The sequence below is a fragment of the Homo sapiens genome, chromosome 11 (assembly GCF_000001405.40).
Source record: "Homo sapiens chromosome 11, GRCh38.p14 Primary Assembly".
In the NCBI taxonomy this organism is placed as follows: Eukaryota; Metazoa; Chordata; class Mammalia; order Primates; family Hominidae; genus Homo; species Homo sapiens.
The window spans coordinates 124,329,717-124,473,895 of NC_000011.10; the positions used below are offsets into that span (position 1 = coordinate 124,329,717).

Here is a 144,179-nt window from a genome sequence, read left to right on the forward strand (position 1 = left end):
ATTTTTGCTAGATCTTAAAATTCTCCACATATTTTGGAATATAATCCATGGCAAAACAGAGGGAGCACTGGATCTTCAGGAGAAAGCCCTACAAATGTAAATTGCCATAAAAATAAGAATTTTCTTCTGTACCATAATGAATACAGTGTGAAAAATTAAGCTAATGCTCCCTATGAATTAAGGCGTGTAGCCATGTGGCTGAAGTGGTCCATATTACAGCATGGACATTTTCTCATGTGGAAATTAATGTTTCAGTAGTAACACAGGTAAATAGCACCCTCTGATGGGAACTATTGACTTAGATAAGATTTGTACTAATTAAAAGAAAAAAGATGTTCTAAGGAATAATCCAAATGAAGACTCTTAAGTAGGATAAAGCATTGAATTTTGCCTCAAAACTCAATTAAGATTCTTGGAATATATGTCTAATTTTAACAACTGAAGAAAATATTACAAAATGCAATCTGGTAGAAGAAAAGTTTGATAAGTATTTTGTACTCTCCTTTCACTTCCCCTTCTGTCACTATGAAAAGCATTTGAGCTCATGCGTTTTACAAGCTAAGGCAGTTCTTTCAGAGTGTTTCAAGAAAAGAAAGCACTGAAGAACTCTTCCTCTTTCCTCCCCACCTTCACTCTTCCTGTTCTGGATGATAACAAATGATGAATATAGTCATCTGCAAGCATTTTACCACCACCTGTACCTTTATTTTTATCTGTTAACCAATGGGAATAGTAGCCCTTAAAGAACAGATACCAAATTAGCTGAGTATGGTGGTAAGTGCCTGTAATCTCAGCTACTCAGGAGGCTGAGGCAGGAGAATTGTATGAACCCAGGAGGCAGAGGTTGCAGTGAGCCGAGATCATGCCATTGCACACCAGCCTGGACGACAGGGCAAGACTCCATCTCAAAAAAAAAAAAAAAAAAAAAAGATGCCAGTATAGTAAGAAGCTCATATAAATAACAATTGAAGAAACAAAAGAATTAGCGAATAGACACAAATTCACTGTACTTACTAGATTATACATGCATGCACGCATGCACACACACACATAATTTATGGTCAGTTTATTTTTGAGAGGGATGCCTAGACAATTAAATGGAGACAGAACAGTCTTTTCAACAAATGGTGCTGGAATAACTGGATGTTCATATTCAAAATAATAAATTGGACACCTACACTATAAAAATTAAAAGTATAATCATGCCTCTAAATGTAAGAAGTAATATTATAAAGCTCTCAGAAGAAAACATCAGAAAAGACATTATCAAGAGAGTTAAGAGACAATCCACAGAAGAGAAATGTTTTCAAATCATATATCTGATAGGATCTAGTATTCTGAATACACTGAGTATTGTAACAGCATAAAAATATTAAAAGACAACCCAATTTTAAAATAAGGACAGGATTTGATAAAACATTTCTTCAAAAAGATATTTAAAAAAGCAAATAAACACAGAAAAAGATGCTCCATATCACTGGTAATGAGGGAAATGTGAATCAAAAACACAATGAAATATTACCACACACAAACACTAGGATAACTATAATTATAAAAAATAAAAGATAATACCAAGCACTGGTGAGATGAGGTTGTAAAAGTTGTCACTGGTGGGAATATCAAATAATGCAGTCACTTTGAAAACCAGTCTAGCAGTACCACAAAACATTAAAAATAGAATTACCATATAACCCAGTGTTTTCTCTCCCAAGAGAAATGAAAACCTATGTCCACATAAAAGCTTGTATATGAATGTTCATTAGCACCATTACTCATAATAGCCAAGAACTAGAAAAATCAAAATATCCATTAACTGATGAATGGGTAAACAAAATGTGGCATATTCATACAATGGAATATTATATGATAAAAGAATGAAGCACATTTATAAGTTACAACATGGATAAGCCATGAAAACGATATGCCAAGCGAGGAAAGCCAGTCACAAAGAACATATGCTATATTACTCCATGGATATAAAATGTCCATAGCTGCAAATCCACAGACAAAACATCCCTAGAAAGTAGATGGGTCATTGTCCAGGGTCGGGGTGGAAGATAGGAGGACAATGGCTAAATGGTTTGGGGTTTCCTCTGGAGGTGACATGAAGGCTCTAAAACTGATTATGGTTATGGTTGCACAGTTCTGTGAGTAAAGCCAAAACCATTGCATTGCACACTTTAAATGTGTGAATTACGTGGTGTGTTAGTTTTTATCTAAAAAAAGCTGTTTCCAGAAAAAAAGAGTAAACTTTACATAAACGAAAACATGAAATAAAACAGAAATCAGAAAATATTTTTAAGTGAATGAAGACGTAAATACAACATATGAAAATACATGAAACATAGTTAAATATAGTGCTTACATGGCAATTTATGGCATCCAAGTGCCTATATTGGAAAAGAAGAGAGATTTCAAGTTAGACATAAACTTCTATCTCATAAAATATCCAGAAAAAAATTTTTAATTCAAAATAAGCAGAAAATAAGAGTAAAGATAATGGTTGAAAAAGTAGGAAATAGAAGAATATATAAATAAGTTCATTTGAAAGCTGTGCTTTTTACATCAATAAAAGTGATATTCCTCTAACTAGACAGTTTGGGCAGAAAAGGAAAAGACAAAAATTAGCAATATCAGATACATCAGAGAATGTGGCTACAGAGCCTACACACATTAAAGGAAAATAAGGGAATATTATGAACAAATTTACAGTTATTTAATTTGCAAACCAATGAAATGGACCAATTATTGAAAGATATAAATTGCCATAATTGGGCAAATGAACTTACATAAGATGAAAAAATATATATGCCCTCATTTTGATACCCTTAAGCTAAGCACAATGTTATATAATATATGACAAATGTATATAATGGGATTATATATTGACTTTTATCCTCCTATAAACACCGGAGAAAATCCCTCAACTCATACTTAGTAAATGAGAATACTCTCTGCCCTGGTCTGCACTGGATTCTTCTGTATGTCTTATACTACTGCTGCTCCTCTTCCGTATAAGCCATTCTGTATTAACAAGCTGTTCCCGTAATTCGAGGCTTTATTCTCCGTCTCTGTTTATAGATTAGTTAATTGTTCCCTTTAAGTAGAGCTCGGGCTTTGTAAACTTATTGTATTATGAAATATAGCATACATATATATAGATGATATAGATGTAAAAGTATATAAAATATGTACTTCAACCAATTTTTATAAAATGAGCAGCTTTTAACCACCACACAGATCTATAAGTAAAAAATCACCAGCACCCCCAGGGCCCGCCATGTGCTGCGTCTTGATTGTAGCTCCATCTATTTTTACATTCCCCATCCTGATTGTGTGGCTTTGCTTTATAACTTTATAACTAACGAGAGCATCTTTGTCATCTGTATCCTGCTCAGAGAAGGACAAAGAGAAGGTGGAAATGGCACACATTTGCCTTGAAACAGTGTGCATCACGTCTGGAACTCAGTCACATGCAAGAGCACACTGCAAGAAAGACTGGGAAATGTATGTTTTGGAGGAAGATTGAACAGCAGTAATCTCTGCCACACTGGTATATAATGATAGTTATATCATTATATACCAGTGTGGCAGAGATTACTGCTATGATATAACTATCATTATATCAGTGTCTGCCAATTATCATCAATGTGAGATTAAATAAGACATTAAATGTAAAAATGTACTGCTCACCCTGGAACTTAGTAAGAACCAATAAAAATCAGGATTTATCTAGGCCATTCTTGTTTTTTTATTTATTGTATTGGCCAGAAGAAAATAAGAACATACTCACGTATTCTAAATTGAACAACAGAACTATGAAATATGAAATATGAAGAATACTCGTAAGACATTTTTTCTTGAGTATTTTGCTTTTATTTGTATTTCAAGACATTTTTATTTACTAAAAATAATATTCATAATTAACTGATTTTTAAAGTAGAAAAATTTTGTATAATTAAAAAGAAAATAAAATCCTGATCAATTTAGAATCCAACACCCGAGTCCTGATCCCAGCTCTACCACCTGTATGTTGTAATCTACAACAAGCCACCAACATCTCTGAGCACCACACCTACCATCCGTGGGACTGAATCTGGGATTCCCTTGCTCATTTACCTCCCACTTCTTCCTGAGGAGCACAGGGACTGACAGATGGGACAGTGTAGAGGAAACTGTGCACAACTCTCCTCCAAAGACAAACTACAACACCTGGACACGTCTCTATATTGATGTTTGTAGTGGGTTAATTCAACTCTATGGCAGAAAGACTTTAAACAGTGCAAGTGATTCCACCAGCCTCCTCCTCACTGAGGACGATTAAGTCTCTGCCCTCAAAGGGAACGCTTCTATCAATGAGTGATAACTTAATGTTTAAAGGTATTTCTTGGCAGGGTGCGGGAGCTCATGCTTGTAACCCCAGCACTTTGGCTGGTGGATCATGAGGTCAGGAGTTTGAGACCAGCCTGGACAACATGGTGAAACCCTGTCTCTACTAAAAATACAAAAATTAGCCAGGCGTGATGGCACATGCCTGTAATCCCAGCTACTTGGGAGGCTGAGGCAGGAGAATCGCTTGAACCTGGGCGGCAGAGGTTGCAGTGAGCCGAGATCACTACTGCACTCCAGTCTGGGTGACAGAGCAAGACTCCGTCTCAGAAAAAAAAAAAAATAAAGAAAGTATTTCTTTTGCACAACAAAGCCTGCAGATAAACTACATGCTTGATCTGGTGCAAAGCTTAATTAACAGTGAGTGACATGTCCTGACGCTAGAGAGAAAAACCGACTGTGCCAGACTTATGGGATTTCTCAGTTTTAGATTAGAACATATTTTTAAGTTTATCTTTTCTGAAAATAAAACTGATTTCATCTGCATTTTGAGGGTCTTCACATGAAAGATCAGTGACCCAGTTTAATCCACCTCTTTGGCCATTTCAAACAGTGATAAAATACATAAAGTATGGACACACCTCTGAAATGTCCACCGAGTACCAACTAGCACAGATATTATTTACTTATTTAAATACATTTTTTAACTAAGGAAAATAATTTTATCAAAAGGGACAGCAAATAAAAGAAATGGTAAAAATAAACCTCCAACCAACTTCAGCTATTTTGTAAGAATAGAATTTGTTAAGGGTTAAATCAGGCATGTTGATACCAGGATCAGCAATCAGGAATGAGCAGCCATTTCAAACCATAAGTCAAAAATTTAGTAATGCTGAACATCAAAAACAATAAGCCAACAAAGAAGTTAGGATGAATTTTTTAATACCAAAATATTGAGTAGAGATTATAAAATGGAAAAATAGTAAATATCGTTATAGTTATGTTAGAAAATAGTTGTCCATTTCTATATAAGATTGATGATTTTTGAGTAGTCATATTTTTGTCTGATTTCCCAAAGGAAAAATAATCTACCCTCCTATTCCAGAAAAGACTGATACGATTTGTTAAATTTGGTAAATCAATTTTTTTTCAAATTATCATATCTCTCTCAGCTACAGTTTGAGGTTTTCATAGCTTAAAATCCATATGCAAGGAACACATGAAAACCAAGAAAAGCAAGTGTGATTTGGCTGTTCCTAGGACTCCCAGCCCTCTGGAATTAATATCAAGCAATGTCATCTTTTACACCACTAAGATAAATCCTATGATCTCCACAATTTCCTAGAGCCTCCAAGGAGAGGAGAATTCTAAGTAAGGGATTTCATTTTCCATCATTTTACTTTCTAAATTGTGTCTTCCTAAGTAGAATTTCAAACACCACTCATTATTTTTTTTATCAAGAAGTTGTTGCTATTCCTTCTCTACCTAATTCCTCACAAATGTGGCCACAGCTTTTCCATTTACATTCCCCAAATAATAACACCATGTGCATGTTATAATTGTTATCGAAGCTTAATGGAGAGTACAAGATACGGTGCTCCACAGAATAGAATACAAATTCAGATTACTCGCCAAAATTAAAAATAATTTAAAAAATTTAAAAATAACAGGAAATGAAAGTGGTTTCTACAGTCTTACTGACCATTCTCTACAGAGGGATCTCATTTATCAGCCGTGTGTCTCTTTGAGTCCTTTCACTCCCATGCTTAGATCTATCAAATAAATGATCCTGATAACATTTCAAAGTCATTTTTTTATTTTCCGAAAAACTCACCTCCTGTTTGACTTTTTTAAATTATCTTTAGCATATATTCTTTAAGAAAGAGTATTCGTTTAACATTTAAATGTATTTTGAACCAACCCAAATGTCCAACAATGATAGACTGGATTAAGAAAATGTGGCACATATACACCATGGAATACTATGCAGCCATAAAAAATGATGAGTTCATTCATGTCCTTTGTAGGGACATGGATGAAATTGGAAACCATCATTCTCAGTAAACTATCGCAAGAACAAAAAACCAAACACCGCATATTCTCACTCATAGGTGGGAATTGAACAATGAGATCACATGGACACAGGAAGGGGAATATCACACTCTGGGGACTGTGGTGGGGTGGGGGGAGGGGGGAGGGATAGCATTGGGAGATATACCTAATGCTAGATGACGAGTTAGTGGGTGCAGCGCACCAGCATGGCACATGTATACATATGTAACTAACCTGCACAATGTGCACATGTACCCTAAAACTTAAAGTATAATAAAAAAAAATGTATTTTGAGGCTAACAGTAAAAAAAATTAATTAATCAGTAATTAATTTAGTTTCATAGATGAAGAAGCCACAAATACCAAGAAACATATTTGCAGATAAAGAATTCATCCAATTTGAGATATGCCATACATTGGATAATTCTTATATTGATTATTAAAAGTGTGCCATATTTTACTTTATGGACTCAATTTAAGATTTCTTTTTTTTATTATACTTTAAGTTTTAGGGTATATGTGCCCAATATGCAGGTTTGTTACATATGTATACATGTGCCATGTTGGTGTGCTGCACCCATTAACTTCATACTAGCTTAAAAGATGTCCTCTTTCCCAACAATAAGAACCGTCAAACTGTTTTCCTAAACAAGCATAAAAGAAGCGATACACATTCTGTTAGACATTTATGTATCATTCTGGAACAAAGCACAGTCAATTTCCAAATTAGAAATGTTTTCTTATATTCCATATTAACTGAAATAAAAATAGTAAAACAGAAACAAAATGTACTAAGAAGAGCAGTGGACTTGAAATCAGAAGGCAAAATGTTTAGTCTAGACTTTTTCATTAAGAAGTTGTGTGACTAAGTAAATCATTACCATGAAGAGCTTCACTTTCCCATCCATGTAATAAATAAATGTCCTTCTTTTATGTGCTGGTTTGTGTGTAAAAATAAATAAGAAAACTATTTGACCAAAAAAAAGCTTAATCTATGCTGTTTAAAGCTGCAAAGTAGGTTATACTTACTAGTCCTTAAGAAACTTTTCATCTCTGGCTTTTTTTTTTTTTTTTTTATTGTTACACTTTAAGTTTTAGGGTACATGTGCACAATGTGCAGGTTTGTTACATATGTAGACATGTGCCATGTTGGTGTGCTGCACCCATTAACTCGTCATTTAGCATTAGGTATATCTCCCAATGCTATCCCTACCCCCTCCCCCGACCCCACAACAGTCCCCAGAGTGTGATGTTCCCCTGCCTGTGTCCATGTGTTCTCATTGTTCAATTCCCACCTATGAGTGAGAACATGCGGTGTTTGATTTTTTGTCCTTGCGATAGTTTGCTGAGAATGATGGTTTCCAGTTTCATCCATGTCCCTACAAAGGACATGAACTCATCATTTTTTATGGCTGCATAGTATTCCATGGTGTATATGTGCCACATTTTCTTAATCCAGTCTATCGTTATTGGACATTTGGGTTGGTTCCAAGTCTTTGCTATTCTGAATAGTGCCGCAATAAACATACGTGTGCATGTGTCTTTATAGCAGCATGATTTATAGTCCTTCGGGTATATACCCAGTAATGGGATGGCTGGGTCAAATGGTATTTCTAGTTCTAGATCCCTGAGGAATGGCCACACTGACTTCCACAAGGGTTGAACTAGTTTACAGTCCCACCAACAGTGTAAAAGTGTTCCTATTTCTCCACATCCTCTCCAGCACCTGTTGTTTCCTGACTTTTTAATGATTGCCATTCTAACTGGTGTTAGATGGTATCTCATTGTGGTTTTGATTTGCATTTCTCTGATGGCCAGTGATGATGAGCATTTTTTCATGTGTTTTTTGGCTGCATAAATGTCTTCTTTTGAGAAGTGTCTGTTCATATCCTTTGCCCACTTTTTGATAGGGTTGTTTGTTTTTTTCTTGTAGATTTGTTTGAGTTCATTGTAGATTCTGGATATTAGCCCTTTGTCAGATGAGTAGGTTGCGAAAATTTTCTCCCATTCTGTAGGTTGCCTGTTCACTCTGATGGTAGTTTCTTTTGCTGTGCAGAAGCTCTTTAGTTTAATTAGATCCCATTTGTCAATTTTGGCTTTTGTTGCCATTGCTTTTGGTGTTTTAGACATGAAGTCCTTGCCCATGCCTATGTCCTGAATGGTATTTCCTAGGTTTTCTTCTAGGGTTTTCATTTCTGGCTTTTAAAGGAGACATATGTTTGCCCAGAAGATGATGGAGAGATGGTAGCAGAAACAGACTGTCTGATTCCCACCTCCAGTGGCAAATGTTGAATAATAATTTCCACCCCTCTGACAACACAGTGATGCAGAAAGTGTTAATTTGCTTGATCATTTGCAGACCATTTATCTTTTCCTAGAGGAAAAAGTAATGTTAAAAATGACATTATAAAAATATAAATTTCTTCCCTAATGCTACTACTATACAAGAAAAAATGTGAGGAGAAAAGAATTATACAAATGATGAGGAAAGGAGGAAAACATGATCTTTGAAAAGGGAAAATAAATTATTGAGAGAAGACTCAAATTTTCTTCACTATAATAAGAAAGAATTAGAATAGGAAGAGTACTACCAAAATATCATAAATAACAACAGAAGCTCCCTGTCCTAAAAATACATGCACAGAAAGATACTATTTCTAGTCAAAATTTTTTCCTACTAGGGTTTTTTTCTCAGAGAAAGTTGAACATTTTATTCATCAAACTGTAGATTAAGGGGTTCATCAAGGGAGCTGTATTGGTGTAAAAGACAGAAGAAATCTTTCCCTCATCCATGGACCCAGCAGAAGATGGTTTGAGACACATAAATGCACACGATCCAAACTAAGAGAAACAGCAATTAGGTTGGAACTGCAGGTGTTCAAGGCTTTGGACCTGCCCTCCTTGGAGTTGATGTGGAGGATGATGTAGGAGCTGCAACCACAAGAGATAAATATGGTGACAGTGGAAAATAATGACTGCTGCAATGGAAACCACCAGCTCATTGATGTAGGTGCCGGTGCAAGAGAGCTGGAGCAGAGGGAGGATGTCACACAAATAGGGATGGATGGTGTTTGCATCACAGAAGGTCAGTCTCAGCATGCATCCAGTGTGGGCCATGGCACTAGAAAAGGCTAGCAAGTATAAACCAAGCATAAGGTGAGAGTACACTTTGGGGGACATGGCAATATTATACAAAAGTGGGTTACAGATGGCTACATGGTGATCATGGTGACATGCTGATCATAGGCCATTGAGGTGAGCACATAGCATTCAGAAATACCAAAAAAAAATAAAGAAAAAAGAAAAGCTGGGACATGCACCCCATGTGGGAGATAATATCCTTCTGTGTTATGAAGTTCATCAGCATTTGGGGTGTAAACACAGAAGAATAACAGAGATCTATGAAGGACAAGTTAAAGAGGAAAAAGTACATGGGGGTATGAAGGTGTGAATTGAGCACAACGAGAGTTACCAAGCCAAATTTCCCAACGCAGTGACCATACACTAGAAACAGGAAGAACAGAGGGAGTTGGAGATCTGGCTGATCTGTTAACTCCAGCAAAATGATTTTAGTCATGAAAAAGCCATTTCCAGGAGCCATTCTTCTCTGAGGGTATCTGTGGACACAGGAAAAAAAGCTTCCATTCAAGAGCAACACAGCTCTTCCCACAATTTCTCCTCCCGTAAGAGTAGAGTATATGCTGGGATTATCTGAGACTAGCCTAATATGGACCCACATAATCTGCCTTTACTGCTATCATGATACTGAGTGACACTGACTTCCCCTTTTTCAAGTTGTAGGAAGTCAAATACAGCAGAGACCAGCACCACTTTAGCCTAATAGCATGAAGGCCAGCGCTACCACATGCAAGCATGACTGCTGGAAAGACAAAGGGATACGGGAGAAGGGTGGACCAGGACAGAATGGTTTATCCCTCATTTCTTCATTTCTTCATTCACTTGAGTCCTCTCATCACCAATAAGGTTAAAGGCAGAGGCCGTGGCAACCTGGTGCTGGCCTCTAATGTAGGTTTGACTCAGGTGGTGCATAGAAACAAAGAACATTGTTCCTAATCCAAAAATAAGGAACCAAAGTCTAGGCAAGGTTATGTTACTGCCCCGTATCACAGAATCAAAGTCCTACATCTAGAACAAAGAGAGTTCTGTCCATGGAGAGGGAACTTACTGATTAGACACTGCAACCACTGGGTTCACTGGTGTCTCTGAACATTATCTGCTCCTTTTGAACAGATTTTTCCACTGGTTTCAACTGATTATCAGGACAGCGTTGAATGGGAATGTAAATGCCATATCTTTGAGCCCTGAACTTCCATCTCAAAACAAAGAGGACATGAATGTACATGGAATTCAGAAACACTCTCCTTAGGCCAGAAAACCTTAGTGTTTCCTTATTCTTATTTGCCACTGTGGTCCTGGAAGGGCAATTTCAAGCTCTGAGGCTTTAGTTTCTTTAATTCTAAGATACAGATCAGACTTAAATTTCATTGTGTCCTATTATTTTTATTATTATTATTTTTAATATAAGTATGATTCCTCTCTAGCAGCAGACAAAAAAAAAGTCTTTATTATTATTCTTTCCGTCACTTGGTAGGACATAATAGATTTAATATCAATGTAATGATATAATGTACCTTGATATATTATATAATTTAGTGTTGAAGCTTCCTCAGCCACTTCCCTAGGGAATATGGTTCAGGTTTAAGCAAGATGAGGGCTTTGTATTTATCCCCTGGACTATGATTTCTCTTTTGTTCCTTAGAGACTCAATATTTTACCCAAGTTTTCCTTCTCCCGAGGGACTGTACATCCCCTAAGGCAGAGTGGAAATAAACTCCCATCTCCCCGTAATCTTCACATCTGATAGGAATTCTGTTTCATTAGTTCTTTCTTTTTTTCTTCATCCTGAATGGGAATTTTTCACAGGATCTGCCTGCAGGCTTCTTTATTTCTTTCTCTTTTTTTTTCTTTTCTTTTTTTTTTTTTTTTTGAGACAGGGGTGTCACTGTATCACCAAGACTGGAGTGCAGTGACACCATCACAGCTCACTGCACCATCAACCTCCCAGGCACCAGTGATTACCTCCCACCTTAGCCTCTCAAGTAGTTGAGACTCCAGGGACATGCCACTATGCCCGGCTAATTTTGTTTATTTTTTGTAGAGATGGAGGAGATCTCCCTATGTTGTTCAGGCTGGTCTTGAACTCCTGGCCTCAAGCAATACTCCCACCAGGGCCTCCCAAAGTGCTGGGATTATAGGCCTGAGTCGCCACACTCAGCCTTCCTTATTTCTGTATCAGAAATTTTTCTAGGTGGCTTAGTCTGATCAGGCCACTGTGACAAAATATCATAGACTTGTTGGCTTGGGAAAAACAGAAATGTATTTCTCACAATTCTGGAGGCTGAAGGTCAAGATCAAGGCCATCTCTGGTGAGGCCCTGCTTCCAGGTAGACAGCTGCCTTCCTACTCTAAACACACATGGCAGAAAGGGCAAAGGCTGACTCTGGAGCTCTTTTATAAGGATGCTAATTTTATTCAAGAGGGTTCTGTCTCCATGATCATTTACAAAAGATCTCCCCTCCTAATTCTGTTGCCTTGGGGGTGAGATATTTAATATATGAATTTAGGGGAGACCTACATTCAAACTACAGCACAAAGATGGCAGTAACTCACTTCAGTTGGCTCTCATGGTATATCTTTGAAAAAAAATTAATGTCTTAATTCCCTTTTAAAGTTTTTACATCTAAACACCTTGTAGAAATTTCTACATGAGTGTCCCACTGAGTCCTAAATGGAACATTTCGTTAATGAGGTCATCAATATATTCTCACCATAGTAGTTCAGAGTTTGGGCTATGCAGTTATAGGAAATGTGTGGGAATCCCATTCCCAGGCTTACTAACTCAAGCAACTTACTTAGTCTCCCTGTGCCTTTGGTTCACATTTGTAAAATAAGAATGTTAAAAAATAGCATTATTCATGGGTTTTTATGATGATTAAATGAAAAAAATGTAAGTAAAATGGTTAGAACAGTGGTAAATAAGCAATAAATATCAGCTGTTGCTATTTCTGTTCTCATAGCTTCTGGTACATCCTTTATCATAAAACTCATCAGACCTTTGTGTGTGTGTGTGTGTGTGTGTATGTGTGTGTGTGTGTGTGTGTGTGTCAACGCATTGCTCTCCTCCCAGGCTAGAGTGCAGTGACAGGAGCACAGCTCACTACAGCCTCAACTTCCTGGGCTCAAGCAATCCACGTGAGCCTCCCGAGTAGCTGGAGCTACAAGTGCACGCCACCACACCTGGATAATTTTTGTTTTTTTTTTTTTGTTTGTTTGTGTTTTTTTGTAGAGACAGGGTTTCACCATGTTGACTAGGCTGGCCTCAAACTCCTGGGCTCCAAGGATCCGCCCACCTAGACCTCCCAAAGTGCTGGGATTACAGATGGAGACATTTTTGCTCCTTCTGATTTCTGTGTTCCACCTATATACTATAAGTTCTGTAAGGATAAATATCATTTCTGTCTTCTTTAATATTTAATACTTCGTTCCAGGTGCTAAGTATGGTTCATAGTACATAGTGTGTACTAAGTAAGTATTTGTTGGAATTACATTGTTCTCTGACCAAAACTGTTCAGAATATTTTCTACATCTTTCACATGCTAAACAACAGACTTTACAACCCCAACAACCTCCAGTCTTTTCCCTCAGCTACTACACAATTTCAGGCACATTTTAGTTTCTAACTGAACTGTGCTACTGAATTCCAGTGGCTCCTAACAAAATATCATAGACTAGAGAATAATTCTAATCTCTTCTCATGTACTTACTCTATTCAGCCATCAACATTGCTCCTGGAGTAAACTCTGAAGGCACAGATCTCTCTCTCTCTCTAGCTGAAAAATTTCCAGTGGCTCCCCGTTACCCACTGGGCAATCGAAACTATGTAATAAAAATATGTTTTAAAATGATGGTTCAACCTTGTTTAAAATTGGAGCAGAAATTGAGTAAGGGTTAGAGTTCATGAGAAGCCATGAAAGAACTGTTATGATTGGTCAAAGTATTTTGAACACATTAAGTATTGTGCAAACTAAGTCTTCCTAGCAAATATAAGAAATAAAATGTCAGAAATATTTACATTTTAGAGACCATAGCAATTTTTAAAAAAAGGAAAAAAAAGATAAATAACTAAAAGGTATAGTGAACAAAGAATACCAGGCAGGTGACCAAAGATTATACTTAAAATTTAAGTTTAAACCTATGCAAACTTTCCTTCTCATCATAATAAATTACTGTTTCTCTCTTTAATGTTTACTGAAAAAGAAGCAGGAATCACCCCAAGATGTTCATCTGCTAAAACTACATATATATATATTACATATATGCACACACACATGCACACACATACATACATATTATCTGTACTATATATGAAATATAATTACTTATGTATACACACATATACATATATTCAGTCATGTATCATATAATGACAGGATATGCTCTGAGAAATGCATCGTTAGGCAATCTTGTCATGCAAACATCATAGAGTGTACTTACACAAACCTAGATGAAATAGCCTACTACAACCTAGGCTATATGGCATCACCTATTGCTCCTAGGGTACAAATCTGCACATCTTGTTACTATACTGAATACTGCAGGCAACTGTAACACAATGGCAAGTATTTATGTATCTAAACATAGAAGAAGTAAAGTAAAAATAAATGATATAAAAAATTAAAAATGGTATACCTGTATAGGGCATCTACCATGAATAAAGTTTGCAGAAATGTAAATTGTCTAAGTGAGTCAGTGAGTGAGGGGCGAGTGAATGTGAAGACCTAGGACACTACTGTACACTACTGTAGACTTTATCAACACTGTTCACTTGGTCCACATTAAATTTATAGAAACTTTTTCTTTCTTCAATAATAAATTAACCATAGTTTACTATAACTTTTTTATTTTATAAGCTTATTAAATTTTTTAACTTTTTAATTGTCTTAAAATAACACTTAGCTTATAACACAAAGACAGTGTGCAACTGAACAAAAATATTTTTTCTTTCATATCCTTATTCTATCAGCTTTTTTACTTTAAAATTTTTTATTATCTTTACATTTTTCAAACTTTTTTGTTAAAATCTAAGACAGAAGCACACCTACATTAGCCTAGGCTTACACAGAGTCAGGGTCACCAATATCACTGCCTTCCACCTCATCATCTTGTCCCCACTAGAAGGTCTTTAGAGGCAATAACACACATGGAGCTGTCATCTCCTATGATAACAGTGCCTTATTCTAGAATACCTCCTTAAAAAATCCTACTGGTGGCTATTTTACAGTTAACGTCATCTTTTATAATTAGAAGGAGTGCCCTCTACAATAACGATAAACAGAACAGTATAGTAAGTACGTAAAACAGTAACATAATCGCTTAAAATTTTATGCATTATACTGGCAGCACAGTAAGCTTGTTTACATCTGCATCATTACAAACTTGTGAGTAATGCATTGAGCTACGACTTTCAATGGATACAATGTCACTAGGTGATAGAAATTTTCCAGTTCCATTGTAATATTATGTATATGTGGTCCTCTCTTTGACCAAATTGTCCTTATACCATAAATGACTCTATACACAAGTATATCTCATTGTATTGTGCTTCACTTTATTTTGCTTTCCAGCTACTGCGTTTTTTACAAATTGAAGGTTTATGGCAACCCTCCATCCAGCAAGTCTATCAGCATCATTTTTTCAACAGCACGTGCTCAGTTTATGTCTCTGTATCACATTTTGGTAATTTTTGCAATATTTCAAATTTTGCATTATTACTATATTTATTATGGTGATCTGTGATCAGTAATCTTTGATGTTACTATTGTAATTGTTTCAGGGCACCACAAACCACACCCATATAAGATGGAAAACTTAACTGATAAGTGTTGTGTGTGTTCTGACTGCTCCACTGGCCAGCAGTGCCCCATTTTTCTCCCTCTCCTCAGGCCTCCCTGTTGTCTGAGACACAGCAACATTGAAATTAGGCCAATTAATAAGCCTGACCATGAGCTCTAAGTTTTTAAGTGAAAGGAAGAGTCATATCTTTCACTTTAAATCAAAAGCCACAAACAATTAAGCTTAGTAAAGAAGGCATATCAAAAGCTGAGATAGGCTGGAAGGTAGTCCTCTTGCACCTGTTAGCCAAGTTGAATGCAAAAGAAAGATATTGTAGGAAATTAAAACTGCTACTCCAGTGAACACATGAATGACAAGAAAATTAAACAGACTTATTGCTGATATGGAGAAAATTTCTGTCATTTAGATAGAATATAAAACCAGCCACAACACTCCCCTAAGCAAAAACTTAATCCAGAGCAAGGCCCTAACTGTCTTCAATTTTATAAAGGCTGAGAGAGATGAGGAAGCTGCCGAAGAAAAGTTAAAAACTTGCAGAGGTTGCTTCATGAACTTTAAGGAAAGAAACCTCCTTCATAACCTAAAATGCAAGGTGAAGCAGCAGGTATGGACATAGAAGCTGCAGCAAGTTATCCAGAAGATCTAGCTAAGATCACTGATGAAGGTAGCTACGCTAAACAACAGATTTCAATGTAGATAAAACGGCTTTATATTAGAAGAGGCCAGGGTTGGTGGTTCATGCTTATAATCCCAGTACTTTTGGAGGCCGAGGTTAGCAGATCACCTGGGGTCGGGAGTTTGAGACCAGCCTGGTCAACATGGTGAATCCCCGTCTCTACTAAAAATACAAAAATTAGCTAAGTGTGGTGGTGCATGCCTGTAGTCCCAGCTACTAGGGTGGCTGAGGCACGAGAGTCGCTGGAACCTAGGAGGCAGAGGTTGCAGTGAGCTGAGATTGCATCATTGCATCCCAGCCTGGGTGACAGAGTAAGACTCTGTCTCAAAAAAAAGTAAAAAAATAAAAAAAGAAGAAGATAGATGTTATCTAGGACTTTCACAGCTAGAGAGGAGAAGTTAATGCCTGGCTTCAAAGCTTCAACAGACAGACTGACTTTATTGTTAGGGGCTAATGCAGCTGGTGACTTTATGTTGAAACCAACACTTGTTTATCATTCTGAAAATCCTAGGGGCCTTAAGAGTTATGCTATACCTATTCTGCCTATGCTCTACAAATGGAACAACAAAGCCTGACTGACAGAAGATTTGTTTACAGAATGATTTAGTGAATATTTTAAGTCAATTGTTGAGACCTACGGCTCAGAAAAAATATATCTTTGTTTCAAAATATGACTGCTTATTGACAATGAACCTAGTCACCCAATAACTCTGATGGAGATGTACAAAAAGATTAATGTTGTTTGCATGCCTGCTAACAAAACATCCATTCTGAAGCCAATGGGTGGGGCAGTAATTTAGATTTTCAAGTCTTATTATTTAAGTACATTTTATAAGGCTATACCTGCCAAAGATAGTAATTTCTCTGATGGATCTAGGCAAAGGAAAACATTCCAGAAATAACTTACCATTCTAGATACCATTAAGAACATTTGTGATTCATGGAAGGAGGTTGAAAAATCAGCATTAGCAGGAGTTTGGGAGAAGTTGATTCCAACCTCCATGGATGATTTCAGTGGAGGAAGTAACTACAGATGTGTTAAAAACAGCAAGAGAACTAAAATTACGTAAGTGGAGCCTGAAGAGGTGACTAATTGCTAGGATCTAATAATAAAACTTTAACAGATGAGGAGTTGCTTCTTATGGATAAGCAAAGAAATTTAAAAATGCTTTTTTAGAATGAATCTACTTCTGATGAAGATGCCGTGAATATTGTTGAAATGACAAGAAAGGATTTAGAGTATTACATAAACTTAGTTAATAAAGAAGTGGCTGAATTGGAGGACCAACTCCAATTATGACAGAAGTTCTACTAAGTATAAAATGTTATCAAATAGCATTGAATGCTACAGAGAACTATTTCATGAAAGGAAGAGTCCATTCATGAGGCAAACTTTATTGTTGTCTTATTTAAAAACTTGCCACAGTAACTACATGTTGCCTACAAGAAACTCACTTCACCTGCAAAGTCAAACATAGAAGGAAAGAGAAGACATAGAAAAAATATTTCACACAAATGGAAAATATAAGCATGCAGGAGTAGCTATACTTATATCAACAAAATACACTTTAAGTCAAAAAACATAAAAAGAGACAAAGAAGGCATGATAAAGCAGTAAATTCAGCCAGAGGATATAACAATTATAAATACACACGCACTCAACACAGAGCACCCAGATATATAAAGCAAATTTCAACCTAAAGAGATAGACCCCACTAAAATACTAGATGGGGACTTCACTACCCCACTTTCAGCATTGGACAGATCATCTAGAGAGAATCAACAGAGAAATATTAGACTTAAACTGAGCTATAGATCAAATAGACCTAACAGATATTTATAGAACATTTTATCCAACAGCTGAAGAATATACATTCTTCTCACCAACACAAAAAAATTTCTCCAGAATAGACCATGTGTTGGGCCACACACACAAAAAAATCTCAACAAATATTTAAAAATCTAAACCATATTAATTATATTTTCGGACAACAATGGAATAAAACTTGAAATCAGTAGCAAAAGGAACTCTGGAAACTATACACGGCATGAGAATTAAATACCATGCTCCCAGACACCCACTGGACAATGAAAAAATTTGATTTCTTAAAACAAATAAAAATTGAGTCAAGTTATACCAAAACCTATGAGATACCATGAAAACAGTACTACATCAAAAAGTAGAATAATTTTTTAATGACCTAAGTATGCACCTCAAGGAACTAGAAAACCAAGGGAGAAAAACTAAAATTATTAGAAGAAAAGAAATAATATAGATCAGAGCGAAACTAAACAAAATGGAGATTGAAAAATAATACAAAAGATTAAATAGATGAAAAGTTAAATTTTAAAAGGAGAAACAATATTGACACACCATTAGCTAGCATAAGGAAAAAAACAGAGAAGACCCAAATAAATAAAATCAGAAATGACAAAAAATATATTACAACTGATACCACATAAATTCAAAGGATGATTAGAGCCTATTATAAACAACTATATGCAAAAAAAAACTAGAAAGCCTAAAAGAAATGGATAGATTTTTGAACCCATATAAGCTATAGAGATTGAACCAAGAAGAAATAGAAAACATGAACAGACCAATAATGAGTAATGAGATTGAATAGGTAATAAAAAGTCTGTCAATGAGGAAAAGCCCGGAACCAGATAACTTTACTGCTGAATGTTACCAAACACATAAATAAGAGCTAACACCAGTTCTCAAATTTTTCCAAAAAATTCAACAGGAAGAAATTTTTCCTGACTCTTTCTATGAATCCAGCATTACCTTGACACCAAAATTAGACAAGGACACATACACACACACACACACACAGGCCAACATTGGTGATGAACACAGATGCAAAAGTCCTCAACAAAATACTAGAAAACTGAATCCAACAACCCATCAGAAAGATAACACATTATGATCAAGTGGAGTTTATCCCAGGAATGCACATTTTCTTCAACATATGCAAATCATAAATGTGATTCATCAACAGAATGAAGGACAAAAATCCTAATTTTTTCAAGATGCAGAAAAAGCATTTGATAAAAATCAAGTTATTCATGAAAAAAACTCTCAACAAATTAGATATAAAAGGAACACACCTCAACATAATAAAGGACATATATTAAAAAACCACAGTTAACATCATACTAAATGGGAAGTAGCTGAAAGTGTTTCATCTAAGAAATAGAACAAGACAAGAATGCTCACCTTCAGCGCTGCTATTCAATATAATACAGGAAGAGCTAGCCAGAGCAATTAGCCAAGAGGAAAAAAAAAAGGCATCCAAATTGGAAAAGAGAAAGTCTAATTGTCCCTCTTTGCAGATTACATAATCTTACATATAGAAAAACCTAGACCCCACCAAAAAACTCTTAGAATTGATAAATGAATTCAGTAAAGTTTCAGGATACAAAATCAACATGCAAAACTCAGTGGTGTTTCTATACACCAATAATGAACTAGATGAAAATAAATCAAGAAAGCTATCCCATTTATAATAGCTACAAAAAAAATAAAATACTTAGAAATTAACCAAACAGGTAAAAATTCTTTATAATGCGAGCTATAAAACGCTGATGGAAGACACTGAAGAAACCACCAAACAATGGAAAGATATCCCATGCTCCTGGATTACAAGAATTAATATTGTTAAAAATAACCATATTACTCAAAGCAATAAACATAGTAAATGCAAGCCCTGTCAAAATATCAATGACTTTCCTCACAGAAATAGAAAAAAATAATTCTAAAATTCACATGGAATCACAGAAGACCCTAAACAGCCAAAGGAATACTGAGCTAAAACAACCTAGCTGGAAGTATCACACAATCTGACTTTAAAATACACTAAAAAGCTGTAGGAACCAAAACAGCATGGTAGTGACATAAAAACAGACACATAGTTCAATGGAACAGAATAGAGATCCTAGAAATAAATCCATGTATTTGCAGCCAACTGGCTTTTGCCAAAGATGCCAAGAATGTACCCATTGTGGAAAGGATACTGTCTTCAATTAATAGTTCTGGGAAAACTGAATATCCATAGGCAAAAGAATGAATCTAGATCCTTATCTCTCATATACAAAACTCAACTCAAAATGGATTAAAGTCTTATATGTAAAACCCCAAATTATAACACTACTGGAAGAAAACATATAGGAAACCCTGCAAGACATTGGTCTAGGCAAAAATTTTGTAGGTAAGACTTCAAAAGCACGGGTAATAAAACAAAAACAAAACTGTGGAACACTAAAAACCTTCAGCACAACAAAGAAAACAGTCAACAGACTGAAGAGACAACCTATAGAATGGTAGAAAATATTTGCAAACTATTCATCCAACAAAGAACTCAAACAACTTGACAGCCAAAAATATACATATTTTAAAATGAGCAAAAGATCTGAATAAACATTTCTCAAAAGAAGACATAAAAATGGCCAAGCATATAAAAAAAGTCTCAAAATCACTAATACTCAGAGAAATGCAAATAAAAACCAAAATGAGATGTCATCTCACCCCAGTTAAATTGGCTATCGTCGAAAAACAACAAATGCCACCAAGGATGTGGAGTAAAAGGAACTCTTACATACTGTTGGTAGGAATGTACATTTGTAGAGCCATTATGAAAAACAATATTGAAGTTTCTCAAAAAACTAAAAGTAGAACTACCATGCAATCCAGCAATCCCACCACTGGGTATTTATCCAAAGAAATGGAAATCACTATATAAAGAGACACCTGCATCCCATGTTTATTGCAGCTCTATTCATAGTAGCCAGCATGTAGGATCAACTTAGATGTTCATTGGTGAATGAATGAATGAGAAAAGTTTGGTGTATATACATAGTGGAAGACTGTTCAGATATAAAAAAGGAAGGAAATCCTGTCGTTCATGGCACTATGGGTGATCCTGGAGGAAATTATGTGAAGTGAAAAAAGCCAGGTACAGAAAGATAAATATTGTATTTCTTACTCACATGTAGGAGATAAAAACATGTTGAGCTCATGGAAGTAAAGAGAAGTCAAATTCTGGTTATTAGAGGCTGGGAAGAGTAAACAGAAGTGGAGGATAGGGAGAGATTGGTTAACAGAGACAAACTTAAAGCCAGATGGGAGGAACAATTTCCAGTGTTATGTAGTATCTTAGGGTGAATATGGTTATCAAAATTTCATGTATATGGTCAAAAAGCTAGAAGAGAGGAGTTTGAATGTTCACAGTATAAATAAATGATAAATGTTCAAGGTTATGGATATGCTAATTACCTTGATTTGACCATTACACCCTGTATACATGTGTGAAGATATCATTCTGTATCCCATAAGTATTTGTAATTATTATATGTCAATTAAAACATAAAGAAAATATATATAATGCAAGCCAAATATAAGTTCATATTTTTAAGAACTTAAGCAAATTTACAAGAAAAAAACAAACAACCCCATCAAAAAGTGGACGAAGGATGTGAACAGACACTTCTCAAAAGAAGACATTTATGCAGCCAACAAACATGAAAAAAAGCTTATCATCACTGGTCACTAGAGAAATGCAAATCAAAACCATAATGAGATACCATCTCACACCAGTTAGAATGGCGATCATTAAAAAGTCAGGAAACAACAGATGCTGGAGAGGACATGGAGAAATAGGAATGCTTTTACACTGTTGCTGGGAGAGTAAATTAGTTCAACCATTGTGGAAGACAGTGTGGCAATTCCTCAAGGATCTAGAACTAGAAATACATTTGACCCAGTGATCCCATTACCGGGTATATACCCAAAGGATTATAAATCATTCTACTATAAAGACACATGCACACGTATGTTTATTGCAGCACTATTCACAATAGCAAAGACTTGGAACCAACCCAAATGTCCATCAGTGATAGACTGGATAAAGAAAATGTGGCACATATACACCATAGAATACTATTCAGCCATAAAAAAGGATGAGTTCATGTCCTTTGCAGGGACATAGATGACACTGGAAACCATCATTCTCAACAGACTAACACAAGAACAGAAAACCAAACACCGTATGTTCTCACTCATAAGTGGGAGTTTAACAATGAGAACACATGGACACAGGGAGGGGAACATCACACACCAGGGCCTGTTGGGGAGTGGGGGCTGGGGGAAGGATAGCATTAGGAGAAATACCTAATGTAGATGATGGGTTGATAGGTGCAGCAAACCACCATGGCACCTGTATGCCTATGGAACAAACCTGCATGTTCTGCACATGTACCCCAGAACTTAAAGTGTAATAAAAAAAGATATAGGTAAAATTAATTTTACCAATATATTTTATTTAATCCAATAGGTCAAAAATATTATCCTTTCAACATGCAGTCAATATAAAAATTGTTAATAAAATATTTTACTGCATAAAAAATGAGAAGTCAGTACAAAAATAGATGGAATTATTTTACCAAGTGCAAGCATGCTCTTAATATCATTCTTAATAAAATAACTCATTTAAATTTTGCCTGATAAAAGCTAAATAGAAATGAAATTTGAAGAAACTGCTAAAATTTAGGTAACAACTTCTTTACCAGAAATAATTATCATTCGTTATTCCTTTACAGTTAAGGGAAGAGTTAAGGGAATCTTTTTAGTCTACAGTCTTTCTCGTTTAGCAGTTTGTTTCCAATCAAGTTTCAGCTTTCACTTTATTGAATGAACTTCTATAGCGTGAAGAAACAACGTGTTCACATTACTCTTGTCTGTCATTCCAAACCCCGGTGGCTTTAACTATGTAAACTATGTGTGTATATATTCAAGGCTGTGGCATTCAGCTATGCTCTATAACCATAACTCTCAGTTATTTAGTCTTAATTTTGTATTTAAATAATTCAGTGCTTACACCCAGGCTTCTACTTTCTTGAGTTCTTTTGATTCATTTGTCAAGCATTTTCTTCAAGACTAGCTTAGAAGGACTATATTCTCTGAGGTCTTGCCTGCTTCAGGTTTTTTGTATGACTTTTCGTGGCAGTATATTATTGAAATGTAATTTTAGTACATAGTACGCACAAATCCTAAGTATACAAATTTGGGGGAGGGAGCTTTTCTCATACTTCTTTTTTGAGGCAAAATTGCTATACAATAAGCTATACATATTTAAAATGTACAATATGGCAAATGTTAACATGTGTTTACACTGTGAAATCATCACTGCATCAGGAAAATGCACATACCCATCACCTTCAAAGCCTTCCTGGAATCACAGTACTAAAACTGTATAATCATCTTAAAAAATGAAAAAAAAATTCACAATTGTCGTGTTTATATAATATTTTTAAAAATTAAACCTAAAAATAAAAAGGAATTCTTAACATGATGAAGGGAATCTGCAAACAAACAAACAAAGCTACACCTAACTTCACACTTAAAAGAGTGAATTCTTTACCTATAAGTCTGGTGAAAAGAAAAAAAAATTCCACTCTCACTGCTACTACATGATCATGTAGTGGATTCATGGACAGTGCAATAAGGCAAGAAAAAATAATAAATGACAGATACATTGCACAGGAAAAAATAAGATTATTTCTATTTGTAAATGACATGGTGTTCTATGCAATGAACAATTGGAAATTGAAGTTTTTAAAAGGCAATATTACAACAGCACCAAAAATCATGAAACCTTCAAAATAAATCTAATAAACTACATAAAAGATATGTACACCATAAACTAAAACTAATTAAAGAAATAGAAAACTTATGTAAATAGAAAGATATACCATATTTATATTCCTTTTTGTTGCTGTGTATTATTCCATTGTAAAGATGAAGATACCATAATTTATCAATTAAACTGTTGATAGACATCTAGGTTGTTTACAGTTTTTGGCTGTTAAAAATAAACCTACTACTAACATTTGTGTGTATATGTGCATATATATGCGTACAATTTTTGAAATTTTAGCAAATTCAATTCTAAAGTACATAAAATAGATAATACATCATGACAACTAAAGTTCAATCTTGAATGAAATAAGCCAAACATTGGAAGACTGAATATTTCTAACATGTCCATCTTTTTAAAGCTGATGTATACAATCCATGAAATTACATTAATTCCAAGTAAGTTTGATTGTGAGAAATTGATGACAAAATTTATATGGATAGACAAAGACACAAAAATAGCCAAAAAAAAAAAAATAGCCAGAACAATTTTTCAAAGAAACAGAGTAGGAGGTCTCACACTACTTGATTTCAAGACTCCCTATAGTTCTGCAATAATTAAAACAGTGTGATATTGTCAGAAGGTTACACAGATGGATCAATGGAACAGAATGTAGAGTCCAGAAATAGGCCCACATATATTAGGCTAATTGATTTTGACAAATGTGCAACGGCAATCTATTGAAGAAATTATGGGCTTTTCAAGCAATCACACTGGAATAATTCCATATTCATAACAAAAAGAAAAAAATCTCAAAACCTACCGCTATGGTTTGAATGTGTTCCCCAAATTTTATGTGTTGGAAACTTAATCCCAAGCTCATATGCTGATTGAAGGTGAGGCCTTCTGAGGTTAACAAAGATTAGATAATGTCATTAAGGTGGACCCCCATGATGAGACTGTTGGCTTTGTAAGAAGAGAAAGGGAGACCTAAGCTGACACACAAGCTCATGCCCTCTGCCTGTGATGCCCTCTGCCATGTTATGTCTCAGCAAAAAGGCTCTCCAGATGCTGCCACCTTAATGTTGGACTTCTCAGCCTCCAGAAAGTGTAAGAAATAAATTTCTTTTCTTTATAAATTACTCAGTCTTGGCAGTCTGTTATAGAAATGCAGAAGAGACTAAGACACCTAACTCACATCATTAATATAATTATCACAGAATTACTCAGACATAAAGATAAAACATTAACCTTTAAGATTTTTAGAAGGGAGCAAAGGGAAAACTTTTTGACATAGAGTAAGGCAAAGATTCCTGATAAGCTACCAAAAACAGAGTCCATCAGAGAAAAAAAGATAGTTAATTAGACATTATCAAAGTTAAAATCCTTTCCTCTAAGAAAGATAATACTCAAAGAATGAAACAAGCCAAACACTGGAAGGTTATATTTTCAAATCATACTTCTATTAAGTAATATACATCCAGAATCTGTAAAGAACCAGTAAACCTCAAAAATAAGTAAAGCAACAACTGATTAAATAAATGAACAAAGGTTGTACCTAGACACTTTGCCCAAAAGCGGCATATGGATGGGAAATAAACTCATGAAAGGATCCTCAACATCTTTAGTTATTAGGGAAAGTCAAATTAAAATCACAATGACATACCACTAAAAACCTATTAGAAAAGTGAAAATAAATAAACAAAGTGACTAAATCTAATGCTAATGAGTACACAGAGCAGCTGAAATGTTCATTCATCAGTGGTGGGAATGCAACATGGTGCATCTGTTAGAAAACCATTCGTAGTTTCTCTTAAGGTCGTCACAATTTAAGGTATTTGCCTACAAAAATAAAAGCTTCTGCTCACACACAAAAACTGTACACTTATGGTCATAGTGGCCTAAGGATTATTCTAACGCTCCTCCTCTTCTTTTTCTGTAGAGATGCTAAGGGCACTTATAAGTCTCAGTCTTTGATGTCAGTCAAATAAAAGTCATGATTTTTAATTACGATTTTGCCCAGAAGTAATCATGTAACCAAAAACAAGGCATCTAAACAGCAATCTCTGTTTTTGAGATATTATAATAATTACAGGTAGCATCATGTAAGCTATTTTATTCTGATATAGTGGCTTCTCCAGGAGCCTATCTATAATTCAAGTGCTTTAATAAAGACATAATTATGAAGTCGTTTATACACAGACCAAGGTGCTTTTGCCTTGCTGTCTTTGGAGGCTTAATATTCTATTCAAAATTTTACATCACAAATAACACATTCCACCAGGCCTAAAAGATCGGGAACTTTCTTCTCCCCTCCTTTTCTAACAGTGCCTGTTTGACTTTTAGGTACAATCATTATCACACAGTTAGTGACTCCAGAAATGCCTGTCAAAAAATATATTACACACACACACATAGTCTGCGTAGTTACGTAATTTTAACATTATGATATACATGGCCATATAATGCATAATGCTCTGTAATCTTTCAGATGAAATCACTTTTTTTTTTTTTACTCAGCACTACTTTCCTCTTAGCTCACTCCAATTCATTGCCCTTATTTGTTTCATGTTTATAACCTACAACACACCCTCCCGTATGTTGTTACGTGCTTATATTATCTGACAACTGCAATATGAGTTTCTAATACCTTAAAATGAAAATACCTAATGAAAGCCACAAAACCATGAGTGATTTAGTTGTCTGCAGGTCCTCCAGCCCTCAGGTTTAACCTTTCTTTAATATCAGATAACTTATGCCTTCGTCCTACTCAGAAAAATTCTATGATCACCATAGTATTTGTAAGGCCTTCCAATTTAGAGAAAAAGGAGTCATAGGTAGAAGCTTTAATTTTCCATTGTTCTACTTTCTAAGTTCCTCTTTCCTAACTTGAAATCCAATTGCCACTCATTATTTTTCTGGTTGAAGTTTCCTTTCTTTCCCTTCCTGGTTCTCCACAAATATGACCATAGATTTCTCACATTCACTCCTCGAAACATTATTTAATGTATAGTCGTTTTGGATTACAAATTTTATCAAAGCTTTATGCTAATAAAATATAGTTACAGTAATTTACAGAACAGATACAAATTCAGACTGAGAATTTAAATTGAGAATTTCAGATGGTTTCTAAATCCTAATTGATAATCCCCACAGAGGGACCTCTTGTATATTGGCTATGTGTCTCTTTGGATTCTTGCCTAAATGACAAATTGGTAGGCTCTTTTCTCTCCTATGCCTCTATTCTCTGAGTTATAAACACCAGAAAATATTTCAATATACTTTTTGATTTTGTAAAATACATCAACTCCCTACTTGAGCCAATCAATTCGCAACTACCCCAGCTTAATAGATCTCCACTTTCACAATTTCACCCAAAAACACAATTTCCCAGAACAAAAAACTAAAGCAACAACCATCCTGAGATTATTTATCATCTAGAAACAAAGTGCACTCAACTGTCCAAAAGAAATGTTTTCTCATATAGTATCTCGTGTTTAATAAGTGAAATAATAAAGCATACCAGAAAAAGTAGTAGACTTGAAATCAGGAGTCTATTAACTTATTTTTTTAGGCTTTTTTATAAAGAAATTGTGTGACTTTAAGGGAATCATTAGCATCTCTTAGTTTCAGCACCTCATAGATGCAATCAGTGTATACTGGTGATCTATATAAGCTATTTGGGGTATACCAAGGTAAACGTAAAATTAATGCCAAAAGAAGCTTCATGTGTAGTATTTAAAACTGCAAAGTGGGCTGTATTTGTTAAGTCTTGTTGAACCTTGTCTGTCTGGAAAACGCTGACGTTTAAAGGATGCATGATGCTGCCCAGTGGAGGATGGAAAGACGAGTAGAGACAGGTTGTCAGGCTCTTACATGCAGCGGAACATTGTTATCCTAATTTTACTTTACTTGATCATTTGAAAAACCAATCATCTTTTCTAGAAGAAAAAAGGAAGTCCATAATGACAATGGAAAAAGAGAAAAACTTTCTTTATTATTACACAGGAAAAATGATGAAAAGGGGAAAGATGTGCAAAGGGTGAGGGGAAAAATCTACTATAAAAAATTGGAGACAAATTGACAGGATGATACTCAACTAACCATCATCATGATAACAAATAGGAAAAATTATTTCCTCCTCAATTATTATAATAAAATACAGAGAATCCCCATCCTGTAACTACATACACAGAGAAATGTTGTTTATGGCAAAAACATTCTCCTACTCAGAGATTTTCCCATGGCAAATTTAACATCTTTCCTCCTTAAGCTGTAGATTAAGGAGCTCATCATGGGAAGCCCATTCATATAAAAAACAGAAGAGAATTTTCCCTCATCCATAGACCCAGCAGAAGATGGTTTGAGATACATAAATGCACTTAATCCAAAGAACAGAGAAACAGCAATTATGTGGGAACTGCAAGTGCTGAAGGCTTTGGACCTTCCCTCATTGGAACTGATGTGGAGGATCCTGGAGAGGATGTCACCATAAGAGATAAAGACGGTGACAGTGGGCACAATGGTATTGATGCCTGCCACAATGAAAACCACCAGTTCATTGATGTAGGTGCTGGTGCAGGAGAGCTGGAACACAGGGAGGATGTCACGGAAGTAATGATTGATGGTGTTTGCATCACAGGTCAGCCTCAGCATGCATCCAGTGTGGGCCATGGCCCCAGAAAAGGATAGGAAGTAGGAACCAAGCATAAGGCTGAAACACACTTTAGGGGACATGGCAATGTGATAAAGAAGTGGGTAACAGATGGCCACACAGCAATCATAGGCCATTGACGTCAGCATATAACATTCAGAAATAAATTAAAAAAAAAAAAAAACAGAAAAAGAAAAAGAAAAGCTAGATCATGCAAACCATGTAGGAGATAACATTCTCCTCTGAAATACACTTCCTCGGAAGTTGGAGTATAAACACAGAAGAATAACAGAGGTCTGTGAAGAACAATTTAGAAAGGAAAAAGTACTTGGGAGTGTGAAGACGTGAATTTCGCATAGTTAGAATTACCAAGACAAAGTTTCTTATCACAGTGACAACATACATTACAAGAAACATGAAGAACAGAGGGAGTTAAAGATCTGGCTAGTCTGTTAACCCCACCAGAATGAATTCATTCATCAAAGAGCCATTTCCAGGAGCCATTCTACTCTAAGGGAATCTATGGACACAGGAGAAAAGGGTTGCATAAGAGGACAACCCAGAACTTCCCATGGTGTTTTCTCCCACACCTTGGAATATTGTTGAGATTGTCTGAAACTAGACTGATGTGGACCCACAGAATCTGCCTTTACCACTACTATGTTACTGAGTGACATTGACTTACCCATGGTAGAATCTTACTAAACCAGATATAGCACCAACTTAGCCTATGGAGTGAAGGCTGGTTCTCCCATATGCAAACGTAACTCTTAAGAAGTGATAGAATAAGGGAGAAAAAGGATGAATGGGGACAGAATCATCCTTCCCTCATCTCATTATTTCTTCATTCACTTGAGTCCTCCCTCACCGTTAAAATTGGAAGCAGAGACCTTTGCGACCTGGTGCCCATCTCCAATGCAGATTAGACTGTGGTGTGGGAGGGAGAAAGAATCTTGTTTCTAATACACAGGTAGGGGAACCAAGTCTAGAAAAGGTTATATTACTACTCCAAGTCACAGAAAAAGCCATAAATCTAGAAGAGGTAGATTTTCATTCATGGAGAGGGAATTACTGACCAAAATACCGCATCCACCGCTTTCTCTGTTTTCTCTGAACATTCCCAGCTCCCACTTTAAATAGATTCTTACATCAGTTGCACTTGAATCTCAAGACTGACAAGGTGTAAAATAAAAGGCAATATGTTATATCCCTGTAATTCCGTTTCAAAGCAAGACAGTAATATAAATAGAATTCAGAAATACACCCTCTCATGCCAGACAACCTTGGTGCGTACTGTTGATTACTTACCCAGTGGTCCTGGAAGGGCAATTTCAGGGTCTGAGGCTTTGGGTTTTTTGCTTCTAAGAAGGTGCAGCCCAAACTCTATTTCCAGTATGTTCTGAAATTTTTTCTGAACTACAGATCATCTAATTTATTATTATTGCTTTGAATCCTCTCAAGCATCAGAAAAAATAAAGTCTTTATTGTTATCATATATGCCATTTAATGAGACACCAGAAGACTTACTATGAGTTTAATGATAATAATACAAGTTGTTCTAAAGAGGATAGAAGCTTGCTCAGTCTCTTCCCCAGGAAACAGATTTTAAGAGTAACAGGAAAACGGGGGAATTGTATTTCCACCCTGGACCATAATCTGCCTTTAGTTCCTTAGAGACTCAATATTTTACTCAAGTTTTCTTTTCACTCTGGGGATTGTACATCAGCCATGCAGAGCCAGAAATAAGCTTCAGTTTCTCAGTCAGCAAGATGGTGCAACAGGAAGCCCTAGATCCTCCTTTCCCCATGAACAAAGTAATTCTACAACAATTCATGGACAGATTCTATTTGTGACACTTCTCAACCTAGTTATAATGTTCCTACACCCCAGTCTAGCATAAAACCAGCCACATGGAATCTGGTAGGAACATTTGCATTATCCTTGTACCGTAATCTCTATTTCTGGCAGAGCATCATGCAATTGGAATAAAAGCTTCTCCTTGGGAAGGGCATTGGGGTACACCATGCATCCAGTGCCCCATATTTTCCACAGGTTATGCAGAGGACTGACTTCTATCTAGCCTGTCTCATAGCACTGACAGGACATAAGACATAGCATGCTCTGATCATTAAGGGCCAGTGAGAACAGAGTAGGCAATGTAGACAAAATAGCTCAGTACAGAGACAGAAAAGAAAGAAAGGGAGAGAGAGAGAAAGAAAGAAGGGGAAGAGGGAGGGAGGGAGAGAAATAGGGAGGGAAAAGGGAAGGAAGGAAGGAAGGGAGGGAGGGAGGGAGGGAGGGAGGGAGGGAGGGAGACCCTCCTAACTTCTCCCTGGAGAGGGAAAAAGATACACTGCACTCTTCCAATGCAGCCTGTCTCCAAGGTTCATCACAGATGCCAGCAGTTAAGGCAAACTCTAGCTCTCAGCATTTCCCTAAGGAGGGAAAGAGGTGTATCAGAAGTCAGGCTACCTGAGCAAATAGCTTCTGCCTCACTTGTTTCAGGGTGCTGACTGGATCTTGCACTCTCTGGACAACTGGTAGTTACTAAGAACAAAGGTGTCTGGTGTATTCTACCAAACATTTAAAGAATTAATGCCAATTCTTCTCAAACTCTTTCAATAAATTGAAGACAAGGGAACACTTTCAAATTTAATTTATGAGATCAGCATTATCTTGATACCAAAGCCAGAAGAAAAATCACAGGAAAAGTCTTATCTCTTTTTTTCTTGGTTAATGTAACTAAGGATTTCTCAATTTTGTTTTTTTCATAAAACAAACTCTTATTTTTGTTGATTTTTTATTGTGTTTCTATTCTCTATTTGATTTATTTCTAGTCAAATCTTTGTTACTTCCTTCCTTCTTCTAATTTGGGGTTTAACACACCAACATATTGTGTTTTTTTCCTAGTTCCTTAAGGTTTAAGGTTATTTGAGATAGTTTCAATTTTTTAACATAGATGTTTATAGCTTTATACTTCCTTCTTAGCACTGCTTTTGCTGCAACTTGTAAGTTTTGTTATGTTGTATTTTTGTTTTTGTGTGTCTAGATATATTTTTTAAAATTTCTTTTTGATTTCCTCTCTGACTCAATGTTTGCTCAATGTGGAAATGTTTAGTTTCCACGTATTCCTGAATTTTCCCATGTACCTGCTATTATTGATCTCTAGTTTCATTCCTTTGTGGTCATAAAAGATATTTGAAATGATTTTAATCTTCTTAAATTTGTCCAGATTTATTTATGACCTGAAATGTGATCTATCCTGGAGAATTTTTTACTTGCCCTTGAGAAGAATGTGTATTCTGTTGCTGAGTGAAAAGTTCTGAATATGTATGTATATATATTTGTTAACTCCATTTGGTCTATAACATTGTTAAGTTCTGCTGTGTTCTTATTAACTTTCGGCCTGGATGACCTACTCATTATAGAGAGTGAGGAATTGAAGTTTTCTGCTATTATCATATTCCTGTCTATTTCTCCGTTCATATCTGTCATTGTGTGCTTTCTATACTTAAGTGCTTTGATGTTGGGTGCATACATCTTTATAGCTGTTACATCTTCTTGTTGAATAAAGTCTTTTATCATTATATAATGACCTTATTGACTCTTTTGACACATTTTACTGAAGGCTATTTTGTCTGATATGTTCTTTTTTGGTCATCACTGAATAAACTATTTTCCTCCACTGCTTTATTTTCAGGCTTCATGTGTTCTTAAATCTAAAGTGAGTCTCTTGTAGATGGCATATAATATGATCTTTTTTTAAATCCACATAGCCACTACATATCTTTTGATTTAGAAGTTTAGTCCATTTACATACATATAAAGTAATAACTCATAGGTAAGGACTTATTCTTGCCATTTTTAAATGGATTCTAACCAGTCTTAGCTGGTCTGGTTACAAAGGAAACTTTTTCTCACAAGCATCCTGTTTCTTAAAGATAGGCATGTAATTGCTTTTTTAAATCCATCTAGCCACTCTGTTTGATTTGGGAATTTAGTTCATTTACATTAATTATTGATAGATTAGGACATACTCTTTCTTGCTTTTGTTTATTGTTTTCTGTCCATTCTGTGTTTCTCTTGTTTCTCTCTTCTTCTGTGTTTCTTTGAGATTTGATATTTTGTAGTGATGTGCTTTGATTATTTTAATTTTTTATGAATCTACTGTATATTTTACAGGGCTCTCATCAAACATTTTATAGTTACTGCAGTCTGTTTTAAGCTAATAGCAACTTGAATTGCATGCATACTCTATACTTTGCCATCCCCCACACACAAACACTATGTTATTGCCATCAGATTTTATTTCTTTCTATGTTGTGTTTGCATGAAGAACTGTATGTTGTTATAGCTATTCTTACTACTTGTGTCTTCTATTTTATATAGTGTTAAAAGTGATTTACATGCCACCATTAAAGTTTTACAATACTTTTTCTTTCTTTATATTTGTATTTAGCAGTTAGATTTTTACTTTGTTTATCATCATTTTCTTTCAACTTGAAGAATATTTAGCACTCTTTGGCAGGTGTAGTGGTGACAGACTCCCTCAGTTTTTGTTTGTTAGAAGGTATCTCCAATTCATCATTAAAGGACAACTTCCCTGAGTAAGTCATTCTTTGTTAATATTTTCTTTGACTATATCATCCAGCTCTCTCTTAACCTGCAAAGTTTCTATTAAGAAAATTGCCAGTAGTCTTGTGGAGCCCTCCTTGAAAGTGACAAATGACTTTCTCTTGCTTTTTTCAAAATTCTTTGCCTTTGATTTTTTAAATTTTCTTTTATCTTAAGTTCAGGGATACATGTGCAATATTGTCAAGTTTGTTACATAGGTAAACATGTGCCATGGTGATTTGCTGCACCTATCAGGAAACAACAGATGCTGGAGAGGACGTGGAGAAATAGGAAGGCTTTTACACTGCTGGTGGGAGTGTAAATTAGTTCAACCATTGTGGAAGACAGTGTGATGATTCCTCAAGGATCTAGAACCAGAAATAACATTTGACCCAGCAATCCCATTACAGGGTATATACTCAAAGGATTATAAATCATTCTACTATAAAGACACATGCACACATATGTTTATTGCGGCACTATGCACAATAGCAAAGACTTGGAACCAACACAAATGCCCATCAATAATAGACTAGATAAAGAAAATGTGGTACATATACACCATGGAATACTATGCAGCCATAAAAAAGCATGAGCTCATGTCCTTTGCAGGGACATGGATGAAGGTGGAAACCATCATTCTCAGCAAACTAACAGAAGAACAGAAAACCAAAACCCACATGTTCTCACTCATAAGTGGGAGTTGAACAATGAGAACACATGGACACAGGGAGGGGAACATCACACACTGGGGCCTGTCACGGGGTGTGGGGCTAGGAGAGGGATAGCATTAGGTGAAATACCTAATGTAGATGATGGGTTGATAGGTGCAGCAAACCACCATGGCACCTGTATGCCTATGGAACAAACCTGCATGTTCTGCACATGAACCCCAGAACTTAACGTATAATAAAAAAATCAAGTATATTGATACTGGGGTCAGGGGATGAGATATGAATGCTGTTTTAAAATCAAGAGTCAGGGATTTAGCAATGCCTAACATCTAAAAAAAAAAAAAAAGTCAGCAAACCACGTGATAAGTTTCACAATTACTAAATATTGAGTGGAGACTTTAAAAATAGTAAAATAATAAATGCTATTATAATTATTCTTCAAATGTTTAAATTTTTACTTGATAAATCAGATTAAGAATTTTGAGAGTGGTCATCTTTAGGCCTATTTTCTCAAAGGAAAAATAATCCAACATCCTATTATTTCAAAAACATTGTCAGCTAATGTTTCCTTCAAATTGTTATTAATCTCCCAGCAGTAATTTGAGGGTTTTGTATCTTAAAATTCATAAGGTAGTAGTATATGAAAGCCAATAAAAATGGGTATGACCATTTTGTTCCTGGGCCATCAAGACCTGTGGTTTTAATCTTTCTTTAATATCAAATAACTTAAGCTTTCATCCCATCCAGAGAAATTTTTTATCTCCATAATTTTTCTAGAGCCTTCCAGAAAAGGGAGGAGAGTCATAGGAAGGGGATTTCATTCATTCATCATTTTTCTTTCTAGATTCCTTCTTTCTAACTTGAGTTTCAATTACCCCTCACTATACTAGCTCCTAAAGTTATGGTCCTCTCTCTATATGGCTTACCACAAATGTACCATAACTCTTCTAACATTTGCCTGAACACTTTTAATGTATTGTCATTGCAGATGGTAAATTTTATCAAAGATTTAATGAACAGTGTACAACAATTACAGTGCTCTACAGGAAAGATACAAATTCAGATTGCAGTGTGGTATCTGAAGCATCTTTGATAGTTCCTTACAAAGGGAAATCTTGTTTAATTGCCATTTGCCTCTTTGGGTCTTGGCCTAAATGTCATGTTGCTGGGCTCCTTTCTCTCCCTGATCCTGTTCTCTGAATTACAAGACCTTGAAATCATCTCAATTTTTTTTTAATGTTGTAGAAAAATGCAGCTCCCTAGTTGAAGCAATCATCTTCCAACTATCCTAGCCTCAAAGGCCAGATCTGTCCCAACAACAAGAATCATCCAGTTGTTTTTCTAAACAAAAGATAAAGCAGCAACAACTTGGAGAAAGATTTATGTATCATCCAAAGAGAAAGCACATTCAAATTTTAAAATAGAAATATTTTTCATACTCATATTTGTGGAAATAAAAATAATAAAATGAAGTAGACCAAAAGCATACTTGAGAGAGTAGTAGACTTGAAATTAGGAATAAATAGTATATTCTAGACTTTTTTATTATGAAACTCTGTAAATTTGTAAATTTAAGTAAGTTATTAACTTCTCTGAGCATCGGTATCGTCTCCGTACAATAAATACATATTAGCAATTGAGTTTGTGCTGTTTGGGTATACAAAGGTAAATAAGAAATATCTACCAAAAGAAGGTAAATGCATGGTATGCAGCTGCAAAACAGGTTATATTGGATGATCATTATGGAGCCTTTTATATCTGTGACACTGGCTTTTGAAGGGAACACATTCCTGCCATTGGATGATGTACAAGCAGAAGTAAAACAAAATTATCTGATTCAAGCTTCCAGTGGGATATTATGAGTAGAAAATAAGAAACCCCACACCAATGAATTAAATTCTCATATGTACCCTGAAAATACATACATCTATTATGTACCAATACAATAATAACATTTTTAAAAAGAAAACCCACACCCAGTGAGTGGCACAGTGTCACCCTAGTTCTACTTTACCTGATTCTTTGCATAACAATTCGTCTTTCGCCAGAAGAGAAAGGAAGTCCATAATGGAAAAGAAAAAACATAGAAATAAATTTCTTCCTTAATGTTATTCCTAAACTGAAAACATGGTGAAAAGATTTTTTTTAATAGTGAAAATTATAGAGAAAAGAAGAAATCTATTCCAGAAAAATTATAATCAATTTAAAGAAGACTCAGTTTTTTTTACCATGGTAAAAAGAAATAGGATAAGAAGGCTGCTACTATAATATTATAATTAAACAAACAGAATATCCCTGTCTTGTGACTATACACACAGACACATACTATTACTTATCAAAGTTTCCTACTACTCAGGGCTTTTCTTAGGGCAAATTTAACATCTTTGTTCCTCAGGCTGTAGATTAAGGGGTTCAACATGGGAACCACATTTGTATAAAAGACAGAAGATAATTTTCTCTTATCCATGGACCCAGCAGAAGATGGGTTGAGATACATAAATGCACCTGATCCAAAGAACAGAGAAACAGCAATTATATGGGAACTGCAAGTGCTGAAAGCTTTGGACCTGCCCTCCTTGGAACTGATATGGAGGATGCTGGAGAGGATGAAACCATAAGAGATAAAGATGGTAACAGTGGGCACAATGATGTTGATGCCAACCACAGTGAAAACCACCAGCTCATTGATGTAGGTGCTGGTGCAGGAGAGCTGGAGCAGAGGGAGGATGTCACAGAAGTAGTGATCGATGGTGTTCGCATCACAGAAAGTCAGTCTCAGCATGCATCCAGTGTGGGCCATGGCACCAGAAAAGGCCATCAAATAGGAACCAAACATAAGGCTGGAGCACACTGTAGGAGACATGGCAATGTGATACAGAAGTGGGTTACAGATGGCCACAGCGATCATACGCCATTGACGTCAGCACATAACATTCAGAAATGACCAAAAAAAACAGAAAAAGAAAAGTTGGGTCATGCACCCCTTGAAGGAGATAATATTCTTCTCTGAAATAAAGTTCATTAGCATTTTGGGTGTAAACACAGAAGAATAACAGAGATCTATGAAGGACAAGTTAAAGAGGAAGAAGTACATGGGGGTATGAAGGTGTGAGTTCAGCCCAATTAGAGTTACCAAGCCCAAGTTTCCCAACAGAGTGACCACATAGATTACTAGAAACAGGAAGAACAGAGGGGACTGGAGATCTGGCTGATGTGTTAATCCCGCCAGAATGAATTCAGTCACGAAAGAGCCATTTCCAGGTGCCATTCTTCTTTAAGGGAATCTCTGGAAACAGGGGAAAAAAACAAACGGTTGCATTAGAGGACAACCCAGCTCTTTCCACAATGGGTCTGCCTGAGATTAGCCTAACCTGTACCCACAGAATCTGCCTTTACAGAACACCGCCAATTAACCCTAGAGAGTGAAGGCCAGTGCTGCCATATACAAGCATGACTGCTGGAAATAAGGGATAAGGGAGATGGATGGACCAGGACAGAATCGTTTTTTTCCCGTCTCATCATTTCTTCATTCATTTGAGCCCTCCCCTCACAAGTAAAATTGGAGGCAGAGGCCTAAGCGACCGACATTGGCCTCTAATGAAATTAGTCGGATGCAGTGAAAACCAAAACATTGTTTCCAATCCACTAGTAGGGGACCAGAGTCTAGGAGAGGTTACATTACTGTCCCAAGTCACAGTGAAAAAGTTATAAATCTAGGACAGAGAGGGCTCTGTCCATGGAAAGGGAACTTACTCAGTAAATACTGCAACCATTGAGCTTACTAGTGTCCCTGAACATTCTCTGCTCCCCCTTCAAACACATTCTCCAATTTCATTTGAGTTTCAGGATTGCTCAAAATGAGGGGAAATGGTGGATTTTAGATCCCTGGACTTCCGTCTCAATAAAAGAAAACACTAATGTAAATAGAATTCAGAAACTCACCATTCTTAGTCCAGAATACCTTGATGCTTCTTTCACTTTCTTATTTCCCTGTGATTCTGGAAAAGTAATTTCGGGTGTCCAGGTATTTGTTCCTTTGATTCTAAGAACATACAGTCCAGACTTAATTTCTTGTATGTCTTTATGTGTGATTATGACTTTGATTCCCCTCAAGCAGTAGAGAAAAAATGAAGTCTTGATTACTACGCGTTTAGTCGCTTGCTAAGACATAGTAGATTTAATATTAGTTTAATGATATAATGTGCTTGGTTATAAAAAGGGTAGAAGCTTACTCAGCCCCCCTCCCCAGGGAACAGATTCTGGCTGTAATAGAAAATAACGGAACTGTATTTACACCCTGCATCATGATCTGTCTTTACTTCCTTAGGGATTCAATATTTTTACTCAAGTTTTCCCTTCCCTCTAGGGCTCCTACATAATGCAAAGCAGAGCCAGAAATAAACTCCCACATCCCCACCACCTTGATCTCTGAAGGGAAATCATTGTTTTGGTTTTTTTCTGTCTTTCTTCCTTCATGCTGAGCGGAAATTTCCCATAAGGTCTACTTTGAGACTTCGTGTTTTTATGTAAAAACTTTGAAGGACCATAGTAACTCACTTCAGGTATTGTCTCTCCTAGGACATCACCAAAATAACTTTGAATGGCTTACATCACTTCTAAAGAAGGTTTTTACTTTCTCAGGTTTATAGTTTCTGAAATAGGGATACTAATAATAATATCTCATTCACTGGGTGGTGGCAATTAAATGAAATAAGTGCAATGGTAAAAACAGCCCCTGGCACATGACAAATAATCAGTAAATGTCAACTATTATTATTTGTGTTCTCATAACTTCTGGCAGATTCTCCATCAGGATTTTTCCCCTTGAATTTTTGTTTTCCTCTAAAAACTATAAGTTCTGTAAAGACAAAGATCACTTCAGACTTGTTTACTACTTTGCTTCTAATGCTAAGTACGGAGAAGAGTACATAGCAGCCCCTCTTTAAAATTATGAAAAGTATGTTATCTGGCTGAAAGTCTTCAGAATCGAATTTCCATGGTTCTCAGATGCTTAGAGGCTACAAACACAATGACCTCCATGCCTTTCTCTCAGCCACCTCACAAGTTCAGACACTCTGTAGGTTTTAACGGAACTGTGCTATTGAATTGTAGTAGCTTCTAACTGTTATTCTAGCATTTTTCCACATAGTTCCTCTTGTTTAGCCACCTATTCTGTTGCTAAAATAAGCTCTGGAAGTGCAGCTCTGCCTTCCCTAGTTTTAGAACTTCCAGTGGCTCTCCATTACCCACTGAACAATTGAAGCTATATAATAAAAGTGTAAGTTTCAAACTAATTTTCAGTCTCAGTTAAAATTAGCAAGGAAATTGAGTCAGACAGATTATAGCTGATGAGAAGCCATGAAAGAACTATTCTGATTAATTGAAGTATTTTGAGCACATATGATATTGTGTAATTTCTTATTTTTCTCAACAAATATGGGAAAAAGGATATTGGACAATGTTTATGTTTCAGAGTCTGTAAGAGTGTACAAAAAAACAAAAAACACTAGCCAGGGGAGATTACATTTAAAATTTAAGTTTAAATCTTCACAAGCTCTCCTTCTCATCATAATAAATTATAGTGTTTTCTCTTCAATATTTACCTAAAACAATTAAGAATGTACTCCACGATGTTCATCTGTAAAAATTATATGTTTTATTTACTTTCTAAGAAATGTAACTTTCAACCCACATTATCAGTTAGAAAAAAATTTGCTTCAAATTACAGAATCTCTTTAAAATAGGAGCTCATTTCTTTTTTTTTTTCTTGGTCCTCTTGTTTTATTGTTTTATTTTATTTATTTATTTTTTTTTATTATACTTTAAGTTTTAGGGTACATGTGCACATTGTGCAAGTTAGTTACATATGTATACATGTGCCATGCTGGTGCGCTGCACCCACTAACTCGTCATCTAGCATTAGGTATATCTCCCAATGCTATCCCTCCCCCCTCCCCCCACCCCACCACAGTCCCCAGAGTGTGATATTCCCCTTCCTGTGTCCATGTAATCTCATTGTTCAATTCCCACCTATGAGCCACATTTTCTTAATCCAGTCTATCATTGTTGGACATTTGGGTTGGTTCCAAGTCTTTGCTATTGAAAATAGGAGCTCATTTCATTCACATAACAATAAATCTAGAGGCAGAGTGTCCCAGTGTTGATTCAGCAACTAAACCCTCTCATCAAAGACCCATCCTCATCCATTCCACTGTCCTCAGTCTGCTGACCTTATTCCTCGGGGTTTTCACTTTATGTTCACAAAACATCTGTTATAGCTCCAACAATCACCTGTATCCAAAGAAGAAAGCAAGAAAACAATGCAGAATAACTCTCCTCACATATCCCTCTCTTTTTATTCGGAGGTAAGTCTTCTCCAGAAGCCTAAAAATGACTTCCCTCTATGTCTTATCAGTCAGAAATAAAACACACAGCCAACCTCATTGCAGGGAGAACTGTCAAATGATTATCTCTTATTTTCAGCCACTATCACGAGAGAAATTTTGTGGCGTTAGAAGGGAAGGAACAATGTCTTCTATAGGGCAGGACACCAACATCTTCTACCTCAGTGAAGCTTGTGAAAGATGTTCATAATAGGAAATTGTGTTTGTTCAATTTAACTATAGAGTATACTTGTTATTTGTTAAGTGAGTTACTCTCTGAAGCTTTAAATCAAATCAGCTGCCCTAGCATATTCAAACAATTATAAAAACATATATGTGAAATATATGTATACATTGAGTTCATATTTACCCACACAGTCCTTATGTAATTAAAAGAAAAAGGAAATCATTGTATATTTATAGAGGGTTTTTTATTAGCCAAAAAGCCGCAGACTCTCTGAATGTTTTCAAACTCCTCAAAATAAGGGTCATTCCCAAAAGACATTATCAAGAAAGTGAAAAATCCCACAGAATGGGAGAAATATTTGCAAATTATATAATCTTAAAAGACCTAGTATGCAGAATGCCTAAATAACACTTAAAACTCAATAATAAAAAGATAAAACACTCAATTTTGAAATGGGCAAATGATCTGAATAGACGTTTCAAAGAATATACACAAATGGCCAATAAGTACATCAAAAGATGTTCAATATCATTAGTAATTAGGGAAATTCAAATCAAAACCACAGTAAAATATGACCTCACACACACAAAGATGGCTATAATTTTTTAAAAATAATAAAACCACGTGTTGGTAAGGATGTGAAGAACTGAAACCTTTGTACACTCCTGGTGGCAATGCCAACTGACTGCAACCACTTTGGAAAATGGTCATGCAGTTTCTCAAAAGGTTAAACAGAATTACTGCTTCACTCAGAAATTTCTCTCTTAGTTATATACATCAGAGAAATAAAAAACATACATTCGCATAAAACCTTATATATGAATATTTATAGCACCATTGTTTTATAATTGTCAAAATGTAGGAAAAAACACCAAATATCTACCAACTAGTAATTTGGTAAATAAAACGTGGTATATTCACACAATGTAATATTATTCTGCAAAGAAAAAGAGTGGGTAGTGGTGAATGAATGAAGTATCCTTACAAGTTAAAGCATGATACAGCTTGAAAATATATTAAATGAGAAAAAGTAGTCACAAAGACCACATATTTTATTATTTATTTTATAAGAAAGATCCAGACCAAAAAAAAAAAGGCTATTAACATATTTTGACACATTAACATATTTTGAATGGACAAGTGTAACGGTTCAGGTATAAGAATTAAAAGGAGGTGAATCAAAGGGGCACAGGAAAATTCTGAGGGAAATACCTGTGACAATATATGTAGCTATCTAATCTCCTCTAGGTATTTTCTGTCCTGTGTACATTATTTACATGATTCTGTATAATGTTAAAGTCTACCAAATATGTAATGGAAAGAGACTTACAAAAACTCACAAAACTGAAATATATAGCACCTCACTTTCTTAATGCTAAATATACAAATATTTCTTCGGCTGTCATCAAAAGTTGAACTATATAGTGAGTGCACCCAGTCCACTGGCCCTAAATTGGACTAAGCTATTTAACAACTTAACTATCTCATATTGTTGGATTAGGTGTTTGAGACCTAAACAATCACTTGGGGAAAAATGCAGTGAAAAATACTTAATAAAAATGTCTGGCAATGCTTTATGAACTTGGTAGTGATTACATTGACTGCTTTCATTATTCATTTAATTATAAATGAATATTTTGTGAACTTTTCAATGCATATGATAAATTTGTTGATAAAATAAGGAAACAGAGTCTTTTCAATATGTACCACATTAATGTAAATTATTTAAAACCCAAAATACACTTAAAATCAGAATTGTGATGTTTTATTTTTATTAGATAACATTTTCAAATAAAATATCTTCATAATAATCAACAAAAATTGGTGCTTGCTCCTGGAAAGTAATTTTTTCTATCAGGTTTTGTGAATAAAACAACTACTTGTAATTACTGCATGAGAATTCTTAGTAATTATAACTAACAAATATTTACAATCACCACCAACAACAAATTTGAATGTAAAAGTAACAGAATTTAAAATTGTTTTGAAAAAATCAGCCAAATATTTAAAATTGAAATCCCATTCAAATAATGCAAATGGTCTTTTCTTTCATTGACAAATTTTATTTTAAAGCAGTTTGGAACCAAGTTCACTTTTTTACTTAATATTTCCAAATAACAAAGATACCCTAATTTGCAGTAAACTTGTGCATTTTTAGACCAGTCATGCTAACAGATGATACTAACAGAATATATCAGCTGGAAATGGGCAGAAGTATCTGATCTGGGAACAGAGAGTCCAGACCACAGAGAGCAGCACTTAAAGCTGGGCACTGTACTTCTTGGGCACCTGAAAACCCCGTCAGCAAACCCATGGGCCTCTTGTTCACAATAAGCTGTGTCCCCCTCTGCATGTGACAGCTGTAGCTGGTATCCAGGGGTGAAGCATCTCTTTGGTTGGAATTTTAAAGTGGAGCAATGAGTGCTATCTTGTCTCACTGCTCTTGCTCCTGCCAAAGACATGCTGTGCTGTCACATCATACTTCTTTACTCTTGACCACCCAGGAGCCCTTCCCAAGCTAAATCTGCCAAAGCAACCAAACTGAAATTCCCAACCTGGCTATCCTAGGCTCAGTACCTTAACCTCAAACCCCTTTTGCCATTCTATCTGCTGTGCAGTAGTTAGAAAGCTCTGTCCCAATCTATTTTCATAAAGGAGAAAGAATGAGACGTTTGGAAAGAAGTACCTCAAAACCTTTTCATTAATAAGTCAGCCTTGCTGCTATGTCAAATCCAGGACCTGGTAACATTTCAATTCCTTCGGGTGATGAAGTGAACTTGGTTGGTCAATAGGCACCATTTCATGAACCTCAAAATATAATTTCTAACTTAACGTTTTTCCTGAAAGTTAAACCTTGGGATATTGCCATTTTAAGTTAATGCAATATAATCTGTGTTTAAAATATATGTAATTAATATAATTAAGCTTTTATGTAAAAAAGAAAGATTTTATGTGTCTTTAACATATGTTAGTATGTTTTTCCAGTTTGAATTGTGTGCATGGAGAAACTGTGATACAACAAATAAGAAACAAGTATTTGACAATAGCTATATCTTTACCAAATTACACATACAAAGCTTGTAAACATTCAGTAATTGTAAAATAAGCTTATACATTCGAAAGTTATTTTATGTCTAATTTTCTCATTACATTAATTTTTTTTTTTGAGATGGAGTTTCGCTCTTGTTGCCCAGGCTGGAGTGCAACAGAGCCGTCTCGACTCACCACAACCGCTGCCTCCCAGGTTCAAGTGATTCTCCTGCCTCAGCCTCCTGAGTAGCTGGGATTACAGGCATGCACCACCACCCTCGGCTAATTTTGTATTTTTAGTAGAGATGGGGTTTCTCCATGTCAGTCAGGCTGGTCTTGAACGCCTGACCTCAGGTGATCCTCCCACTTCGGCCTCCCAAAGTGCTGGGATTACAGGCATGAGCCACCGCGCCTGGCCTCATTACATTAATTTTAAAAGATAATAGGCTTTAATTTAAACATTAGTTATAAATATTATTAGAAATGGTTTTAATTAAAAAAATCAGTTACACTTGCCAGGTCAACACAAGAAATTCAACCTGTAAAATAAGCCTGTTGACTTCACAGAACTAAGTCAAGCTAGTTGCTGATTCATTTTCCATGAAGGAGTGCTGGTGACTACAATACAGTACTCAGATCACAATGTATATTCTATGCCTGCAATTCACATTTTACTTTTTTGTTAAGTACTGGGTGGTTATAGACATGAATTTTATACACCTTTTTCTATGTCATTAAAACGTGAACTTCTAAAATATGTGCTTTAGAGCAAAATCCAAACCAAACAGTTTTAAGGTTTCTCTTTAACCAGGCACTATAATGAATGTAGGCACAAGAAAGGTAGAAGCAAATACAGACATTCAGACTCTGCTTCAGGAATAAAAGTTTTAAACAAAATTAAGTAAGATAAATATCATAATGAATATAAAAACTTGACTCTTCACTCTAACACCAATAATTTTAATCACATAGAAGTAAAGTACTTAGCCAGAAATATCATCTTCTAAGGCTATTCTCACAAAATGTTTTAGAACTTTTCAAAAATTATGGTATCTGCATAAACATAAAAATTACAATGATAATTAATCATGTCCCCTACCTATGATATATCCTTTGAGGGGCATCTTGCCCTAAGTTCATTCACAGTAGTAATGATGCAGGATTTTTCTCAGCCACTTTGCCAACTGGGGACTTCCATGGCCTGTGACACCCCCTACCCCCTGCCAGGGCCTTGCTCAGCCCGTGTCCTGCTGCTAGAGGCACCCCACCCACTCAGCCTGCCTGTCTTATAGATTGTACCCACATTCAGCAGTTCCTGAGCTCTTGTCCTGTGTCCAAGAAGAACGAGGTTACACTGACAATTCAAAGGGTGAGGATGGGCAGAGAAGAATTTTACTGAGTGAGAGAACAGCTCTCAGCCGAGAGGGGATGTGGGGAGGTGGCCCCCCACCACTGCATTCTGGTGGTTTCTCTCCCAGTGTGGCTGGATCCAGGGATTCTTACGTACTCAGAATGGGGAGTGCATGCTGATTGGTTTGTAAGTACACAAAAAAGATTAAAGCAAAGACACCATTCAAAGGTGGGCAGAAGACGGTGTAGAAAATCAATTGGGAAAGGGTAGGTAAATGTAAAATAGGTGAAGTGTGGGGATCAGAGGAAAGTGCACCAGACAGAAAGACAGGTTCTCAATCCAGTCCATGGGTTTCACTTGTAGCTTGGCTTTCAAGCTTTAAACTGTCTTTGGCTTGAAGGTAGAGTTTCACCGGGGACCTGCCCCTATCTGCCTAGACATTTCTGTCTCCTGCCACTATCAATAGTAGGCAATAGACAGTTTAACTTCTGTGTAGAGCCTGATTTTCTATTCTTTTTGTCATGAGTAACTATTTTTGTTTCTAAATGAAGGCATAATATCTAATAGGGCCTGTACAGTACATACACTACTATGGAAATAGTGACATGCCTTATCAGGAAGGCTTGACCCAAACTCCTCAGCCTCACCATTTAGGAAATTATCACTATTATTAAAAGATCTGGATGAAACATGTCTTTGGAGCTCACCCTGTTTACCCTACCTTAAAATCAAACCTTTGCAGGGGCAAGTTCATTTTTCTAGTTGTGGATCAAAGCCTTGAAGAGCATATCTGTGCTACAGGCATTTTGGCTGAGGGCACCATCATTCCCATACAACCCCCATCTTCCAGCTCATTCTGAAATAACTCCCCAGAAGCCCTCTTTCTTCCCAGACTTCTTTTTTTTTTTTCAATTTATTCGTGGGACGAACAATGGTTTCGAAAATCAGGCTCTGTGTCATTAGCTGTGTGACCCTGAGCAAGTCACATATCATTTCTTCATCTGGAGCACAGGATAAGAAGATCTAAATGTAAAGTGATTTGTTAAAAATGCAGCACACAGCATGGGCCTCGGATTCCATTTTTGATTCTCAGAGGAAAAAAAAGTCAAATTTACATATTAAAAGAATAAATCTCAATCAGGCAAATTTGTGCCATATAATTTTGTTTGCTTTTTAAAAGAAGTATTGGATCTCTTTTTCCAGATAAGAACCCCTGTTACACGGCTAGGTAGACAGAAAATCTTGACACTCATTATACATGGCACTTTATTCTTTTGCCAAGAATATCATTGTAAAACTTTTAATCACAATCACAATCCACAGACATTGTGGACATAAACAAGGTGGTAACAATGTCAGTTCTATTACAACAAAATATAAGTTGACCAATGTATTGTCATTATTGGTAGGATTTGAGAAAGGTGGATAGAGTTGTGAACCTAGTCCGTCTGTAAACATCTGTAAGAACAGAACCTTGGTCCAATAAGGTGTGCAGTTCCATTACAGATGCGAGGCCAGAAATCCAGAATAAGAACCACTCTTAAAAGAACCTTGAAAAATTCTGGAGATTTTTACAACTTTACCTGGTCCACAATTGTTGTCATCCCTTCTCTCTTTTAATGTGGTTATAAATAATAAAACTAATGAAACAAGAAAGGGTTCTATGTAATTGTTTCAGAGAAGGCAAGAAAGAAATGAATTTGTCAGACAGCATCCAACTCTCTGGCGTACCTTTGATGAGGGAGACACGTAAGAAAAAATAGTAGGTAGTGTTATCCTTAGATAGGAAATTATATCAACTCAGCATCTCCACCTGGTATTGTTACTGGCTAATGTTGTGAAGTCCCAAGTTCTTGGTGCCATAAACAAAGAATTGGACATGACACACACGCAAATAGCAAAGCAGCAAGTGGTTTATTAAGCACGGTATGATCCGCAATGGATCAGGCTGACCCGCAAGTGGTATCAGCCCTGGTTTGTTACATTTCATGGCCTTTTACTTGTTTTTTTCCTCACTTGCTTAACCTCACCTTCTCTCCCGTAAATGAATTGCACATCCTTGCCTTTCCCTCACTGTGCCTTAACCTCACCTTATTTCTCATAAGCTAATTGCTCATCCTTGCTTAACCTTACTTTATCTATTCTGACCAAATTGCTCATCTTTACTTTTACTTCTCATGACCAAATTGCTACTACAAGTCCCTCCTACTTACTTCCCTTACATTGCGTGTTCCAACTCACTGCTTACTCCCTTATCTACTTGCTGCTTACGCCCTTATTTCAAATGTTCTATTGCTGCTGTCTTGCAGGTTTTGCTTTTGCTATTGCTTAAGCTAACCTACATCCAACAGGTCCCCTTCACCCCCGACTTCCTCTGCTATTCTCCTGCCTCAGTATGGGGAACAAAGCTCAGGCTTGGGCCACCTTGGGACTAAGGACAACTCTTCTGTCCAAGGATAGACCCACACAGTTACATTGCATAGTGAGAGAAGAAAGGCAGAAACCTTGCCAACACGACTTTAGAAAGAAAGATGGAGAGAAGGCAGAAAAGATTAGGAGGAAGCGGATGAGGAGGAGCAGGAAGAGGAGAGGAAGACTCAGCAATTGGAGAGGGGCTAAGGCAGCACCATTGGCTCTACTCAGTTTGTAATTTTATTTAGGGTTTCCTTTAGAGCAAGTTTGACATCCTTGTTCCTGAGGCTATAAATGAGGGGGTTCAGCATGGGTACCACATTCGTGTAAAACACTGAGAGAAACTTCCCCTGACCCATATACCAATCAGATGATAACTTAACATGAGTGATCAGCCCAAATTCATAGAATAGGCCAACAGTTATTATGTGGGAGCCACAGGTACCGATGGCTTTGAACCAACCCTCGGCTGAGGACATGTGAAGGATATTGAAAAGAATCAAAGCATAAGAGATTAAGATAATGAGGCTTGATACTATAACAACTGTGCCTACAATAACAGACATCACCAGCTCATTGGCCTAGGTGCTGCTGCAGGAGAGCTGGAGCAGTGGGAAGATGTCACACATGTAATGGTTGATGACGTTGGAGTCACAAAAGATGAGCTTCATCATACACTCTGTGTGGACCATGGCCCCAGCAAACCCCATCACATATGAACCAAGCATCAGTAGAGAACAGATCTGAGGGGACGTGGTGACCATGTACAGAAGGGGTTTGCAGATGGCCACATAGCGATCATAGGCCATGGCTGTCAGCACATAGCACTCAGAGTGGACAAAAAAGCAGAAGAAAAAGAGCTGAGTTATGCATCCTGGAAAGGAGATGATGTTCCTCTCTGAAATAAAGCTCATCAGCATTTTGGGGGTAAAGACAAATGAATAACAGAGATCAATGAAGGACAGATTGAAAAGGAAAAAATACATGGGAGTGTGAAGGTGTGAATTCAGGCAAATTAGATTAATTAAACTCAAGTTGCCCACCATGGTGGTCATATAGTTCACCAAGAACAGGAAAAACAGGGGCAATTAGATCTCAGGCTGGTCTGTTAATCCCAAAAGAATAAACTCTTGTCACTGAAGAGTCATTTTCCACAGCCATTAACTTGCTGGGTGTGATCTGTAGGAACAGGTGTAGAAAACATTAATAATGGATCCTCACTCTTTATCTCCAGAGGGAGAGCTGAATCTCCTGGTTTACAAACCCAGGGATGTCTGAAGACACATAGCAAGGCATCCAAGGCTTAATATTTTCTATGATGATACCTGAGAATTTCCTTTTCCTGCTCTTCTCCCCCATCATGTTTTGTGTCTGTCAGTGAGAATGCTGGTAGACCTCCCAATGTGTCTGCACATTATTCCCTCTCTTCTCCTCAAACTTCTCTAAGGATTAAAGCTGGAAAAAGCAATGAATTGATGGTATTCCCCCAGAATCTTTGATTTATATAGTTTTGAGTTTGAACGGAAATTATCAAGACAAAAGTGATTCAATGCTTACCTTTCTATCCTTGGAGGACTAACTGCTGCAGGACCTTCAGGGTCCTTCCTCCCCACTGTCCTGAGAGGGTCAAAGTTGCTGATGATGAAGGAGGTAATTGCCAACAGCACAGACCTCCATCTTCGACATGCTAGAAGAGGTATTCTAGGGAATATGCCATAATATCTGTCTGAGAATTTTCCCAGACGGTTCTCTCCTCCTGCATGCAGGAAAACAACCACCTTATAGGAGCCTCCTAAAGTCAGATGAATCAAATAAAAATCTATTTCATGTCGCATAGTTCTGGGAAAGTTGACTAGAAGCACAAAAAATTATTATCTGTTTTATGATTTCCTCCCAAGTTTAATGAGCCCCTCAAGGGTAGATATTACCAAACCTGTGTTTACAACTTGTGTCACAGATCCAGCATTGGCTCCTTTGGGACTCAGTGTTCCACTCAGTTCATAATTTGGCATCAAGAAGTCCTAATCCCCACTGCAGAAGGACGAGCTCCTCCCTTTGTAATCATTCCCTGGAGTCTATGCACAATTCTACAGGGGAAATGTCCAGGGCACAGTCACTTGCCATTTCTGCTACCTTCCTACAAGACCCCTGGATTGTGTTAATAAAATATTAGATCATACCCTTAACACTATACATGCTTGTGGATTCCACCTCAATAGAGATGTAGCAAAATGGTTGAGGGAATGGGAGCAGGCCCTCAAGTCAGGCTGAGTTTACATCCAGGCCTCTTAACTTTCTCTGAGACCTCAGACAAGTGATAGAACTTCTCTGCCCCTTATGTATGTATATTTGTATCTATATAACCTATGCATATCTACAAACTAAGGCTAATTTTAAAAAGCTATCTCATAGCGTTTTGTGGGAATTACATGAGTTAATTCACATAAAGTGTTAGAAATGTGCCTGACACATAATAAGAACCTGATAGGTGTTGGCACCCCTGCCCCTGTTACTCATCCATATATATAAAAATCAGGATTTATTGATCTTGGTACTTTTTACATTTTGGATAAGTTTTGGTTGTGGGGCTGTCCTGTGTAGCACAGGACTCACAGCACAGCATCCCTGACCTCACCCATTAGATGCCAGTGATATTCCCCCTACCATACAGACACACCAATCACTAAATCAAAATATTCTCCATTGTCAGACATCACCTGGGGAGCAACATTGCCCATATTTGAGAATCGCTGCTCTGTCTGTATAGCCTGGACTTCTGCCATAACTGTTTTTCAGAAAGTTCTACTTTATGTCTATTTATGTGTCTCAAGTTCAAAGTGCTCCAAATTGAATTCAGTGTTTTCTTAGGCTTCCCAGGGCTGCTCCTTCTCAGGTCATCATTTTATAAATTATTTTTACCACCGTCTGGGCATATAATCCACAAAGTAAACTTAAGCACCTCCTTCTCCCTTACTATCTCTTCCAGTCTCCAAGTCCCAGAGAATCCACCTCTTTGAATGATCTGGACTTTCTCTCAATTCTACAGCTTTCACAGTCCCTCTTCATCTCAAATTTGGATTACTCTAATGGTTTTCTAACTTAGACTCCTTAAAGGTGAGAATTTGGACCTTTCAGGTCTATCACCACCACTGAAAACACACACACACCTCCTCTTCCTGGCCCCCAGTACCAATTCCTACCAATAGGATTATAATTATAAATTCGGTTGTAACAATATTCCTCTGTTACATTATTAAGCCTATTTTTAAACACTATTCACAAAAAATTCATCAAGTACTGTAATTGTTTGTCTTTTTTTCCTATAATTCCATATATTTTTTCTTATTTCTTTATATATTCTTACCCTTTTTTTTTTTTTGTAAATCTCTTCTCAGTACATGCCGTCATGTAGATTCAACTTCATATTTTTTTATTTACTTTTTTTTTAGACACAGTCTCACTCTGTCACCCAGGCTGGAGTGCAGTGTTGTGATCTCACCTCCCTGCCACCTCCACCTCCCAGGTTCAAGTGATCCTCCTGCCTCAGCCTCCCACGTATCTGGTATTACAGGTGTGTGCCACCACACGCATCTAATTTTTGTATTTTTAGTGGAGACGGGGTTTCACCATGTTGGCCAGGCTAGTCTTGAACTCCTGACCTGAGGTTATCCACCCACCTTGGCCTTCCAAAGTGCTGGGATTACAGGCGTGAGTCTCTATTCTATCCCATGGACTTGTTCACCTGACTTTATAACAAAACCAATCTGCCTTGATTGTCACGGCCTTATACTAATTTTTAAAATCAGCTAATGTAAGTCTTCTTTGCCATTTAGGGTCCCTTAAGTAGGAGATGTCAAGAAATGATAAGACTTGCAACACATATTTTGTTATAAATGCCTATTAAGGATAAAACTGGAGGGAGCAAGAGTCAGCGATGAAGGCCTCAGACCAGGATGAAAGTCACCTACGAAAGGAGAAAAAAATGGAAAGATCGGTTAGGAAAATCTCAGACCATAGAGCAGTTCTAAAAAGTCTTGGTCAGGAGGATAGGAAGTCTCTAAACAAAGATTTCCTATCAGAAAAGACATATGTTAGATGGAAATTGCCAGCTCTCTTTAAGTCCCACCCACCCTGCTGAGTCATTGGTGGAGGGCATCTCAGAGTAAGAATGGACTCTGCCTAAACACCATGGTGGATCCAAAGAAGTGCAGCTATAGACTTTCAGTCAGCTATGCACCCCACTGCTGGGTCTCTTCATGGGGAGCTGAGCTGTTCTTCTCTGAGACTACCACACTCCACCTCCAAAAATATAAATTAAACCCCAAAGCTGTTCAGATTTATAATTGTCATTATTTTTGTATGTTATTAATTATTAATTAAAATAATACATTTATTATTGGTGTAAGAAGCAAGGTACTCCAATTCAGCCAGGCACAGTGGCTCACACCTGTAATCCCAGCACTTTGGGAGGATGAAGCAGGAAGATTGTTTGAGGCCAGGAGTTAAATTTTTTTCTCCAAATATTTAAAAATTAGGGAGGCATGATGGTGTGTGCATGTACTCCCAGCTACACAGGATGCTGAAGAAGTCCTCTACCTCATGCTGTACACAAAAGTTAATCTAAAAATGGACCAAAACCATACACACACAAAAAACTTAAACTATAGGCTGAAGTGGAAGAATTACTTGAGCCCGGGAGTTGGAGGCTGCAGTAAGCTATGATCGAATCACTGCACTCCTATCTGGGTGACAACCTTTATATAAAATGTGTTTCATGTCTTATTGGTGAGATAAAGTTTAAGTAGGCTCACAAAATATTTGTAGAAATATAGTTTATTAATATTAATATACATTCCTTATGATAAACCACACTGGATAAGGAAAATGTTGTATAAAATATTTCTACTAACAATGTGCAGTATTTACCTATAATGAGTAAAAAATAACATTTACAGTAGGAACTACATGCTTTTTTTCAAAATTTTCAGTGCTGTTTTAGACAGTAATAAATGAAGTTTTATAATGTAAACTATATTCCCCCTTATTGGAATCCTGAGGTGCACATGTATTATTTCTCTAATCATCCTCTGTTAATGCTGCCTTTGGCAATAAAAGGTGGAGATACACATATTCTCTGCTGTATCAAATGGACTGGAATGATAGAGGTTCTCAAAAGCAAACGGCATGTGGTACAAATTTTGCCATTCTCAAAGGGAACAAGAAAAGTCAGAATAATAAAAGGCAAAATGGTGACAACATAGAACAAAAGGACAAGATCAAGGGGAACTGATTCTGCTTTAAATTACCTACCATTTGTAGTGGATATATTTCATCAAATCCAGCTGCCTATATCTGTAACAATGTTGATAAAAATAAGAATGCTTCTATCATATTTGGCACTTCTGTGTTTAGGTGAGAAAGCTGTGACTTTGACATTTTTATAATTCATGAAATTTACCACATTTTTCCAATTAAGAATAGCCCAGGAGAGAGGAAAGGTAGAAAATGATGAAGAAAAATATCAGTGCATATGTTCCCTTTACAAATATGCCATGACCTCTTTAGTAATATTGCGAGAAGTGCCAGAGATGCAAAAACAAAAAAGAAGACACAAGATGATCTCATAAGAGAAATGATAAGACAAGTTTATTAAATCACACATAACACCATCTGTAGAAACAACAAAATCTCTTCATGAAAAACACTAATAAAAATTTGAAGTCCTTCAATTGTTTTACATCATTACTGCTTCTAATTAGAATATATTTCTCCTCTGAATTTTAATCAGAGCTTTCCTCAGTGCAACTTTGACATCCTTGTTCCTCAAACTGTAGATGAGGGGATTGAGCATGGGCACCACATTAGTGTAGAAAACAGAAGAAACTTTTCCCTGCTCCATAGATCCAGAAGAATATTTAATATACATGAATGCCGCTGACCCAAAAAACAGAGACAGAGCAATGACATGAGAGCTACAAGTACTGAAGGCTTTTGATCTTCCTTGAGTGGATTTGATATGAAGAATGCTAGTGACAATGAAAACATAAGAAATGAGGATGGTACAACTGGGTACCGTGATATTAGTACCCACAACAATGAGAACAACCACCTCGTTGACATAGGTGCTGGTGCAGGAAAGCTGGAGGAGGGGGAGTATGTCACACAAGTAATGGTTGATGATATTAGCACTGCAGAAGGTGAGTCTAAGCATGCACCCGGTGTGGGCCGTGGCTCCAGCCAATCCCATTATGTAAGCAGCAAAAGTGAGCATAGAACAGACCTGATGGGACATGGTGACCTTATACAGCAATGGATTACAGATGGCCACATAGCGATCATATGCCATTGAAGTCAACATGTAACATTCAGAGATGACGAAAAAGAGAAAGAAAAACAGCCGAGTCATGCACCCAACATTGGAGATAATATTCTTTTTTGACACAAAGTTCATTAGCATTTTGGGAGTGAAAACAGAGGAGTAACAGAGATCAATGAAGGAGAGATTGAAGAGGAAATAGTACATTGGTGTGTGGAGGTGAGAATTTAGACCGAAAAGAGTGATCAAGCCAAGGTTGCCTACCATGGTGACAATGTAGATCACTAGAAACAGGAAAAAGAGGGGTTGCCGGAACTCTGGATGATCTGTTAATCCAGCAAGAATAAATTCAGTCACTAAGGAGTTGTTTCTAGCCAGCATTTTTTGTCTTCAAAAATCTGGGAAGACAAAAGAAAATTCTATTAGGAACACAGATTTCTTTTTACAAAATCTCATTAATGAGGAGGGGACTCAGGCTGTAGGAATTTGGGTGAGTTCTTTGTTTCATGGGATCTGAATGTACTGAATGTACTGCCACTCCCACTCCTCAACATTTCAGTCAGTGTCTTTTGTCTGTACAGACTGAATGTGACAAACAATTGCTCCTGTCCTTACTAGAAGACACAGAGGTGGAGTAGCTGAGGCACAGGCCTACCTGCTGTTGAGCTTGGGTTATATGGATGTGTCTCATCTCCCTCACTTCCATCTGTCCCTTCACTTCCTAGTTTCTACTTATGTTTCCATTATTCTACTAGACACTTCAATTTCCCTGTGATGACCACCAGGTAAGGGAGGATTCCTTTAGGGCGGAGACCATACTGATATTCTGTTTCCTAGACAGGGGTCTCCTATAGGGTTTCTAGATACCTTACTATAAGAATCCATGAAGTCACCGGGTGATAAAAGAAGACCCTTAGTAGTCGAGGCCTTATGATTCACCACATACAAATCACATAAGTGTTTCTACACATTCTCCTCTATTCCATCCTAGCTAGACAGAGGATGAAGAAAGGAAGCTGAATGTGCTTTCACAGGTCTTTGTAGGAAGGCATAAGGGAAACATAATTAATTTGGGTACAGTTATATTAGTTGTTAAGTTTGTAAAATTTTACCAAACTGGTATTTTTATGACCCTTAAACTCTTCTATATGTATAGCACATGTCAATATATTTTTAATAAAGAGACAAATCTCCTTTCCTGGCATTCCTCTGTTCTGGATGTGTCACTTGGAACTGCTATTGCTATCCTGATACCAGGCTGAGAATGAAGCCAACAGAGAGAACAGTGTGAGAAAAATGCAAGCCCGAGAGTCAGAGCTCCATACCACTAAGTTTCTTGCTATTGAATAAATACTTTTCCCCATTTTTCAGCAACATCCAGGAGAGAGAAATAGAAACTTGATTAACTCACCTTCCTTCCACTCAGAGAACTCAGTGCTGACCATTGATATGTGTTTCACCTCCACTGCCCTGGAGGTAGAACTGGTGGTGAAGGTATCTACGTTGACCACATGTAGTCAAAGAATCTTCTTCTCCCTTACCTGGCAAAAGCATTGAGCATAGATCTCAGAATCTGAATGTTCTGGGAATCATTCTGAGGTGTAGATCAAACTATTTATAAATTTGCCAAGAGGGTTTGTTAGAAAATCAGACTTCACACCAGACCCACCATGTCCACCGTCATAGAGACATGGCATTTGCTCAAGGCTCATAATTCTTAGACCTGATTACATACCAACAGTAAGTCTCTCTCAGGACCTCCCCTACCATGACACACTCTGCAGGGAAGAAATTATATGCCTGTGTTTACAGCCTAACTTGTTGTTGTAGATGTAAACTTTTCATCAGGGATTATACAATCCACAGGGCATAGGAGAAAGAGCCTCTGCTGTCATGTATAAAGATGTAAACATAAAGATTGTCAGAATTTTTGCTAATTATAATTATCGGCAGTGTTAGCTTTAACAAGTATGTATGTATAATTTAGTAAAGTTTATTGCTATGCTCATTTTTAATATTGTGAGTCCTTTTAAATAATCCATTTTTAGTTTTGCATACTTTATAGGCAAAAAGAAAAGAAAAAGAATAAAGAAAAGGATACTTTTAATTGATTTCAGATTTTTTAAATAAAATTTTGTGTAACATAGAATGATCCTTTATTTCATCAAAATTTAATTATCTTGGGTTGCTCTAACTCAACATGTCTTTGCCTTTAACAGGTTAAAATCAAATCTGTAAGAAAAATCACTAATCATGTGCCCTCATTTTAAGACAGTATGACTTCAGAATTTCCCGGTAGGTAGGAATTTGTGCTTGTGAGAAGGCATCTATATTTTTTACCTTTTTATTTTAAAATTATTAGAATCACAAGAAGTGGCAAAAGTATATGTAGATTCCCTTGGACACTTCACCCAGCTTCCTCACACAGAGACATCTTCCACAACTGTAGGACAATAGCAAAATCAGGAAACTGACATAGGTTCAATAATGTTAAAGAAACTACAGACCTTATTCAGCAATTTAACATGCGTGTGTGTGTGTGTGTGTGTGTGTGTGTGTGTCTGTGTGTGTGTGTAGATCTATGCAGTTGAATCCTATGTACCTATTTATGTAACAAAAACCTAAGTCAGGATACAGAATTCTTTCTTTTTTTTCTTTTTCTCTCTCTCTCTTTTTTTTTTTTTTAAAGACAGGGTCCTACTCTGTCACCCAGGCATGAGTGCAGTGGTGCAATCACAGCTCACTGCAGCCTCAACCTCCAGGACTCAATAGATCGTCCCACCTCAGCCTCCCAAGTAGCTGGCACTACAGGCACATGCCACCACACCTGGCTAATTTTTTAATTTTTTGTAGGGATAGGGGGTCTCACTATGTTACCCAGGCTGGTCTTGAACTCCTGGTCTCAAGAAACCCTCCTGCCTCAGCCTCCCAAAAGTGTTGGGATTACAGGCATGAACCACCATGCCTGGCCTCTAATTAATTCTTAAACAGACTTTTAAGCATTCCATTTGTTCTGCCCCATCCTCACTTCTTCCAGAAATATCTGCTGTCGTGAAATTGTGAGAATGTTGGAGACTGTGTGTAAATCAGGTGTGTTCTTGGTTTTCCCAGTTCTATCATAGGGTCAGATGTTGTAAGAATGCCAGTGCAGATACTGCTTGTTTATCTACTGTCTAATTTCCAAAATCTGGGAGTTGTTCTAATTCTACCTTTTTTTTTTGTCCCTGGGAGCGAACACCATTTTTATTTTTATATATTTATTTATTTTTTTCCCTTCTGATTTGCTTCATTTTTTTATTTTATTATTATTATACTTTAAGTTTCAGGGTACGTGTGCACAATGTGCAGGTTAGTTACATATGTATACATGTGCCATGTTGGTGTGCTGCACCCATTAACTCCTCATTTAGCATTAGGTATATCTCCTAAAGCTATCCCTCCCCCCTCCCCCCACCCCACAACAGTCCCCAGAGCGTGATGTTCCCCTTCCTGTGTCCATGTGTTCTCATTGTTCAATTCCCACCTATGAGTGAGAATACGTGGTGTTTGGTTTTTTGTTCTTGCGATAGTTTACTGAGAATGATGATTTCCAATTTCATCCATGTCCCTACAAAGGACATGAACTCATCATTTTTTATGGCTGCGTAGTATTCCATGGTGTACACGTGCCACATTTTCTTAATCCAGTCTATCATTGTTGGACATTTGGGTTGGTTCCAAGTCTTTGCTATTGTGAATAGTGCCGCAGTAAACATACGTGTGCATGTGTCTTTATAGCAGCATGATTTATAGTCCTTTGGGTATATACCCAGTAATGGGATGGCTAGGTCAGATGGTATTTCTAGTTCTAGATCCCTGAGGAATGGCCACACTGACTTCCACAAGGGTTGAACTAGTTTACAGTCCCACCAACAGTGTGAAAGTGTTCCTATTTCTCCACATCCTCTCCAGCACCTGTTGTTTCCTGACTTTTTAATGATTGCCGTTTTAACTGGTGTGAGATGGTATCTCATTGTGGTTTTGATTTGCATTTCTCTGATGGCCAGTGATGGTGAGTATTTTTTCATGTGTTTTTTGGCTGCATAAATGTCTTCTTTTGAGAAGTGTCTGTTCATATCCTTTGCCCACTTTTTGATGGGGTTGTTTGTTTTTTTCTTGTAAATTTGTTTGAGTTCATTGTAGATTCTGGATATTAGCCCTTTGTCACATGAGTAGGTTGCGAAAATTTTCTCCCATGTTGTAGGTTGCCTGTTCACTCTGATGGTAGTTTCTTTTCTTGTGCAGAAGCTCTTTAGTTTAATTAGATCTCATTTGTCAATTTTGGCTTTTCTTGCCATTGCTTTTGGTGTTTTAGACATGAAGTCCTTGCCCATGCCTATGTCCTGAATGGTAATGCCTAGGTTTTCTTCTAGGGTTTTTATGGTTTTAGGTCTCACATTTAAGTCTTTAATCCATCTTGAATTAATTTTTGTATAAGGTGTAAGGAAGGGATCCAGTTTCAGCTTTCTACATATGGCTAGCCAGTTTTCCCAGCACCATTTATTAAATAGGGAATCCTTTCCCCATTGCTTGTTTTTCTCAGGTTTGTCAAAGATCAGATAGTTGTAGATATGTGGCGTTATTTCTGAGGGCTCTGTTCTGTTCCATTGATCTATATCTCTGTTTTGGTACCCGTACCATGCTGTTTTGGTGACTGTAGCCTTGTAGTATAGTTTGAAGTCAGGTAGCGTGATGCCTCCAGCTTTGTTCTTTTGGCTTAGGGTTGACTTGGTGATGCGGGCTCTTTTTTGGTTCCATGTGAACTTTAAAGTAGTTTTTTCCAATTCTGTGAAGAAAGTCGTTGGTAGCTTGATGGGGATGGCATTGAATCTATAAATCACCTTGGGCAGTATGGCCATTTTCACGATATTGATTCTTCCTACCCATGAGCATGGAATGTTCTTCCATTTGTTTGTATCCTCTTTTATTTCATTGAGCAGTGGTTTGTAGTTCTCCTTGAAGAGGTCCTTCACATCCCTTGTAAGGTGGATTCCTAGGTATTTTATTCTCTTTGAAGCAATTGTGAATGGGAGTTCACTCATGATTTGGCTCTCTGTTTGTCTGTTATTGGTGTATAAGAATGCTTGTGATTTTTGTACATTGATTTTGTATCCTGAGACTTTGCTGAAGTTGTTTATCAGCTTAAGGAGATTTTGGGCTGAGACAATGGGGTTTTCTAGATATACAATCATGTCATCTGCAAACAGGGACAATTTGACTTCCTCTTTTCCTAATTGAATACCCTTTATTTCCTTCTCCTGCCTGATTGCCCTGGCCAGAACTTCCAACACTGTGTTGAATAGGAGTGGTGAGAGATGGCATCCCTGTCTTGTGCCAGTTTTCAAAGGGAATGCTTCCAGTTTTTGTCCATTCAGTATGATATTGGCCGTGGGTTTGTTTTAAATCCCTTTTCTATCACATTAGTGACTTTGGGCAAAGAATACAGACAATGCATTGACATTAAGACTGCCATCTTTAACCAGAGTCCTCCAGTTGCATTTCTAGAACAATGCCTAGGAGCACACCAAGCTTACAGGAGCCCGGAGATTGGCATTTCAAGCTCCCAGGACTTGACCAGATGTATTCTGCTCAGAGTTGATGATGCATGAGGCCTAAAATCCCATAAATTATCTTTATTTTAGAGATTCTACTGATTTATTTCATCAAATGACCTTCTTTTTTGCATTTAGGTTATAATTACTGTGAACACAGAAAGTAGGCCCTGCCCATAGGATTCCTCAGTCTAATCAGAAATATAACCCAGGAAATTAAAATTGAAACTTGTACCTCCTTTAGTTATTGTTTGCCAATCAGAGTGTGAAATTCTTTTTTTTTTTTTTTTTTGAGATGGAGTCTCGCTCTGTCTCCAGGCTGGAGTGCAGTGGAGTGATCTCGGCTCACTGCAACTCCACCTCCTGGGTTCAAGTGATTCTTCTCCCTCAGCCTCCCAAGTAGCTGGGATTACAGGTGCGTGCCGCCACGCCTGGCTAATTTTAGTATTTTTAGTAGAGACGGGGTTTCACCGTGTTGGACAGGATGGTCTCAATCTCTTGACCTCATGATCCGCCTGCCTCGGCCTCCCAAGGTGCTGGGATTATAGGTATAAGCCACTACGCCCAGCCTAAATTCTTTATCTACCTTCTCTCATATCACCCTTATGATCACCCTCTGAACCAGACACCCCTATCTCACATATAAGAAATCCAAAACTAAGAGGGATAATCAATTGTTTCAAAGTCAAAATGCATACTGGTGGAGCAAGTTTTATACTTGGTATCTATGAATGGAAAATTGCTTTATTTAATGACTACACTATGCAGAATTGTGTTATACAATGTAGAATGTGCTACTATGCAATCTTTACAAAGTACATTGGGGTTCTTTCCATTTAAGTGATAGGAATAAGACAGCTTACACCAAAAATGTGTGTAAAACTGGTAAGTCAAGGATGTGGATGACTTCTTGTATGCTGGACAAAGTAGAATCAAGTCATATCATGAGTGAGTGTGTCTCTTTTCACTTTTCTCCTGCTTAATTCTACCAGGGTTTTAATCTTAGATGGGCTCTCACATGTAGTTTTTGAAAAGGAGCCCCCCAGAACTCCTAGGTTTAATTATAACTTCAGGGATAAAAATTGATTGTTAAAAATCATTTTGGCAGAGAAAAACTATAGTTACGTTAATATTCCAGACTAATCAGGAAGTTGGACAGCTCTGACACGAGGGTTTGACATGTGCTAACTGGACAAGTTTATAGTCTATGACATGGACAAGAGAGTCCATAAAAATCACATACAGTGTGTTCCATGTATCAGAAAAGATCCTGCCAAAAAAGCCAGTAGTATGCTATGCATTTCCTAAAGAGGATATTTAAACAGAGAATTAGTTATACAGATATTGGAAGGGGGAAAGAGCAAAACATTGGCACAGAGAAAATATGAAGACTAATAAAGTGTGGAAAATAGCTACCACTCCCAGAACTCGTGGAAAAATAGAAAGGGGATGCATAACCAGATTCTCAAATGTCAGAGAAGCCCTGTAGGATTGGCGCTTGAATTAATTGAGGTATGGAAATACCCCACAGCTTGTGCTTGGCCCTCTCAAGTAGAGGCTCCACTCAGAGACTGCTGGGACTAACAAGGAAGGAGACCAACCAGAAGGCCTGATAAATGCTTGACTGGGACAAAGTCTAGGTAATGTAGTGAAAGAGGATAGGCACAAATTCCAGGCAATGCAATGAGGGGGGATGGAACAGCTGGTAAGGGAGTGCTATCCAGCTATTCACTATACTTCTAAGAGATTACAACAAATTAAGCACATTGGCAGGTGTTTATTGATTTGCATGTCTTCCTTTAGGACAGGGGTGTCCAATCTTTTGGCTTCCCTAGGCCACATTGGAAGAAGAAGAATTATCTTAGGCCACACATAAAATACACTAGCACCAATGATAGCGGATCAGCCTTTAAAAAGTCACCAAAAAATAGCAAAATGTTTTAAGAAAGTTTACGAATTTGTGTTGGGCCATATTCAAAGCCATCCTTGGCTTGAGACCCGAAAGCTTGCTTTCGGATATGTCATTTGAATCATTTGTCTGTTTATTAAATGGTATTTTTTGATATATATTTTAAGTAATGAGTTGAGATATATATGTGGACACAATACTTTATTGAATATATAGTTACAAATATTTTTCTAGCCTGTGTTTGCCTATGAGAACTTTTCTGATAAATAGATAATCTCATTTTAATTAAGTTTATTTGTTTTTTTTTTTCCTTTGGGGCTTAGTGCTTTATAGAATAATGCTAAGAAATCTATGCCTGCACCAACACAATTTCATATGTTTTCTTCTAGAAGATCCATAGTTTAAGCTTTTTTGTGAATGGTTTTGGTCCATCTTTAGATTAAGTTTTGTGTATAGTGTGAGGTAGAGGTCAAGGTTTGGTGTTTTCCTTATGGATAGGCAGTACATCCAGCAACAATTGCTTCAAAGCCTTTTCTTTCTCAATGGAATTACTCTGTTCCTTGGTCAACAATCAATTGACCGCGTGAGTGAGGCTCTGTTTCTGAATCTGCTATTCTATCTCATAGACTTGTTCACCTGTCTTTATAACTAAACTAATCTGTCTTGATTATCACAGCCTTATGCTAATTTTTAAAATCAGCTAATAAGATCCAAAATTGACACCCTAACATCACAATTAAAAGAACTAGAAAAGCAAGAGCAAACACATTCAAAAGCTAGCAGAAGGCAAGAAATAAATCAGAGCAGAACTGAAGGAAATACAGACAAAAAAAAAACCCTTCTAAAAATTAATGAATCCAGGAGCTGGTTTTTTGAAAGGATCAATAAAATTGATAGACCACTAGCAAGACTAATAAAGAAAAAAAGAGAGAAGAATCAAATAGATGCAATAAAAAATGATAAAGGGGATATCACCACCAATCCCACAGAAATACAAACTACCATCAGAGAATACTACAAACACCTCTACGCAAATAAACTAGAAAATCTAGAAGAAATGGATAAATTCCTCGACGCATACACTCTCCCAAGACTAAACCAGGAAGAAGTTGAATCTCTGAATAGACCAATAACAGGATCTGAAATTGAGGTAATCAGTAGCTTACCAACCAAAAAGAGTCCAGGACCAGATGGATTCACAGCCGAATTCTACCAGAGGTACAAGGAGGAACTGGTACCATTCCTTCTGAAATTATTCCAATCAATAGAAAAAGAGGGAATCCTCCCTAACTCATTTTATGAGGCTAGCATCATCCTGATACCAAAGCCTGGCAGAGACACAACCAAAAAAGAGAATTTTAGACCAATATCCTTGATGAACATTGATGGAAAAATCCTCAATAAAATACTGGCAAACCAAATCCAGCAGCACATCAAAAAGCTTATCCACCATGATCAAGTGGGCTTCATCCCTGGGATGCAAGGCTGGTTCAATATATGCAAATCAATAAATGTAATCCAGCATATAAACAGAACCAAAGACAAAAACCACATGATTATCTCAATAGATGCAGAAAAGGCCTTTGACAAAATTCAACAACCCTTCATGCTAAAAAGTCTCAATAAATTAGGTATTGATGGGACGTATCTCAAAATAATAAGAGCTATCTATGACAAACCCACAGCCAATATCATACTGAATGGGCAAAAACTGGAAGCATTCCCTTTGAAAACTGGCACAAGACAGGGATGCCCTCTCTCACCACTCCTATTCAACATAGTGTTGGAAGTTCTGGCCAGGGCAATCAGGCAGGAGAAGGAAATAAAGGGTATGCAATTAGGAAAAGAGGAAGTCAAATTGTCCCTGTTTGCAGATGACATGATTGTATATCTAGAAAACCCCATTGTCTCAGCCCAAAATCTCCTTAAGCTGATAAACAACTTCAGCAAAGTCTCAGGATACAAAATCAATGTACAAAAATCACAAACATTCTTATACACCAATAACAGACAAACAGAGAGCCAAATCATGAGTGAACTCCCATTCACAATTGCTTCAAAGAGAATAAAATACCTAGGAATCCACCTTGCAAGGGATGTGAAGGACCTCTTCAAGGAGAACTACAAACCACTGCTCAATGAAATAAAAGAGGATACAAACAAATGGAAGAACATTCCATGCTCATGGGTAGGAAGAATCAATATCGTGAAAATGGCCATACTGCCCAAGGTGATTTATAGATTCAATGCCATCCCCATCAAGCTACCAATGACTTTCTTCACAGAATTGGAAAAAACTACTTTAAAGTTCACATGGAACCAAAAAAGAGCCCGCATCACCAAGTCAATCCTAAGCCAGAAGAACAAAGCTGGAGGCATCACGCTACCTGACTTCAAACTATACTACAAGGCTACAGTCACCAAAACAGCATGGTACGGGTACCAAAACAGAGATATAGATCAATGGAACAGAACAGAGCCCTCAGAAATAACGCCACATATCTACAACTATCTGATCTTTGACAAACCTGAGAAAAACAAGCAATGGGGAAAGGATTCCCTATTTAATAAATGGTGCTGGGAAAACTGGCTAGCCATATGTAGAAAGCTGAAACTGGATCCCTTCCTTATACCTTATACAAAAATTAATTCAAGATGGATTAAAGACTTAAACATTAGACCTAAAACCCCAAAAACCCTAGAAGAAAACCTAGGCATTACCATTCAGGACATAGGCATGGGCAAGGACTTCATGTCTAAAACACCAAAAGCAATGGCAAGAAAAGCCAAAATTGACAAATGGGATCTAATTAAATGAAAGAGCTTCTGCACAACAAAAGAAACTACCATCAGAATGAACAGGCAACCTACAAAATGGGAGAAAATTTTCACAACCCTCATGTGACAAAGGGCTAATATCCAGAATCTACAATGAACTCAAACAAATTTACAAGAAAAAAACAAACAACCCCATCAAAAAGTGGGCAAAGGATATGAACAGACACTTCTCAAAAGAAGACATTTATGCAGCCAAAAAACACATGAAAAAACGTTCATCATCACTGGCCATCAGAGAAATGCAAATCAAAACCACAATGAGATACCATCTCACACCAGTTAAAACGGCAATCATTAAAAAGTCAGGAAACAACAGGTGCTGGAGAGGATGTGGAGAAATAGTTACACTGTTGGTGGGACTGTAAACTAGTTCAACCCTTGTGGAAGTCAGTGTGGCCATTCTTCAGGGATCTAGAACTAGAAATACCATTTGACCCAGCCATCCCAATACTGGGTATATACCCAAAGGACTATAAATCATGCTGCTATAAAGACACATGCACACGTATGTTTATTGTGGCACTATTCACAATAGCAAAGACTTGGAACCAACCCAAATGTCCAACAATGATAGACTGGATTAAAAAAATGTGGCACATGTACACCATGGAATACTATGCAGCCATAAAAAATGATGAGTTCATGTCCTTTGTAGGGACATGGATGAAATTGGAAATCATCATTCTCAGTAAACTATCGCAAGAACAAAAAACCAAACACCGCGTATTCTCACTGATAGATGGCAATTGAACAATGAGAACACATGGACACAAGAAGGAGAACATCACACTCTGGGGACTGTTGTGGGGTGGGGGGAGGGGGGAGGGTTAGCACGAGATATACTTAATGCTAAATGAGGAGTTAATGGGTGCAGCACACCAGCATGTCACATGTATACATATGTAACTAACCTACACATTGTGCACATGTACCCTGAAACTTAAAGTATAATAATAATAAAAATAAATAAATAAATAAATAAATAAATAAATAAAATCAGCTAATATAAGTCTGCTTTGTCATTTAGGGTCCCCTTAGAAGGAGATGTCAAGAAATAGACTTGCAACACATTTTTTGTTATAAATGCCTATTAAGGATAAAACTGAAAGGAGCAAGAGTCAGTGATGAAGGCCTCAGACCAGGATGAAGGCCTCAGCCGGGATGAAAAGAGAAAGAAATGGAAAGTTCGGGTAGGAAAATCTCAGACCATAGAGCAGTTCTAAAAAGTCTTGGTCAGGAGGATAGGAAGTCTCTAAGCAAAGATTTCCTATCAGAAAAGATACATGTTAGATGGAAATTGGCCAGCTCTCTTTAAGTCCCACCCACCCTGCTGAGTCATTGGCTCAGGACATCTCAGAGTAAGAATGTACTCTGCCTAAACACCATGGTGGATCCAAGGAAGTGCAACTATAGACTTTCAGTCAGCCATGCACCCCACCGATGGGTCTCTTCATGGGGAGCTGAGCTGTTCTTCTCTGGGGCTACCACAGTCCACCTCCAAAAATATAAATTAAACCCCAAATTTGTTCAGATATATAATTGTCGTTATTTTTATATGTTATTAATTATTACTTAAAGTAATACATTTATTGTTGGTGTTAAGCAAGATACTCCAGTTCAGCCAGGCACAGTGGCTCACACCTGTAATCCCAGCACTTTGGGAGGATGAAGCAGGAAGATTGTTTGAGGCCAGGAGTTAAATTTTTTTCTCCAAATATTTAAAAAGTAGGGAGGCATGATGGTGTGTGCCTGTACTCCCAGCTACACAGGATGCTGAAGAAGTCCTCTACCTCATGCTATACACAAAAGTTAATCTAAAAATGAACCAAAACCATACAAAAAAAAAAAGCTTAAACTATAGGCTGATGTAGAAGAACCACTTGAGCCCAGGAGGTGGAAGCTGCAATGAGCTATGATTGAACCACTGCATTCCTGCCTAGGTGACAGAGTGAGATCCTGTCTCAAAAAAAAGACAAAAACAAAACAAAACAAAACAAAAAAACTTCAATTCAACAACTATTTCTTGATTTTACAATATATCTGACATTTTAAATACATGAACAGGAAAAGAATTCGACAAAATAAAGGAATTATGAGAAATAACCTTTATATAAAATGTGTTTCACGTCTTGTTGGTGAGATGATAAAGTTTAAGTAGGCTCACAAAATATTTGTAGAAATATAGTTTATTAAAATTAATATACATTTTTTCATGACAAACCACATTGGATAAGTAACCATTGTGTAAAATATTTCTGCTAACTTAATGTGCAGTATTTACCTATAACGAGTAAAAAAATAACATTTACAGTAGGAACTACACGCTTTTTTCAAAATTTTCAATGCTGTTTTAGATAGCAATGAATGAAAGTTTTATAATGTAAACAATGGACCCACTTATTGGAATCCTGAGGTCCACATGTATTATTTCTCTAATCATCCTCTGTAAATGCTGCCTTTGGCAATAAAAGGTGGAGACACACATATTCTCTGCTGTATCAAATGCACTGGACTGATAGAGGTTCTCAGAAGCAAACGGCATGTGGTACAAATTTTGCCATTCTCAAAGGGAACAAGAAAAGTCAGAATAATAAAAGGCAAAATGGTGACAATATAGAACAAAAGGACAAGATCAAGGGGTGCTCATTCTGCTTTAAGCTACCTACCATTTGTAATGGAGACATTTCATCAAATCCAGCTGCCTATATCTGTAACAATGTTGATAAAAATAAGAATGCTTCTATCATATTTGGCACTTCTGAGTTTAGGTGAGAAAGCCGTGACTTTGACATCTTTATAATTCATGAAATTTACCATATATGTCCAATTAAGAACAGCCCAGGAGAGAGGAAGGATATAAAATGATAATGAAAAATATCAGTGCATATGTTCCTTTTACAAAGATGCCATGACCTATTTAGTAAAATTGTGAGAAGTGCCAGAGATGCAAAACCAAAAAAAGAGACAAGATGATTTCATAAGAGAAATGATAAGACAAGTTTATTAAATCACACATAACACCATCTGTAGAAACAACAAAATCTCTTCATGGAACACACTAATAAAAATTTAAAGTTCTTCAATCGTTTTACATTATTACTGCTTCTAATTAGAATATATTTCTTCTCTGAATTTTAATCAGAGCTTTCCTCAGTGCAACTTTGACATCCTTGTTCCTCAAACTGTAGATGAGAGGATTGAGCATGGGCACCACATTAGTGTAGAAAACAGAAGAAACTTTTCCCTGCTCCATAGATCCAGAAGAATATTTAATATACATGAATGCCGCTGACCCAAAAAACAGAGACAGAGCAATGACATGAGAGCTACAAGTACTGAAGGCTTTTGATCTTCCTTGAGTGGATTTGATATGAAGAATGCTAGTGACAATGAAAACATAAGAAATGAGGATGGTACAACTGGGTACCATGATATTAATACCCACAACAATGAGAACAACCACCTCGTTGACATAGGTGCTGGTGCAGGAAAGCTGGAGGAGGGGGAGTATGTCACACAAGTAATGGTTGATGATATTAGCACTGCAGAAGGTGAGTCTAAGCATGCACCCGGTGTGGGCCGTGGCTCCAGCCAATCCCATTATGTAAGCAGCAAAAGTGAGCATAGAACAGACCTGATGGGACATGGTGACCTTATACAGCAATGGATTACAGATGGCCACATAGCGATCATATGCCATTGAGGTCAACATGTAACATTCAGAGATGACAAAAAAGAGAAAGAAAAACAGCTGAGTCATGCACCCAACATAGGAGATAATATTCTTTTTTGATACAAAGTTCATTAGCATTTTGGGAGTGAAAACAGAGGAGTAACAGAGATCAATGAAGGAGAGATTGAAGAGGAAATAGTACATTGGTGTGTGGAGGTGAGAATTTAGACCGAAAAGAATGATCAAGCCAAGGTTGCCTACCATGGTGACAATGTAGACCACTAGAAACAGGAAAAAGAGGGGTTGCTGGAACTCTGGATGATCTGTTAATCCAGCAAGAATAAATTCAGTCACTAAGGAGTTGTTTCTAGCCAGCATTTTTTGTCTTCAAAAATCTGGGAAGACAAAAGAAAATTCTATTAGGAACACAGATTTCTTTTTACAAAATCTCATTAATGAGGAGGGGACTCAGGCTGTAGGAATTTGGGTGACTTCTTTGTTTCATGGGATCTGAATGTTCTGAATGTACTGCCACTCCCACTCCTCAACATTTCAGTCAGTGTCTTTTGTCTGTACAGACTGAATGTGACAAACAATTGCTCCTGTCCTTACTAGAAGACAGAGAGGTGGAGTAGCTGAGGCACAGGCCTACCTGCTGTTGAGCTTGGGTTATGTGGATGTGTCTCATCTCCCTCGCTTCCATCTGGCCCTTCACTTCCTAGTTTCTTTTTTTTTTTTTTAAGATGGAGTTTCACGCTTGTTGCCCTGGCTGGAGTGCAATGGTGGGATCTCGGCTCACTGCAACCTCTGCCTCCCGGGTTCAAGAGATTCTCCTGTCCAGCCTCCCAGGTAGCTAGGATTACAGGCACATGCCACGATCCCAGCTAATTTTTGTATTTTTAGTAGAGACAGTGTTTCATGATATTGGTCTGGCTGGTCTCAAACTCCTGACCTCAGATGATCCACCTGCCTCAGCCTCCCAAAGTGCTGGAATTACAGGTGTGAACCACCGAGCCTGGCCACTTCCTAGTTTCTACTTATGTTTCCATTATTCTACTAGACACTTCAGTTTCCTTGTGATGACCACCAGGTAAGGGAGGATTCCTTTAGGGCAGAGACCATACCGATATTCTGTTTCCTAGACAGGGGTCTCCTATAGGGTTTCTAGATACCTTACTATAAGAATCCATGAAGTCACCAGGTGATAACAGAAGACCCTTAGTAGTCAAAGCCTTATGATTCACCACATACAAATCACATAAGTGTTTCTACACATTCTCCTCTATTCCATCCTAGCTAGACAGGATGAAGAAAGGAAGCTGAATGTGCTTTCACAGGTCTTTGTAGGAAGGCATAAGAGAAACATAATTAATTTGGGTACAGTTATATTAGTTGTTAAGTTTGTAAAATTTTACCAAACTGGTATTTTTATGACCCTTAAACTCTTCTATATGTATAGCACATGTCAATATATTTTTTAATAAAGAGACAAATATCCTTTCCTGGCATTCCTCTGTTCTGGATGTGTCACTTGGAACTGCTATTGCTATCTTGATACCAGGCTAAGAATGAAGCCAACAGAGAGAACAGTGTGAGAAAAATGCAAGCCCAAGAGTCAGAGCTCCATACCACTAAGTTTCTTGCTATTGAATAGAATACTTTTCCCCATTTTTCAGCAACATCCAGGAGAGAGAAATAGAAACTTGATTAACTCACCTTCCTTCCACTCAGAGAACTCAGTGCTGACCATTGATATGTGTTTCACCTCCACTGCCCTGGAGGAAGAAATGGCTGTGAAGGTATCTATGTTGATCAGATGTAGTCACAGAATCTTCTTCTCCCTTGACTGGCAAAAGCATTGAGCAGAGATCTCAGAATCTGAATGTTCTGGGAATCATTTTGTGGTGTAGATCAAACTATTATTTATAAATTTGCCAAGAGGGTTTGTTGGAAAACTGCACTTCAAACCAGAGCTACCATGTCATAGAGCACATGGCATTTGCTCAAGGCTTACAATTCTTTTGGACCTGATTACATATCCCCCAGTAAGTCTCTCTCAGGACCTCCCCTACCATGACAAACTCTGCAGGGAAGAAATTGTATGCCCTTGTTTACAGCCTAATTTGTTGTAGTAGAGGTAAATTTCTCATCAGGGATTATACAATCCACAGGGCATAGGAGAAAGAGCATCTGCTCTCATGTATAAAGATGTAAATGTAATGATTGTCAGAATTTTTGCTAATTATAATCCTAGGTAGTATATTAGCTTTAACAGGAATGTAAGTATAATTTAGTGAAGTTTATATGCTCATTTTTAATATTGTGAGTCCTTTTAAATAATCTTTCAAATAATCCATTTTTACTTTTGCATACTTCATAGGCATAAAGAAAAGGGATACTTTTAATTGATTTCAGATTTTTTAATAAAAATTTTGTGTAACATAGAATTATCCTTTATTTCATAAAAATGTATTTACCTTGGGTTGCTCTAACTCAACATGTCTTTGTCTTTCATGTTAAAATCAAATCCGTAAGAAAAATCACTATTCATGGGCCGTTATTTCAAGACAGTGTGACTTTAGAATTTCTCTGTAGGTAGGAATTTGTGCTTGTGAGAAGGCATCTATTTTTTTACCTTTTTATTTTAAAATTACTAGAATCACAAGAAGTGGCAAAAGTCATACGTAGATTCCCTTGAACTCTTCACCCAGTTTCCTCACATGGCGATGTCTTCCACGACTATAGGACAATAGCAAAACCAGGAAATTGACATAGGTTCAATAATGTTAACGAAACTACAGACCTTATTCACTAGTTTAACATGCTCGTATGTATGTGTGTGCAAATCTATGCAATTCTATCCCATGTACATATTTATGTAACCACCACCTAAGTCAGGATACAGAATTCTCTTTTTTTTTTTTTTTGAGACTGTGTCCTGCTTTGCTGCAATCACAGCTTACTGCAGCCTCAACCTCCCAGGTTCAATAGATCTTCCCACCTCAGCCTCCCAAGTAGCTGGGACTACAGGCACATGCCACCACCATTGGATAATTTTTGTATTTTTTATAGAGACAGGATTTCATCATATTGCCCAGGCTGGTCTTGAACTCCTGGGATCAAGTAATCCACCTGCCTTGGCCTCCCAAAGTGGTGGGACTACAGGAGTGAGTCACCATACCCAGCCAAAAATATCCATCTTAAAAGAGATGTATAAACTTTTGTTTTCTTATTTTTTATTAGTAATTATTATATGTATTTATGGGATACAATGTGGTGTTTTGATAAATGTATACATCATGAAATTATTAAATTAAGATCATTAACACACCTATCAACTCACATACTGATTTTCTGTAGTGTAAACACTTAAAATCTACTCTCTTAGCAATTTTGAAATATATATTGCATTATTATTAACTATACTCTCCAGTCAGTGCAATAGATTCCAAAAACATATACCTCCTTTCTAATTAAAACTTTGCACCCTTTGACCAACATCTCATTCCCCTCACCCCCAGCCTCTGGTAACAACCATTTTGTTTTTTTTCTTTTTATTATACTTATTTATTTAAAAATATTTGAGACCAGGTCTCACTCTGTCACCCTGGCTGGAGTACAGTGGCACGATCTTGGCTCACGGAAGCCTTGGCCTCCTGGACTCGAGCAATCCTCTCACCTCTGCCTCCTGAGTAGCTGAGAGTACAGGCGCCTGCTATCACACCCAGCTAATCTTTTTTTATTTTTGTAGAGACAGGGTCTCACTGTTTTACAGGCTGGTCTCGAACTCCTGGGCTCAAACAATCCTCCCACCTTGGCCTCCCAAGGTGTAATCTCCCAAGGTGTAATCTCTCACACCTGGGATTACAGATGTGAGCCATCACACCCAGCGTAATTTTAAAATTTCTATAATTTTATAAGATAATATTCCAAAAATATATATATTCATAGTTATTAATGAAAATTTGTACTTTCTTTTGGAACATAAATTCTTTACATCAGGCTTTGTGCTAGAAATAGCTATTTGCAATGCTTTTTCCAGAATTTTTAATGAGTGTATCTCTAGTTTCTTTTACAGTCACTGTTTTAGTTCACATTGACCTGCTATAAGAGAATACCTAAGACTGGGTAATTTATACAGAATTTTCTTGGCTAATGATTCTAGAGGTTGGGAAATCCAAGATTGAGGTGTCAGCATCTTGCAAGAGCCTTCTTGCTGTATTATCACATAGGGGAAATGCAAAGAGACAGAGAGAGAGAGAGAGAGAGAGAGAGACTGGAGCTGAACTCATCCTTTTGTAAGAAACCCACTCTTGCTATAAAGGCATTAATTCACGAGGGGAGAACCCTCATGGCCTAATCACAATCACCTCTTACAGGTCTCGTCTCTTAATACTGCTACAATGGCAATTAAATTTCAAGATGCATTTGGGAGGGGACAAACAATCAAAACACAGCAATCATCATCAATGAGAAATTATATATGAAAAGTGGTAAGAGTTTTCAATAATTTGTACCACCATTTAAAACTTTGCTATTGAAATCAGATTTTAAAAATATAAGAGTTTTTTTCCTTTCATTGGCGTATTTAATGTTGAATCAGTTTGGAATCAATTTCACTTTTTATTTCAAATATTACAAAATAACAAAGAAGCTCTAATTTGCAGAAAGTGTATGCATTGTTAGAGTAACCACACTGCAACCAGCTTAGATGCCACCAAAAGGCTCCATCAGCTGCTGTAAGAGAATATATGGAGAGAAGTATCTGATCTGGGATACTTGGACAGAAGTATCTGATCTAGGGCTTCTGCTTGGAGCAGTGGCCCTAGGATTTCTGGCCTGGTCTCCCACCACCACAGAAGGCAGCACCTAAGGCTGAGCACTGTGCTTCTTGGGCACCCAAAACATAAGCTCCACCAGCAGCTCCATAGGCCTCTTGTCCACAATGGTCTCTGTCCTTCTCTCCATGTGACAGCTGTAGCTGGTGTCCAGGTGGTGAAGTGCCTCTTTGGTCAGGCTGTGAAATAGAACAGTGAGTACCTGACTTGGCCAACTGTTCTTGCATCTAGGCAAAGCATACCATCAGATACTCTCCACTCTTGCCCTCCTGACAGCATCTTTTTAGGCTCTGTAGCCTCTGTGCCTTTTGCATGTATTCTTATAGGGCTTCTACATGAATAAAACTTTCTTCCAATTAAAATTGTATTTATACAGCTGGTATAACAGAAGGATAACAAAGATGTACAACAGTACCCATATCTTCAAGAAAGTCACCAATTTGCAGATACAATACTTCCAAATATCCACAAGTTGGTTTTAAAAATGCTTCACATTCTGAAACAGTTCTTCAAATCTCGAATTATGTTAGTTTTTAAACCTACGTTTGAATGTTTAATCAATTCAGTTTTATGTAAATTATAGCTTTAATTTTAAAAATTGAAAATTTTTGCCAGGATGATGAAAAGAGTGGGCCTGTAAAATAAGTCTGTTGATTCACAGCAGAGCCAGGCATTTTGCTGACTTATCCTCCACCAGGGGGTGCTGGTGACACGGATATCATATTCAGACTGCACGGTGCATGCCAAACCTGCGACTCATATTTTACTTTTGTTTGTAGTCATGGATGCTGCAAATCTTTGTTTGTCTTTCGTAAAATGTGAAGTTTTTTAAAGATGTGCTCTTGAGCAAAACTTAGATCAAACCATTTTAAGCTATTTAATCAGGCATCTTAATGGATGTAGGCGAGAAAATGATAGAGGCAGACATGAGGCCTTCAGATTTCTGCATGGTAGAGTAAGAGCTTTAAACAAATCCATTACAATAAGGTAAGTTTACCTAATAAATGTATATAAATGATGCTTCTTTTTTTTTTTTTATTGATCATTCTTGGGTGTTTCTCGCAGATGGGGATTTGGCAGGGTCATAGGACAATAGTGGAGGGAAGGTCAGCAGATAAACAAGTGAACAAAGGTCCCTGGTTTTCCTAGGCAGAGGACCCTGCGGCCTTCCGCAGTGTTTGTGTCCCTGGGTACTTGAGATTAGGGAGTGGTGATGACTCTTAATGAGCATGCTGCCTTCAAGCGTCTGTTTAACAAAGCACATCTTGCACCGCCCTTAATCCATTTAACCCTGAGTGGACACAGCACATGTTTCAGAGAGCACAGGGTTTGGGGTAAGGTCATAGATCAACAGCATCCCAAGGCAGAAGAATTTTGCTTAGTACAGAACAAAATGGAGTCTCCCATGTCTACTTCTTTCTGCACAGACACAGCAACAATCTGATTTCTCTATCTTTTCCCCACATTTCCCCCTTTTCTATTGGACAAAACCGCCATCGTCATCATGGCCCATTCTCAATGAGCTGTTGGGTACACCTCCCAGACGGGGCGGCTGCCGGGCGGAGGGGCTCCTCACTTCTCGGACGGGGCGGCTGCCGGGCGGAGGGGCTCCTCACTTCTCAGACGGGGCGGCCGGGCAGAGACGCTCCTCACCTCCCAGATGGGGTCGCGGCCGGGCAGAGGCGCTCCTCACATCCCAGACGGGGCGGCGGGGCAGAGGCGCTCCCCACATCTCAGACGATGGGCGGCCGGGCAGAGACGATCCTCACTTCCCAGACGTGATGGCGGCCGGGAAGAGGCGCTCCTCACTTCCCAGACTGGGCAGCTGGGCAGAGGGGCTCCTCACATCCCAGACGATGGGCGGCCAGGCAGAGACGCTCTTCACTTCCCAGACGGGGTGGCGGCCGGGCAAAGGCTGCAATCTCGGCACTTTGGGAGGCCAAGGCAGGCGGCTGGGAGGTGGAGGTTGTAGCGAGCCGAGATCACGCCACTGCACTCCAGCCTGGGCAACATTGAGCACTGAGTGAGCGAGACTCCGTCTGCAATCCCGGCACCTCGGGAGGCCGAGGCTGGCAGATCACTCGTGGTTAGGAGCTGGAGACCAGCCCGGCCAACACAGCGAAACCCCGTCTCCACCAAAAAAATACAAAAACCAGTCAGGCGTGGCGGCGCGCGCCTGCAATCCCAGGCACTCGGCAGGCTGAGGCAGGAGAATCAGGCAGGGAGGTTGCAGTGAGCAGAGATGGCGGCAGCACAGTCCAGCTTCGGCTCGGCATCAGAGGGAGACCGTGGAAAGAGAGGGAGAGGGAGACCGTGGGGAGAGGGAGAGGGAGAGGGAGAGGGTGCTTCATTCTTATAGCAATTTTTTTAGTCAGATGTAAGTAAAGATCTTAACTGGTATAAATACGTTCTATAGCTGTTCTTATAAAGCAGTGTTTTCAACTTTTTCAGAAGGTAGTAGTATCTTCTGACAAAGATAAAAATTGCACACATAGGTAAGCTCATTCTCCAGAATCAGATATATCCTTTAAGGAGCATTTTTCCTTGAACCATTTGAGAAGTAGAAATGGACGGAGAAAATTTTTCTTGTGAGTAACCCACAAAACATGAAGATTTTGTAAAGATCCATTTTCTATGATTTGTGATATAAATAACTTATTTTTTTCTGTTTCCAAATATAAAAACATATTATAATATGTAACAGACTTTTTAAAGTACATGTGCAATTCTAGAGAGTGTGTCTTGCTTCGCTAAGGAACCTTGTCCCAAAGCTCTGCAGCCTCACTATCTCTGGAAATAATCGCTGTAATACAAGAATATGATTAAATGTTTCTTTGTAGCAGATCCTGTTTATCCCATTCTAAAATCAGACCTTTCTAGGGCCATGTGCATTTTCTAGTTTCACATCAACGACTAGTCCATTATCTCTCGGCTACAAGCATCTTGGCTGAGAACATTATTCCCACAATGACCCCATTTTTAGGTTCTTTGACAAAGATGCAAAAGAAATATAGCTACGTTGGCCATCCCACAAAGGAGATGATGTTCCTCTCTGAGATAAAGCCCATTGGAATTTTTGTGGTACAGACAAATGAATAGCAGACATCAATGAAGGATAGCGTGAAGAGGAAAAAGTGTGTGGGGGTATGAAGGTGAGAATTTAGGGACATAAAATTATGTTCAAATTCTCCCCACAGGGACCACATTAAGAATAAAACACTGGGGCAGCGGGAGTTTGTTAATCTCACAAGGATAAATTCAGTCACCGAAGAGTTATTTTCCACTGCCATTCATTTCATGGTATGATCTATAAGAACAGGGGCAGACAGTAGCATTAATGACAGATCCTCCCTCTTTGTCCCTAGAGGGAGAGCTGGATCTGCTGGATTGTCAGCTCAGGGTTGTCTAAAGACTTACAGCAAGTGATCCAAGGAGGAAGAGTCCCTAAGGAGGTCCCCAAGACCTGAAATTCCAGATTGTCCTTCCCTCTTCTCTCCCTCCCCCAAGTCAGTTTTTGTAGGTCTCTAACCAGAGAAAACTGCTTGTAGACCTTATGCCGTTTCAGCACTTCCTCCCTCCAACCAGGGCTGTCTCCAGAGTATTCCCCTAGAATCTTTGATTTATGGGTTTGGAAGGAAATCGGCAAGACAAAGATGATTTAGACATTCGTCGTTGTTTTTCCTAGAGACCCTACCAGTGCTCAACCTCGAGGGCCCTTCTTTCCCACTGTCTTGAAGGGGGCAAATCTGATGATGCAGCAGGCAAGAGCCATCAGCACAGTCTTCAGTCTCTGACAAGCTGTAAGAGTTCTTTGGAGAATTTTCCATGACTTCTATTTGAAAACTTGCCCAGAAGGCCCTCTTCACAAGCAAGCAGTAAAACAACTTTAGAAGCCTAAATGGCTTGAATGGGAATTTGTTTCACGCCCTACAGCTCTGGAGAAAGTGATTCAAAGCCCAGAGAATGATTCTTTCCATTGCAATTTCCTCTAAAGTTGGATGAGCCTCTTAAAGGTTTACATTACTGAGCCTGTGTGTACATCCTGTGTCATAGACCTACCTTTGGATCCTTCTGTACTCAGCATTCTTACTTAGTTTATAATTTCATGTCGGGAAATCCAATCTCCAATGCAGAAGAGTGAATGCTCCCTTTGTCACTTCCTTCATTTTCCCCTGGAGTCTATGCACAGTGCTACAAAAGGAAAGTCCAGGGATACAGTCACTTGCCATTTCTACTTTCCTACATGCCTTTGGGATTGTGTTAGTAAAATCGTAGATTATAGCTTTGACACCATATGTGATTGTGGATTTCTCTTCTATAAAGATATTTGTAGCAAAGTAGCTAAGTCTTTGTAGCTACTTTGTAGCTAAGTCAGACTGCCTCAATTTAAATCTAGACTATTTCTGCACTTCCTGTGAGATTTTAGATGTTATGTAACTTCTTTGACCCTTGTTTCCTCCTCTGTAAAATGAGAATAGTAATTGATTGCCGTGGGGGTTAAATGATTTAGTACATGGAAAGTATTAGAACACTGCCTGGAATATGGAAAGAGTCTGGTAAGTGTTTGTTCTCCTTCTCCTCATTCATATTCGCCTATATATATAAAACGTGAACCTTTTCCCTGCGTGCTCCCTGAACACTTTTATTTTATGTGTATTTATGTGCCCCAAGTTCAAAGTGTCCCAAACTGCAGTCAGCATTTTCTTATGATTTCCAGAACCACTCCTTCTCCGTTCATTATTGTCTAAATTATTTTCATGACCACCCAGGTTACTAAATTTAAGCATCTGCTCCTCACTCACCTTCTTCATCCAGGCTTCATGTCCCAGAGAAGCTATCTCTTCAAAATCTTGCTCTGGTCTTTCCTCTCTAATACATTGCTTTCGTAAGCCTCTCTTCACCTCCTGATTGGATTACACTTGATTTTCTAATGTGGGTTCTTATGGAATAAAAGAATTTGTTCTTTGTAACCTCCTTCTCACCACACACACACACACACACACACACACACACACACGCACAATCTTATCCTTGTAATATGGCTTATAATAATTATAAATTTGGTTAGATAAATATTCAGTAGTTGCATTATTAACACAATTTTAAACACTATTTACAGATAATAGATCAGATACCAGAATCATTTTTATTTTATTTCTTTTTCATTTTCCATGAAGCAAATGTTTTTGGGGGCTCTCATTTGCTTTGATAGTCTATGATTTCCTTGAATTATCCTCATGACCTCTTCTCCATTTGTATATATCTTTTCTCACTATATACAGTTGTAGCCATATGATGTTAGCTGATATTTCAAAAATTTCATCTTCTCAAAAATGTCATCCTAAGAAACTTGTGATCTACTACCAGATCAGAAGTTTAATGGGATGTCCTCTAGCTTTGTTGAAAATCTAACATTTTGAGATCTCTTGTCACCATCTTTCTGGGAATTCTCTTCACCTCATACCTGTGTTAGGTAACCTGTTTTCTAGATTCTGTTTTCCTGTTTCTTCATTTCTCTCTCCATTTTTAAAGTGAACTTCATTTTTTAGAATAGTTTTAGATTTATAGAAAAATTGAGAACGTAGTACAGAGAGTTCTCATATACCCCACTCTCATGTCCCCTAATATTAAATCTTACCTTAGTATGGTACACTTATTACAATTAATAAACCAATGTTGTTACATTTTCATTAACTAAAGTCTGTATTTATATAGCTTCAGTGTTCACCTAATGTCATTTTTCTGTGCCAGGTCATCCAGGTTACCCCATTACATTTAATTTTCAATTCTCCTTACATTCCTCTCAACTGTAATAGTTTTCTTCCTCATTTTGATTGAAAATTTTTCTATTAATTTCTAGAGAAAATGTACATGAAATACAAATTTTATAGAAATTGCCTGTCTGAAATTGCCTCTTTTTTGCCTTCTTCTTTGATTGGCAATGGTAGGGTTTAACTTCCAGTTTAAAAGTTAATTTAAACCTCCAGTTTAAAGCTTAATTTTTCTGAGAATTTTGAACATATTGATACAATATGTGTACTGGAATTGCATTAAATCTACAGATCTAATAGACGGACATGTTAATAACATTGTATCTTCCATTCCATGAATATCATGTATCTTGCATTTATTCATATTATTTTTCTTTCTCAGAGCAAGGTTTTAAAGTTTTCAGTTTAGACATTTGCACATCTTTCATTAAATTTATTCCTAAGTTAGTTTGGGATGCTACTATAAATGATGTATGTATTAATGTAACTTTCCAAATTTTTGTGGCCAGTATATAGAAACACAGTTGATTTATGTTTGATGACGTTGTATCCTGAGACCTGAATTCATTTTTTAGCTCTGGTATTTTTGTTTTGTAATTTTTAAAATAATTTTCTACATAAGCAATTATTTTAGGTGAACAATGCTTATTTGTCCTCTTCCTTTTCAATCCATTGGCATTTTATTTCATTTTTCTGTCATATTTCAACAAGCTAGGCTCTTCACCAAACATAGAGGAGAGAGAATAATCTTAGTTTGTTTCCAGTCTTTTGGGGAAAGTACTCAGTCTTCAACCATTAACTATGATGTAAGATGTAGTTTTTTAATAAGTTTCTTTTGCTAAATTGAGAACATTCTCTCCTGTCCTATTTTTCTGAAAATTTTATTGTAAGTGGCTCTTTCCATGGCTGAGAGTAATAAAGGTGGAGACACATGTTCATAAGGAGCAGAATGGGGTCTTCTTGTCTATAGGTGAAGAAATCTGTCTAAGAAAAAGCCACATAGAACCAAGCACATCAGAAAAATTGAAAAAGAGGCACAATCCCTGTGACCCCTTGGATCCAGACAAATCTGAAGCAAAATGTGTCCCTAGGAGGCAGGACTCGACTCCATCTACTATTTTAGGGAGCTGCCCTTCATATAAATTGAAGACTGGCTGAAGCAGGAAAGAGGCATGGAAGGCGCCTCCCCATAAGACATGTTCACCAGTGCCATGAAAATTTACCATTACCATGGCAATACTCAATGTCACCACCCCTTTTCTAGAAATTTCTGAATAACTTGTCTCTTAATTTGCATGCAATTAGAAGTAGGTATAAATAGGACTGCAGAACAACCTCTGAGCTGCTGCACAGTGCACACTGCCCCTGAGAGGAGCAGTACCTCTGCTGCTGCCATACATTGCCACTTCAATAAAAGCTGCTGTCTATTACCACTGGCTCATCTCGGAATTCTTTTCTGAGAGAAGCCAAGAATTCTCCCAGGTTAAGCCCCAATGTAGGGGCTCGCCTGCCCTGCATTACTTGGACTTTCCCATTAAATGAACTTTTTTGTTTAAACTGATTTGGCTCAGGTTTGTTAAATCTGAATTACCGAAAGTAATTACTGAAAAGCAATCACTTCGAATGAAAAGGCTCTTAATATATGGCACTATTGTACCTTGTACAAATTTCTGTGGCAGCGCTTACTTTCATTTTTATGTATAGCACTGTAACAGAGATAAATTTTACATTAAGAAAGATCTGTGTTTGAATCCTGGCTCTGCCACTAGTTTTTGCAACTTGGGCAAAAGCATTTAAGCTAAGCCTTGGTTGATACCTGTGTAAAACAGAGATACTTGTGTAGAGATTTTAAAAGGTAAGTTAATAAAAGAGCTTAGCATTGTTAACACCAGTTACCCATTAGTTGTGCAATTCTCAGTTTCTTCTGTTGCTTCTTCAATTAGGCCAAAGGGCAAATCTGTATCTTATCTCTTTTTGTGTTCAGAGAATCTTCATACTTAAATCCTCTACAGATGTTTATTTGATGAAATGAATAAGTAAACCTTCCAAAATAATCAGATAACTTACTTGTGGAGTTTAGATCTCAAGGATCCTTTATCTAAGCAAAGGTATATCAGCTCAGGAGAGGAGTGTTTTTGCCAATAGATAGAATTGTGCAGGCTTTGTGTGCTCACAGACATCACCTTAGAGACTTAGCCAGAGGACTTTGGGTTAGAGAAATACAGTTGAACTCATCCATTTTAACCACTGCTACTTTCTGAAAGCCCACTAAAATGTTAATGAAGGCATTACAAGGCAGAAGAACAAGCATGTTTCATTAACTTACTGGGACAAGAACACAGGGGAAAGACAGCAGGAAAAAAAAAAATCAGAAAGCTGGAAGGCACAGTGATAATCAGTAACTGACTCGGTGGTCCCCAGAAAGCTGAATTCAGAGCTCCGTAGTGGAAGCAAATATCCAGATTACGCCATAGCGTGTCTCACGTGCTCAGTAATGTGGTGGCACAGCTCACCTCTGAAAGTAGGGGTGATGGTGAGCATAAAAACAGGAAGGCGGCTTGAAAGTCTGTTACAGAAGTAGGCAGATCCCCAGATTCTCTCTTCTACTCGGTGCATCCAGAAGAGTGATCCTCCTACACCCCAGCAGAAGACTGGAGGTTTATTCTGCAGAGATGAAAAATGAAACATCTCTAGAATAGAAGGCACTTGAGTGTGGAGAAGTACTATACTAAAACTGAGGGAAATAATTGGCAGTTCACATACTGAATGTTACTGTATCATTGAAATATGAGTATAAAATAAAGACACTTTCCGACATGCCAGGTGTGGTCAAGGCATACAAAGTATGGACAGGCTAGATGTCCCACAAACTCATTTTATCTTCTTCCTGATCACAAAACTAGAATACTTTTCGCAGAGTCTCTTTTGCTTAAGTACAGCCATAACTGAGTTCTAGCCATGGAGCATAAGCAAAAGTTAAGTGTGTCCGTTCCAAACTCACAAAAACTTCACTTCCATCATCTCTCACGATGCTCCCTCTTTGGCCTCACTGATGCAGAAGAGCATGTGTTAGAGATGACATAGCAACATGAGAAAAGGGTCTTGGGTCCAAGTTTATTACTTTATGGAGCTGCCCTCCATTTAGAAAAACTTATTTTAAACTCTATATGAGTAACATGGAAACTTTTATTATATTTAAGTTAAGTATATTTGCTTTCGAACACCAAGTTTTGTAAGTATGGAAAGATGATTTAAACAACAGAGAGAGTGTTAAGATGAATTTATTATAAGTACATAGAAAATTGAATGAAAAACCAAAACCATTATTTATTCTAGAAAGAACAAAGGTAGTGAAAGAAAAATGATCAAAACACATTACAGTACTTACATAAGCAAAGCATTTACATTCTTATAATTATGTAAACACTGAATATGAATCCAACTACAAAAAATAAACTGTATTGGGAGGATAAAGAGAACAGAAAGTATATTTGTGTTGAAGGGAGGTAAAAAATGAAGTTAATTCTGATATCCTAAACTGAAAACCAGTTGACTTTTTATTTAGGCCTAACACTGAAAAATCAAGAAGCAACTGCATATATTTAGTGATAGGGTGATAAAGACCAGAAAAAAAAAAGCCGAGATCTGTTTTTAATAGGACCATAGAAAATGATAAATAAGATTGAATTCTTGCCCCTAGCTTCATTTCATTAGTTTCATTTCTTATGCCCTGATCCTCTTCGATATCCTCCACATCTCATCAGCTGAAAGTGTTCAGCACCTGTAGTTCCCACATGGTAATTTTTGCTGTGGTCTATGATTCTACATTATTCACACATCTCAAAACCTTTCCTGCTGATTCTTTGAGCCAGGGGAAATTTTTTACTCTGGTTTTTTATATCTCTTGCTATCATGAACATGTTCTCATTTCAGTAGATATTTTTCTTGAGGAAAGCACTGTTTAGGATGCCACACGTTCTCTTTTCCGTCTTAGGCTTTTCACCGCTGTTTCTTCCTTGGATGTTGTTTCCCCTGGAAAGCTTTCTTTTACCACATTCTCTTATCACCACCACCACCTCTGCCTAAATTTAGCTCCATATATATATATATACACACACATATATATTTATATATATATTTATATATATATATTTAGAATTAATATATTCTGTAAGGAAAATGCAGCTTCTTAGTATTGTGGGGTTTTTTTTAAAATGATTTAAGTCCATAATGCAATGATATGGTTCAAAATTCAAAAGATTCAAAAAGGATATGCAGAGGAAAGTCTCCTTTATACCCCTGTCTCTCAGCCATCTAGCTGTCCTCCCTGGAGGCAACCAGTGCTACCAGTTACTATCAATGCTATCAGTGATATTTTATTCATATACAGTCCTATGTTGCTTAGAGACTAGGACTATATTCTGAGAAATGTGTTGTTAGGTGATTTTGTGGTTATGCAAACATCACAGAGTGAATTTACACAAACCTAAATCATACAGCCTGCCACACACCTAGGCTACATGGTACAGCCTCTTACTCCTAGGCTACAAACTCCTACAGCATGTGACTGTACTTTGTACTGTAGGCAATTGTAACACAATGGTAAGTATTGCTGTATCTAAACATATCCAATCATAGAAAATGTACAGTAAAAATATGGTATAAAAGATTAAAAATGGTACACTTGTATAGGGTACTTACCATGAATGGAGCTTGTGGGACTGGAAGTTGCTCTGGGTGAGTCAGTGAGTGAGTGGCAGGTGAACGTGGAGGTCTAGTACATTACTCTACACTACTGTAGACTTTATAAACACTCTACACTTAGGCTACACTAAATTTATCTTAAAATATTTTTCTTTCTTCAATAATAAATTAACTTTAGGTTACTGTAACATTTTTACTTTATAAATGCTTTTGTTAGAAACTAAGACACAAATGCACATGTTAACCTAGGCTTACACAGGGTCAGGATCATCAATATTACTGTCTTCCACCTCCACATCTTGTTTCATTGAATGGTTTTCAGGGACAATAACATATGGAGCTGTCATCTCCTATGGTAACAATGCCGTCTTTTGGAATCCCTCCTGAAGAACCTGCCCGAGGTTGTTTTGCAGTTAATTTTTTTTAATACGTAGAAAAAGTACACTCCAAAATAATGATGAAAGAGTATAGTAAGCTTAATACATAAACCAGTAACAGTCATTCATTAGTAAGTATTATGTACTGTACATAATAATATGTGCTATCCTTTGATATGACTGGCAGCACAGTTGGTTTGTTTACACCAGGATCACTACAAATATGTGGGTAATGCATTGTGCTATGTCTTTACCTTTTGATGGCTATGACATTGCTAGGGGATAGGAGTTTTTCAGCTCCATTATAATCTTAGGGGACTACCATCATATGTGCAATCTGTCATCAACCAAAACATCATCATGCAGTGCATAACTGCATAATGAAATTCACATGCATTATCCCACAAATTTTACACAAATAGTAGTATACTGTATGCACTGTTTTTCAACTCGCTTTTAATTTCCTATCTATCACTTCTTGAGAAACGACTGAAGAATGAGTAAGACTTAGGACCCAGGAAGAGTAGATTCAGAAGAGTAGTAAAGAGGAGTCCCAGATACCTGTGCAGTCACCATATGGACCAACCAGGCTAGACTGGAACAATGGTGTAAGAGAGATTTTTCCACTTAACAATATCTTTTGGAGATTATTTCATACATAAAGGTAGTCTTCATTTTTTATACACCTAGATAGCAGTTTTTGTACAGATATCTGAAAATCTATTTGATCTGTCCCTCTTTGATGAATAATCAAAGGACTATCTCAGTCCTTTGTTATTAACTGAGGTTAATCTCAGTCCTTTGTTATTATTTTTTAATGTAATGAGTAAACCAATATATAAATCATTAGGCATATGTATATGGTTTCCTCTCTGTCCAAATCCATACACCTATTCTTTTCCTTTATGCTTTGACTCTGGGGATATACTTTTCTTTATGATGCTGGAGCTGAGCCTCTGGAGATTAGATTTCTACTTTGCCAGACAGCTTAGTATTCAGTTCCACCAATACTCAATGCTTCCACCAGAAATAAAAAGCACCTAGAAGTATGAAAACAAATGAAATATCAGTTAGGGAGAAATGACCTGAATCCTTGATATGATTTAATCAAATGCAATGAAAGACAGCAAGAACAACACCCCCAAATGTTACAGTTGATATTATGTAAATAAGCCATAGGTTATAACCAGAGTTAAAAATGTCAGTCAACTGTATGAGCTTGTGTCTTCTGGGTGAAATCCTCCATTCAGTGTCATGTTGGAGGGACTCAACACCCATCTTCCCACTGCAGAAACCATGTAGGAGAGAAGGTCCCTCCCCATACCACCTGGCAGCCAGAAAACGGGCACCTTGACCTAGGTCAGCAGTATCTAGGTGCATGCTCCCACCTGAGAAATTAATCTACAATGATACAAACAAATGGAACCATTGGGAACCATTTGCATGGCTTCAGCAGGATCCAAGGATAGTGTGAGATGTACGGAGCAGGGGTGTGGCATTTTGGCCAGACTGTTCTTGCTGAAATATGTCCTGGTCTTGGCCTCTGGGGTTGTCTTGGTTCTTACAGTTCTGCAAGTATGGTTTTACAACCCACTCCAAATTACTTTACATCCCCAATATTCTTTCCATCAACTCCTAGAGTTACTTTCTGTTACTTGTCAGAATAAGCTCGGATGCTCTGTGAGAACTGGGAAGATGTCTGCACTGTTCAGTGTGATATCCCCAGTGCCAAATGCAGGGCCTAGTACATTGTTGGTGCTCACTTCAACAATGTTTTTTTACACAGATAAATGAAAAGAAAGAAAAGGAATAAAATCGCTCACCGTCCAAGAAGCGGCAGATTAGCATGGGAAGTGGGAAATGAGGGGCCAAAAATGTGGAATTCTGTGTCAGGAGCCGGTAACAGAGCCTTGGGGAATGTGTCCGTATTCCCACATACTGTTCTTGAGCCCAGGAGAGAGAGGGCAGCAGGCTGAGCTGTCAGAAACGCCAGGGAATGAGCATTGAGCCCCTTTCTCCCCTCTCCCCCTTCAGAGCAGTCTACATCCTCTGACTTTGGGGGAAGGAGGAGGCTGCAGGAGAAAGTCAGTGGATGCCTGGAAGACTAGGGCACTGCCGGTGAGGCAACTGGTTCCTGAGCACAATCAGATGTTTTTGGAGACTCGGAAATTCTTAAAGGGACATCAGAGGAGTTGGATTCCTGCATTACTTAGTGGGAGCACAGGTAGATGAAAATTATCTATTTTAATGAATCATCTGTGGTTTTAATATCTTGGGATTAGAGGTTAAACACTCCTGCAAACACTAGTGCAAACACTCCTGTGCCTGGTGAAATATATCTTAAAACATCTCTGTCAGATGATCATTCAGCTTTTGCCTGGATATTTCTAGTCATGATAACTCGAAGGAAGTGTCATTTCCAATCCTTAGAGTATAAATATCATAGATCGGACAAAGATACCTTTTCTAGACTCTATTAACTCATCAATGACTTATAAAACCCACTAAACCCTTCAAAATGTTGCAAATCAGTAAAACAGCAATTGCTTTTAATTCGCAAAATGCTTATATTCCTGTGGGAGATACAGATCATAATTTAAAAGTGCATGACAGTCTTCTTGCCACCAAGAAATTAATTATTATGGAGAGACAAGTTTTCTAATCACATTGTTATTAGAAGAGCAGTGCATACAGTATGTTGAAAACACCTATATTTGTCTTACAAAAAGTTATATGTTTTAATTTTATAATGCTTATAAAATTGTAATGTGCTTTTTAAAATATACTTTTTTAAAATGCCTGGCCAGTACAAGAAAGAAAACAACCAGAGGAAAAAAAATTGACACCGAAGCAGGCAATTCACTTAAGTAGCCACTAGGTTGTGCTGGTGATTCAGTAACGTTGCTTAAACCAAAAAAAAAAAAAAAAAAAAAATTTTTTTGTTTGAGATTTCGTTTTTCACATCTTTCTCGGGCCCCTAACATGTATAGCCATGGATTTTACATAACTCCTTACATGAAAATTTAAACTCCTTGTTAAAACATAAACTTTTTTAAAAAGCTGTCCATTAGAACAAAATTTAAACAGGTTGAATATATTTAATTTGCAAAACGTGTTAAGCACTTTCTATATTGTACAAAGGAGAAGAATGGCTAAGATATGACAATTACAGTATAAATCACATACACAAATATAAGCAAGTAATTCCAATATAATAGATCACTGTAATGCTAGCTCTAAGTATTTTTGTTGTTGTTTTGCTTACTGCTCTATTCCAAGACGTAGAACATATTAGGAGCACAATAAATGTTTGCTGAATGAGTGAACGGTTAGGTGAATTCATTATTATACAATAGCTGTATAGTCTATGGTCTAAATGTATTCCTATAAAACAGTGTTTATAATCATCTTAAAATCATTTGATAAAAATATAAACTTTACAAATCTCCAAGACTGTATATCCCAAAGAAATAATAGCCTTACTCTCAACTCATTGGAATAAATGATGTTAAGAAGATAGTATCTAGCTTTTGTGTGTTTTCACCAGAACGATTTGTATTACTAAGTTGTATTACAAAATTGTTTGTACTTATTTCAATATATAAAGTAACATGATAACGTCTTTTATTTTACACAATGTTTCTAAAGAGTGACACATTCCCAGAATGAGGTTGGCTTCATTGTGAGAGCTATTGTTGAAAACAAATCATGATTAAATGTTTCTTTGTTGCAAACCTTATTCATCCAGCCCTGGGGACAAACTCTTTAAAGATACCTGCATGTGTCCACTTTGGCGTCTAAATCCACACAGATTATTTCTCACATATAGGGATTTGGAACACCATTTCTGTGATCACTCTTTCTTTCATGTTGATTGCCAGTCATTTCTCCAGATTGCCATTCTCTACTTCTCTATTTCTCTGTTTCATACTATTTCTTTCCACTCGTTTCTGGAATGCAATGTGTCTTGGTGCAAAAAAAAAAAAAAAAAAAGCACAGCAGTTGGAGCCAGATAAAGAAGGGTTTAAAAATGGAATCTGCCACCTTCTGGGGACCTTCAGCTGATTCCTTAATTCTGAATATCAATTTACTCCTCTGTAAAAGATGACATCCAGCAGAACGCATGTTATTTCTGCCTTTTAAGAAGCACGACAAGTGGGAGCTACATGGAAAGGTATTCAATCCACTCCACACAGTTTCAGGATTAAAAGATCGTTTGTGCTAGGAAACTGATTGCAGTTAAGAAAACAAAGAAACTTCATTCTGTAGATAGCCCTTTTGTCCTTAGCTAAAGATAGTATGCTGTGTTTTTCACTGTATCAATTATGGAGCCCAGAATATTTATCCAAAATTTGGAAATAGCTGGAAGATAAAAGAAGCTATAAATACACATGAACAAGGCAGTAACAATGTTATGCTACACCTAGTACAGCATATTTTTGTATTAGTAATATAATATAAAAAATAAAATTCTGTGAATTTTTCTCAAAGACGAAGAGTACTTTGATGAATGTCATAGATCCGTAGAAATAAAAGGAAAAAGAGCCAAGAAAGTTTTTAGCACTAGGTTAGAAAAGAAAAAAAAAAGAGGTACAAACTTCAAATTAGTTCTATCAAGTCCTTTTTTTTTTTTTTTTTTTTGAGATGGAGTCTGGCTCTGTCACCCAGGCTGGAGTGCAGTGGAGCGATCTTGGCTCACTGCAAGCTCTGCCCCCCAGGTTCACGCCATTCTCCGGCCTCAGCCTCCCCAGTAGCTGGGACTACAGGCGCCCGCCACCACTCCCGGCTAATTTTTTTTGTATTTTTAGTAGAGACAGCGGTTTCACCGTGTTAGCCAGGATGGTCTCGATCTCCTGACCTCGTGATCTGCCCGCCTCAGCCTCTCAAAGTACTGGGATTACAGGCGTGAGCCACAGCGCCAGGCCAAGTCCTATTTCATAAAGCAAATTTAATCAATAATGGGTGATAAATTTGAATAAATATCTTTTTAGCATGTATGGAAATGATCACTTGATTTTTATCCTCAGCTGTATTTTAAAATATGTTATATTAGTAGATTTCCTAATGTTGAAGCGTCCATGCATCTATGGAATAAATCCCACCTGGATATGATTACTCTTTTTTCTGCTGCTAAATGTTTGCTAATATTTTATTCAGTACTTTGTGTTGATATTCCAAAGTAATATTTGTCTGTGATTTTCTTTTTGTGTATGCAGTCTTCTCAAATTTTGCATCAATGTTGTGCTCACTTTGTAAAAATGACTTTGGAGGGAGTTTTTCTTCTGTTTTAAGCTCTGAACCAGTTTAAATACTGTTGCAATTATCTCTTCTGTGGTAGACTTCTCCTGTGAAACCACCTGGGAAAGTAATTTTTGTGATGTAACTCTGACAACTTTTTCCATTGCTTCTATGGAACTGACTCTTTGGATTTTCTATCTGATCGAGAATTCATTTTCTTTAATTATATTTTGCTAGAAAATAGTCCATTTCATTCAGGCCTTTTATTTCACTTGACTAATGCTCAAAAATGTCATTATTTTAATGTCCTCTATTTCTATGGTTTTCCCTCTTTGTAATTTCTTATTTGTTCTTTCTTCTTTTTCTCTGAATTAGGAGAGACAGCAGCTGATATATATTACTAATGTTGAAAGAACAAGCTCTTGAATGTATTTATTATCTCTACTGTTTTTTTTCTAATTCAATATTTTCTGATTTTAACTTTATTAATTCCTACTCTGTTTTCTTTTAATTTTACTACATCTTTTTCTGACCCATAAGTTAATTGTTTATTTATCTTTATTGCTTGTTTAATATAATATTTAAAATTATTTTTCTGTTTTAGCTGTATACTATCTCATAAATTATAAAAGGTTACATTTTCATAGCTTTTTTCTAGGCATTCTGCAATTTTATATTTTTTCTTTGATCTGCAAGTAGCTTAAAAGAAAATGTTAAATATCAAAGTAATAAAGTATTTTTGCTTTCTAATTACATAATTATGCTTTAGTTTTATTGCATGATGATCAAAGAACATTGATGGGACTATTTTTAATATATCAAATTTATTGAAGTTTGCTTTTGTGACCTAATATTCACTCTTCATGTGACTGTTTTTTGACCCTTTGATTAAAAGGTATGTTTTTAATATCTAGGACACAGAACTACACATACACACACACACACACACACACACATACACATAAAAAATTGGATGTTTATATAGAAAAAACTAATTTATGTAAGTAATTAGATTTATCTCTCTATTATCTTCTTGACATTTTCTACATCTTTTATCTTTTTCTATAAACCTGCTTTATCAGAGACTAAAAGCTGTAATTTAAAGTTCCCTTCCAATAATGTTAATTTCTCTTATAACTCCTGATGTTCTACTATGTGGTGCAGAGAGACTCATAACCATTACATATTTATTGTAAATTGTATCCTATACCATTATAACGCTTTTGCATTTAACATTTTTTGACTGAATTTCCATTCTGACTGAAAGTCAGCCTGTTTGTTTGCTTGTTTGTTTATATTTACCTGTTATATCTTTAGTCACCATTTTATTTTCAATCTTTCTGAATCACCTGGTTATAGATGGGTTTCTTGTATGCCACATAGAGTTGTATTCTGCTCTTTGATCCAGTCTGACTCGTGTTCTTTTAACAAAGAAGTTAGAACATTTACCTTTTTTAATTTGACAGACAAAATTGTGTGTATTTATCATGTACAGCATGATGTTTTGAAGTACATTTACAATGTAGAATGGCTAAATCTAGCTAGTTAACAAATACATTGCCTCACATGGGTGTCATTTAATACACAGTACCCCCTTATTCTTAGGGGATATATTCTAAGTCTCCAGTAGATACCTGAAATCACAGATAGTACCAAACCCTATTTGCCATCAACTGGAACACCATTTTCTGTTCATGTCTTCCACATGCTATTCTGTGAAATTGTGAGTCATCTAGCCTAAATTTTCCTGTCAAATTTCCCTATTAGCTGACAATGAGCCCTCCTTCCATGGCCCTTGTATTTTACTCATGGTTCTCCAGAGAGAAAGAATCAACTGGATTAGATAGCTCAGAGATATAAATATAGATTAGATATAGATATAGATAGATAGATGAGAGGGGATTTATTAGGGAAAATGGCTCAAATGATTATGGAGGCTGAGAATTTCTATGACAAGCTGTCTGCAAGCTGGAGATTCTGAGATGTCAGCAGTGTGGATCAGTCCAAGTGTGAAAACCTCAGAACCAGGAAAGCCAATGGGTTAACTCTCAGTCCAAGCCCAAAGACCTGAGAATCCAGGGACCACTGGAGTTTGTCCTGGAGTCCCAAAGCCAAAGAGTTTGCAGTTCTGATATCCAAGGACTGGAGAACAGTTTCCCAGCTCCAAGAGAGAGAGGAAATCCTTTTCTCTGCGTTTTCTGTTCTGTCTGGGCCCCCAGCCGACTGAATGATGCCCACTCACATTGAGGGCAGGTTTTCCCCACTGGGTCCACTGACTCACATGCCAGCCTCCTCTGGAAACACCCTCACACTCACACACCCAGCAGTTCCCTAGGTGTTCCTTAATTCAGTCAAGTTGACACCTAAAATTAACGAGTAGAGCCCTATTTGAGTTGCACTTTGTGTCCTCTCAGACACTCTATTTTTCATATGGTTTCCAATAACCCACTACCAGAGCAAGAGGGGTCATTTCAAATCATAAGAAAATGAGAGCTTCAATTACCAGAAGTCCTTGTGCTAAAAGTGCAGAGACAGCTCTAATGTGGGAAATTTGGCAATATTAATCACTCACTCCCCCTTTCCTGTGGGTCTAATTAGTGAGAATGACTGGAGCCAAAAGAGGATGAAAATACCATTGCATCTTTATTCATAGCCATGCTGAAGAGGCAAAGATGTCAGGACTCGCACCTCCCTCTCAGAACCCGGACTCTAACTTAACCCAGTAGGAGACAGCAGTAGAGGTTAGGATTGAAATAGCACAGATTCTGGCTTGTCCTCACCATGAGCTTGCCTTACGTTAGTACCAATAGTTTGGTGATGAAGACACTGGGCACATTTCCATCAATGACCAACTTGTCAGTCTTTTTCAATCTTACCTGTCCAATTAATCTAACCTTCTCTCACAGAGTGGACAAAGTAAGAAAGCAAAAATATGGATAGAGTGTATTCACTTCTAAATTGTTCCCTCCTGGCAAGTGGTATTCTATCCTTTGGTGGATACTGCTAGTTGTCTGCACAATAGCCATGTTAGCACCTTCTTCCTTAGCAACAAAATTCTGTTGTTTAAGGATGATAATGCTATCAAGTGAAATGCTAAGTTTCTCAGCCTCCTTTGCAGGTAGGGATAGTTAATAACTTGTCAGTAGCAGTCATACGTTAAATAGGTAAAGTACCCATTTGCTTATGCTTACCCCTGTGTCTTCCTGCTGCTTGAAATATGGACAAAATCTTAAGAGCTCTAGTGGCCATCTGGAAATCATGATGCATTATTGAGAATGAAATCTCTAGCTAGAAAGAAGAGAAAAAAGATGGAGAGAGAGACTGAGTGCTTGATGACTCAGCACTGTCAAATCAGTCCTGGACTGCCCACCTCTGGATGCCGTTTATGTTGGAGGACAATAAACACTTATATGTTTCAGCCACTGCAGTCAGACTTTGGTTACCAGCAGCTGAAGTGGTTTGTAAATGATACATTTCTGCTGTGGAAGTGTGAGGGGAGAAAGGGCACTACGCATCTAAGCTAAGAGTTAACGCTGAGTCTGCCACGGACATCCTCTCATCTGCCTCTTGAGCACAGGGAAACCACGTCCTTTTCCTTCCAAAGATCCACTGGAAGTTCTCCTTGTACTCTCGCTCTTCCTACTTGGAGGGTCACTTACCTATATTCTCCCACATGGTTAGAAATGTGAGAGACAACAGTTTACTCCTCCTGATACTCCAAAACTATGTCATCACTTAATCGTTAAACAATTCTATTTGAACATCAATGTTAATAAGACTTGCGTGTTTCCAGTTTACAACTGATTACAGATTCTGATTGTAGCTCAGGGTCAGAGTTATAGATTTGAAAGTCACCATCAAATGCGTGGTTGTTGAAGTCACCTGAGTCAGAGAAATGCCTCAGGAAGAGCCCAGAAGAGAAGGAGACCAAGAACTGAACCTAGAGGAATCTCAACCTTAAGGATGCTTCCTAAAGAGAAAAAAGTAGCCTTGCTAGAAATTAAAACGTCATGACGTGAGGAGATGATGGAGTCGTGGTCTTGTGACAGAAGGACTCATTTAGGACAGATCTGACACTCAGTTTCAACTTACTTCTCTGTTACTGTAATGCCACAGCCCTCAACCCTCCTTCTATTTGTTTAACACTGTGAGAACAAACAATTCCTTAACGTCAACCCAAAACAATATGCAAGATGACCCATCCTTGGTTTGAGACAGAAGTGCAGGCCTTCTGAATTTATTTAATGTTGCATTTTCTGTGGAAGCAGTAGATGCTCTTATTTGGCTTTACAAGAGCCAAGAAAAGTCTCTCTGAGTTTTTGTCATGTAAGATCCTCAGTCAAAAAGGAACTTCTTTCCAAAAGAGCCAAGCCAGTGTCTCATTAAGTCAAACATACTTTCACGGCTACTCACCCCAGTGCCAATATGGAGTGAATGCAGGGAAAGTTATTCTTGGACTTTGATGCATTGATTACATAATTGTTCCTTTCCATTCATATCCTATGCCCTGACTTAGTTCTTGTTCCCGCTCATTTATACCAATGGTAATTGTTTTTTTTTCTTTATCCGTATCAAAGTAGATTTACTTTTGTCCTTCCTTATTCTTGATTCTTTTCTAATATCCCAAGACCCCCATGGACCTAGACACAGACAGTCCACTGGAGGGTGGGATTCAGCAAGGCCCAGAGGACTGACCAGCAGTGGTTGAGTAAGGTATTAAATCAATTCCAATGAATGAATTAATATATTTAAGGTACCTCAAATGGTGCACAAACACATGGTGCAAGTTCAGTAACTGTTAAGTGTCATTATTATCATAATCAAAGCATAATCCAAGTATCAGAGTTTTTCTCCTCCAAAGATCTTCCTCTAGCAGATTTGGAGAAGATAGATAGAGTTTGTCTCACGTCTCCTGTTGGTCAGACCTGTGCTGCAGTTGCTTCTCTGCCCTGCTCTCAGCTCTCCCTCAGAATGTCTCCTGGCCACGAGCTGGAGCACTGAACTCTTCAATGTAGAACAGCAGAACCTTTAGCAGAGTAATACAGAGTGGTCTTTGGCACTCAAAATCCAGATCCCTTCCAGACTCCCTGAGAGTGGGACGTGTAATATGACTCCTCTTTCTTTCCGATTCTATATTGATTAACTGTAATACACATACAGACACACACACACACACACACACACACATATAAACATGCACACACGTTGTCAGAACTGTAAAATCTAAATCCACTTTAAAGAATAAGCAATCTTCCTAAAATCCAGTAGTGTGCTTAGTATCTCCAGAGCAAGGCAGAGGCCACATTTTACAGATCATGCAAATCCGTGGAGTTCTTCCTTGTTTCTTCTTCCAGCCTGAGTCTCCGGAGCCTAAGAAATTGGCCCAATTACACAGGATCACTTACCCCTGATTACCATTCCAAGGCCCAGAAGCTTTAGAACTTTGAAATAAAAGATTTGGATTTGATTTATCCTTACAGAGCAGATCATAGAAAATTCTTGTGTGAGGGCTTCTTTTATGTACATACATGTATATGAAAAGGAGGGTTTATGATCTTCCTGACCAAGCAACCTCCTGAAGAGCTGGATATATAATCATATTAGCACTGGCACCAAGGTATCTACCATTGATCTTTAATAAGTCTGCTTATGTAACTAAAGAGAAAACACTCCTCAACCTTTATACCACCACCTGCCCCTTGTTCCAGCCAGAAACGTTCTTGCTCAGAAAAACCCATTTAGCCTACCAAGAAAAGAATGGAAGGCATGGAGCCTCATCTTACTCATCTCTTGGGCCTAATACAGAGTTCAGTAAACAAAAGGCATTTCATAGACACTAACTTGCAGGCAGTGAGCCAATTTAATTGTTGCAAAATAATATAGTCCTCAAGGAGAGTATAGGAAAGAGATTTCCAATTTTTAAAAGTGGAGAGGAGACCCTCTTTGAGGAAAAATATTAAAATTCCTCCGCCTATAAATAGAAAGACACTTGAGTATCATGCTTACCGAGAATCGGTTGCCAGTGATATGAAGAGACCCATTAGAAGAGCACTCTCTTCAGGGTTTTGCCCAGGGCAAGTTTATCATCCTTATTCCTCAAACTGTAGATCGAAGGGTTAAGCATGGGAACCACATTGGTGTAAAAGACTGAGGCAAATCTGCCATGGTTCATAGAGCCAGGAAAAGATGTTGTTAAGTAGGTGAATGTCCCTGACCCAAAAAACAGAGCAACAGCAATTATGTGGGAGCCCCATGTGCTAAAGGCTTTGGATCTGCCCTCTGCAGAAGGAATACAGAGGATGTTGGAGAGTATCAAAGCGTAAGAGATGACGATGCTTATGCTGGATAGCATGGTGATTACTCCAACAACAATGAAAAATACCAGCTCACTGACATGGGTGCTGGTGCAGGAGAGCTGCAAGAGGGGGAGAACGTCACACAGATAATGGTCAATGACGTTGGAATCACAGAAGGTCAGTCGCAGCATGCTTCCAGTGTGGGCCATGGCCCCAGCAAACCCTACCACATAGGAACCAAACATCAGCAGAAAGCAGACCCTTGGGGACATGGTGACCATGTAGAGCAGGGGGTTGCAGATGGCCACATAGCGATCATAGGCCATTGATACCAACACATAGCACTCAGAATTGACAAAGAAACAGAAGAAAAATAGCTGAGTCATACATCCCACATAAGAGATGATACTTTCTGAAACAAAGTCATTCAGCATTTTGGGGGTAAACACACAGGAATAACAGAGATCTATAAAGGACAAGTTGAAGAGGAAAAAGTACATGGGGGTGTGAAGGCTAGGATTTATCCCAATTAAGGTGATCAAGCCCAAGTTGCCCACCACAGTGAACACATAGATCCCTAAGAATAGAAGGAAAAGAGGGAGCTGGAGCTCTGGCTGTTCTGATAATCCCACAAGGATAAACTCAGTCACTGAGGAGCTGTTTCTCAGAGTCATTCTCTCTTGGCGAGCTGTCTGGGGAAGCAGAGGGCAAAACACAAAGAGTCATGACAGGCACAAGCATGGCTAAGGGAAGAAGACTCTAGTGGACCAGCCAGTGTGCAGATGCCCTCTCTTCCATCCTCCCTCATCTACACACCTCCCCACCCTGAGGTATTAACAACGTGTCTGTGAGAGGATCTCAGCTCTGCTGGGCCGATCATGAATTCAAGCTAGCATCTGTTACCATGGGCAGCAAGAATTCCGTCTCTGCTTGAGAGATGACGAGGGAGACAACACACCTGAATTGGCTGCCCAGGGACTCTCAGAAAGACACCCTGAGAACCAAGAGTACAACCTGGGCCGCTGCCTCAAGAGCTGAGAGACCAGAGCTCTCAAGGTCACCAGGATGCCCTCCCATTCTCTGCCTCCGTCTCCCAACTAGATAGTGGATTTCCATCTGGAGAGAAAGCCAAGAGTGTTACCTGCTGGCTCTTTACATCCCACCCGCCTCCTCGAAGACCCTCCATTCCATCTCACCTCAGGGTCAGTGTTGAGAGCAGAGACGGGATCCATACTTCCCAGAGCCCTTGGTTGTGGGTTTCAAAGAGACCATCAGGAAAGACAGGATTCGGACCTTCACCTTCCTTCTCCCGGGCCCCACTCAGTGCTGGGCCTTACGCCATCTCTTTTTCCATTAGCCAGAAAGAGAAAATGGTGCTGCTTGTGCAGAAAGCACACAGCCTTGCGTATTACCTCTTTTGACTCCCTTGGTGCTGAGAATCAGAGCTTTTACAGACCCCAGGCTCCAAGGTGCTCAAGGAATAGACCATGGTTTCTGTTTGTGGATTTTCCCAGGTGGTCTTGACAACTTCAGGAAAAAAAACTAGGAACTCTCATTTTGACCAGAACCCCAGCTGTCATATCACAGAGGAATTTAAGCTGCTTGACGATCTCAGGGACCTGATTAGACACAGTTTCCCCTGGGAATTTCTCCAAGATCTGTCTCTATAGGGAAGGAATTGCACTGTCTTTGTTTACAGCCTGGATAACGGTGCTTACCTAGCATCTTGGGAGTGGGGGTTCCACTCAAACTTTCCCTCTACTCCAGGGATTTCATGTTATTCAGTGCTGAGTTTGGGGACTCATTTTTTCCTTTCTCATTAACTCTCAGAGCCTAAGCTTGAATTTAAGAGTGAATAGCCCCAACCTAAGCCACCATCTCCAAATCTTCACAGGGAGCTATGAGAGTAGGACCCCTCAGAAAAGGTCAGATCAGATCTACAGAGAGCACCTCAGATAAAAGGCTTCTTGGACCATGCGCTGCTCAGAACAGAAACCACACCACCTCCACCACAAACACCACCTACTCGCAGCTCTAATAAGGGCCGCAGACAGGCCTTTACTATATATGAAGAGATTAAAATATCACAACACATATGCTAGAAAGCACACACACACACACACACACACACACACACACACACACACACCCCTACACAGAGTTACTCTCTAGGCATGCAGGCTTAAGGTATAATGGGAGATGGATGTAAGGGTCTAATCCTGCCATTATTCAGATGACAAAGCTGCTCTCCATATGATCTGCTAGATGAATATTTTAAGAAAAATTCAAAGACATGGGAGCATCTGCATTTGTAAGTTTCACTAAGGCTACCTAAAATAATCCCAGTTCGCCTGGGACAGTCCTGACTTACACTCATTATCTCTGTATAATTATTAATAGCATACCCTTTCACTCTCAGAAGTGTCTGGACTTGGACAACAAATTGTGTATACTAACTAAAAGTAAGTAGGCATATTTACCTAAAGACATGCCAAGATTGTGCACTGCAGCGTTGTCCTTAACAGCCACAAACTGAAATCACCCCATCTGTCAGCCAACTGTAGACCGGATAATAAATGGTAGGATGTTAATAAAATAGAATTCCATATAGCCATGAAAGATAATGACATAGATAAATGTCACAAACCAACAGAGAGTGAAAGGAGCCAAGCACAGAAGAGGGTATATTTTATGATTTCATTTACATACAGTTTAGAAACAAGGAAGCTAATCTATGGTGCTAGAAGTCACACAGCAGTTCCTCTTGGCTGGGCAGGCAGGGGCTAGTGACTGGAGAAGGATGTGAAGGGTGCTTTAGGGTTGCTGGCAATGTCTGGTTCTGACAGGGGTGCTGGTGACACAGATGTATGCAGTTAGCAAAAATTCATCGAGCTCTATCCTTATGTTACACTTAAATAAAAAGTTTATTTAAAACGTAAGTGGAGAACAAAAAATAAATCATCCTACCAAATTAGTTTAAGACAAAAATTACTCAACAGCTTTGAGCTATAATTCCCCCATTTGTAAAATGGATATTTACTGCCCTGACAACTCAATATAGTAGAACGTGCAAGAAAAATAACACCGTTTATGTTTCTTTTCCATCTTATGTCTCTTAAAATAAAAAACCATTTTTTAATATAAAGGGAAGAAATCAAGAGAAAAGAGAATTAATGCATATGGAGCAACTACAGAGTGCCTGGCCTTATGCTGGATGTTTTCTGATGTAATATGTTGTTTATAACAACTATACAATGTGTATGTGTGTGGCAGATTGTATTTCCCAAGTATGACTATACTGGTGCACACACACATACACAGTCACGCATGTATACCTTACATCCCACATGCTCTTGATATAATAGGACTGAAACTCCTCCAATCAAAAGATGAGGCCTATATGCCCTAATTTTGCCTCTAGGCAGGGACTTGGGATTTTTCCAATCACTAGAGTATGGTGGAAGTGACGCTATGTGACTTTCAAGATTGGGTCATAAAAGGGTAGAGCTTCCACCAGGCATGCATTCTCTCTCTCTATATATATATATATTCTCCCTCTCTCTATCTCTCCCCTCTCCCCAAACCTCTTTTGACATCCCTTAACCTTCAGGAAAGTCATGTTAAAACCCTCTGGCCTTGTCACAAGATAAAATCACATAATTACATGCCATAGGAACTTAACTCTTGTTTATGTCACTTACCCTATAGGAAAATTGCTCTCATTATACAGTACATTATTTCACTTGAAGTTGTGGTTTCCAAGCACCTACCAAAAATTTTGAGTGCAGATTTACCGTACACTATAAGGTAGCAAGTGTGTGGTCATTTGTCCAGTGTTGAGGGGCAGGAGCCCCTTAGGACCTACATGCCAGTGAGTGGACACTTGGAAAAACACTCAAGGGAAATAGCCAGGGGACTCACCAGAACAGGTCTGGATCACTTGGCCCAATTCTCCCACACTACCAAGGAAGTCTCCTTCCAGTTCCATATTTGAATAATGTTTATGAGGTTTACTTTTATGAAGAAAACAAGCATTGCTATTTAGTACACATAATTCCTTACCCATTGCATTTTCCCATCCTGAATGGCAGTTTATTAGGTATGCAGCAATGATCTAACAATGGAAGAGAGAATCTTCTGTTCATTAGAGTAGACGTCAATTTATTAATCATCCAACAAATATTTATTAAAGCTAGTTATTTCCAGTAATATTGCAAAAGCTATTGTATTAGTCAGGGTTCTCTAGAGGGACAGAACTAATGTGATACATAGAGAGAGGCGTTTATTAAGTATTAATTCACATGATCACAAGGTCCCACAATAGGCTGTCTGCAGGCAGAGGAGCAAGGAGAGCCAGTCCAAGTCCCAAAACTGAGGACCCTGGAGTCCATTGTTCGAAGGAAGGAAGCATCCAGCATGGGAGAAAGGTGTAGGCTGGGAGGCTAGGCCAGTCTCTCTTCTACATTTTTCTGCCTGCTTATATTCTAGTCTCGACGGCAGCTGATTAGATTGTGCCCACCCAGATTAAGGGTGGGTCTGCCTTTCCCAGCCCACTGACTCAAACATTAATCTCCTTTGGCAACACCCTCACAGACACACCCAGGATCAATACTTTGTATCCTTCAATCTAATCAAGTTGACAGTATTCAGCATCACAGTTATATTCAGAAAGAGTTCTTGGGATAAAAACAAAAACCAAGAATTCTGGACAAAATATTAAAAGCATCTATTTGTTCATATTTGAGCTGCCAAAAACTAAGTAAAAATCTGCGAGAGCAAAAGAGAAGAAGTAAGAAAGTAAGACTTCAGAGGGATGCACAAACCCCAGAGCTAGAGTTTGCCTTTGGGGAACTAGCGGATTCCTGGGGGGTCAGAGCTGGGGTTTAATGAGTTAGCTATGCAGGAGATAAAAAGATAAAGCCTGGAACTTTAAGCAGGTTGGAAGTTTGGAACCATGACTGACATAATTCTGACTCCCCAGGAAAAAAAAAAATTCTCCATGGCTAACTTGGAGAAAAAATGCCCACAGTAGGAGCAGGCCTAGAAATGTGACCGACTTGGCCTTGGCTCTAGAATGGCAGAAAAACAGACAAAATAGCCTCTGACAATTTCTAATCACCTCTGTGTTTCAAGTAAAAAATTCATATTACAAATATGACAATAACAAAAAGTTCTTTCTGGAGAATAAAACTTAAATCCAGATATGAAATTATTTCCCCAGATAAATATCCAAGGATCATGAGCTCATGATGAAAATTTTAAACAAACACAAAATAATCCACCATCAATAAGACTCACCAGGAATGATAAAACACAATTTATGTACCTAGCCAAACCTGCAAAATTACTAGCTTGTCAGGGACAGAAAACAAAATAGATGCATACAATATGTTTTTAAAAATTAAAAATTAAAAAGCAAACTGAAAGTATAATGAAGGAACCATCAAAACTGAAAGAACTCCCCAAACTTTAAAGAATCAAATAGAATTTTTAGAAATGAAAATATGGTGATTAAAATTGGGACCTCTATGAATATGTTAGAGAGCTTATGTTAGACACAAGTGAAGAGAAAATAAGTAAACTGGAAGGTAGATCTGAAGAAATTGTCCGGAAAAGTCAACATCAGTGTGGGAGAGACTATGAATTAGAAATACAATTTAAGATATGTAGAAATAGGAAGTTCCAATGTGTGTGTGTGTGTGTGTGTGTGTGGTATACACACAAGCATTTAAAATAATTTAAACCCCGTGTTTTGCTCTAAAAACAAGGCAACAATGAAAACAGACACAACCCCTTAACTTTCAAACATATAATCTAGATGGAGAAAGCTAGAAGAAACAGATATTGACACATAATTAGAAATACAGTAAGTGTGCCAGGAAGAGGCTATAGAGTTCTGTGAAAACATTTAAAGTGGGCCCTACCAAGTCTTCAAGGTCAGAGAAGGCCTCCCTAAAGAAGTGAAATTCAGTTTTAAAGCTAAATTTAAGTAGACATTTAAAAATGTATAGCTGTTTGTTTGTGACTGTCCAGCATTGGAATTCCTTCCAAATTGAGGACTCTGCCCCTGTGTGAGCCTTGGCTGAAGCAAGGACCCAGCCTCCTTCTGTGAAAGCACCCCAGAGAACATCAGAGCTAGCTCAGCCAGTCAGATGTTCCCAGGCAGAACTCTTCAGTTTGGGGTGAGTGACAGAAAAAAAACAGGAGCAATTTATATTTCATTTTTGCAAAATCAAAAACAAAAATCTACCAATCAATAAAAATGTTAGGTACTAGTGGTGCCAACATGAACAATCGGTGCAGCCTAACCAGATAGTTGTGTGGTATAACTTGGCTGAGATTCCACCTGTCTGGCTCCAAAAACTAGTTCCCTAGCCTGTTCTAAGATTCTATGAACTACCCCATTTATTGCTAATGAGCTCCCTTTTTTGCTAAAGTTAACCAGAATCAACTGCTTCTTGCAGCTAAGATCTCTGTCTACTGAAATAGGGACTGGTGGCTAAGGGGTCTGTGGGAAAGGAGTAGAGACAGGGAAAGCATCGCAGGCTGTGGGGCAATTTTTTCATCTCCCTATGTCGGGATAAGCACACGCCCCACAATCATCTGCACAGAGTGTGACAAACCCTCCTCAAAGTTTTGGTCTATTTTTAATGATTTTCCCCTTCCAGGGATATGTTTGGATGTGGTTTGGAAAATAAAGTAAACAAGCATCCCAGTTTCCAAAGACTGCTATTCTTCATACTCTTGCAAGAAAGTTCTTAAAACCTTCGATTCTTCAATGATTCCTTTTTTTTCTAAATAAGCTAAATTATGCTTGTCAGTGGAATGAATATAAGCTTCTTTGCTGGCTAAACAGAAATGCATTTAACGAATTATCTGGCCAGGTTTTTTAATGGAATGTGGGCCATATGTAAATAAAATAAAAAGATGATGTTCAACATCTAAGGAAGATCATGGCTCAATAACTACTTTTATTGATGAATGATAGCTAGTGTAAGTTTACATTAGTCAATGTTATGATGGTGTTCTGCTTTTTCATATGCTCTACATTCACTTTATTGGCTTGGAGATCCTTTATAAAATCAATACCTGGAATAACTTTTCGCACATCTTGTAAAATGTGAGAACAATTTTGCTCTTAAAAATTATTATAAGCCATTATAGAAAGTATATCTTTAATTTTATAACAGGTTATTTTATACTAAATCTTTATTCAGAACATCTCCAGTTATTATATTGTTACTATGGAAATTCACAATCTGCTTTATGACATAGTTTTAGAAATGTATTGCTATTAGTCTTGAATAACAAGTAGAAGGTTACCAGCAGAGAAAATCAGGAAAGCATTCTGAGCAAAAGGAACCACAAAAGGAAACAGAAAAGGTTATAAAGGAAAAAAACACTGCAAATTTTAGGAGTGCCAAGCGACATAGAGAACAGAACAGCTGTATACAGGGCAAGGAGGGGTTGGAAATTGTGGACCGGGTTAATGATGAGAAATGTAGAAAGAAAATAAAATGTCAGTACCTTCCAGATTCGTTATGCTAAGGGGAAAAGTTAAGCCCTGAAAGCTGACTCACTCATGTTAACATGACTGTTTTTCTTCTCTGCCGCATGACTGTTGCTTTCTGACTTTTGTGTTGAGATGTTATACGGTAACTAAACTCCCTGTTCTTTATTCAAACTAGACTAAATGACACTGGAAATAGAGACCCTTGTGACTGTTACCTCTTTACAATAACACGTAAAAAAATCCCCTTAGAGTGGAACCAATAGTAGTCAATCAAATCTTATATCTGTATGTTGCCTTTGCATGGGAAGTGTAACCTATTCAGCACCTCCGTTTTCTTCTGTATAAATTTTCCTTATTTTTCACCACACCAGGAGCACAGATCACCATTCTTTGGTGTAGCTCTGCTCCCTGGACCATGCCCTCATACTTTCCATTTTAATGAGCTTTCCTTAAATTAGATTCTGACCCTTTTGATTATCTTAGGTTGACATAATTAATCATATCCCTTTCTGTCTGAGTCCAGAATCAATTGAAAAAATAGAGACAGCAGTCACACAGGAAAAAAAATGCCAGCTTTATTGCTGATAAAGTTAATTGGAAAACCCAGCTTGGATGTGCAATAGGACCTTGTAATTCTCTCAGTGCACACCATAGATTAAACTTGTGAATTTAGATCTAAACTGAGCTGGACAACAGTTGTCTTCACTACAAAGGAGAAAGGTTTCAAATGCAAGAGATGAGTGGGGGCCCTGAGAACATACCTATCCAACTAGGAAAAAAGAGGGAAAGGGTCTGTAGGAAGAAGGCTGGGCCACCCTGAACCACAAGTCCATTCTCCCAATTTCTCATCAGTCCTATAAATCACTCCTCTCTCTCAGCAGCTTCCTGATTTACCTTCTGGGACAGAAAGCCCCGCATGCTGTAGAGAATGCGAGGTGCAAAGCATAAAGGAGACCAGAATCACAGTTTGGGCCCAGATCTGTTGTTACCACCATTTGGACTTGACTGTGGTCAATGGTGAGCAAGATGGGAGAGTGCTGACATCACCAAGCTGGCCTTCTGGCTTTTAGAAATGAGACAGATGGGACTGGAGACAAGAAACCCGAACTAGAATGGTGCAAGGGATATGCAGAATTTGACACCTCAGGATAAGAAAGGGAAAGCTACTTTTAGAATTTAGAAAAGGAATTTAGGATCATCAGATGAAATGTCACTGTTACAAAGTTCTTTGCAAAGAAGGAAACTATGCTTTCTGTGAGGCAAATAGAAACATTTGTCTTTCTACTGACCTGATAGCTATAAACACAACAAAGTAAAAACCATAATTTTGGTATATATATTTAATAATACAGAAAGCTGTTTACAACATTTTACACAATGAAAATAAAATTGCGGGTCAGGTGCAGTTGCTAATGCCTATAATCCCAACACTTTCAGAGACCAAGGCGAGAGGATCACTTGAGGCCCAGAGTTCAAGACCAGCCTTGGCAACATAGTGAGACTCCATCTCTACACAAAATTTAAAAGTCAATTAAAAAAAAAGAAAATTGCAAAAGGGAACTTAACATGATCATATCTTTGTATATATGTGTGTATGTGTGTATGTGTGTGTATGTGTATGTGTGTGTATGTGTGTGTGTATGTGTGTGTGTGTGTGTGTCTGTGTGTATGTGTATGTGTGTGTGTATGTGTGTGTGTGTGTGTGTGTGTGTGTGTGTGTGTGTATATATATATATAGTTTTTGCAAACTGGTCTTTGCCATTACAACTACACAGACATACCCAGAAAAATATACACCAAAATGCTAAAAGTGGTCATATTTAGGTGCCAGGATTGTGGAATTTTTTTAAAGCTTTTGCTTATTGCTACATATTCCTTATGTCACATAGTCCTACAATAGTAAAACATGGCTTTTGCAAATTTAAGAAAAATAATTTTTAAAAATTAAAAAATACCACATAATTTCAGTATTTTAAGGTTTAAGGATTTCTTCAAAGTGTATTTAGCATCTTCTATATCTAGCAGGCATTATCACCTGGCTGAAGTTGGGAATATAACCTCGATAAACATTTTCTAAATACACTATTGCATAATCCATATAACAGTAGATCAGTAGGTCTCAGATATGTTTATATTACTGATCCCTAATAATAATGACTGAGCTAATGCTCAGTGCATTAAATAAGGAGAAAAATCTTCAATGTCTTTATCTTAGCATATTTTTTGACAAATTGTTTCAACTGAGAGTGAATGTAGGGACTTGTTCAGCTCAAAGGCAGCAAGAATTTGGACTTTGTACAAGGTGAAAATATATATGCATCACACGTGCTCCTTCTTGCACACCCAGACTGAGCCTTCTGGAAGGCAGCTAGTGTTGAAAGTGTGGGCGATTCTAGAGTCCTGCAGTCTAAATTCAATTCTTTACTCCACCACTGACTATCTGTGCAATCTTAAGCAAGTACCTTAACTTTTTACAGCCTCGGTTTGCCCATTTATAAAACAGGGACAATTATCTCACACATTTGTACAGGAGATTAAATGAGAACTTGTATCTAAAGTTCATAAGACAAATAAAGTCTCAAAAATGTTATTATTAGGGTTTGAAGAACTCATGTCCCTTGAATATTAAATTATTATCTATATGTCCACATTCATTCTCAGATCAGGGTAGTATGGAAAATTTTTAAAAAGGGAAGAAGCAGGAAAGGAAGATATTGCAAAATATTACAAGAATGAAAGAAGCAAATGGGACAAGTAGTCATGTCTTTAAGGAGGCCAGACAGAATGGCATTTACAACCAAATTGTGTGGGTAAAAGTCTCAGGGCTTTTTTTCTTCCACCTCAGGGTGATTTTCTTCTCATCTAGTCCAATCAGTTACTCATAGGAACTGGAAGAAGCTGTCATGTGAGGAGGTAAAAAGTGGTAAGAAAAGGGCCACAAGTGACACTTAGGAATCACTGGCTTTGGCCACAGAGTTTTGGCCCATTCACAGACAGCAAGTCCATTATTTGCCCATAGACAGGTGTATTCAGAGGGACAAATATGTAAATGCTATTTTACAGACATGAATGTTCTTCCATTGAATATCTGCGCACAGAATGACATTAAATATAGCTCATCTCACCTTCCACTCATCTCTTAGTTGTAAATGCCATCAGTCTCTAAACAGAACCAATGCTGGGCAGGGAACGGGCAGCAAGAACCTGAAATGTACCATTTTGCCAGACAGTGATAAAGTGCTCAAAATCTGATGGTGCTATATTAAAAGGACACAGAAATCAGTGTGAAGTGGCTTCCACTGGCCAAGTCAGGGACAAATTGAGCATCAGAGTAAACAATGATGATAATGAATCATAACCAATTAGATAAAATTAGAAAGCATGAGTCCATAATGACATAAATGAATGAACAAACTGATGAGAAGAAACAGCTCTTAACAGAAGGCCCACTAACAAATAAAGGAAGACTGATGGAATTAGAAAATCTTCATTTTTTAGGCATTAGAGTAATAATTGATTCAGGCAATAACTGATCATTAATAGATGCTAAAACCAAGGTGTGAAAGTTTGAAAAGGAACAAAATATTGGCATAGTCTCAAAACATCTCCCTATAATGTACTGTGAATTGCAAAAGAAAAAGTGGCAGTCTTTGCCATTCAAATGACTGAGGAACTTAGTTACAAAAAAACTCTGTATTATCAAATGTCCCAGAAGCAATTCTGGGAAGACATAAAACATACTCATTTGTGAGAATTTCTTTTTAAAAAAGGAGGAAGATTTGTTCTGAGAAAGCAGTATTGTGCCCTGCAAAGACAGCAAAGATGAATCAGGCTATGGTCTTGGTGGCTTTTTTCTAAGTATATTCATCTTTTCAAGGCGAGTGTTCAGGCAAGTATTCTGAGGAAAATGAGAGCTCCATGCGTGAATGATTCATTTTCTCATCATGCAAATTTTTCTTCTATGTGTTATCGCTGGAATATCAATTTAAATGGAGAGTACAAAATGAATGCTCAATTGCTGATATTTTATAAAATCCTTCAAAGCCACATGTTCAATTGAATAAAGATTTAGAGCTTAAGTCACCTATTTTATATTATGCTATACATTTTACCATATAAAGGGGCGGAAAGTTGAGATTTACAAAACTAAGGGAGGGACTAGTTTCTACTACAGCCTCCAGGTGACATGAGCCTAAAGTTGGAGATCTTGAGTGAACAGGAAGAATATGATGAGGGGACCAGGGTGATGGACATATGTTCATCAATGTGGTGAAAGAAAGGAATGTGTCGCCAGAAGGATGAAAACAGGAAAGCCTCTTTAGTAAGGCAGCTTCTAAAACTGCTAGACACTCCATTCTTGTATCCAATAAATATTTGCTAAATTCCTACTCTATATGTGCCAGACACTGTGCTAGGTATGGAGGATATAGCAAAATAGACACCGGGGACCTTGCCTGTACAACACTCACAGTCTAATTTGTGGTGGAAGTGGATATGGAAAAGTAAGCAACAGTCCCACATGGTCTGGCACTTACTAGGTTATGTGCCATGTGCTGTGAAAGCACAGAGAAGCAGCACTGAAACCCAAGAGGAAGACAGGAGGAAGATATTCCAGAAGGAGACCTCATATTTATACATTACCTCAAAAGCCAAGGGTGTCTGCCCTTCCTCTGATTAAACTGATCACCAGAAATATGGTCAAGCCAAGAAAAAGCCGTTTAAGAAATAAGGCGAGTTTATATGGAAGGAAATGTAGAAGGAAAAAAAACATTTTCAGTGTTGCTCCCTGTTTTCTTTATCGATCCAGATACAAGTCGTTGATGAAATAAAGTAGGAGGAAAAAAGATGTAAAAAGGAGGAGACAATAATATAAACACTATCATCACCAAAACTAAAAGTAACATGTTCCTATGAGCAGTGCCCTGACTAGGACAGAACCTGGCCAAGAGTGGATTTTCCAGATATGTTTATTCTGGTAATGAGAGTGCACATTGAGTTAAACTTTCAAGAAGGATTTTTGCAACCAAATTCAAGAATCTTGTGCAATTCATTCAGTCTCTGTCTAGGAATGTATCCAAAGTATGGGGAAAACTCAAAGAGTTGCTGAGTAAGTGTGTTAAACAAGTATTATTTATAATTTGGAAAAATGGAAATAACCTAATGTATAGTAGTAGAAAATTGTTAATTACGTTTAATACATCCATAGGATGGAATTTTGTGCAATCTTGAAAATTGAGTTGGAGGCAATAGATCAGAACGAACACATTCTTGCTGTGGGCTGTGTCTTTCTTGGGGTGTACACTTTTTCAGCCAGAGCTAAAGCTCCCTGTTTTCACATCATTACTTTCTCTCCCCCCACTTTTTTCCTAACCACAACCCTTCATATACATTTGTAGGCTTTTCTCTCCATTTATTTATCTTAGTAACAAACCCTAATTCATTCCTCTTCTAATTAATTTTCATACTGGATATATTTCAAAGTAGGTTTTCATGACTTTGGAAACAAATTAAAAAACTGTGTGTATGTATGTGCAGGCACACACAACTTGTACATGTAGTGACTATGTAAAAATATACAGCTAACAGGCAACGATGATAACCCCTAGAAAAGAAGAGGACTGCATGACAAGAAAACTGAAGTAAAAGGAGGCTTCCTTTCACTGATTATTCTTTGGTACTAGTTTTAATATCATAAACATTGTCTTAGTCTGTTCAGCCCACTGTAACAAAACTACACACCAGGTGGCTTTTAAACAGCAGGAATTTATTTCTCATGGTTCCAGAGGCTGAGAAGTCCAAGATTAAGGCAGCAGCAGATTCCGTGTCTGGTGAGAGCCCGCTTTCTGCCTCATAGACAGAGCCTTCTTGTTTTGTTCTTACATGGTAGAAGAGGTGGGGGAGGTCTCTCTCAGACTTTGTGTGTGTGTGTGTGTGTGTGTGTGTGTGTGTGTGTGTGTGCGCGCGCGCGTGCGTGCGTGCTGGGATTACAGGCGTGAGCCACCGCACCCAGCCTCAGGACTCTTTTATAAGGACACTAACCTCATTCATGAGGGCCCCACCCTCATTACCTAATCACCTCCCAAAGACCCCACCTCCTTTCAACATCCGTCATTTCAAAATCTGATTCTGAGGGGACACAAGTGTTCAGCCTATAGCAAATGTATTATCTGGTCAATATATAAATAAATATATCTTGTAAATGGAATGTAGAAATAATCTGATAGAACATGATCATTTTCATATAAGCAAGCATAGACCCAGAAAAATGAAGCAATTGTCCCAAGGTCACATAATAAATTAGTGCAAGTGCTGATATTAAAAGGAAAAGGATCTGGCAGGGACAGAAACAAATTTACCGAGAATCTGGCATCTAATTCACTTAATACCTCTGAGAAAAACGTTTTTAAAGATGAAGAAATTGATGTTCAGAGACATCATGTAATGCTAAAGGCAACACAGCTGAGGAGAAGCTCAGGTTCAAATTTGATTCTACCATCCAACTCTCTGGGCTCTGCTCTTTTTGAGTCTTTATGCTGCTCTGCCCCTCTCAATCCCATAGTCAGCTAAATTCTGTGTTGTTTATCTAGTCCATGCTGTCCAAGACACAATCCCTCATTCTTTTGAATTCACCCTTATTAATCTGCACCATCCCAAAGGGCAACACTCTACATCCATCCAAACTTTACTTTTTCTAAATAGAAGAGAATCTTCCTAAAGAGAGACTCGTAAGTCAACACATTTTCACAGCATTTCACATATCATTGTTTCACAAAGAAATCTACTATTTATAATCTTTTTAAACTGAAAAGCTACTCTACCTTCCTTTATACAGTACCATTAGGCTGTGGGCTTATAAACCTGAGCCATATCATTTCTCCCACCCTTTATTGGAAGGTGCAGCAGTCAGGGTTTCTGCAAAAATCAGATGATCCACATAAATACAGTAATTGAAAATACAATAAAGAAACTATCTGCATTTGTTTAAGCAAAAGTGGTTGAGAGAAACCACAAAGAGATGGTCAAGCTCTCTGGGTTAGCAACAGCAGGGAGACATTATCACTCCTTGGCATGAAGAGACGAGGGAGGGGGCAGTTATTATAACCCAGTAAGAAATGAGGCATTCAGTTACTGCCACTGTTGCCCAGCTAGGAGGAAGTCAGGGAAATAAATAGCATAATATCACACTCCTCCTACCCTCTGATTTCCTCTGCTGATGTTGCCATTGGTCTAACCCAACTGAAACCAGAGGGCAAGGGGACCAGTTAAGGAATACCTCCCAGGATTCGGCGTGAGGCGCCAAGGGGCAGAAAGTTGATCTGTGAAACCATGCAAAAAGTACCCCACATGGTTTCTGCTGCATGCAGCATTATACCATTCAGTGGTCATTCCCTCCACTGACTGACTGCTGTGTGGATCTCACCTGACTACTGACTTGTAACACAAGGCTCTCTGTGGTTCTGAAATATTCTCCAGATCCATAACTGACCACCCTAGGCGGTGGACTTCTCCATCTTGAAGTTTTTTTGTTGTTGTTGTTGTTTAGATGGAGTCTTGCTCCATTGCCCAGGCTGGAGTGCAGTGGCATGATCTTGGCTCGCTGCAACCTCCACCTCCTGGGTTCAAGCGATTTTCCTCCCTCAGTCTCCTGAGTAGCTGAGAGTACATGCATGAGCCACTGCATTTGGTCCCCATCTTGACTTTTGAAAACAGGGCAATGATTGTATGTGATTGCATGTGAAATAATTCCCAAATTCTGTTCTTCATAACCTTGACATTTTCTATAAGTTCTTCCACCCAGCATCACTAAAACCCTTCAAGTCCAAGTCCCTGAAGCTCCACCCCACTGTCTTAAGAGGTACCATACATGCTGCTCCCTGGGTCCTAACACACTTCCCCTGCACCTTCTTCAAAATGCTTCAAGAATTTCCCTGGTCATTTGGCCAAGGCCATCTCAACAAAAAATTCTATATACTTCCTACCTACTTGCAAAAATGCGACATTTAAAATTAGCCTTTGAAAAGTTGCATGTAATTTCTGAGGACAGAATCAGATTTTAACATCCTAGGCCAGCTCACATTTGAAATGAAATCTTCCAGAGGCTGAGGGAGGAAGAAAGTGAGCCATAATGAAAAGCAGCCAGTACTGGAAATAAAGAGCCTGGATTTTAGTCGCAGTTCCACTGCTGAGCAGCTGAGCGACCTCGGGGAAGGTACATAAGCTTGAGTCTATCCTCAGAAATAGCGGGGAACTGAGTGAAATGATCCTCAAGACTTACTGTGTGAGTATTCAAAGCTCTTAAGAATGTTTGTAAATTAAAGAACCCTTAAAATGGGGATGATGAACCTGTTTGAGGAAAAATTATATTTCTTCCATGTAACCAGTGGAGTCCAAATCACTTATGGGAGAAACAGTGTTTCTTTCCTGAGCATTGCCCTTTTCTCAGGAGAATGCATTTTTGTTCAAGATTTTCTTTAGAGCAACTTTGACGTCCTTATTCCTCAGGCTATAAATTAATGGGTTGAGCATGGGCACCACAGTGGTATAGAATAGGGAAGACACCTTGCCCTGGTTCATAGCTAAAAGAGAAAAGGGTTTGAGGTACATGAATGCTCCTGACCCAAAGAACAGAGAAACTGCAATTATGTGGGAGCTGCAGGTGCTGAAGGCTTTGGACCTGCCCTCCGTGGAATCAATGTGGAAGATGCTGGAGAGAATGAGAGCATAGGAAATGAAGATGGTGACTGTGGGCACACCAATATCAATGCCCACAACAACAAACACTACAAGCTCATTCACATAGGTGCTGGTGCAAGCACACTCAAGAAGGGGAAGGATGTCACACATGTAGTGGTTGACAAGGTTATTGGCACAGAAGGTCACACCCATCATGCACGCTGTGTGGGCCATGGCCCCAGCAAACCCCATCCCATAGACACCCAACAAAAGGAGAAAACACACCTGGGGAGACATGGTGACCATGTACAACAGTGGGTTACAGATGGCCACATAGCGGTCATACGCCATTGCTGACAGGATGAAGGACTCAGAGACAACAAAGAAAAGAAAGAAGAAGAGCTGAGTCATACACCCTGCGTAGGAGATGCTGTTCTTCTTTAAGACAAAGCTCATCAGCATTTTGGGAGTGATAACACTGGAATAGCAGAAATCTATGAAGGACAAGTTATAGAGGAAGAAGTACATAGGGGTGTGCAAGTGAGAGTTGAGCCTTATCAGGGTTATCAAGCCCAGGTTCCCCACCACAGTGACCACGTAGAAGCCTAGAAACAGGAAGAAGAGGGGGATCTGGACTCCCGGTTGGTCAGTTAAGCCTGCGAGGATAAACTGTGTCACGAAGGAGGAATTCTCAGCAGCCATTGTCATTTAAGGCATTCTGTGGGGACAAGGGAAAAAGTTATTTAGAGAGAGAGAGAGACCACTGCTGCCCTCCCAGTCATCCCTCCTTCCTTCTTGAGAATAGGAGGCACACAGAGAGATTTTGAACTTCAGCAGAGGGGGCTTTGCTGCGGCTCCCTCTGGAGCAAGCCCCGCCTCCATGGCCAGGGCAGGTGCTGCTGGCAAGGCCTCCCATCTTTACTTTGATCCCTTTGTTGCGCCCTTTCAACTCCAGTTTCTACTTAAGTTTACAGAAACTGGGGCCAGTCTCCAGGAAGAGTCCTCTTAGAGGCCGGACCCAGCCCGCCTGTGCCTGGAGAGTTAGGGTTAGGGTCATCCTGGACAGAGCAGAAGGGTAGAGTGGACTTCCCAGAGCTTTAGTACCTGAGACTGGGGACTCGGGAAAAGTTCGGACTGCTCATCCGGATTCAGCCTCTCATCCTCTTCAGCCCAGAGTTTCAGTGATGTGCCTTTAGGTCCAGCTCTTATCTTCACTTGTTCAGACAGATTGGCTGCGGAGCTATCACAGATGAAAGACTAAGCACCAGCCCGCTAGGCCCTATCCCGATGGCAGCACTGGAGCCTCGGCTGCCTCAGAACTCTTTCTGAGCTACAGTACGTGACATCTGATGGAGGCTGTGCCCTGAGGCCTTCCTCCAGCTTGCAGAAAGGCGACAGCATCCTTACCATTATCAGTGACAGCCAATGACAGGAGACTGAGCAGTTTTATTCTGAGTTTGGATATCTGGGGAACTGATTAGAAGTAGAGCAGCAGAAGTTCCCCTGGGATCACAGACCTGGATATAACAAAGTTGTGCTCATACCCTTGATAATATTTGAATGGGCTTTTAGAAACATGAAAATATTTGTTCAATTAACATCTACTCGGAAATATGCAAAGCATTGTGCAAAAACAATAATTTACCATTTATTGAGCACTTAATGTATACCTAATCCTTTTTTTTCCTAGCATTATGCACTGACCTCAGCATGCCAGGATCCAATACCATTTTTCATATAATTTTTCATTTTAATTCTACCCCAAATTCTATGAGCTGGGTTTTATCACCCTCATTTTAGAGATGAAGTAACTCCCCAAATGTTAAGTTACAAAGGCCATATTAAAACTAGGTGCATCTTACTCCAGATTTGGTGTTCTTAATAACTGAGTTTAACACCTCTCTATAGAAGATAATGAAGTATGTAAAGCCCAGTTCTTGCCTTCAAGACTCTGACCATGTCTTGAAAAAGACACTAGAACACACATAACTAAGCAAAAGCATGTGATAAGATCCAGAAAAGGCAAAAACAAAATGTTATGCCACTCTGATGGAGGACATTCAACCTATCACTTATATTTCAGTTCATTGCTGAGCTGCACAATACCCAGTCCAGAAGACAAACCAATCTGTCTTTTCTTGGAATTTGAGCTTGACAGTAAAAATCAATCTCGATTGGTTAAGAGTTTTTTCCAAAATTGCTAACTTGTTGGGATTCCCCTAGATGGCCCCTGTCCTCTATCGTTGTTCTTTCCAGTGTTATTTTCAGCTTTCCTCATCGTGAGCCTGAAGGCCTTGTAGCTTGATTCTCCTTCTTCCCACGGGATATTTGCTTTCTCGTTTTGCTTGCTTTGTTCTTTTCATAACTCCCCTCTCTCGTGACAAAAGTCATCCCTTCTGTGTTCTAGCCTCTCAGAGCCTTGCTTGAGCTCAGTGACAGCTAGTTATCATTCTTGGAGCCCCATAAATTTGAATCAATATTTAAAAATCATCTAATCCTGTGGTTCATAAACCTGGCTGTGCAAATGAATTAGATAACTATATGCTTATTAAAAGTACAGATCCTGCTGCCCCAAGCCAGGCATCATAAATTAGAATCTCCAGGGGTGGGATTTTATAACTTATATTTCTCACCCTATTGATCTGGATATTTAGACAGGTTTCACCCTATTGATCTGGATGTTTAGGCAGGTTTGGGATTCAATGCCCTAATACTCTATCTACCCTACGTTTTCTAGACAGGAAAATTGAAGTCCACCAGTCAGAGTTGGTTGGTGGTGAAGTCCAGAATAAAACTTGGGTCTCCAGTCTTTCCAGTTACATTGTCTGGAGGAAGTTCACCTGGCCTTTAGTTCGGCTGGAATGTAGAGTACAGGGAGGGATATAGTTGTGCATCAACCCTGGAATAGCATCCCAGGTTCCTGCTGTGGAGAGACTTGAACGTCATGACAGGAATTACGTATGCAATGTGAATCCATGGAATATATTGAATATGAGAGTGACATGGTCAGAGTTGTGGGGAGGGAGGCCAATTAGTCTATTGGGCTACTGGGTGTTGATGACTTGATGCCATGTTCCCCCCAAATGCTATGTTTAATGTGTAATTCAGACACGATGCCATAGCTCAAAGCACCAGCAATAAGATAAAGGATGAATTTTCAAAACAAGTAGCAGGTAAATGGAGCAAAAGGCCTTTCTAAGCTTTTTAGCACATGACAAGTCACATAACGCTGGCCCTGTCTTCTAGCTGTGTTGTTCTCTGCCTACTATCCTGAATATTTTCACCAGGTCTGAGTTCAGGTCCCATCACCAAGCTCTCTGTGTTGCACATGTTTTATGCCTCATTTTATATTACTCAGCCTATCTTTTGGGCTTCTGCTGTTGCTGTGGCAGTGAGCTGCATCCAGCTATAGCCCAATAACAATGTTTCTTGACTACACTACGTATCCCCTCCTTTCAGCCCTAGGACACCTCTGCCACCACAAAGTGGTACATCTGAGAATCCATTCAGCCATTATGGTGCACGTGCTGATCTGTAAGCGTGAAGGAATTAACACCCCTGGGAGTCAGTGGGTAAATGTCTCCCTTTTGTGTATCTCCAGTGGTTCATTCTTCTTAGTACATCAAAAGATCTCAGAGGAACTAATCCTAAATTCCCCATTAAGGTAACATATAACAGAACCTTTTATTGGTTTTCTATACTTCCCTGTTTTTCTCTCTCTCTTTTCCCTGGGATGACTTCTAAAAATAAGCTATCTGCATGTATGGCCTTGTCCCCAGCACAGCTTTTTATGGAAATCCCAGCTAAGGTACTCCTAAAACAGTATTCGGATCAGGTTTCAACAAAATGTTCCTTACTCCACCTGGGAGGAAGCATCCTCACCCAAGTCTCTTTGATTCCAGGACAAGAAACTAAATATGCATCAGTAAATTCATCAAGGACCTGAAATTATTCAGTACCATGTTTCAGAGAATTTTTATGTCTTGAGCATGACCTATCAAAACACCTAAATGCCAGAAGGAGTAATCTCAAATAATTATCGGCTCACACCTTAATAGGGATTAGCCACGACAAATCCTACAGTACTTTGTTCTTAGATCTCTTGCAGCTCTACTCACAATGTATTACTGTCCTGTCCCTCCATGAACTATAATGATGCTAGCAACATTGTAGTTTTATTCACTTTTATATCTTTGAATCATATAGCTCACAAAATGTTCATTAATCTCTAATTCTCAATCTCCTCATCTATAAAATGGGGATGATGGCGATAATTCACAGTGTCGTTGTTGTGAGAGTTAAATTAAATCATGAAAGTGGAAGAGCCGAGAAGAGTGGTTGACAAAAGAAAGAGCCCTGATAAATGCTGTAGAAAATAGACATAAAACAAATATGAAATGCATATATCCTAGGGATGGCATGAGGGAAGGAAAAATCTTGCTTAAAGCTGAATGAGCCTGAAAGAGACAAGAGAGGGTCTGCCATAGGGCAGAGGAGACAGCTGACAAGAGTGAGAAGAGCCTGGGAACAATACACTCTTCAAACTTTAAGGCCTGTCTCTCCAACATAACCCAATCCACAGACAACATCAGGCCCTTGAGTATATTACCCTGTCCCTACTTCCTGTCCTACCACCAATGCCTATTTTTCAAATATCCACATTCTATCACACCACAAAAGCCAAATTCCAAAATCAGGTAAGGGTTTCTTTACAGCCTCCCATTTTCTCTTCCTATACCCATCTCTAGTCTCCTAGTCTCAGCAAAAATTCCTCTTCCCCAACATTCACAATCTTAGTGCTACTTTCCTTCAATTCTCTGTCAAAACTAAGTTTTCAAGAAGAATCTCACAAATTCATCAGCACACAGTCTACTACAACTTGCTGGGGACAATCCACATTCTTCACCCTCTTCCAGGCATTTCTTAAAATGAAGACAAAGTCTTTAGCAAAAAAAAAATAGATCTCTAGTTATGAAATTTCAAACAGCACTCAGTTAATGAGAGGTACATTTTGGTCAGGATAAGGCAGCTGAAGTGGTGGCTTCACAATTAGAGCCCCATTGGCAGCTGTCTGACCTCCATGCAGCAAGCTAATTACCACCCTTCTTCCAGTCCTGTGTGTGTAGTGGGTGTGTGTGCGCACACACGTGTGTGTGTTTTGTGTATAAGTGCTGGGTAACATTTGAACATACCTCAGAGCTTGCTCCTCTGCCACATGTGGAATGTATTTTAGTCACTGCTCAGAAACAAGATGCCTCAAGTGTAACTCTTATACCTAGAAATCTGCCACTCCCTCAGTGATTATGAGAAACCTCAATCCTTGCTCTCATTCCCACTGTAGTCAACTCACAATTTAAGAAAATAAGTCATTATTACAAGCATGAAATGAGTCCCACAGGAAAGGTGCTCCTTAGGGCACAGAAAGCAAGACTCCGGCTTCATTAAAAGTTGACTTTTCTCTGGGAGCCTTAGAGGATTCCTGTTTGGATGGTAGAACAACCAAGAAAAGTTCTTCTGGATGTATGTCATTTTAAAGCCTGTTGCCATGGAAACTACTCTTCAAAATCCTCTCAACTGGGGCTTTACTAAAGTCTTGTTGCCTGAGGAGCAGATGAAGCCCAAGCAGGAAGCAGTGTAGGAAGAACTATTCTTAACTCTGTTCCTTTTGTTGCAGAACTGCCCTCCTTCCAAAACTTGGATTTCTGTATAGTGCTTCTTTGTTTTATTTATTTCTATTTTTTCCTAACTTTTCAAAATTACATTCTAATTTGTGTGATTTCATATGTGACACATGAATATGAGTCAATACAATGTTTCTCACACACACACATTAACCCTCAGACTTCTGGTGGCACAAGGTTGGACCCAACTGCAGCAACCATCACAGCATACCAAGAAGACCAAGTACAAGTTTCATAAGAAATTACAGAACCTGATCAGAGAAAAAAGATGGCAACTGAAAGGTCTTCATTTGAAATGGCCTTCATTCACTCCTGAGAAAGCAATATCAGCAGTAATCTGTTTCTGCATTATACTTAATCTGACTTTACTTTTATTATTTTCAACTCATTGATATACAAACCTATGCATAAATTATATATGTATTTAATATAGAATTCTAGAGTTAGATGGGACCTTGGAGGTCTATGTTGGGGAATAATTACCATGTATAAACACATATGTATCAACCACTGTGCAGAAAGTTTTATATACATTATGTCATTTGTAGAAAATGAGTAATCTGCACAAAGTGCAAAGCTGACATTTTAAAAAACATCATCCAATCATATTTTAGTATCATTAGTATTAAGAATACTAATACTAGTACTAATATGTTATACTTTGTAAGTGCTGACCATGTGCTAGGAACTATCCTAAATGCTTTACACATATTAATGCCATTAGTTTTCACGAGTTATATTAAATGGTTACTTTTATTATCCTACTCTGCACAAGAACATTTCCTTGAATTAAAAAAATCAAACCTGTTTATCTGTTAGTTGGGACAACCTTGTCTCTTTAGGCCTCAAGTATTTGTAGTGATAGAGGATTAATAAATTTGCTAGATTAATGGTTATAAAGGAAGAATCGAGAGGGAAGACCAAGTGTCAAAGGTTACTAAAGTCTCAACCCCAGGGCCTAGAAATAAGGAAGTAAAGAGATAAATAAAGAGGTAGAATTTAGACCTGACTTTCATGTGCTGAAAGTACATGTAAGAGCAAATGGTCAGTAGTGAGTCATCAGCATGAGATCAGAGCTGAGAAAAAGATATCAAGACACATATTGAGAAGTCATGTAAATAAAAGTGATTGCAGAAACTACAAGTTAAGGGTAAAGGGTGGAACCATATAATTATCCATGATCAATAAAAGGGAAGGAGAAAACTGTTAGTAAATTTGTCAGAGAAGGCAAATATGGTACCCTGAGCAGGCTTTGTAGCAAAATGACCTGGGATCTCCTTAGGTCTCCCACTAGCCAAGCGAGCTTACGCTATTTGGACTTCAGTAACTACATCTGAAATCAGATATGTTAGCACCTAGCATACAAGATTGTATGAGGATCAACTATCATAGTGTTCAATAAGTAGCTTCGAATTAACAAAGTGTTATAGACTTACTGAAGTATTATTACTACACATCTTTTTTATCCACTTAGTCTAATTTATCCTGCTTTAGGAGTTACTTACCCCAGCCACAATTATGTTATAAGCTACTAAAGTCAAGATCATATGTTTGGAACTGGGGGCTATGCCTGTAATTTCAACAACTAAGGAGGCTAAGGCAGGATGATCATTTGAGGCTAGGAGTTTGAGACCAGTCTGGGAAAAATAGAGAGACTTTGTCTCTTAAAAGTAAATAAATAAATAAATAAATAGCCAGGGTGGTGGCACACATCTGTAGAGTCAACTACTTGGAAGGCTAAGGCAGGAGGATCTCTTGAGCCCAGGAGTTGAAGGCTGCAGTGAGCTATGATTACACCACTGCATTCCAACCAGGGTGACAGAGCGAGACCCTGTCTCTAGAAAAAAAAAAATCATATCTAGTTTAAAAATCTAGTCAGAGCAAGATGGCTGATTAGAGATACCTGACTGTCATCTCTCCCACAAGAAAAGACCAAGACAATGAATAAACAGCCAAGACTAGACTGGAGTGTCAATGTGAGAGCACCAGAATGCAGCAAGGGAGTGGAGATGCATCTGTGATGATGGAAAATCCAAGAAGGCAGACTCTGCATCCATGTCTCCCCAGTCCAGATCAGACTGGCCCAGAAACAGGAGGGACTTCTCATTACAGGGAAAATACATACTCCCAGGCCAGCAAAGCAGCTGTGTACCTATGTGCTGGACCTGAGAAAGAGCCCTGGGAACCAACCATAGGCCAGCCAAGCAGACTTGTGCCCACATCACAGGCCTAACAAACAGTCTCATGAGCTGCCCCTAGTAGACACACTCCCAGGCTGAATGAGCAGCTGTACACCCATGTCTTGAGCTGGAGGAAGAGCCCTGTGGGCCACCCCCAGCAAACACACACACCACAGCTGAGAAGCCACGTGACTGTGTCTGGGGCCTGAGAAACACCCCTGTGGGCTACCTCTGGCAGACATGTCACCAAGCTGGCCAAGCAACCACATTCCCATGCAGCCAAGAGTAACAGCCCCATGGCCTCAACTGCAGCAAGGTAGACCCTGAGTTAGTTGGCCCACCAAGTGCATGCACATGTCCCTAACCTGAGAAACAGCCCAGCAAGCCCACCCCTGGCAAAGCTGTACCACCACTGCCATAAACTCTCTCAGTCTAGGCTACCAAGAAACTCACAAATGCCACTAGTGTGGATTACAGCTGAAGAAACTACACAGAAACCACACTATTGGGCTTACCTAGAACCAAGGCCAACACATTCCACTGAACCAACACCCCAAGACTCATTTATAAGAAACTATACAGAGACTACACTATTGGGTTTACCTAGAACCAAGGTCAACACATTCCACTGAACTGTCACCCCAAGACTCATTTAAACAAATAAGACTTTTCCTAAGAAACCTACTACATAAAATTGGAAAAGGTGACTTTTCCACCAGATAAGTAGAAATCAACACAGGGACATATCAGCAATAAAAAAGCAGGAAAACATGTCACCTCTAAAAGAAGATAAGAATTTGTTAGTAACAGACCCTAATCATAATGTATAAACTTCCAGAAAAAGAATTTAAAATAATTCTCCTAAGGAAACTCACCGAGATATAAGAGAATACATCTAGACAATTCAACAAATCTGTGAAAATGATTCATGATTTAAATTAGAAATTCAACAGTGAGACAGATATTATAAAAGAACCAAACAGAAAACCTAGAGCTGAAAAATTCATAAATAAAATAAAAAAAACACAATTAAGACCTTCAGTCACAGACTAGACCAAACAGAAAAAAGAATCTCTGAACTTGAAGACAAGTATTTTGAAAAAACACAGGCAGACAAAAAAAAAAGAATCAAAGGATTTATGTAACATCATTAACCAAACAAATGTCCATGTTATGGGTATTTCAGAAGGAGAAGAAAGGTAAAAATATGAGGAAGTCATATTTGATAAAATAATATCAGAAAATCTCCCCAGTCTTGGCAGATAAATGGACATCCAGTTTCAGAAATCTTAAAGGACCCCAGATATATTTAACCCAAACAGATCCTCTCTCAAGTACATTATAGTCAAATTGTCAAAAGTCAAAGATGAAGAAAGAATTTTAAAAGCAGCAAGATAAAAGTATCAAGTTACATATAAGAAAATATCCGTAGGCCTAACAGTGAATTTCTCAGCAGAAACTTTGTGAGCCAACAGAGAATGGGATAATATATACAAAGTACTGAAAGAAATAAAACTGGCACCCAATAATATTATACCAGCAAAGCTATCCTTCAGAAATGAAGGAGAAATAAAATATTTCACAGACAAGCAAAAACTAAGGGAATCTATCACCACTAGACCAGCCTTACAAGAAATGCTCTAGGGAATCTTACATCTGTAAGTGAAAAGATGATAACCACCATCATAAAAACAGGCAAAACTATACAGCTGGTACACAAACGAAGGAATCAAACCTTATCATTACAGAAAATCACTCAACTGCAAAAATAAATAAGAGAGGAAGTAAAGAACAAACATTATATTAAATAATGGAAAACAATTAATAAAATGACCATAATAAGTCCTTATCTATCAACAATAACCTTGAATGTAAATGGATTAAATTCCCCCATTTAAAAGATAAAGACTGACTGAACAATATTTTTTTTAAAAGAAGACCCAACTATATGATGCCTATAAGAAACTCATCTTGCCCATAAAGACATACATAGATGGAAAGTAAAGGGATTGAAAAGAATAGTCCATGCTAACAAAATACAAAAGCAGACAGGTGTAGCTATACTTAGATAAAACAGACTTCAAGTTAAGAGATAAAAAGGAAACAATGAAAGCCATTCAGTAATAATAAAGGGATCAATTCAACAAGAGAATATAATAATTGTAAAAATATATGCACCCAACACCTGAGCATTCAGATATATAAAGCAAATATTATTAGATCTAAAGAGAAAGAAAGACTCCAATTAAATAATAGCTGGACACTTCAACACCATACTCTCAGCATTGGGCAGATCATCTAGACAGAAAATCAACCAAAAAAAGTCAGATTTTAATAGCACATTAAACTAAAAGGACCTAATGCATTTACAAAATATTTCACTCAACAGCTAGAGAATACACATTTATTTCATCAGCACGTGGAACATTTTCTAGGATTAACCATATGTTAGGACACAAAACAAGTTTCAACAATTATAAAAAATTAAAATAATATTAAGTACCTTCTCAGATTACAATGGAATAAAACTAGACATTAATAACAAAAGGAACATTCGAAACTGTATAAATAACTATAAATTAAACAACATGCTCCTGAATGATCAATGGGCAAAGGAAGAAATTAAGAAGAAATTTTATAATTTTTTGAAACAAATGAAAATAGAAACACAACATACCAAAACCTATGGGACACAGCAAAAGCAGTATTAAGAGACAAGTGTATAGCAATAAATGCTTACATTAAAAAACTACAACAATTTTTAAATAAACAACCTAATAATTCCCCAAAAAGAACTAGAAAGGCAAGAACAAACCAAATCTAAAATTAGTAGAAGAAAATAAAGATTAGAACAGAAATAAATACAATTGAGACTAAAATATTAAAAAATCAACAAACAGCTGTTTTTTTAAAAAAAACAAAATTGACATACTATTAGCTCTACTAATAAAAAAGAAGCAACTCCAAAATAAATAAAATTAGAAATTAAAGAGATGTCACAACAAATACCGCAGAAATATAAAGGCTCATTAGAGACTATAGTGCAAAGTACACACCAATAAATTTGAAGACCTAGAGGAAATGCAAAAATTCCTGGACACATATAACCTACAAAGATTGAACTAGGAGGAAACAGAAAACCTAAACAGACCAATGACAAGTTGTCACAGGAATGCAAGAATGGTTTAATATACACAAATCAATAAACATCATACATCACATCAACAGAATGAAGGACAAAAACCACATAATCATCTCAATACATGTAGAAAAAAGCTATTGATAACATTCAACGTTCCTGCATGATAAAAACTCTTAATAAATTGGATATAGAAGGAAAGTATCTCAACATAATAGAGGCCGTATATCCCAAACCCACAGCTAACATCTTACTGAACAGGGAAAATTTTAAAGTTTTTTCTCAATAACTAGAACAAGACAATGATGCCCAACTCTCACCACTCTCATTCAACATTGTACTGGAAGTCCTAGCCAGAGCAATAATGGAAGAAAAAGAAATAAAGGACATCCACATTGCAAAGGAAGAAGTCAAATTGTCCTTTTTTGTAGATGACATATGTATATATAGAAAAGACTCTACTAAAATAACTCTTCTAACTTATAAACAAATTCAGTAATGTTACAGGGTACAAAATTAATCAATAAAACTCAGCAGTGTTTTTATACACAATGAACTACCTGAAAAAGAAATCAAGAAAGCAATCCCATTTGCAATAGTGACAAAAAATTAAAATACCCAAAGATAAATTTAACCAATGAAATTAAAAACCTCTACAAGGAAAACTACTAAACCTTGATGAAAGAAATTCAAGAGGATACAAACAAAAAGAAAGACATCCCATGATCATGGATTAGAATAATTAATTTTATTAAAATGACAATATTATCCAAAGCAATCTACAGATTCAATGCAATCCCTATCAAAATACCAATGACATTCCTCACAAAAAATAGAAAAAAAATCTAAAATTTTTATGAAATCACAAAAGACCCTGAATAGCCAAAACAATCCTGAGCAAAAAGAAAAAACTGGAAGAATGATGCTGCCAGACATCAAAATATGCTACAAAGTTGTAGTAACTAAAACAGCATGGGATTGGCATAAAAATAGACACATCGACCACTGGAGCAGAATAGAGAGTTCAGAAATTAATCCACATATCAACAGCCAAATGATTTTTTGACAAAGACACCAAGAGCACTCGTTGGGGAAAGGACAGTCTGTTCAGTAAATGCTACTAGGAAAACTGGATATTCTTATGCAGAAGAATGAAACTAGACCCTCATCTCTCACTCTATACAAAAAAAAAAATCAACTCAAAATGGATCAAAGACCTAAATGTAAGACCCAAACAATTAAACTAGTATAAGAACCCATGGGGGAAATGCTTCAGGACATTGGTAAAGGAAATGATTTTATGAATAGGGCCTCCAATGCACAGGTAACAAAAACACAAACAAATGAGATTATATAAGTTACAAAGCTTCTGCACAGTGAAGGAAACAATCAACAGAGTGAAAAAATAACCTACAGAGTGGAAGAAAATATTTGCAAATTACTTATATGATAGACAATTTATGTCCAGAATATACAAGGAACTGAAGCATCTCAATAGTAAGAAAACAAGCAATCCAATTAAAAAATGAGCAAATGATCTGAACAGACATTTCTCAAAAGAAGGCATACAAATGGCCAACAAATATAACAAAAAATGTTCAACATCACAAATCATCAGGAAAATGCAAATCCAAACCACAATGAGATATCATCTCACCCCAGTGGATGGCTATTAACAAGAAGACAAAAAATAACAAATGCCGGCAAGGATGCAGGGGTGGGAATGCAAACTAGTAAAACCACTAAGGAGAACAGTATGGAAGTTCCTGGAAAAACTACAAATAGAATTACCAGATGATCTAGCAATTCTGCTACTGGGAATCTATCCAAAGGAAAGGAGATCATTACATCAAAAAGACATCTGCACCCTCATGTTTATTGCAGCACTATTCACAATAGCCAAGATATGGAATCAACCTAGGTGTCCAACAACAGATGAATTGATAAAGAAAATGTGGTATATATACACAACGGAATACCATTCAGCCATAAAAAAGAATGAAATCATGTCATTCACAGCAACATGGATGGAACTGGATGACATTATGCTAAGTGAAATAAACCAGGCACAGAATGTTAAACACCACATGTTCTCACTCATATGTGGAAGCTGAAAATAGTTGATCTCAAAGAAATAAAAAGTAGAACAGAGGATACTGGAGGCTGGGAAAGGTAGGAGGAAGGGGGTGATAGGCAAGGATTTGTTAAATGATACAAAATTACAGCTAGCTAGAAAGAATAAGTTCTAGTATTCTATACCACTGTAAAATGACTATAGTTAACAATAATTATAATTTCAAATAGCTAAAAAGAGGATAGTAAATGTTCCCAACACAAAGAAATGATAAATGTTTGAGATGATGGATATGCTATTTACCCTCATCTGAAATATGCATTAAAACGTCACTATGTGCTCCATGAATATGTAAATTATGTCAATTTTAAAAATGTAAGTTAAAAAAGAAAAATATCGTATGTTCAAATACTACTTAACTTAACACTCCCAACATGGAACACAATGATAAATGCATATATTGTTCATTAATATTTACTAGTTTCAGTAGAAAGAAATATAAATATGGTTCAATAAAAGCCTAGATTTTAAAAATGATAAATTAAGGGATATATTTAATTTTTTCAAATACTGAAGGAGCTTTTTAGAGATTTTTTTATAAATAGCTATGTGGCTAAACCTATTTTCAAAAGATTTGTAAATAATGTCGATTATACATAACTAGTTTTACTATAAGTGTAATTGACATTTTGAATATGCAAATGTTGACACTGAATTGACAATGATGCTAGGTGGTATGTGCCCATTGGGTGTGACTTTCAGGATCAAGATATTTACAGATGAAAAGGAGCTTCCTGATATTTTGAGGACTAAGAAAGGAAAGTTACTCAGTGACAGAAAGAGTTGCAAAGGCTTCTGAAGTTAGGAGCTGCCCAGAGCTCAGTTTCATCATAGCCCACAGTTTGGAGCTCTTAAAATAGGAATCCATTTTTAAGTGACATTCATCTCAGGAATATATGTGCTATAAAAAGCAAATTATACTAGGACTCGCAATGTAAAATATATGATTTCAAGGTGTATTAAAGGCACATCATGTTCCAAAATTGTGCTAGAGAAGGAAAATGTAAGGAGATACGGTCTTATTTAAAGGCTATTTGATGGAGTGGGGGTTATTCTAGGCATTCGTGGGAATGTCAATTGATTTTAAAAAGAGTAAGCCTTAAACATAAAGATTCACAAATCTTACAGAAAGCAACAGAGTTTCCTTGTTGGATAGAGATGTTTCAGAAATCCTAATTACAGCATGGTGGAGGCTGACTGCTATTTTCTGACAGCTCTACAGGTCAGGAAAACCACAAAACCTCTCTGTAAAATATTGACGTACTTTTTTCAAAGCTTTCTCTAGGGAACCTTTTTCTAAAGACTACTTGTAATCAAGAGGCAATGTGATATACTTGAAGAAGCCAGGCTTATGTGTCTAAAGATCTGGTTGTGTGGCCTTGGAAAAGTCAAAATGTTTTTTAATCTGAGATTTCCTCTTCTGTAAACAGAAATATCAAAACCTGACTTATCTGCTTTATGATACTGTATGCATCACACTTAATGGCTTCATCTCTGCCCATTATGAAATATTGAACTTCCTCAAATTTCCAACCTCATCTTTCTTATCTCCTCATCTCATATAATTTCCTGGAGTAATTCCATTCATTCCTATGGCTCAAATATCACCTACTGATATGTTAATTTTAAGTTAATTGCCTTAAGTATTCAATTGCTGAAAAAACTTACAAAAGACTCAAATCATTTATGATCACAAAACAGCTTTATTAGGGGTAAAGTGTACAATACAGCAACAACAGGAGAAGGGTTTGCATTTGAAGGGATCCAGAGATCTCTGGAGCAGGCTCATGTGCCATCTCACCACTGTGTTGCACAAGATGCACATTGCCACCAGATCTTGAACCACCACCAACATATGTGGGAAGCCTCTTGGTACCAAGAAGTCCAAAGACTGCTACTTTTATGAGATGATCTTGTAGACAGTCCACCTATGTGACCAACCTGAACCATTGAAACCTCCTAGGCTCTGATGAAACCAGGTGAAATTATTTTTATTATTTTATTAATATATTCCGATGATTATTTCTAGACAATGTTGGTAAGCTAGTACTTCCTGCTCCAAAACAGCTCATGGACTCAGGGTTATAGAACATCATTTATCTTTAATATGTATATTTCTTCATAGCATTGGCCAATGCTCAATATCATGTCCCAGGAAGCTCTGGGGATAAACATGCAGTCAATCCATGCTGCATGAGATTAACTCATGCTAGACAATTGACAGCTGCCAAATGTGCATGTCTAGGTCCGACTTGGGTCCTATATCTTTAATAGAATAACATCTCCACTTGAAGATGTCACAGGAAACTAAAACTCGGCCAAGCAAAATAAATTTATCTCCCTAAAATGTTCTTCTGTGTGTTGTCTACCTAATGAAGGCATAACTTTTTTAGCCTATAATCTGAATGTCATCCTGCATTCTGCCGTTTTCTCACCCTCTATAATCCAATCAGTCAACAGATCCCGAGAGGATACTTTTTCAGATGCCAATTCAATTTGCCCGATGACTGATTTATCAAAGTTATTTCTTTTGATTATTTACCATTAGCTGCCTTCTTATTTCTTATTAGGACACTTTCCAAACATATACAAAAGTTATAGTATAACAAACCTCCATATATTCATCACCAAATGTCAACGATTATCCTCATTTTAACAATCTTGTGTCATACATTTCTATTAATACATATTTTTTGGCTAAAGCATTTCAAAGCAAGTCCTAGATACAAGATGATTTCAAACAAAAATAATTCAGCATGTGTTTCTAATACATATGCCTATTTTCCCTTTAACATAATCACGATACCATTAAGTAAGCTGGCTTTTAATGAACTGGAGAAGAATGTGAGGCAGAGAGAGGAATAAGATTATTACTTATCGTGTGCTAAGCACTCAATGTTATTATTCATTTTTCAAATTCAAGAATGTATTTCACTCAAACATATACCCCTAGAACATATCTTCAAACTTATTTTTGTTAAGGCTAAATGCAGTAAACATTTTTTTCATAAAGTGTTAATTTTCAAGTAATGAACTCACCTTTCTACCTTTCTACCTTTCTATTTCTTTATTCTCTTTGTTTTTCTTTATCAAAGATTTTCTCAACTTTATTTTCCAACTCTTCTATTTGAGCTTAATTTTTATTTTGGTTATACTATTTTTAGTTTTTAATCGCATTTTTCTTAATTTTTCTGATTTTTTTCCTGTTTTTTCTTGTTTTGAAGATAAATAAGAGATTACATTCAAAAAATGAAATTAAAGTCAGATTTCAAAATATGCGAACACCTCAGGACAGCCAGCTTACTTTTATCCATTTGGAATCACTGTATCACATATAATCCTCCAGTTTTATAGAAGATGTCTTCCACTCACACCCTTCCTTGCCAGTCATATTTTAAAATCATAATATCTAATAAATAAAAATGATATCATTGGTAACCCTATCCACTTGCCCATTTGCCCAGAAATCTATCACCCTTAGATTCTTGTTTTCTACTTGACAAGAGCACTCAGTTCAATTCTATCAAGTAATTTTTTAGAGGAAAGTTTCAATTTGTATTTTTTTATGTCTTCTAGTCATTCAATAGCAAAGGAGAAATGAAGATAAAGTTGTCAGAAGTCACAAAGACAATGATAACAATTATATCTAAAGGCCAAACTTAAACTTGCTTTTTTTGTTTTGGTCCAGTTCTTTCCAGGTAGCCTTGCCATCTACCTATAATGTCTGTTGGTTTCAGGTTTCCATGTGTTACGCATAAATTGACCCTGAAGTTGAAAACTATAAAAAAGTATACATTTAGAAATAGAAATCAACAGTATAAAAATAGAGGGAAGAAAAAGCAATGAAAGTGGTTGAGATTATTCAGGAAAATCAAGTAGAATGAGAAAACCAAGGACAGACAGAAGCCTGGAGACCCCAACATCAAAGAGTACACAAGAAAGGCAGAGCCAGTGAGGAAGCGTGTTCCCCACTCCAACACCCAATCTGCAAAAGCTCCATATTCTGTTTCTAGGTGCACTAGTCCTAGTCTTCATCTGACATTAACATTATCTGGGCTGCTCTAGCCACCAAAAAAAGCAGAGAACATTTTTCTCATTTCCTATGTTGCATGCAAAATAAACTGTATCCCCAGCTTAGTTATGCCAACTCTCCAAGATACAAAATTAACAACCAAATTTAACACAATCTTTTTGTTCTTGATATGACCTCCCTATCCAACCAGAATTATAGATGTTGATTATTAACCCAAAACTTGACTTAACAGCTATGATTTTTTAAAAACTTGTCATTCATTAGTTTGTTACCATATGTAAAGCAAAACTAGTTATTTGGCATCAATAATCAAAGAGCTACATCTCTTTCTTTTGATTTTTTAATTTAATTCTTAATATATATGCCCACATATATATGCATAACTTTGCATAAATGGGAATACATATGTGGCTTTTTGTGAATATGTGCATGTGGTATGTGGTATAAGGCCTAAAATTAAGGCCCAACATTATGTGATGCATTGATATTTGGGGGAAATTAAGAGAGCCTCAAATGGCCTCATTGCAAGTCCCCTCCGGACTCTGGTCCCACTGATAAAATGTACTAGCCAAACAACCCTCTTTATCATGGGGATCAGGAAGATACCCCTGCTTATCCCTGCCTGTCCTAGAGTTTCAATTCCCTGCTAGCCTGCAGAACTATTCAAATAAACCAATTCTATAGTCTCATAAAAACCAGCACCGCCCCACCCTCTTGACACTACAACGCCTTTTCCCACAGCCCCTGGTTCTTCACCCTGTTTCTTAGTACAGCCCCTGTGTAGCCCTGCATGGCATAATGTTTTCCTCCCCTGGGCTATGAGTATAAATAACTAATAAACTTCTGCCCATTGCCAAGTGTCGTTGTGTTCAGCCCTCTTGGTAACCGTAGGGCAGGAATCCTTCTCTCTCAAACGGAGTGAGTAGAAGATGATAAAAATACTACAGCCTTTCTGAAAAGTCTTTTTAAGGACATCCTGCGCACAGCACAGATACTACAGAAGGGTCTAAAACAAGCACGTTTTTCAATGATTTTCTTAATATCTGACTACTTTTAGCCAAGTTCCAGTGATGTTGACATCCTCATACCTTTCCTAAAGTGAGGCTCAAGCATCAATACAAAACGCTTTTACCCCAGTTTATTCCCCCAGCTCTAGTTGTTATCTGACTTCCCCCCACATTTTCTGGGTCCTCTACTATATTGGACCACAAACTACAAATCCAGGTAAAAGTCGAAAATAAAACCCAATGCCTGAATGACAATCCACATTTAAAAAGCATACTAAAAATTGAAAAATATTTCCATATTTATTACCTTAAACAATCCTTAAAACAACCTTAAATTTATGATTTCTCTTTACTTTACAACTAAGGAAATTGACTTGTTACTCTGTAAAAGTTAAAACTGAGATTCAAGGGCTAGTTATTTAAATATAAATACCAGTCTCTATCAACCATGCCACGCTACCATTACCTGAATTTCGGATTGCAGAGCCATATTTTTTATACCCTGGCATGCATTTGAGGATTTCCCAGATGAAAAGAGAGAATTAATTTCTGAAATAAGTTACATCAGCAAACTCAACTAATGAAATAGGCTGGTTTTCACCTCTTACACTATTTGATCAAATTGTAGCCCGAAAGTTCTCAACATGGCTGCACAGTAGAATCACCTGAAGCTCTTTATAAATCCTGATTCTCAGGCCATACTACAAACCCATTAAATCAGAAAGTTTGAGATGCACCTTGGCAGCAGTAATGTTTAAAGTTCCTCAGGTGGTTCCGAGAGGTGAAGCTGGCTGGGTTTCTGGGTCGGGTGGGGACTTGGAGAACTTTTCCTTCTAGCTAAAGGATTGTAAATGCACCAATCAGCACTCTGTGTCTAGCTAAAGGTTTGTAAACACACCAATCAGCACTCAAAAAACGCACCAATGAGCACTCTGTGTCTAGCTAAAGGTTTGTAAACGCACCAATCAGCACGCTGTAAAAATGGACCAATCAGCACTCTGTAAAATTGACCAATCAGCGCTCTGTAAAATGGACCAATCAGCAGGATGTGGGTGGGGCCAAATAAGGGAATAAAACCTGGCCGCCTGAGCCCCAGTGGCAACCCGATGGGGTTACCTTCCATGCTGTGGAAGCTTTATTCTTTTGCTCTTCACGGTAAGTCTTGCTGCTGCTCACTCTTTGGGTCCACACTGCCTTTGTGAGCTGTAACACTGACTGTGAAGGTCTGCGGTGTCACTCCTGAAGTCAAGCAAGACCATGAACCCACCAGAAGGAAGAAACTCCGGACACATCTGAACATTTGAAAGAACAAACTCCAGACACACCATCTTTAAGAACTGTAACACTCACAGCGAGGGTCTGTGGCTTCATTCGTGAAGTCAACCAGACCAAGAACCCACCAGAAGGAACCAATTCTGGACACAGTTCCAATGGGCATCTAAGGTTGTGAGTCACTGTTGTAGGTGGTAAAAGCTTCAGGTCTTGGCCCTTTTTCCTCTCAGGTTCTTAGTTTCTGAAATCAAGAAGACTCTGCTTGGTTCAACTGACAGGAGAAGGAAGGGTCGGCTCGGTGGCTTACACCTGTAATTCCAGCACTTTGGGAGGCCGAGGTGGGCGGATCATGAGGTCAAGAGATCGAGACCATACTGGCCAACATGGTGAAACCCCGTCTCTACTAAAAATACAAAAATTAGCTAGGCGTGGAGGCATGCGCCTGTAATCCCAGCTACTTGGGAGGCTGAGGCAGAAGAATCACTTGAACCCAGAACGTGGAGGTTGCAGTGAGCCAAGATCACGCCACTGCACTCCAGCCAGGCGACAGAGCAAAACTCTGTCTTAAAAAAAAAGAACAGGGAAAAAAGAAAGAAAAGAGAAGGAACAGGAATGAGTCCAGGACTGCTCAAGCAAGGGCAGATGTTCCTGCTTGGCTTCAACAAGTAAATTCAGATATGACCTTTCACAGGGCTCTTCTTTTCCATTCCTACAAACATCCCACCCAGAGGAGAATGACTGTCAAAAGTCATTCTATAGTGACAGAGTTCAGTCTCAGGGGATTAACGAAGCAGCCAGATCTCCAGCTCTTTCACTTCCTCATTTTCCTTGATATCCATATGGTCACAATGGTGGGGAACTTGGGCATGATCACTCTAATTTGTCTTAACTCTCAGCTTCACACCCCCATGTACTACTTCTTCAGCAATCTGTCACTCTTGGATCTCTGCTATTCCTCCATTACTAACCCTAAGATGCTGGTGAACTTTGTGTTAAAGAAGAGCATTATCTCTTATGCAGGGTACATGTCATAGTTCTACTTTTTCCTGGTTTTTGTCATTGCTAGGTGTTACATGCTGATGGTGAAGGCCTGTGACCACTATGTTGCCATCTGCTGCCCTTTGCTTTGCAACGTCATCATGTCTCATGTCACCTGCTCCCTGATGGTGGCTGTGGTCTACACCATGGGACTCGTTGTCTCCACAATAGAGACTGGGCTCATATTAAAACTGCCCTATTGTGAACTCCTCACCAGTCGCTGCTTCTGTGACATCCTCCCTCTCATGAAACTCTCCTGATCTAGTGCCTATGATGTTGAGATGGCAGTCTTCTTTTTTGCTAGATTCAACCTGAGAATCATGATCTTAACAGTTCTTGTTTCTTACACCTTCATTCTCTTCAGCATCCTGCACATCAGCACCACTGAGGGCAGGTCCAAAGTCTTCAGCACCTGCAGCTTCCACCTTGCAGCTATAGGGATGTTCCATGGATAGACTGCATTCAGGTACTTAAAACCCGCCATAACCAGTTCCCTGGCCCAAGAGAATGTGGCCTCTGTGTTCTACACTACAGTAATCTACGTGCCGAATCCCCTAATGTACAGCCTGAAAAACAAGGATGTAAAAGCTGCCATGCAGAAAACACTAAGGAGTAAGTTTTGTTGCAGATGTAATTATCTTGAGTTGCTAATCAACCCAATACAGTATCAATATAGGAAAGAAGCTTTCTGGAGATTTACAAAACCATAAGTGGCTTTCCTTCCAATTTTCTAGTAGTCATACTTCACTCCTGGCAGTCCAGAAGTAAATTACTTTTTCTCAGTCTGCTCTCTACCCTGGTTCTGACCAAATGTTCCTTGGATATACTGACCCCAGCCACCCACCCCAGGCCTTCACCTTAATCAGTCCTTCCTTTTCCTTCTTTCCCTTCGGTATTTCCTTATCTCCTATCATCAGTTATCTCATTTCCACTCAGTATCGTCTAGTATCTCTGTATCTCAGTATCTTTAGTATCTCATTTCTGCTCAGTATCTTCAAAAAATTCTTTGAATGATGTTAAATAAAATTTTACCCCCATACAGAGAAATGTAAATAAGATCATTGATTCTTGAATATCAAGCTAGATCACTTTCTAAAATATCTGTTTGACTTTAATCTGAAACTCTTCAGTCAAAAGTCCTGTGATATTTCAACTGATAAAGGGCAAGACATTTTACAACTTTATAAGGTAACAGTTTTGCATAAATTGGTAAGTCATTATAATTTGTATAGCTCAATAGAGTTAACTCTAAAAGGAGTATGGTTGTACTGCTCTGTAGGACGTTAACCATTCACATATCTAACAAGCGATCTTATTTCAGCATGATTTTCTAACTATGTGCATGTATGTGTTTGATTTTGTAGATACATATATAAAATCTTGTAGGTATGTCCTCATACCTTAAATGCTCTTAGAACTAGCTTCTTTGTCTTCCTGGTGGCTGCTTCATTAATAAATGAAATGTAATTTTGACATGTGCTAATAATAAATAAGAGCTGAGCTTTTTAAAATTCATACTAATTATATGAATCGTTAACATGTATTGGATGCTTAATTCAAGCCAGATGTTATTGTTTATATGCTTTAACTCATTTCTTAATGAAATAGATTCTGTTACTAACTAATTTCACAAATGAGGAAACTAATATTTACAGAGATTGGTAATTTTCTGGCATTTACAGAAGTGATAGCCCCAGGAAGCAAATCCAAATTGTCTTACTCTACTTACCAAATTCTTAGCCAATTGGTAATCCATTTCCTCTGAGCTTGTTGGTTTTGCCATAAACGTGTACTTCAAATTTCAATAGCTCCTTAAAAATAGCTTCAGATCTTTTCCTTCCACTGTCTGCCCACAACTTCCTCCCTTTAGAGAGAGTTTCTTCCGTATGATCAGGGCAGGAATACACTTCACTGCAAAATCTTGTGTCCTGTGTAAATAATTGTCTTCCTGCCCTCTAGGATGTATTTCTACATACTTCTGCCTACCCTATCACCCTGACCCACTAAGTCCAAAACCTACAGGTTGACACTGGTGTGGCCCACATTGAAAGCAAGAGTTGACCCTTGTACTGTACGATATATTTTAAAATCAATTCATGCCATATTTTAATCAATCTTCACAATCCTGGAAGAGTGTATTATTTTTCTATTTTACGTAAAAGGAAGCTGGGGCGCATATGTAACTTCTTTAACTCAAGTAGAGATCTTTTGCCTTTAACTTTCAAACTTCATCATCTTTTCAATATTCTACCTGGCCAAGCCTCTCCTAACTTTTCCAGAAGACTTATGGGTATAAAAGAAAATTCTAACAATGATATCGAAACACTTTGGAAAAAGATTGGGGTCACAGAAATAAAGTTTGTACCAAATGCAAGGCAGTTTGGAGGAATTAATCAGGGCCCAGAGCTAAACATCCCTGGGACAAAGAGTTCCATGAAGGGAAGCAATCCTAGCTGAGTCTTGTGTCTCCAATTTCACCCCCAAAAAACAAAATGAAGGCCTTCAATGCATTTTTTAAAAACTCAAACCAAATTCCACACACATTCCAATTAAATGGGTGGCCTGGCCCCAAAGCACTCCCCTTCCCCACCACCTCCCACACCTCAGTAATGAGAGGGCAGCATAAAACCACAGGGCTCCACCTATTCAGGGCCAGCCCAGGGAGAGCATCCTGGCACCAGTCCCCGGTGAAGCCAGCGTCTGCATCCTCCTCCAGCGACCTACTCAAGAGCAAACCTCCCTATCATTATCAGTGTTCTGGCCCACAGCATGGGCAGGATACTGTAGTCCCTTCTTATCCCCATGGCTTTGCTTTCAGTTACCCATGGTCAACCATGGTCAGAAAATAGGTGAGTCCAGCACAATAAGATAATTTGAGACAGAGAGACATTCGCATGGCTTTTATTAAAGCATATTGTTATAATTGTTCTATTTTATTAGTTGTTATTGTTGTTTGTCTCTTGCTGTGCTTAATTTACAAATTAAACTTCATTATAGGTATGTATGTATAGAAAAAAACTATTCATGGTTTCAGGCATGAAGTCTGGGAAGGTATCCGCTGCTGATAAGGGAGGACTGCTGTATTTGGAGAATTGTCTCGTGCTCTCAGCACTGATCCTCCCAAGACTGGAATTGCCAGCATCCTCTCCCCAGAGCCAGCTGCCTGAAGCTGTTGCATCCTCATTCTGCCTATCCTGGGCTTGCAACCGACTGGCTCTGCACGCCACACACTCAGCAATATCATGTTCCTTACACATGCAATTGCAGAGCACACACTGTCAGATGCCCTGCTGCCTTACCACACAGGTGCCACCTCCAGGGGCTGAGCCAGGAGTGGCCCCTGGGTCTGACGGTCATGTTCCTAGCAGCAGGCCTCCCCTTGTTGCTGACGCCTTGATGTCCCTAGTGGTCCACTTTTGAATTATAACCCACGGTTCAAAAAAATCTTTGTCTGAAACAAGTATTTTGGAGACCAAAAAAGAAGGGACCAAAAAACTGTGAGAAAGTTAACATGAATTATTTTCGTTTCCCTAATATTCAATGAAAGACCTAGAAATAAGGTATTTTATCTTCAGGTTTGTTTTTTATTACCTTGAAAAATAACATTTTAAATCATATGGATCTTGGAATTTGGGCCACAATAATCTTTTCAGGGCCCAGAGCTTCAAAAGTTCTTAAGCAAAGCGTTATTCTCTCTGAGTGGCTTTCTGTTCCCCACCTCCAAAGCTCTAATTACACATGATTGGTGCCCAACACTGCCTGGCACGTAATATGTGCTGAATAAATGTTATTTCTGTTTCTTCTCTAGTTTCCTTTCCATCTCCTTATAAACCCCATCCAAACCATTATTACATGTATAATTTGGAGCTCTCAACTTGTTCATCCACTACAAAATCTTACTACAGAGAATATGGCACAGCACAGATGATTCTTAGAGCAGTGAAACTACTCTGTATGATACTATAATGGTGGATACATGTCATCATATGTTTGTCCAAACCCACAGAATGTACTACAGGCAGTGAGCCCTGCTGTAAATTACAGATTCTGGATGATAATGTGGTGTCAGTGCAGCTTCATCAATTTTGTGACAAATGTACCTACCACTCTGTTAGGGAATGATGATAGTGGGGGAGGCTGTGCATGTGTTGGGGGTAGGGGGTATGTGGGAACTCTCTCCACTTCCCTCTCAATTTAGCTGTGACCTAAAACTGTTCTGAAAAAAAACAAACTCTTAAAAAAGAGAGAGAGAGAATGTGGAACAACAGCGAGCTGGGAGACCTGGCCCTCTTTTTTCTTGTGATGTGATTTGCATACTGAATTATCCATGGAGGGAGCCCCAACCTCATGTCACCTGTTTTTTCACCACAAAATGAGGAATGCATCAGCTCCTGTAATTTCTCCTTGTGGGAAATGATAATGGGAAACCAATCCCAAAGGCTTTCTTCCTGCTCCTTCTCCTTTCCTTCAAGACCACCCCCAGCCTGCATCTAGGATCAAAATCCAGGCCATAAATCCTCTAAAAGATGTCACCTATCCCAGGGTAGATATCAACATCAAAACTATAAGAACCTGATGCCAAAATTCAGGTTAGCTGATGCCACCCACGGCTGGCCTGTCTGGTTCAGTAGCTATGTGGAAGGAGAAGAATTCCCAGAGCCGAATCCAGAGTCAGTGCATTCGGCTGGCCTGGGGCAGATGGCAGAGTGCTGTTCCAATTCTTTCCATGGCTCAGCAGAGCCCCACCAGAAAACCTGGGCACAGGAGGTGGCAGACAGTGCCTGCCAGATGCAAAAGTTTCTAAAGAAGTGAAGCATGGTCTCCAGAAAATTCCTTATTGGTTGTGTTGCAGCTCTCATTCTCCATTCCTGCAGAGCGCTGATGGAAAAGAGTGTTCTTGTTCCAGAGCTTCCTATCAGGAGTTCTTTCCCAGTAACTTCAGTAACAGGCAGGCTACCTTCATGGTCATCCCATGTAGGAACTTCCCAGTGACCACAAACATGATCAGACTGGTCAGGACAAGATAAGTTCCGGTCTGCCACATTAGATCAGCAGTCTCAAGATTCTCATGCCATTAGATAGACAGTAAATGCACATAACATTCTCTGCCTCGAGTTTCTTTTATTCATCTTGTAATCTTTCTTCAAATGCTCCATGATCCCTAAATGTTTTCTCAAAACTAAGAATATCATTAGTTTTCTCTAATTTCTCCTTCTGGGAAATGACTATAGATGTTGATAGCCACTCAGTGGGCTTGTGTCATGCATGGAAACTGAAGGATGTCACTCATCATGGTTCATGTGGGCTATTTTTTGGAGGAACACCAATTTCAGACTTATAGGCTGGTAAGTCTCCCCAGAAAGGAGACCACAGTCTCCTAATTTATGGGGTAGAGAGAGAGTGGCCTTAATAATGATGCCAGCCATATTAAGAGAGTTCAGTGATTAACTCCAAGAATTTCACATAATCCCTGTCTTTTGAGCTCAGTCCCTTTACCCTCAACTGTGCCTTGTATCCAGAGTCCAGGGGTCCTCTGATTCAAACTCCCCACAGAGTAAACTTTAAGACTTCTGCCAGGCTTGGGAAGGGCAGAAAAATTGCAAAAGTGTTTCTATGAGAAGGGAGGAAAAAGAAAAAAGAAAAAGCATATGATAATATTTCCACAACTTTTCTGGAATGTTAGCTGTAAGTAGCAAGTTACCGAATGTCTCTAAGCATCAGTTACTCTGTCTGTTAAATGGGAAAAGAGAACTTACCTGTCACTGGTGTGCAACTCAAGAAGTGGCTTCCTTTTATGTTCTTACCTATTATATAGTACTTCAAAAATAAATTTTACTAAATTTAATTTCGAATATAAAACTTCATATTTCCTTTAGAAAGGAAGGAAATCAACTGAAAAGAAGTATCTGACACTAAGAAAAGTGCTTTCCATAAATTACATACATTAATATAACAGCCATATGAGACTGGCATTATTCCTATTTTACAAGGAACTAAACTGAGTTTAATATAGTAAAATAATTAGCTCCAATACATCTGGTTAGTAAAAGAGCAGAGCTACAAACTCATGCCTACTATATCTGAGAAGAGTATGCTATTATCAGTATACCAGGCTGTAATATAACCAAACTTATAACAGATTAAAATTACAACTGATTAGTAGGTTGTGGTTATAAGGTGGGATCCAGGCAATAATTAGTTCTCTTGTTCTCAGAGAAATTAAAATGATACAGCAATATCATTCAGTGCAAAAATATAGGTTTTAAGGCCAGTCCAAGCTACTTCAAACTCTGACTCCCTCATTTACTGTGAGAACAATGATGAACGCTGCTAGGTAGTAGGATTTCTTATGCAAAGTCAAAGGCATTGGCAGTGTCAGTCTCCCAAGGGAGACATAGACTCTCAAACAAAAGCCAACACTGAGAAAGATAGCCCTACATAGATTGAGGAGGGAAAAGCGAGCCTCCCTCTGTACCTGGACTTTGAGACAGGCATAGTCAAGTGAGACTTTAAATATTGATTCCACGTGATGGAAGCGGCCACCATCGAACACATGACCCAGCCTCAGCCACTTGGGTGATTCCACTCATGACCATGTCTCTGAAGAAATGCAGAGTTCATAATGGAGAAGGCAGAGGCAACATGTTCCAGCAACAGCTCTGGAGTGTGGTGAGATTTGGGGATGGGACTGCTGCCAGCAGTGCTCAGCTGCCTGTGGAGGTGGTGTTGGTTGTGCCCGTCAGCATCCTGACAGTTTGCGGTGTGACTTGGCTGTGTTTCCAGCTGTCTGCCTTCTCCTGAATCCTGCCTGTTCTCAAACCTAGTTCTTTCCAATAGCCCATTTCCTTCCAATAAACTCTCCTCTTGCGCAAGTTAACCAGCGTCATATACAGTTGTTTGCACCTAAGAACCCTGACTGGTTACAGTGGAAGCTGGCCTGGCACAGGGCTGAGGAAGGGGTGGGAGGAGGCCAGTGTCCAGGCTGTGCAGCAGCTCTCTCATGCCCCAGTGATTTCCCATGAACCCCATACATCATCACCTTAGTGACGGGGTGACAGACCCTCCTTTTGCTTCCCACACACACACACAAACAAAAACTGTGCTGTTTGGATGTATTTAAACCTTCCAGGCTGCTTTTGATAGAGTTTGAGGGAAAAAAGTGGATGAAAAGATCAGATTCTGAAGACCGCCCTTCTTCATCTGATCACACCTAAAATTCTTGGTGGGATTCTTAAGCCCTTTATCATTGTAAGATATGCATACATACACTCCTGCACTCTAGATTGTATGTAATGCAGGAATAAAATGTAGGAACAAAAAAGGTAAAATGCAGGAATTTCCAGTGTCCAAATCAATGTCTATCCAGCTCAAGGTACAGAATGTTTCCAACACATCAGAAGATTCCTTCATCCCGTTCCCAGTCTTTTCTGTCTTCTATCATGTACAATTACTTTTCCCCGTCCTTGAACTTAATATAAATGGAGCCATTTAATACATAGCTTTTTATGCCTGATTCCTTATGTCTGTGAGCATCCTCCATGTTGGGTGATGCAGTAGAACATTCCTTCTTATTGCTGCACTTACGCTAAGTATAAATATGTAATTTATCCATCTGCTGTTGATAACAATGGGTATTTCTTAAAAGAGTAAGTCTTTTATCGAAGCATAAGGGAAAAGAGCTAATGCATGCTTGGTTTAATACCTAGGTAATGGATTAATAGGTGCAGCAAACCACCATGACACACATTTACCTATGTAACAAACCTGCACATCCTGCACGTGTACCCCCAAACTTAAAAATGAAATCAAAAGAGTAAGTCAAACTTTGATGCTTTCATGATGATAGAATAAACATAAAAAGAGTTCATTTGCTACACAGAGGTAATATATTGAATATACATATATATCAACTGAACATTTTCTGGACAGTTTTGTAAAATAATAGCCATCAGTTAATCCACCAAATTTGTTAATGCTTATTAAATCTAATGACATAGTTATTAATTTAATGTTTAATTAAAATGAATATACTTGGCATTTAGATTTTAAATGGTCTATGTTATGACGAAGATCTATTTTTCATGGGCTATGATTTACAGGTTAATAACTATTGAGGTGCCCTATGTAATCAATACAGGAAGTAGTTTATTGTTCATTTTATAAAATTGGAGATCTGATTTTGATTATAAAATAATTATTGCTTATTGTATATGATGTATCTTTTTGCTTTTAGGACAGATCATTGATCATATTTTTATTTGACGCTAAATTTCCCATCAGACACCATGTCTCGTAACAGCATTGTTACTATAGAAATACATGGTCAGGTTTATGTTATGCTGGGAACATATTGCTGTGAGTCCTGAATGATAGGTAGAAGCTGACCAGTAGAGGAGAGGGCAGACCTTTCCAGGCAGAGGAATGACCAGAGTCCCAAACCCTACACATTTGGGGAAAAGCAAGTGATATTAGGGGATGAATCACTGAGTGTATAAAGAGGTCGATAGAATATTTGGGTGAGAGGAATGGTAACAGGGACAATCAGTCTCCATTCAGCACTCTGAGGGGAGAACTAATGGAGAAAGAAGATACAGTAGTCAAAAGGAGATCAAAAGAGGTGATTTAATGTGGGTAAAAGTTGATTGGAAGGCAGAGCTTGGATCTGCAACTACAATAGAATTCTCTAATGCCTTCTGACGCCACAGAGTAATTTTACAAACCCAGCTACAATCACTTCCCTACAAATTGGGCGAGAGCACATCACATGCTCAGTTTGGTCTCCCAGTCCTAGCAGTCGGGAGCATAACAACCCCTTTAGAAAGAGTAAGGAAGGAAATGTGAGCAAGAAAGAATTATTTTCATTCTGTGCTCCCCTAGGGCATGGAAAGATAGGTTTCCACTCAAAGAGGAATGGAATCATCTGCTTTAAACCAAAGATCAGCCCCTTCACAGGATTTATTTGCACGAAGTCATATTTCCTCTTATGGACCAATATAGAAACATGTATCTCACATATATGCATAGCCACAGGTAAAATCTTGTTCCCAACATTCCATAAATATAACTCAAATCTCCTTGTGTTTGAGTGCGAAATATCTAATTTTTTAAAGCCCCAAAGAAGTAAATAGAAAGTTTAAAAACATAGCTTCCCCTCAATCCATCTATTTTCCTGTACTAGTTAGTGATGTGAACTGCGATCTGGGAGCTCAGGATATTTGGGTATAATTTTTTTAGATAGCTTAACAAAATGTTTCTCAAATCAAAAACACTTCAGAGACATCCTACCCTATTTGGGATGTCTCTGGGAGCTATATTACAAGCCTGCTTGCACCGTAGATAACTTTGAGAAAGAGAAACACTGCTCTGAAGCAATTCACCAGCACTTCCAACTTAGGATGAGATTCCTGAATTTAGAGCATGGACAAGAAACTCTACTCCACCATTCTGTCCATGAGCAAGCAGAGAAGAGAGATATGTAACTGCTGATCATAATCTTCATCTTTCCTTTGTGCCTCTATCCTACAGCCTGGTAAAGTAGGCGAGTATACCCACACTGGCCAGACAAGAGCTTGGAAAATGGATCTTTTGGTTCACCAGCTCAGCTCTCTGGTGCAGAATCTACAGAACAGAATAAACCCATATGGTTTACAGTGTTGTCAGTGGGATGTAGGAAAATCACAGGGTTAGTGCAGGGCTAGTAAAGGAGGCACCATTACGATGTGTAGGCTGAAGTGGACAAGGAGAGAGCTGTGTGGGAGGGCCTCACTTGGCATGAATGTGACTCCTGGTGGATGGATGCGGTCCACAGCACTCCCACAGGAAGAGGACGGAGGAATAAATATCCTGCCTTGCTTTTTTTTTCCCTGCATTGTTCACTAAGACAAAGGGCAAGAAAGTCTGCTAATGCAGTTCAGATCAGCCAGACTCCCAGGGGACAGTGCAGGACAGATAAGTGCAGAGACTGCATTTGAATGTCGAACAGAGGACAATCAGCACAGTCAGAAACACAACCCTACAAATGAGGCCCAAATGGATAGGACAAGTAAAATGATAAAATGTAGGCCACCCAACTATCTCAGGCATATGGAACGGGAGGCCAGGAACAGCAAGAAGACATCCAAGTCCTCCAGGGGGGCGGGATCTGTTGAAAACTGCTAGTTTTCGTCAGAAATGGAACAGGGCCAGGGTAAGTGGGACGGAGTCGTGGTTGCAGCTCTAAATGGGAAGAGCAAAGACGGAGGAAGCAAGGATATCGCTAACAGTAAAACAGGCCTCTTTTCCATTCTAAGGGGGAATAATTGATTCCAATGGGAAAAACCAAAACTTTACTCAACAAATAGAAACTAAAAATATAGATAAGTATACCAAACAAAGGAAAAGCTCAAGAGACAGACAATTCAAATGCAATGCAGTTTGGATTTGGGGATGTGGGTTTCACTAACATCACAGCAGCAAACCTAAAAACATCTGTCAGATGGGAGCTGTACCACATCCTTTCAGTGTTCCTCCTATGTCCCCCATCAGATTTTATTTATTTATTTATTTACTTTTTTTTTTTTTTTTTTTTTTTTTTTTTTTTTGAGATGGAGTCTCGCTCTGTCACCCAGGCTGGAATGCAGTGGTACAATCTCGGCTCACTGCAACCTCCACCCTCCAGGTTCAAGCGCTTCTCCTGCCTCAGCCTCCCCAGTAGCTGAGATTACAGGCATGCGCTACCGTGCTTGGCTAATTTTTTTTTGTATTTTTTAGTAGAGACGGGGTTCGCCGTGTTGGCCAGGCTGGTCTCGAACTCCTGACCTCAAGTGATCCGCCCACCTCACCCTCCCAAAGTGCTGAGATTACAGGCATGAGCCACCGTGGTTGGCCTCTTATCAGACTTTTATGCACAATAGCTTCAAGTAAGTTTTCACGAAATTCAAACACCTGTTCCTGCTTCTCTTTCCCAGAGAGCTTGCCTCAGGATGCTGAAGTGTGGTTTACCTACACAGGAGATGCAAAATTACTTGGAAATTTGCACTTCATTGGAGGCAACCCAGAAGGAATGACTGATTAGTGTGAAGGCGTAAATACTCTAGTCCCACTACCACTGACAAGGACAACTGCGGCATGTGAGCTGAACTGAATTTAGAGCTTCTAAATCATACATAACTGCTAGATATGTATTCTTTTATATCTATGATATATTTCTTAAAATTCAGCCTTTGAGCAGGAACAAAGCCTAAAAACCCTATAAGAGTCCAGAAAAGCAAGAAGCCACCTACAAAAATAGAAGGAGGTAAGTGAAAAGTGAGAGCAAGTTCCTAGCACCCTAAAGAAAAATCTAGCTCGATTGATTGATTGCAGGATCCCTTTCCAACTCACTGGCTATGTTCCCCTCCTTTCCATAAATGATCAAGTTGGATCCCCAGTTCCTTCACCAAAAGGAAAGGGATTTTGAATTAGGAATAAACCCTTTGGACAGTGTTTGTGTTACAATGTGTCATTTATATATATAGTTCTCCCACCAAAGGGTGGGTTCAATTTTTCTAAATAAAAAGTTTTGCAGTCCCTATAAAGTCCAAACTTAAAGTGCTCTTTCAAGTTTTGCTACATAGAGATGCCGGTTTTCTGAGGACCCTAATTGACTGCTAGATAAAGATTAGGAAGATGAGAGTTGACAAAAAACATTTAAGTAGAAAAAAAAACATTTAAGTAGAATCTCCACTTTTTATAAAGTGCTGCCCTAATGAGGCTAATTTCTGACTGTGTGCACTACACTTCCCACTTATACCTGAGTCCCTTTAGGAAAAGATCGTTCTCACTCAGAGATAAAGAAGATGGAGGGGTGGGTGTAGAATGAACTCTCAAGAACAGAGAGCAACCACTGGGAAGAGAATGGGCTATTCACTTATATTTTGAGATGCTATCTGTTCTCTTTAAATGTGTTTAAATTAATGGCTTCAGGAAATCAAACGTGGCCTTGTAAAAAATAATTTTCTCAACCTCCTGGAATCTTCATTCTTTCACCAACTAAATAGTTATTAAGCATCCACGGCCAGTCACTCTTCCAAGCAATGTTGAGGTAACCATGCCCTCAATGAATTTATATTCTTCATCTGTGTATCTATACTTTCAGCAACACCACACTGTCTTCAATAATACAGCGTCGTTGTAAGTGTTGAAATCAAGTGGTATCAGTCTTCTGACTTTATTCTTCTTCTTTAGAATTGTGTTGGCTACTCTGAGTTTTGTCCCTTTCCATATAACTTTTTGAATCAACTTGCTCATATAAATGAAATAACTTGCTGGGATTTCGTGATTGCATTGAATCTATAAATCTGTTGGAAGGAACTTAAATCTTAGCAATGTTGTGTCTTTCTAGTCATGAATATAGAATAGCTCTTTATGTAGATCTTTCATTTGTTTCATCAGAGTTTCGTAGTTTTCCTCATAGAGATTTTGTACATATTTTGTAAGATTTATTCCTAAACACTTCAAGTGTTAGTGTGAATTGTTTTGTGTTTTTAATTTCAAATTCCATTTATCCATTGCTGGTATACATGAAAGCAATTAACTTTTTATATTTTTTTTCTATTTTTATAGTAACCTTGTCTCCTGAAACTAGTTATAATTGCTTATTGGTTCCATGGGTTTTTTTATGTTCATTCTTTGCGATTTTCAACACAGACATTTATGTCAGCTGCAAACAAAGTTTTATTTCTTCCTTCCCAATCTGTATACTGTTTACATCATTTTCTTTTACTATTGCATTAGCCAGGACTTCCAATACCATGTTAAATGGGAGTGGTGAGAAGCAGCATCCTGTCTTTGTTCTGATTATAGGAAGAAAGCACCTAGTTTCTCACCAATAAATATGATGCTATCAGTAGGTTTTTTTTGTAGAGGTTCTTTATCAGACACAAAACTTCCCCTTATTCATAGTTTTTCAGGAAGTTCTTTCATGAATGGGTTTGGGATTTTGTCAAGTGTTTTCTGTGCATCTATTGATAAGATCTTGTCTTTTTTTTTTCTTTAAACTTCTCTGGTCT

General features: G+C 38.0%; 4 protein-coding genes, 1 long non-coding RNA gene and 6 pseudogenes across 8 annotated transcripts, besides 2 other annotated features; 2 read left to right on the forward strand and 9 right to left on the reverse strand.

Moving 5' to 3' along the window:
* Positions 4,095-4,293: a silencer, noted in NCBI's record as "fragment chr11:124203707-124203905 (GRCh37/hg19 assembly coordinates)". NCBI's record gives its function as "represses an EF-1alpha promoter that drives an FKBP-Casp9 reporter gene in an ReSE screen in phorbol 12-myristate 13-acetate-treated (for megakaryocytic differentiation) K562 erythroleukemia cells {active_cell/tissue: K562(+PMA)}" and the evidence as "EXISTENCE:reporter gene assay evidence [ECO:0000049][PMID:32094911]".
* OR8B6P (olfactory receptor family 8 subfamily B member 6 pseudogene) lies at positions 9,096-9,996 on the reverse strand (annotated as a pseudogene).
* Positions 27,893-28,695, reverse strand: OR8B5P (olfactory receptor family 8 subfamily B member 5 pseudogene; annotated as a pseudogene).
* On the reverse strand, positions 35,703-36,675 carry OR8B1P (olfactory receptor family 8 subfamily B member 1 pseudogene; annotated as a pseudogene).
* OR8C1P (olfactory receptor family 8 subfamily C member 1 pseudogene) lies at positions 47,225-47,899 on the reverse strand (annotated as a pseudogene).
* On the reverse strand, positions 52,678-67,604 carry OR8B2 (olfactory receptor family 8 subfamily B member 2). Of its 3 annotated transcripts, none has more exons than XM_017017535.3 (3): positions 67,519-67,604; positions 54,658-54,787; positions 52,678-53,644 (listed from the first exon to the last, which is right to left on the reverse strand). In XM_017017535.3, the coding sequence occupies exon 3, from the start codon at positions 53,625-53,627 to the stop codon at positions 52,686-52,688; it is 942 nt and encodes a 313-aa protein (XP_016873024.1). In that variant the 5' UTR covers positions 53,628-53,644; positions 54,658-54,787; positions 67,519-67,604; the 3' UTR covers positions 52,678-52,685. The 3 variants fall into 3 exon arrangements, with proteins under 3 accessions (XP_016873024.1, XP_016873025.1, NP_001005468.1); XM_017017536.2 differs by lacking the exon at positions 67,519-67,604 and adding an exon at positions 55,587-55,644; NM_001005468.2 differs by lacking the exon at positions 67,519-67,604 and having other exon boundaries at positions 54,658-54,783.
* Positions 65,818-80,091, reverse strand: OR8B3 (olfactory receptor family 8 subfamily B member 3). Of its 2 annotated transcripts, XM_017017716.2 has the most exons (6): positions 79,934-80,091; positions 76,898-77,034; positions 76,155-76,286; positions 69,893-69,996; positions 68,974-69,103; positions 65,818-67,652 (listed from the first exon to the last, which is right to left on the reverse strand). In XM_017017716.2, the coding sequence occupies exon 6, from the start codon at positions 67,633-67,635 to the stop codon at positions 66,694-66,696; it is 942 nt and encodes a 313-aa protein (XP_016873205.1). In that variant the 5' UTR covers positions 67,636-67,652; positions 68,974-69,103; positions 69,893-69,996; positions 76,155-76,286; positions 76,898-77,034; positions 79,934-80,091; the 3' UTR covers positions 65,818-66,693. The 2 variants fall into 2 exon arrangements, with proteins under 2 accessions (XP_016873205.1, NP_001005467.1); NM_001005467.2 differs by lacking the exons at positions 69,893-69,996; positions 76,155-76,286; positions 76,898-77,034; positions 79,934-80,091 and having other exon boundaries at positions 68,974-69,308.
* On the reverse strand, positions 74,517-75,385 carry OR8X1P (olfactory receptor family 8 subfamily X member 1 pseudogene; annotated as a pseudogene).
* Positions 74,900-75,971, forward strand: LOC107984404 (uncharacterized). Its single transcript, XR_001748427.1, has 2 exons — positions 74,900-75,247; positions 75,781-75,971. It is a non-coding gene; the product is annotated as an uncharacterized LOC107984404 (long non-coding RNA).
* Positions 75,642-76,841: an enhancer, noted in NCBI's record as "CDK7 strongly-dependent group 2 enhancer chr11:124275254-124276453 (GRCh37/hg19 assembly coordinates)". NCBI's record gives its function as "activates an origin of replication core promoter dependent on BRD2, BRD4, P300/CBP, MED14 and CDK7 cofactors, with strong dependence on CDK7, by STARR-seq in HCT116 cells {active_cell/tissue: HCT116}" and the evidence as "EXISTENCE:reporter gene assay evidence [ECO:0000049][PMID:35650434]".
* A 14,134-nt stretch (positions 80,092-94,225) lies between the features above and the next one.
* Positions 94,226-95,155, reverse strand: OR8B4 (olfactory receptor family 8 subfamily B member 4). Its single transcript, NM_001005196.1, has one exon. It carries the CDS (start codon positions 95,153-95,155, stop codon positions 94,226-94,228), a length of 930 nt encoding a protein of 309 aa, NP_001005196.1.
* Positions 95,156-107,728: 12,573 nt separating this feature from the next.
* Positions 107,729-115,980, reverse strand: OR8B8 (olfactory receptor family 8 subfamily B member 8). Its single transcript, NM_012378.2, has 3 exons — positions 115,860-115,980; positions 111,772-111,907; positions 107,729-111,385 (listed from the first exon to the last, which is right to left on the reverse strand). The coding sequence occupies exon 3, from the start codon at positions 111,367-111,369 to the stop codon at positions 110,434-110,436; it is 936 nt and encodes a 311-aa protein (NP_036510.1). The 5' UTR covers positions 111,370-111,385; positions 111,772-111,907; positions 115,860-115,980; the 3' UTR covers positions 107,729-110,433.
* Positions 130,849-131,811, forward strand: OR8A2P (olfactory receptor family 8 subfamily A member 2 pseudogene; annotated as a pseudogene).

Bases quoted from the DNA above. Each gene is read 5' to 3' on its own strand.
- OR8B2 (XM_017017535.3), bottom strand. From the start codon at position 53,627: ATGCTGGCTAGAAACAACTCCTTAGTGACTGAATTTATTCTTGCTGGA.
- OR8B8 (NM_012378.2), bottom strand. From the start codon at position 111,369: ATGGCTGCTGAGAATTCCTCCTTCGTGACACAGTTTATCCTCGCAGGC.
- OR8B4 (NM_001005196.1), bottom strand. From the start codon at position 95,155: ATGACTCTGAGAAACAGCTCCTCAGTGACTGAGTTTATCCTTGTGGGA.
- OR8B3 (XM_017017716.2), bottom strand. From the start codon at position 67,635: ATGCTGGCTAGAAACAACTCCTTAGTGACTGAATTTATTCTTGCTGGA.